Source organism: Aquila chrysaetos, chromosome 2 (assembly GCF_900496995.4).
Source record: "Aquila chrysaetos chrysaetos chromosome 2, bAquChr1.4, whole genome shotgun sequence".
In the NCBI taxonomy this organism is placed as follows: Eukaryota; Metazoa; Chordata; class Aves; order Accipitriformes; family Accipitridae; genus Aquila; species Aquila chrysaetos.
Window position 1 is genome coordinate 50,405,984 of NC_044005.1, and position 144,179 is coordinate 50,550,162.

Sequence of the window (144,179 nt, forward strand, 5' to 3'; positions counted from 1 at the left end):
AAACTTTTCAGTTTATATGGCTAAAGGATCTCTTGAAATCTATTTTTTATGTTTTTAACAAGCTCTGTCTGAACTAGGTTTTTGTTCATTCTTGCTGTAGTCATATACTTCATGTCCAAATCATGGGGTATTTTTGGTAAGCAGGCCATTTTCCCACCCATTCCCAGCTCTCTACTTATGGTAATACCACTCTGGAGGTACCTATTATCTATTTAGGCACAGAGTGCCTTGAATAAATCTTCCTTTGCATGAGATAGGAATTCCTGATAGTTCCATAACATTCTTAATTAAGCGTCAGCACTGCCTACATGCAAGCTTCTCAGCTTTCCTGCTCAAGTAACTTGACTAATTAATCCCCATCCTTTATACAAGAAAATTATTTGTTTTTCTCTCTTGAAGCTGAAGGCCTTATTCACAGATCTGCTTTTGGTTATCCTTCCCTTAATTTACAGCGGATCAAGCCACCATCATTCAAGTCACAAGTATTTTCTGTGGCCAACTTTTCTGTATCATCTTAGTAGCATGTTTTATTATGCACCCAAACCAAGCTAAATAACATCAACTCTTCCTAATTCAGGGAACAATCCATGAAGAAATATATTAACTCTCAAATCTGGGAATGTCTAAGGTTCATCACTGTAAGTGGCTTTTCTTTTCTAACTCTTATCAAGAAAGCTAAAAATCTCACAGTCACACAATTCCAAAAGTATTTCCTAACACCATTAGAAATCTGAAAACATCTATACAGGTTTCAGTACTGTCCTATGATAACTTATTTTACTATTCTTAACTAGATTTCCTTTCGATGCAAACCTATTCTCCTTAAGCCATGCTACCTCTTTTTCATTTGGTTTTTGTTTGTTTGTTTATGTCTGATCATATCCTGAGTGTGTTGCATTATCCATCTGCCTTGACACCAGCTAAATGTATAAATAGTGGGTTTGTATATGGCATATCTCTCAGTACCTACAGTCCTGTCATGATTCTTATTCTACCATGTTCCTCTTATCCCCACCCCGTCTAGTTTCATTTCCCCTACCATCTCAACTTCCTCCGTTGTGTTACCAGGCCACAGTATTAGTATATAAATATTTGGTTTCTCACTGACCACACCCAGTCTCTGAGATGAGGTGTAGTTCCTTCAGTACCTATACTGTTCCCTGTTTTCATCTACATGATTCCCTTTGCTGTCTTTCTGTCCACTGATCATATTCCTTTGTGTTTTGTTGTATACTTTATTTATCTGATTTATGCTCTTGGTGAGCAAATATTAAGCCTTGAAGTCTCTCCCTACCTTCTTCCCTTGTTCTTTGGTTTAAAATTCGTATGTCTCATTATCATTGCAGAGATTTCTCCAGGTAGTTGGGTAGAAGATGATTTGAAGTAGGTCACCCATTAGGCCTTTACCTTTTTTACATGGCCTATCATAGCACTGTTCATAATCAGTAATATAACAGAAATGCAGCATACTGGCTCCACACGAATGTTGAGGTTACTGGCAGAAAAACATTGTGGCAGAAGGAAGTCTATAAGGCTCGGGTATAACAGTAGATTACCCAGTTCCAATGTTCAGGATGGTTCCTGCACTATATTTTTCAACATTTGTCCAGTCTTATTTTTTATGTCTACTTTAAAGCATTTTGCAGTCTCATAGTTATACTTCCTCCAAATTTTTCAGCTTAGTAATTCTGGTAGTACTTCCTTTGCACCACGGTAAATTCCTCTCCTTCTATGGCATTCACATGCTTCAGCTTTTGCAGACTGTTATCACAATTCCCTCTGAGTTATCATTTCACATTTTCCTCCCAAGTCAGTCTTTCCAGACCGTAATCATTTTGCTGCCATGCCTTGCTCTAGAATTTCTGCAGTTTATCAACAGCTTTTTATGTGAGCCCTCAACTTACACAGAGTATTCATCCTGCCTTACTGAACATGCATTATCTAAAAAAAACACTGAAATTTTTTCCACTGTCATATCTATGATTTACAACCTCATTACTGAATGAAGTCAGAGAATTGTAATACTCTTCATGCTGACAACTAACTTAACCACTACTTGATTTTTTCTCCTGGCTTTAGTAATGCTTTGTCTCTTATTGTGTAGTACACCTTTTGGGGATGAGGAAACACCTTTTTCTACAATGTTTGTGCAGCACATCATAAACTGATGCCTTGCTACATGAGGTTGACCACAAGCATTAACCACAAAAGAACATTTAGTGATAACAGCACAATACCTTGTATGAATGTAGAATGCCAAATACTGTTTTTTGTTCTTGGGTTTCTTTGGTTTTTTCTTCTCAACTCCTTGACATGGAAAAAGGTAGCAGCAGTGATTTGGTATCTGCAGAAATCAAGAAAGTACAATGAATCTTGAACAGTTTGTTACTCTGCAATTATCCAAGGTTTCTAAATTTGCCCTTCAAATCTCAAATTTAATATGATTGCATAAATGTGCATTCAGAAGCAAAGAATTTTGACCCTAAACTTGTTCTCATCATGAAGTTCTGAATAATTATCTTCATGAATATTCAAGCATGAATACTAGGTATCTGAATAAAAAGTCAGTCACAACTGTTGTGAGAAAATTGCCTTCAGCAGCATTCGACCAAGACTATTGGGCTTAGAAAAAGAGGGCCTATGGGCTTCATTAACCTCCAATTGCAGTGATGATTTACAGAGGAAATATTCCAAGTTTCTTAGTCTCAGAAAGCAGACGACAGATTGCAATTGATTTTCTTTTGCAGAGACATTGGAAGAGGGAGAGTATTAGAAAGAGTCTCTTTGTCCTTTTCTCACACAGCATTTGATGTTATGAATTTCCTTGAAGTTTTATCACTGTGCACCCATACCTGGAAAGGCAGATCCTAACATACTCACTGTGAAGTGTGTGGTCGTCAGCTGTGAAAATACAAATGTAGCATTGTTAATTTTTTTCTTCCAAACAAGTCCAACTTTTCCTTCATGGATGTGAAAACAGATTTGGCATGTGCCTCTCTGTGAATGTGATGGAAGAGAATATAAATCCTTCAAGAGCTCTACATGGAATCTTTACACGATGGAGAGTTGTGGGGGGGGTCTCTCTTTTTTTTTTTTTTTTTTTTTTTTTTAACAAAGAGGCAGTCTTTTGGCTTGCAAGTAATGGCATAGAAACTCAGCGACCTAATTTATGGTTCAATGTGAGTAATAAAAACAAGTTGTAGAGAGGAATCAGAGAGTTGTGGAAGAGAGAGAGAAAATAAAAAAGGAGAAATGTATGAGAAGGGAAAGAAAAATGAAGGGGAGAAAGAGCAGAATATAATATCTTTCCAGTGAGTCCCAAGACTGGAGTACATGTATATACAAATAACTGTGCAACAGATACCAGAGCACTAGCACTATGAGCACTACTGTATATTTCACTTTTTTTGTTGTAAGTGTACAGCTCCCCCTTGAAATTACTTCAGGCAATTCAGAGGAAACGTTGGCTGCTCACAGAAATCCTAAGAAATCTGCAGAGTTTTTTTTTGTCTTTGCCATCCATTTTGAAACAAAATCTACGGAAGGAGGGTGAAATCTGGCTCATTTCCTCTGCCTGTATGTTCCAGAGCCCTGCAAGAACCTTTCCTTTTTCTTCCTCCATTTGAGGATCTAGCTCAGTTTTTCATGAAGTAATTTTAGGTGACATTTTTACGAAGAATAAAAAGCATAAGAAAATGCCAAAGCATTATTAAAATAGAATGGAAAAAGGTTTAGCTAATAGCTCAAATATCCTCCCTACATGTCTGTCTTTTTGAAAGGATGCCAGACAGAGCTCAATTTCATTTCAATATTGTAGATCAAGAAAAACATTTTATTATATGCAGGCAAAGGGGAAGAAAGGAAGGAGATACTGGCTATGTAGGGAAATGCCTTCTAGTGAGGGAAGAAAATCCTTAAATAAATAAGTTTTAAGGCTCTAAGATTGGAAATAAAACACACAGTCCTATAATTTTAGACTGTTGCTTGGGTTCTAGGTCATACTTATGTAGACAGAAACATATTTCCATGTGCTGGTCACTTAGTAGCTACTATTGGTTGCTCCACCTACTAAAGCCATGTAACAATATCTGTTTAAAAAATCGTGTTTTAAGGGTCTGCTAAATTTTGAAACAAAATTTTTCAGGGTGTCTGCTTTGTTAAGGTAAATTTAGGTTTTGGAAAATTTCAACCAGAATAGTTTGGTCTTTTCAAAACATGAAATTAAGAATGTATTGTTTTATTCAAATATCCATACTTCTGACACTTTTTTTCTTTCAATTCTTCTAACACCCACATACTTTACAGTTTTACATGGGAGTGGTTATTGCATCAGGAGCATGCCATATTCCAATCCTATGAGTGCTGCAAAAATTCTAAGAGTAACTGCATCTCATATACACCCAGTGGCTCTTTGCAGCTATGATTATCAAATATTCCACCTCCACACGGCATGCCCAAGCGTGGGGCTAAGCACAACTATCCCTGAAACTGCCAAATTCCATGTAACCACACAAACCCCAGAAAAATGAAGCTGTCAGAGTCAAGGAGAGGACAAGAGTTGACCCATATACAAGTGGACTGCAAAATGAAGCCTGTTGAAAGACCTGGCAGGGAGAGAAGCAGACCTGGGCTGACTCAGTAAGGAAACAGGACAGAAAGCAAGAGGGAAATTGCAGCATAGAATAGAAGCAATAGAAAAGATCAGCTATGTGTTGAAAGAATAAAAATGGCAGCCATGTCCACACTCATACTGTTTCTCTCAAGACATATCCTCTTCTCCTGCCAGAAGCATTGTCCCACCGGGTGTACAGCAAATGTATTCCAGAAATATGGTCACTCTGTGCTAGACCCTCACTGTCATCTACCACACCCTCATTTTTCCTCTAGTGATGGTCTGGTTGTAAGCATCAGCCTACCACAGATAAGCATCACTGTTAACTGATGCAAAGACTGTGATAACAGCTCAAGATAGTTCTCTACAAGGCAGCACTTCTGGAGGCTTTTTTTCATTACACTTTTTGAAAACCAAGAAGGTTCCATAGAACATCTCCTTTTTTTTGGTTGCAACGTTAAGGTTCCAAAATGAGGAAATCCATCAGTGTATAACCATAATTAAGTCCTGTTGTATTTCACAATTTCATGATCATATATTTTCCTCCTTTGCAATACCTTATTCAGCATGCATGCTACACAACACTTTGGGAAGGCAGGAAAGCTCTGAAGTAAAAGTGATTAATGTTGGTAGCACCCCTAATCCTCATAGAGACTGGGAGGTGTATAGCAGTTGGAATAAGGGACTGCAGGAGAAAGAGATGCGGTCAGGGTTGCAGTTGAAGGCCAAACTGAATTCCTCTCTCTGCCATGTATTTTCTACCTGAAACTGGAGAAGTTACTTGAACTAATATTTTATTTTATTTAAACAAGTGAAGGCTGCATGTTAACTGCTGGGTGTCTGAACTGAAGCTTCAGGTCCAGTAAAAGAACTCTCATTGGTTCACAGCTGTAAGTAAAGTTAGAGAGCACTACACTTTGAAGGTATGAAGTTCAGTTTACTCCCACATATTCTAAAACATGATCTCCTGCTTGTCTCAGTTTTGTCAGAACTGCACATGGTGTTAACAAATAGAACTGTACTGTCTCAAATGAAGCTAATTGTTTCTTTTAGTCGTAAAACCTCCTGGAGGTGATAAGATTTGCTTGTCTCAGGAGCCTTTGTAAAGACAAACTACTGCTTTTGAAGCATTCAGGCACTATAGAAAAGAATGAGTCATCTCAAAGCACATGGCTTTCTGGTCATACAGTCCCAAACTGCCAAACATAGAATAATAAGGCATAAACAAAACACTGAAAAGTTGCTGGTTAAGTAAGCAATGTCTATGTCATGCACTAAGTAAGTCCAGGGTCCTGGGAGGGTGAGGAGAGGAGGAAGCATGTGATCATGCACTGGAGAATGCATTGTAATCAGATGTATAAAGAAGCTAAAATTATGGAAGCGCAGACAAACCTGCTTCTGCCATTTCCTACTTTTTGAATGTTTGATTTTGGGACTGTCATACTGTCCTCTTCAAACTGTATGTCTATGTAATTATCAGTTTATTTCCTTTCCTAGTTAATTTCAAATGGTTTTATCTAACTGTTTCTTGTGATACTTAGTGGGGAACCCAGGGATATCTAATGCCAGGTGAAAGACAGTGGCTCTGTGGGGAAGCCAGCAAAAAAGCAACAGGGAGAGTGAGCACTGTGTGTTAAGCTATTGAGATGAGCATTTTCACAGATGACCTAGGGTAAGGAGAGAGAAAAAAACCCACCACCCCAAGCACCCCACCATTTTCCCTGGCATTTCCTGATTATTTACCAAGCTCACATTTGAGCAAAACAACCTATATCAGCCAAACTGGCTGCATCCTCTAGAACCTCAGTGCTGGCAAGACAGAATTGAACTGACACCACTTTCATCCTTTGGAGCATCTCTCACCAACAAACCTCTTATCTCCCTCCTGCTTGAGTAACAGCCTCTTGTTAAAGGGCTAAATCTGCTCTGCCTGCACCCAACCATCTCCATGCAAGCTTAGAAAATTCTGCTGTGATTTTCTCCTCCAAACACCAATTTCACTCTGAGGCACCACTGCTGGGCAGAGCAGCAGAGACCCTTTCAAATTCAAACGCTACTTTAATATCTCAGCTACAGACAATTTTTAGACAATTTCTGGGCTCTTTAAAATGTAAATCCAGTAAAAATATTCCTCCTGTACTGCTCAGTATGAGGAAATCCTTGCCAAAGAAAAAAAACCCTATGCTTTGAAACTCCTAGAGCTCACTGTGGGAGATTTTCCACTCCTGTCCCACAGAGGACATTTTCCAGTTCCAGCCTCCCATATCAACTGGGGAATGCCCTGATATAATTAGTGAGAAGCTTAATCTCAGGGAGTCACAAAGAGACTGAAACAGCAGATCACACGGGGTAAAAGAGAAAGAGAGAGAGAAACTAAGGAAGGCTCTGTAGACTGTTAGTAACAATTTCATCTGAGTGCAGATCCAGCCAGTAGTTACTACACCACACCAGATTGTAAGCAGCATTATCTTAAGCTGAGAATGGGAAATTACACCAAACTGGGAAAATCTTAGCTTCTGCATGTGTTTTAAATGTTCTTCCCCTTAATTAGCATCCACTAAAGGCAGAGCAATCGTGTTACGTATTGGTAACAACCCACCCAAAACATGAACTAGTAAAGATTCCTATGATTCAGACATACTGGGCTTTCAAAAAAAATTCTGAAGGGGATATAAAAATTGGCAGTTTTTAAGGAATTAGGCTAGAGGACCATCCAGTGTAATATCTTGTTCTTGAGTGAGCAAGATATGACACTCTAACAAGGAAGAGAGGAAAACCTGGCAACATGTACTCTTTCAAATACCAGGAATCGAACTATTTATCTGTTCTACTTAAAGAATACAAGACAACGCATCTAATGCCATTTCTAAAGTACTTTTCAAGTGAGTGTGATTTTTTTTTTCTTAATTAAAAAGGCCTTCATATTCCAAGCTGCCAATCCAGCATTATTCAACAGAAACTTAATTAACACAGTAGCTTCTAACAGTGAAGTTCACTTTTCTGTTAGGTTTACTTTCCATTCTAGCAACATTTTATTTTTTATTTCCTGATCACTATGTTCTAAGCACCACCAGTTTTGCCTCTTTAAGAGACACAAACTTTATTTCAGTACCCGTCATATCTGATAGCTAATGATTCACATGATTTTGCTGTTATCTTTTGACTGGCATGAAACAAATGTTTGGCTTTTGTATCAGATATACTGTACAATTTACATCTCAACTTTAAAACTACCAAGTAAATTAAAAACCACATCAATTTCATCTTCTCCATCCACCAATTTTACACAGCAATATCTAGTCAATGTTTATTCCATGGGTACTTATAATGGGCAACAACTGCTATTTATTTAGCAGTCCATCATCATCAATTGACTCTCACTGCAGGCTACATTTAAGGATAAATTTGTCTGTCACTACAATACAGCAATTGATTGGAAGCATATTTTTTTTGGCAGTTGTTTATGTCAGATGAAGATACGTGAGAATTTAAGGAAGAAGAACACGGTGACTTGGAATCTGACCAGAATCCTAGGTCTTGTTCTTAAATGCAAAGGAACGTTCATAGGCATAGTTACAGCTACGTAGTCATCAGCACTGTGTATGCAGTTGATTTAATCCTGACTAACGCCAAATGCACAGCCAGATAGGGTAAAAAAGACAGAGAGCCCTTCTCAGAGTCATAGGCAGGATGCAGAGAATGAAACTAGTTCCCCTGTTAGCCACCTGCACCCCAAAACTTTACTTCCCATTAGTCAACACCTCCTTATTCATGGGTGGTGATTACTACATTTCCATGGCATAAACCTCCTCTTCCCAGTCACACCCTGAGCTCTTTCTCTCACCCAGGAAATAAGCCACAAGCAGGTTGCTTTGCTGCTTTTCTGGTTCCAACAGTACCTTATTTTGTAATGCATTACTATAATTATTGCTTGTTTCTGGCTGTTCCTGTAACAATTTTCCAGCTAAAAAAATTTTCCAAAACAAGTTTATGATGCTTTGAAGGGAAAAAATGAGCAAGTATGTAGGAAGCAAGTGATTATATTCTCAAGTGCTAAAGATCCTAACTGGTCTTCTTCCACTGCAGAATATTTTAAAATAAAGTTTGCTTTGCAGAAATACAAAACCAGCCCCCAGATACATGCACAAACATTTTGGTACCTGCAGTCCCTATGCTATTTTTTTTCAGGCTGTTTCTGTGTCCTCTTGTAGGCTTGTGCATTGTTTTTTGGTTTGCATCACCAAGCTTAAAGCATGTGGTACCCTCCTCGGAACAAAACCCACGGTGATGTAACTCTTGTTTTTCCCTTTCAATTGCTCTTTGTCCAAACACCAGCCAAAAGTAATCAATCAGTGTTTAGAAAAATAGAATCTTAGACAATGATCTGCATGCAAACTTCTCTGGAGAGAATAGGCATACTACATATTAAAACAAAGTGAATAATTGTAGAAAACAAATTGCAGATGTGTCTTCCGTATACAGTTGGAGTACAGAAGAGACAAGATTTGAGAGAGTTTGATCCAGTGAATTCATATTTCAAAAGCTGCTGATTGTGAAAACAGTGTGCATGTGTTAATTAGGACCTCTATGTTAGTATTTTTAATCTTGACATACCTGCAATGTAATGCCAGTTATATATCATATAACTGTGTGCTGTTGCAATTATTGTTCTAGTTTGCACAGGCTTTTGGTTCATCTCATTTTGCCTAAAAGCAAACGGAGAATGGTGTTAATAAAAATATGAAAGTGTCCTAGAATACAGTAAGAACTTTAAAGACTGAAAGTCTCTATGTCAATGTCTCCTGAATAATTTCATTACAAAATTTATGAGTTATGTATGATTAACCCAAAGCCCAGAATGCTCCTGTTGGCTGCAGCAAGAGCTGCCTTTGCAAGCAGAAAAGTAAAACTAAAGGCAACCCAGCGAGCTGGGGCTTGTTCTTTCTTACATGTTGGTTATGGTGATCCCGTAAGAGTAGAATTAATAACCGAGAAGTCATTAATTCAGCTGCCTCTGCCTGCTGTGACGCTGAGCATACCTCCTACCTTGTAACTCTCCACTCATGTCACAGGAATTTTTACAGGACTGGCAGCAGAGCAGACTACACCTAAAGACAGCAGCGGTCTGCTAGCCTTCAAGCTTGCGTAACTCGGTTTTCCAGAGATGGGGGAGACATTTTTGAGCAATTTAAATGAAGGAATTCAGTGCTTCTAAGTTAACAAGGAGCAAACCTGGGAAATCCCTGCTGTTCGGTTTCCATTCAGTAACTCTCACTAGTTCCAGGACAGTCAAGAGCCGTTTCTCAAGTACTTAGGCTGGGATTTACCTGAAATTGCGAGCTAGAACAAGCAGTGCCTGTACAACTCTTGAGCACTCCACGACTATAGTAATTTTTTTGGCAGAACAGTTATGTCAGTGAAACAACAAAGCCACAACAGTATTTAAAAACTAATGCCTATGTTCTCCTTACAGCCATTTTAAGAAAAGTTTTAATTTTTTATAAACCTACCTCTGCCTTATTTTAATTTTCATATTTTCAAGCGACAAGGGTATATCATTGTCCATTTACACACAAATCATATGGACTGTATGCAGGCAGCATTTTTTTCAGGTTACCCGGTGGGGTTTTTTTTCCTTCTGGTTTATATCAAATGATTACTGCAGACTTAATGTTTTATAAACAAGAAATTCTGTCTCTTCTATTAAGTAGCACATACATCAATATGTTCTCTCACACAGACACACCTTTCTATTATAAACTTTTCCAAATTCAGTGAAAATACCTTGGATCGTATATTCTAAACAAAAATAATTTTTTTTTAACAAAAAAAATAGACAACATGACAATAGACAACCTCATATTTTTATTATATCAACATTTAAAGTCCTCTAAAATCTTACTACTTATAATTTATTAATTGTGATACAAAGTTGCTTTTTCATAAAGTGTAGTTTGTATAACACAAAGAAGATTTGGGGCTTTGTTCATGGAGTTATTCTGTACCAATTTAAGAATTATTTTTACAAGCCCAAACAACTGGGAAAATCCTCTGAGAAAGAGGCATTATCTGCTCCTTAGTGTGCATTCTTCAATTCACTATGAGAAAAAAAATTTACTGGTTTGCTAAATTGCTTGCTTTCTTAGATAGTATGTGTATGAATAATACTGGCATGACATACAAGCCATGTATTCATTCAGGGTATTTTCTGCCTGTAGTCAGAGAGACCCGACCAGTAGTCATTCAGCCTCACATTCTCCAAGCTTACTCAGAAGATAACCAGGCACATTTGGAAAAGGCAAGACAGTTAACTGACTCAGTGAAAATGATCAGTTTTCCAAAAATGATCCCCTTGATGTAACAGAAATGTCTTTAAAAGAACAAATGAGTCATGTTGCTATAGCAGAACAACATTTGCATGCATTGTAGCTATGCAGTATAACCATGGAAAACTGTGACAAGGGGCTAATCATGCTCGTTTAACTCATCCATACAGGCTTTGCTATTATCTCAGTCTAGCTTTACACAATTCAAGACATCCCTTGGTTTCACTTGCTGGGAACTATCACACACAGTATATGAAAAATTCATTCCTCCACTGGCACATATTGCATCTCTGGCCATGATTATTGCACCCAGAAAGACAGATAGTGAAGCCACAGTGTACTGGAATTTCCTTGGCACTTTCAAATACTGACTTCTCTAATGCTACACTTAAAAAGGGAACACCTGCAGAAAGTGGCATCAATCATTTAGAACACAGTACTTTCACCTTCTTCCACCAAGTGTTATGCCTGAAAGGAAGAAAAAAAAAAAATATTTACACCTTTCATTTGCAGGAGACATCACTTCCCTCTTGCAAAACATGCTGTGGGCAGGAGGGCTTTGTCTACTTTCATTGGTAAATGTGTGGCCCTTCCTTTCTCTGAGACTTGAAAAGGCATAGCGCTGATTCATTTTAAGACAGCAAAACCAAGAAATGGATGCCTACAAAGCACCAGACCAAAACATAGACTCATACATACCTCAAGGACAAACCAGGAAGGATTCAGGGGGTCTCAGCTCAAGGCTGTGATCATCAACAATCTTACCTCAACATTTTGATTCCATGTAGACCTATGGTTTGTGTCAGTAAAATGATTTTGATTTCTGCTACTGAATGTGCTCAAATGCAAAAATCTCTGAGATCACAAGAGCCAAAAAGTGTGATCAGATTTCTTATCATTGATAGGAAATACTGATTACTGTTCACCTAACACTGAAGGGAAAGCTAATCTTTAGTTATGGGAAGTAATAATTAATAAGCCATAGACTAACTCCTGAGAACCACAACTCCAGGACACCATTCCACATTAGCCTCTCTGACTGGCTATCTTTACTTTTGAATGTTGTGTACTAGGCTACATAGTGGCTCACTCTCATGATATAAGTAAAGATAACCTCGTGTCAGTTTACCCTCTGGTCTATCTACGGCTTTTTTCCTGGAAGTAAAAAGCACTGAACCGGGGTCTTCTACTTTCTAAGCAAGTCTAAGCATCAGACTTCCTTTCAGAGGAATGCATGCTAAAAACCCACAAACACTGAGCCAGCATCCTGACTGAAAGGACAAACTAGCCTCTGAACTCTAGAAAGGGTTTTCTTACTGGGAATTTCAGGTCTTCATATACCTCAAGTCATGACTAAAGTAGGATTCCAAGCCCAGGAAAAAGGCTAGATTTAAGAATTACTTCTCCACTGGCCTCTATCAGTCTGTCTTGAACAACCACGCTGGCTTCTAGCCCAATTATGCTTAAAATCCATTGGTTCCTTTTTTTCATCTGAGACTTCTGTCATTAGCTTCCAAGCTTTTCAGTAATTTTGACAGCCTAAAAGACTCAGAAATCCCAGGGCATGAATCAGGAATATAAATGCTGGTACTGGGACAGCTGTGTGCAAAAGATATGTGGGAAAATCTCTCGCACTAAACAGTGAATTGGATTGTCCTGTTTGGAATCACATATTCTCTCAAAATCTGTAAGGCAGAATGTTTCAAGTCAAGAGATGTCTTATTTACCCCTTCATAATGTTCAGATGCTGGCTGCCAAGAAAAAATTACTGCTAAATTCAAAGTTCACTGGGCAAGACCATTACAATCATAATAAGAATGTGATGAAAACCTGTATTCTTCCATTGTGTGTAGCTAACATTTACTCCACAAGATTTCACTGGAATGAGAAACCTCCTTGTATGCAGCTCTGATCACAGAGTCTGGGAAGCCTCACATACTGTTCTCCTCATGAGGACTGGGTTCTTCCTCTGTATGTCTTTGAGAAGGAAAAAAACCCAGAGTTTCTGAGCTTTGTCAGCTCCTATGCAATACTCTATTTCCCTCTTGGGTTCATATCCACATTTACCAGCAGCTTCAGGTGTGAAATCAGATCACATCACTAGAGCATGATCTCCTGATTGTGACCTGATAGATCTATTATGGCAGCAGAAAGCACAATATACATGCGGACAGCCATCAGCAAATGTTGCATTACAGTCCATGGCTAAATAGTAGGTGAAATGAGACAGCATATCTCATCCTGCAAATGAAAGAGTTCTGTTTGTTTAAATGCAGCTAGTCCAGCATGATGTTAAGCCAGTGGAAGTATTAACTCATCTCTATTTCCATGCCCATGTTAATACTGAGCTGCAGTCAGCACTTCAAGCAGTTACTTTCAAAGGAGACATGACATGCATAAAAAGGAACTATTAATGTTCTACTTTCTTTGCTTATAGCAAAACTTATTGGCTTCAGTCAGCTTCCCTTCTTACCTAACTTTCATGCCATGCCAGGGTGAGGACTTTGCTTTAAAAAAAAAAATTAAAAAAAAATTCTTCCATTAAGTCTTTAGAAATGTGTCCAGGTGATCAAAACAAACACCAAAAAAGAAGGTCCTGAAAATTACTTTACCAAAGAGATCTCACACTAACTGACCTGTAGAGTTTGGTGTTGTCAGATGATGACCTATTCCATGTACAGAACAACTTGTAGGCTAGATCACCATGCATGAACACTACAATTTGCTGAACCGTTAAAAACCAAAAACAAATTTAGAGGAAAATCCAAATAATTTCTGAACAAAAAGGACACACCAGTGTTCAAAAGAGTTTTTGCCATTTAAACCAGTGGTTGTGATAATTCTGTCTTTTCTTATACACTGCCAGAGCTTTACATAGATAAATTATGGAATGAGGTGTCACATCTGACTGGGCTTACTCTGAAAAAGGTGTACTTTAAATATACTATGGCATAGGCTGAAATGTGAGCTAGCAACTTGTACAAGGTACGTATTGAACAGGAGAAAGAAACTCCTGTAGTGGATGCAACCGTCAAACCATTTGAGATTGAAAATTCAGTTGCTGAATAGAGAGTTTGATTCTCAAAGCCAGCTGCATTGAGGGAAATATGACGTTATTCACCTTTGGAAGAAAATTATACAAGAAACTCCCTGAAGTGGAAGGAAAGCCACACACCTCCCAAGAATTAATCAGGGGAGTTAGCTATGCAAACAAATTTCATTAGTTAGCAGACTGTTTTGGATAATTAAGTCTCATGGGCCAGGGTGTAATCACTGGAAAATTCCCACCCTGTCCCCACCTCTGTGTCTAACTTTGAATAAATTCCTCATGTGTCTTATTCCTGTTTCACTTTAGCTCATCTATCATACAACGCTACAGAAAACAGGATGCAGAGGTGAATTGTTACCTCCCAGGTTAAATCATTAGACTGTAAAGAAGAGACTGGAGCTCCTGTCCCAGTGAACTTAAGCTCTCTGTTCTGGAATACCTTTGTACCCTGAAAAGGCTCTGCAGAGAGAACTTGATTTAACTTTATGCTCAGAGGCTGGGAGCCACAGAAGAAACCAGACAAAATACCAGTCTAGTGTCATGTAGGTGAAGGTCACCCACAGTTTTTGATCAGTCTGCTGACCTGCCAGCAGACCAGCAAGCAGATCATTGCAGCAGGCTTTTCACTGAGACCATGGGTGAGTTGTAACACAGTGGAAGGCTGCTAACCATTTCCTGTGGATCAGAAATAGGAAAACAATGCTTTGAATGAGAACATCTTTGCAGTTCTGGAAACAGAGCCAGTTGTCAGGAACAAAAGATGGGTATCAGAAAAGAAGGTAGTGGAGAGAGCATAAAACAATAACCACAGACTTGCATAACCAACTAGATAGGGAAACACCTGAAGATGCTGTAGGGTTCCTGTGGCTAACTTCAAGGCAACTGCATCCACAGCAAGCTGAAAAAACTTGTTCATCTTGCACCTGCTATTGGGCTCAAGCGAAAGAGTACGTAGGCCCAAACTTTGAGACTTTGCCATTATCACATTTATATTTTAAAATCCATAATTAAAAAGAAACCTTGAAACATTTGGCTTTATAAAAATATGCCCTAACAACAGAAAAATCAATGAAGGAAAAAACCTTGCTCTGACTTGTTGTATAGTGTTGGATAATAATGCATAAAAAAAAAAAGACATCTTACTCTAGACTAAATCCATCCTGACAAATAAATATGGCAAAAAAATCAATAAGGACTGTAAAGTAGATGCACTACTAGTAATATTTTTTTCCAAAGCACACTTGTGGTATTAGAACACTACCAGCAGATTTCTGAAAAAAATGTCAACTGTGGCATCAGTCCTTACAAAGGGAGAAAAGAACAATATGAGCAATTCTCACCTGTCTTTAACTGAAAAAATCTTCTCTCAGCATTAATAAATTTGAAAAAGTGTTTTGGTTGAAACAGAGAAGAAAAAAACCAAAAACAGGTGAGAAATTGTATAGCTTGATAGCTGAGAAACTCAGAGATAAAGATATGCTCCCTTTATTTTTATCTGATTTGATTCTGATCAGAATTTACTTTCTAAGAAAACTTACATGGCAAAAGTAAGCACTTTGACACGATGGCCTTGTTTCTATTATTTAAATCAATATTACACTAAATTTCTGGTAAACAATACAGATATAATTGATTTATATTGTAATAAGCATGTTCTTTATGCCTCTCTATAACAGCGTCTATAGCACATCCCCAGGATTAACAGACTTTGAAAGCTGTAGGGAAGTCAATTCAGACACTGATGGTTCTTCATGAAACAGCTCAGACTTTCAAGCAGTACAGAGGAGTCCAATAAGGGAATGTCCTGCCTGGGGAAACATAGTACTTTTTCTAATAGCAGCTGCCATTGAGTGATCAAGCAAAAGTGGTTAGGGAGAACCCTTAAGGGAGAACCTTGAACTTCAAGGATTCAAAGACACCAAGTACATAACATGTTACTTCCTTTCAAAAATTAACCACAAACCCCAAAGAATATTATGAAAAGAAATAATGTAGCTAGACACTGTATCTAGGGGTGACAAACCAGACAGACTTGTGATGGACCAGCTGATGCATAAAAAAATGCAAAATAGCTAAGAAGATTTCCCTTTTTACAATACTATTGTTGTATGTCATAATGAGCTAAGTCTTTTTTTACTTAGAGCATTCTAGAAAACATGGCTTGGGCAAAACCTCCATGAACCTGCTAGCTAATAAGAACGGTGCTTAAATTGATTGTTCAACAGAGTCTTTTTACTGCATATTGCTGGATATGTAATTAGAACAAAAATTTAGGCCGAAAGCTCCCAGATGAAGTCAATGGAGCTGCGCAGGCTGAGTCTAGTGGAGAACCAACCCTTTGTCAGACTGTAAAAAGGGAGTTATATACAACAGCTCAAGGAGTGCCTCTTAACTTAGAGTAGACAAACTGTATTATTTACTTGAACAAGTCTAAAAAAAAAAAGTAAAAATAATGAATGTAAAAAACAGATCATAATATGCTTCCTATATAATGAGATCACAGCAGTGGCTGGATACTACTATCTGGTTGTTATAGTAGCGGTTGTTTTCAAAATGCATAGTTTCTATGTTGCAGTCTACACCCACTGCTTTACCAAGAAATCTCCAAAACTATATTTTCATGCTAATAAATAGCATGCAAGCAAATACCTGTTTGGGGGAGAAAGGGGAGGGTTGCTTTTGTTTGGTTTTTTAAGTGTAGCAGCCTCCCAGATGGTTCTCAACAGCTGCTCAACAGCTTGCAGTAACATGGCACAGTAAGTTTGAAACAATCCAGATTGAAGCTGTACAAGGAGCTTTCTAGGGAGGTTGGAGGGAATTACTCAACCTGGGACATTTCCCACAGTGCAGTTCACTATACAGCGCCTTCCCAGTCCTCTGCTTATTCCACTATTCTGTTCTGTCTTTGCTAACTTTCCAGCACAGTCTTAAAAGCCAGTCACTGTAGTATATTCTACAGGCTTGGAAATTATTCAGTGCTACTATTTGCACTGTGCAGAGAGGGAACTTTTCCTCTCCTTTCAGATGGGACAGTGTAGTTGAAATCTTGATCAGATGTTCAACCTGGAAGAGATTTTAAATTAACATTCAAGTATTAAAGACCTAATAACCCATGGAGAAACTGGAGAAAAAATTACTATTATTAAAATGGCAGAACAGCCAAGGACAACTATACTTGCTGTTGACATGAGTGAAAGATCACTTGCTTCCATTCAAATCCTCTCATATTTCATACAGAATATAAATTTGAAGAGGCAGCACTTGACTAATGGTAAAGCTGAGGCCTAAAATAAGAGTGGGAAAAGAGACTTAAGAATGAAAACAGAAGAAAACGAAAAAGGAAAATTGAGATGGACACAAAACAGAGTGATGGGAGAACCAGTGGAAGTGAGTGTGCTGGGAGACAAAATTGGAGAACAGAGAAAGAAAAAAGGTAAATGAGACACACTAAGGAGAAGAGTAAGAGGAAGAAAAAAAGAAAAGAGATCAAGAGATGAAAGTAAGGCCATGGGGAAAGGAAAGCACAAGATAAGGCATTGGGATTGCATACAACAAAACAAACATCACCTGGAAGACTCTGGTCTTCCTGATGGGTGACCTGCAAATTTTTTGAATGCTAATAGCTTTACATGTTCTACTAAAAGTGCAAAAACTTCTACTAAATCCTCTACATATTTTTTTCCCCAGCTTGCTTAGTTAGCTGGCTGACTACCAAGTGGATCTGTCATTGTAAAACTGCTGTCACCATAAACCACATTAATCTCTACAACAGTGAAGCTGTGCAGTCTACCAACTAAATTACTGTAAATACTTTATATACTGTATATTGCTGACTGGAAAGTAAATACTGTATACAATGTGTGAATATACATGGCTACATAGTGCACCCTCTCTCAAGGGTTACCCTCACTTCAGCACTGACTGTCACTCTAAATCTGTACCTATTTAGTGATGGCTTTGTGAAATAAAAAGCTTTTCAAAGTTAAATTTGCACAGGGTGCCCTAATCATGTCAAAACATATAAACACAATGAAGGTCTGTAACATTTCATTTTGCTCCAAAGGTATTCTTTTGATTCGACCCATAAAGCTTTCCAGGATCACCATCATCACCAGGCTACTGAGAGTGAGGGCTACAAATTTTTGAGAGCACTCTTGTGTTCTCATTCATTATGTAGCTTCTAAAACAGCTTACAATGGCAACATTAAAGACTGATACTCAGCAGTTATGGATACAACCTGAAGAAGACCTTGTTGCATCATAACCCATCCCACACTTGTGTCCATGTTCTTGAAGAAGTAACAGCTGTCCAAGAAAAGGATGAACTCCTACTATAATGCCCTAAAAATGAATTTGGATTTATTTTGCCTTTTTCCAGGCATAGTGCACTTGGCAACTCAGTGTATTTCTTCTTACTTAGGCCAGTTCTGTGTGGCCTAATATTTCTCATATGAGCTTTGTGAATCTAAAAACTAGCAAGGCAGAAAGTAACAGCATCCTGAGTTTGCTATACCTCTGGCTTTTAGAACAGAGGTCTAATGCTGAGATAAAATTAAACTGGTTCTCGTACACTAAGTATACACAGGCAATTAGGGTAAAAATGAAAACTTATTTGTTAAGTGAAAAGATGGGTACACTATAAATGGATCTCTGAGACTACACTTCCCATCTATTAAAGCAGCATATGAGAAATTAATACCACAGTAATTTTGAAAGGCAAAAAAAGTCTCTGCAAAAGATGAGCTGGAAGGCTGACATTCTGCTAGGAAAATATATTTACAAAAATACAAAGATTAATCTTCAATAAAAGTTGAGATAAACTTGAATAAACAAAGATAAAAACTGAGATTAAGAAAAGACTGGAACCAAAAGGGGCTGATCTGGAATTGAGAACACATTTTCACCTTGGTAAAGCTGCAGCAAGGGAGGTTGCACGTGGAAGCCATAGTGCATTGTGCACTAAGCATAGCGCAAAAAGTGACTCATTCTTGGGAGCAGCAAGGGCCAGAGCAGTCCCAGAGGAACTGAAAATGGTGGACAGAGCCAAATGCTGCTAATATGGGTGTATTGACACTCCCAGACAAGGCAAGTGATGAATCAGGTACAGAGTCCATCCAGGGGGTCCAGTCAGGAGCAGAAGATAGGGCCAGAAACAAGGCTATAATGTACATCCAAAGCGCCTGTTCCAGGAGACAAGCTGCCTACAGCCAAGGTCTGTATCTGTAATTCACTTTTCTTAACAAATGGCTTTCTGCAGTCTGAGAAGCTTAATGAGGAATATGTTATTTAATATCCACAATTCTGGAGCTATTTCTCCAGGTAAGGACTTTGCTCCAAGTAACATGCCCAACAGGATTATTTTCTGCATCTTCTCTCTATACTGACTTCTTGGTCAACCAGAGGCTGTTCCAAGGAAGCCTACACCCTCAGAAGACTCATTTAAGTACTCTGAAAAGGGTGGTTTTCCTTAAGCATTCTTTTCTGGACAGATTTATAAGGATAATATCTTCTGATAGTGTCCACTAAGGGCTTCAGCAGTACTGCATTTATGATTTACTATGGCTCCTTTGGAGGTACTGTGTCATCACATAAGCATAAGATCCAGCCAGCAAAATGCTTATAGATGCCAGAGCAGAGGAAAAGAAGAAAACTGCCTCAAGGGAACAGGGTAAGGGAAAAGTGAAACTACTGCAATAGCAGGAAAGAGATATGAGAAAAGAAGATCATGCAGTCTGGAAAATAAAAATAAAACACTGGGTACACAAGGCTTGCTGGAACTGGAAAAGCCAGCAACAGGTATGACAGGTAGATTCTGTGAAGCAATCTGCAAACAGAGGCCTTATGCCTAGTTCCATACAAATAAAAAATGAACCACCAAAGAATAATTCTCTGGTTGCTTTCAGCAGAAATGTGCCCCTTGTTATGGCTTTCTACACCTAAACTCAATGAACCCTGAGTAGAAGATTGAGTTGATAGCTCTTGCCTTGTTTTAGTTGTAGTCAACAGTCACAACGCTGCGGTTGATCACCGTATGTTTACCCTGCAGGCACAGCAAAGCAAGCTTCTGTTCTTTTTGGAGTCTATGAAAAGATCAGAGAAGAGCCTGGTGTTTGTAGGTCATAGTGCATTTGTGTCCTTAGAAATCGGAAATTGCTAGTGTGCCACCAAACACATTGCCATATTGTAATAATTCTGCTGCTGAGACAAGAGCAATGACAGTGCTTTCCTTTCTTAAAAACAAGCTGTAATTAATGATTCAGTGAGATGCAGTAACACTGTAGTAAACAGTAGGGATGAGGCCTATTATGTATGAAGCACAACGGAACTTTTCTCAAGAAGAAATAGCAGTGTTTACCCTCTTGCTAATACACTGCTATTTTTTCTTTAGCTTATTCACTGCCATAGAAATGAATGTGCTGCTTTAAAGCTAACAGTTACTTTTGTGATTTGGCAGTGGTTCTAAATGTCAAGGATGGAAACCTTAACTTTCTTAAAGTTTAAAGATAGTAAATGTTTTATTCTATTATGTGCTGGAGATAAAAAAAGGCCTGTGGAAAATCCAAGTCACAAGAAGAAGCAAGTTTCTTCCAAAACTAGGGGTCAGTTGTATCACAGGCTTTGACTCCTGTTTCCTTCTCCCCATACTGGAACTTGGAAACTTAGGAGTGACATGTCTAATACCTATGCCCATACTTAGCTGCAAATGGCTCTCATTTTCCAACCATCCTTTTCTGTATCACTCCAGCTGTTATAAGGTAACACAGTAAGTTAATATGTGGATTTTTTTAATCAGTCTTTGGTATCAGCAATTCTCTTCCTCCTACATCATTCTGCCTTCTGTCCCTAGTGCAGGCAAACTTAGACAGTTTTCCACACCCTTTGATGCATTCTACAAAATAGAGCTTACTTTACAGTAAATTGAACCGAACTTGCTTAGTGAAGTAGGTGCTATAGAATATTTTAACATCAGAATGCGAGGGTACTCCTGCTTAAAATTCTGGCAGATTCATGATAAACAATACACTGTGAAAATGCAGCCTGGAAAGTTACAACTGTTCTAAAGCTCCAGAAAGAATGACTGATACCTCACTGGAGTTTAATCATGCTACCTTAGGGATGACGTACAATAACATGTATTTAGTTATTATAGAGAAAAATCTTTCCTTCTCAAGTACCCACCCTACTACTAATAATCCTGAAAAGATTGCCTTCTGTGTAAAATCCAGATATTTTTTTTCCTCCAGCTAAAGAGCAATAGCAATTTTATAAAAGAATTTGCCATAGAGGGGATTGATGTTTGGATAACAGATTTGACTCTCTGAAGTGTCAGAATTGAATAAAATCTCTGGAGAAGGTAAAGGCAGAGAATCACTGAAGTACAGTGTCCTCATGGTGAATGCACAAGTGCACAGCAAACACTATAGCAAACAACTTTTGATCAAGACCACTGGGGCAGATTTCTGTTAAAGGAAAGTCAGGTTAGATGGGTTGCTAGCATTTAGCATTGGCATCAACATGTGATACTGTGAGCAGAAACTCATTTAGGTTCAGTAGCTGTTAAAAATTGAAAGGGAATGATGAAAATAAACCATGGTTTTGTTGTCTATAGCTTGTTAAAAAGGATTGCAGGAGATGCTCACTTGGGATAATCTCTGTTTCTGAAACCATGCACAGTTGTGCATTAGAGAAATCAGTGTATCTGCCTTTGCAGGTTCGTACTCCACATGTGGTGGGGTGATGTCCCATACTGTAGACATCTCAGAGTGGTGTGAAAGACAAAAACTGTACTCCCTTAGACTCAGAGAAACTGAGAAGCTTCTTGTATCCTTGCTCACCATATCACACACGTACAAAGGCTTAATAGACCCTTAATAGACCCCTCATATCTTTCTAAAACATTTCATCCGAATGATACAAAAAGTGCTTGTATCTCTTGAACATGTCTGAGGCATAAAGATGTGGCCTGATTCTTCTGGGATTATAATTAAAATGCTTTGGAAATATTTTCCTGTTCATTTCCCCACAGAAACAGGGCCATAACATCTCGAATGAATACCATATGTTCATGGCAGCGTTCAGAGGACAAAGCATCTCAGGATGTTCTCCACCAATTCCTGGAGAAAGTTACCTTTTACCCCAAACAATATTTACACCTAATGCATTACACAGAAGGCACCAAAAGAGCTGAAGTATATCAGCAGCCAAAAAAGAAAAAACTGCAAAATAACAAACCATTCAGTCTAAATTGGGTATCTGCGCTTAATAACTTGCCACTTCCCTCTGAGTCACATCAAAGCAACCTCTCATAATGCTCTACAATGTGACAACAGAGGGCTACAACACTAACACAGTGACACCACTTTATGGAGCAGAAAAGAGTTGCAGAATCAGAGCTATTTTCTTCGGAACTGAAATGGTTTTATTTTTATTAAGTACATTGTAGTCAAGGAGGCATTGTTTTCTGCCAACACAAACTGAAAAAGCACCTGGCTGGCATCCCAGGCACAAATTTTCCTTGCTGGAGACTTGAACTAGGCCAGACAAGCCACTGAATAACTCCACCTCTATCCTGCTGATCACATATGCGCTCAATAGAGTCCACATAAGAAATCTCAAAGACTTGTTGCACTATATACTTACAATGGCTGGAGTGAAGGCAGCTGTACAAACGTTAACTTTTACTGTAGATAAAAACCCACGATGCAGAAGAGGCATGGAAGGAGCTCACTGAACAGTTCCTGAAACAGAGAGACAAGGTTGGCTGTGAGTCACTGGACAACTCACTTCTTCCTCCACTCACCAAATTTGCTCTGCTTCCTACAGTGCCAGCCAGTTGACCTGCATCTCCTTTTCGATAATCATCTCTAGTCTCTGGCATATGTTCCTCTTCTTGGAAACTCCACAACCCTCTTCAGCATGGTCTCCTTCTGTAACCTTCTATCTCACCTGCCAGCATGTACTCTCCCTCCAGACAATTTATCTTCCTTGGAATATGATAGGAATTGAATGCTCCTCTGTTCTAAAAATCAGGCCTAATTATGGACTTAATTACATGACTGTTTGTATGAACTACAATCATGTTAATTAATTGTTGATTCTTATTCCAAATAATCAGTTGGAACAGTACTGGGAAAAATCCAGTGTATGGCCTTTTATAGCAATTCATTTGCCTTGGTGTTTGAGATCAAAGACATTGGTTTGATGATGTCATACTCTTGGTTTAAGAAAACAAACCTAGTGTGTTGCAATCAGCATCAACATGTACTGGCATCTCTTGCTTTTTTCCCTACTGTTTTCCTACTGTAGTGTTAGCCTACTATTCACTAAAGAAATGTTTTATTGTGTATGTGCAAAGTGTTTAGAAGATGCCTACCCAATTATTCTTAGGTTTTGGAAAGTCATGTATGCTGGAAAAAGTCCATATCCTTATAGTAGGATTTTCTTCTTTGTTTATATCTAGGTTGAGGGCTTTTTCATTAAAAAAAAAAAAAAAAATCAAAGAATGCATACAGAGGAAGTAATCATATTTGATATTAATTTACTATGTAATGCCATTATCCTGCAGAGCACTATTTAATTTTTATTTCCACTCTAAATACTCAATAAAGGAGTCCAGTTGTCTTCTTGGCTGGATGTGTTCGATATGAAATCAGAGCACACTTCTAATTTATTGTTTGCACACATCTTACCTAGTTTTAGTAGCAGCTATATGTTTTTCAGTTCCTGATTTTAAAAAGTTTCTGTACTTTCTTTCATATGCCTCAGTAAATCACTTGGTAAGCACCTGGTAAGCAGGCAGTCCTTGGTAATCTGGGGTGAGACTAAGTTTGCAGTTTGGAGTTTCCTGGGCACCTACACTTAAAACTCAACAGTCATCTGTAAACATTTAGCTTTGTGCCAGGAGTTACTAGACAGAACTTTCCTCCTCTTTGATTCATGATCCAAATCTCCAGATTACAGATAGCAGTAGTTGATGCTGAAGATTGGATCAGATTTAATCAAAAGTGAAGATTAAAGTGTCTCTTTCCTCCTGTTTCTATTTCATTGAACTTCAGTTCACTTCTATAAATGATCTGAAATCTATCAGAAAGATAATCAAATCAAGCTATTATCCAGTAAGTCCTTTTTTTCTCATTTTGAGAGTAGCTTGCAAGCTGATTTCTTACGCGTGTATGAGGCAGCTCAGGAATGCAGAAGTTGTACATAGCATAAGTATCTTTATTTTCAGGACATGCACAGCTACCGACGTTAGAAACATGTCTCCAAGTCTAAGGAAAAATTGATTCTTTTTATATCATACATTGCAGTGAAAGTACAAAAGGTCCTATCAAAAAACAAACTTTCAATTAAAAAAAAATCATTCAAGTTCATTCTCTAGGGAAACAAGAAACAGCAAGTCAAAACCTAACAGTGGTTTCTCTCCATGCTTACTCAGTGATGTAACTCAGTGATGAGAGTTCATTGTTTACATGCAAGCCCCAGTGTTATTTTAGACACCTTTGGATATCCCACCTAGTCTCTAGCTGCCACTCCTGGTAGGCAGCTATTGTCCCCTATTGTTTTAGCTCTTTCTTTTTCTTTTTTTTTTTTTTTTTTTTTTTTAAACCAGGTGTAAAGGGCCACCACAATCCCAACATGCAACTTGGCGGGGCGTGTGTGTGTGTGGAATTAAAACAGTAAAAGCAAATTATAAACCATGCTAGCTTCAACAATGGTGTATTTTATATACCTCTCAGCAAACAGCTTCTAACAAAGTGATTTGGCAACAGTTACAGGTACCCCGCTCTAAACTGAAAAACACAGTACGTGCTTTACATTAGTGAGTCGTGCTTTAGTGAATCTTGAAGAATCAAAAGAGTTTACAGATGGCCAAAGGAATTCTTTTGAAGGGGTGGCAAATCCTGCTGGATTACAGCGGGTAGTGAACAGTTTACAAAGGAGGAAATAAAGTAATCTTAATTAAATACTTCTCTTGCTTCACAGGCTTTCAGTAGTTAGCTCAAAAGAAACCATTCAAAGAGTTTTCTGGATAGGCAAATGAATACAACATTCACATATATATATATAATAGTCACAAATTTTTACTTAAAGCCTCTGCTTTTATCCTTTTGTGGAATCTGTGAAGATAGGTATCAACCAGTTCCTGACATGGGGCTGGTAAGCATAGAAGACAGCTTCAGGGAGAAGCAGCACTAGCAGGGATTATTCAAAGCCAATGGGAAGATGAGCTAATGACTGAGAAAGGATTGCAGCCCAAGCTTACAGAAAAAGAGGCAGCAGGGCTGTGGTTTCTTTGCCTTAAGCATATGATTCACAAACTGGCTGAGATTTTGAGACTTACTTCTAACAAACAAGAACAAAGTGCCTCTAGAACATCTCTACCACAGTCAGAATAAGCTCCACACCAGGAATACCCAGCCTTCACATTTATGGTGGTAGAGAAAGTGTTACCTTAAACGTACAGGGACACTGTTGAAATCATCACAAAAACATAGACCTAATTGTCTGGTAAAATTTCTCTCACCTTTAATCTCTGGAATCTTTATAATGTCTCCAGGTAGCTAAACTAGATCATAGAATCATAGAATAATTTAGGTTGGAAAAGACCCTTAAGATCATTGAGTGCGACCATAAACCTAACACTGCCAAGACCACCGCTAAACCATGTCCCCAAGTGCCATGTCTACACGTCTTTTAAATACCTCCAGGGACGGTGACTCAACCACTTCCCTGGGCAGCCTGTTCCAATGTTTGACAACCCTTTCGGTGAAGAAATTCTTCCTAATATCCAATCTAAACCTCCCCTGGCGCAACTTGAGGCCATCTCCTCTCGTCCTGTCACTTGTTACTTGGGAGAAGAGACCAACACCCACCTCGCTACACCCTCCTTTCAGGTAGTTGTGGAGAGCGATAAGGTCTCCCCTCAGCCTCCTCTTCTCCAGACTAAACAGCCCCAGCTCCCTCAGCCGCTTCTCATAGGACTTGTTCTCCAGGCCCCTCACCAACTTGGTTGCCCTTCTCTGGACACGCTCCAGCACCTCAGTGTCTTTCCTGGAGTGAGGGGCCCAAAACTGAACACAGGACTCGAGGTGCGGCCTCACCAGTGCTGAGTACAGGGGGACGATCACCTCCCTGCTCCTGCTGGCCACACTATTTCTGACGCAGGCCAGGATGCCGTTGGCCTTCTTGGCCACCTGGGCACACTGCTGGCTCATACTCAGCCGGCTGTCGACCAGCACCCCCAGGTCCTTTTCCACCAGGCAGCTTTCCAGCCACTCTTGCCCAAGCCTGTAGCGCTGCGTGGGGTTGTTGTGACCCAAGTGCAGGACCCGGCACTTGGCCTTGTTGAACCTCATACAATTGGCCTCAGCCCATCGATCCAGCCTGTCCAGATCCCTCTGTAGAGCCTTCCTGCCATCCAGCAGGTCAACACTCCCACCCAACTTGGTGTCATCTGCAAAACTCACTGAGGGTGCGCTCGATCCCCTAGTCCAGATCATTGATAAAGACATTAAACAGAACTGGCCCCAATACTGAGCCCTGGTGAACACCACTTGTGACCGGCCGCCAACTGGATTTAACTCCAGTCACCACCACTCTTTGGGCCCAGCCATCCAGCCAGTTTTTTACCTAGCAAAGAGTACACCCATCCAAGCCATGAGCGGCCAGTTTCTCTAGGAGAATGCTGTGGGAAACGGTGTCAAAGTCTTTACTAAAGTCCAGGGAGCCAACATCCACAGCCTTTCCCTCATCCACTAAGGGGGTCACCTGGTCATAGAAGGAGATCAGGTTAGTCAAGCAGGACCTGCCTTTCATAACCCATGCCGAGTGGGCCTGATCCCCTGGTTCTCCTGCGCATGCCATGTGGTGGCTCTCAAGATGATCTGCTCCGTAACCTTCCCCAGCAACAAGGCCAGACTGACAGGCCTGTAGTTCCCCGAATCCTCCTTCTGGCCCTTCTTGTAGATGGGCATCACATTTGCTTATCTCCACTCAACTGGGACTTCCCCAGTTAGCCAGGACTGCTGATAAATGATTGAAAGATGCTTCAGCTTACTGCTGTCTGGTCAGTTGTTTTCTTTGTCTTCTCAATTTGATTGCTTGAAAGAGATGAGACTGAGTGCCAGGAGACCTGAGATACATGAACACAAAGGGCTATGCTTCCTCACTGATATTTCACAGTATCACTGGAAGCTGAAGGCAGCTTTTTAAGATGTAGTTGGAGCTGCTACCCTAATCTTTTCAGTCTCTCGGCACCTCTGTTGACAGTCCCAGTAGTATTTTCACTTCACAACCCTGGATTCCATTTACATATAAGCAAGAAAACAGTTACTAAGGAAAGGATAGTCAGAAACTCTGAAAAATTTTAACTCTTTTTGATAGCGTTTAGTCCTCACAGACTTCAGATGCTGAAGTTTCCTTTCAAGTCCAAATATGTTTTCATTGTAATCAAAAACATTTTTTAAATTATTCTATTCAAACTTTTAGGATCCTTAAAAAGGTCTTTTTGTATAAGGATTTCAGAGATAATGTAAGTTGTTAGTAATTTATAGTGACGGGAGCCAAGGCTTTGTGGAAAAAACTGATTAAGCATTGCCAGATAAGAAATTATTCAAATGATTTAAACAACTGACACATAAATGACCTCTTATTTTAAAATGTGGTGGTCAGTACCAAAATAAACTTTATGCATACATTTTATTACTTACATAAATCTACATCTAAATCAAAATGTCTGCAAATGAACATCTTTGAAATGTTCATAGCAATTCTAATCAGAACATTTTTAACTACAGATATACATCCACAGTTTTGTGAAAACATCAGCATATTGATAAATGTTTTTGGTAAACTAGGCCACTAATTCTTTCAGTACATTGAAACTAATTTTAAATGAAAAAAAAAAAATTGAGCATAAGAAAATTAAATGTTATTCTCACCTGGTTCAGAGCCTAGAAAAAGGCTGGTTTTACATTTCCTACCATCGGTGACATGGGGATCTACTCCAGAAAACTTACCTAGCAGTTGAATACCTTAAGCAAAAAAATTGCAATCTATAATTGTTTAATCTGCTGTGCACATATGAAACTCTAGTCAAGCTTTCTAAATAACCACATGAATAATAGAAAACCACATGAAAACATTTATTTTTATTATGACAAAAACTTCAGAAGAAACCCCTAAAACTTCCAGAGTCAAAAAAACATTCTAGAGTTTGTAATTAGAACTTGTGGTTGATATGGCAAAGAATTGTCACTTAACAAGACAAAGCTAAAATTTTCTGTGTATAATTCATCTGAAAATGGGAAAAAATACTGCCCCCCCCGCCCCAGTCTTTAGGTATGCAAGAATCCAGAGTTCTTTTGCCACTGAGTTCTCTACAGAGTTACTATTTTCCTGTCCCAACCTCTCTTGCTTTCTGTCACTAGTTAGGGAAACTTATCTCAGTGGAGTAAGTACCACCCACTAATATGGCTATTGAGTAGTTGTTGTTTGTTTTTTTTTTAAAGATGGCTTTTCCTGTGGCATTGCGGCCTATCTAGTCAATTCTGAAATTAAAAGTAAATTGGTAATTACCATCCACGACTGGCTACTTTGATATAAATGGCATACACACACACTACTGAGTCAGATATAGTGCACATCCACAAGCAGACAATCACCACATTAAACAGCTTAAAAATTAAATAGAAGTCAGGTTTAGAAAAGTGCAGAGAAAACAGTGGCTTAGCCTATGCCTAAATCAGTTCTAATAACATGTGATTTCTAGAATATCCCTTTCTGGATTCATAGATTTATCAACAAAATAACGAAGTACTCTGCAACAGTTGCAGATTTTGCTTGGTTAGCTGATTGTCTTTTTACTTTTTAACAAAAATAAATGTTCAAAACCTCTCCAAGAGCACTAGACACATTATTCTCACACAAGACAACTGCTTCCACCACCACATCCCCCCCCCAAATCCTGTGATGAGGTATGTATAAGGCAAAGCTGCCTTCTCACACAAAGATTGCTTCATAGATTCTTCAGGGTATCTCTCTTAGGCAAGAGTATTTGCTCCTAGCTATAATTTCAACTGTCTCATCACTTGTGTTTGAGCAACAGATGCAATGTTGCAATTACTTTCTTCAAATGTAATCAGGGCAGGTTTCTCTCAGGCCTCCCCCAACCTTGTACCTATACACATATACATTGACACACATATATTAAAGCAGAAATGTTGAAGTCTCAGCAGGGGATTTCAGAAGCCTGTCTCTGTTCATCCTGTAGCCCAAATCTGAAAGGCTTTAACAAATGTGGTTGAAATAGCAGCTTCCCCTCTTTACCAGTCCATCTCAGCACATATACGCACAGGCACACATGCGAAGTATGCACACATGCTTTAGAAGGAGGTCTGAGAAGTAGAATTCTCTTTCTTAAAGTTTTGAAGTATTATTTCCCTCAGAGTTTGCTCAAGACAATTGCATGGATAGAGATGATCTGCTTATACTTTATGGCTTAAAAAGAATCCAGGCATTTCTTGATAATCAATAAAATAAATATAATGCTATAAAAAGAAAGATGTTCAAGCACAGGTGAAAAAGACTACTTTCTTTTGACCTTCTTTCATCTTTTCTACCCTGCACAATAGGGATTGTCTTCCAAAATAAAGATGTCTTGCAATTGCTGAAATGTAGTCTTTGGCCAAAACACCTCTCTCTCTCGGCTCAGATCTCACTTAATATTTAAGCCATGTGAATAATATTTAAGACACTTCTGATAGGTCAATTTAGTTTCATAATTTGTAGCGGCATCGGTGCTATTGGTAAAAATGCAATTGCTAATCTCCAGGTAAACAGTGAGTATTGACCTTCATAAGCAATTGTCTTCCCTCCTAATACAGCTAAGGGTGTCACATACCAATGATTAACAGAGTCATTATGTCAATACACAGTAGGGAAAAGCTGTCTTGTTTGAAAACAAAAGTATTAACAGAGCAGTAGTTTTGTCGTGGTAAAACTGCAACCCTTTCCTTTGACTTACAATCAATGAAACTAGCTGCATTGTGGCTAAAGGCATTGGAATGGAACTATTAACAAAAATCTTGTGAAAAGGAGCCAATAATCACATTACTTCTCCTTTATTAGTATTATCCATTTCAATAAGAGGCCCTAGGCCCTCTGTGGCCTCCCTCTGCAGCTGTCAGAGTGGTCAAAGCCTGTCAGATAGCATACAAATAAATAGGAAAAGCAGCCAAGGAGGTCCGTTGCTTAAGATGATTTAGCACATCCCCAAATGTCTCTTCTGCTCCAGCTGGGAGTCACCCAGAATCATTGGCCCTTGTTATGAGTTTGAGTAAGACATCACCTGCTTTGAAGGCTATGATAGACTACGATTAGGCTCAAAATAGGAACGGACAGAGGAAGGACTCCTAATCTGCCTGAAAAAGCTGTAACTCTTCTATACTTGTCACCAGGGAAATGCAAGATGTTATAACATCTGATAAATTTCTGTGGGCACAACCAATTTATTTGTGAATTGACTCCAAAATAATTCTGTATGTAACTTGTCTCTCTAAATAGTCTTGGAGGGGGAAAAAAAAGTGTGAATATTATTTTAATTTGAATCTGTGTATTGCTTGTACTATAAAATGAGTAGTAAAGTGATCTAGAATCCTTGCCAAAATGAGCAAGTGACTAAGCAACGTAATACACTCAGAATATTTGGTTGAAATTTACACTATAAGCCAGGCGTCTCACACTTCAGAAGAGTGATCAACCAAGGGATCCACTATAGTTGCTATTTTCCATGCAAGGAAGAGGAAACAGCATGATGCTGTCTGCTGAAACCTAGAGAAATTCAGTACACATTGCTAATGGAGACTGGGACATGACACAGCAAGTATAAGCATCTGCACAAGCAAACAGCCTCCATGGATATTCAAGCTTATAATTTATTTGGCAGGGAAGAAATTAAAAGTGCACCTAGGTTGCGAAATGAAACATAATTACACATATTTTCTTAAGATAGGCAGCTGAAACAGGAATTGGTTAATGACTAGGTCAACAGAGAGTATCCTGCAAGGTTCAATTGCTTGGATCCCTGCAAAGTGAAGCGAACAGCATGCTGTAATAAACGTTATATAGACAATGTAAAAATCATGAAACTGTAGGAGAGAGAAGATCTGCTGCACTAACAATTCAGAATATTCTTCCTACAACAGTGAGCAGAAATAAAAATGTTCACAGCCGCCCTCTGTTCCTATTTAGGTCTAGGCCACATGAGAGGAACGTTTAAGGTATAAAAGAGAATCTTCTCTTGATCTCTAATCTTGAAGGAGATAAATAGCAGTATTCATTAACATAGCATGAATCATTTTCCTTAGTACAGGTAATGAACAAACAGAAAATCTGTCATTTTCCAGCTAGTTATTTCTCATAATGACACAAATGTTTAACTTGCCAGGTAGGACAATTATTGTGGAGAGAGGGAAGAACAATATGGTTATTGTATATGAATAATTATCCACTGTGATACCTACAAGTCAAAGCAAAACTGACGTCAAAGGGAAGGAGTGCAAACTGAATTCAAGTAAACAGTGATGGCTTTTCACTGATCCAGGTTAGGCAGATTTTGTAAAGTAACCACGTAAAGTAGCCAGTCAAGCTTCCAGTAAATGATTTGCACCCCAGTTTAATCAACACATGGGTCTTCACCCAAATCCTAAGTTTCTGTGTTTCTTGGAAAATTTACTGGTTAGCATGTTTCTACAAATCTCCAGTAGGCTACCATGAACATCCTCCTGCTTTACTCAAGCACGATTACAAAGAAAGAAAACACAAGAGGTTATAAGTTTAAAATTTATGCTTATCTAAGAACATATTGAAAGGTACTTTCAACCGTCTTTTGTAGTTTTTTTGTAGATCAGTGTTTTCTGTTTAATCTATTATGGATGTAATTGCCATACTGACTTAAAGGAATCTGCTCTCTATGCCTTCAACATTTTGGGGACAAATGGAATAAAACATCATTGATGTCAGCAGTGTGCCCTGGCAGCCAAAAGGGCCAACTGTGTCCTGGGGTGCATCAAACACAGCATAGCTAGCCTGCCAAGGGAGGCAATTGTCCCACCCTACAGTGCACTGGTGCAGCCCCACCTCAAGTACTGTGTGCAGTTTGGGGTGCCTCAATATAAGAAGGACACCAAACTATTAGAGTGTATCCGGAGGAAGGCGACCAAGATGGCAAAAGGCCTCAAGTGCAAGACTTACGAGGAGCAGCTGAGGTCCCGTGGTTTGTTCAGTTTGGAGAAGAGAAGGCTGAGGGGTGACCTCATCGCAGTCTGCAACTTCCTCAAAGTGGGCAGCGAAGGGGGAGGTGCTGATCTCCTCTCTCTGGTGACCAGCAACAGGACATGAGGAAATGGAACGAAGCTTCATCAGGGGAAATTCAGATTGGACTTTAGGAAAAGGTTCTTCACTGAGAGGGTGGTTGGTCCCTGGAACAGGCTCCCCAGGGAAGCACCAAACTTGTCAAGAGTTCAAAGAGCATCTGGATGAAGCTCTTAGACATATGGTTTAGTTCTGGGTAGTCCTGTGAGGAGCAGGGAGTTGGACTCGATGATCCTTGTGGCTTCCTTCCAACTTGAGATATTCTACGATTCTATGATCCAGTTCTGCAGGACAGCCACACAATGACCAAGGTTTCCGTCTGATCCTAATTCCAACAGATCAAGGCAAGTTAGTGTTTACCATTCCTTCTTTATTCATGTCAGGTGCTTTCTGAAACACTTCAAAGCCAAACACCAAACCATCGTGCTATAGTTTAAATTAAAGAATATCTACACACTGAAATAGTTCGGTGACTATATTCACACTTAAGAGATTTAGAAAGTCAGAAACCCAGGCTTCTCAGTCTGCCCTCTGCAGGCCTTTCTGTACTTCAGCTTTCCCTTTAAAACAAGTCTTTCACTGACTGAAATGATTGAGAACAGTGGCACCATCAAGGCTTATACCAAACAAGTCCACCGGTGAGAAGCACATCAGTACCTTGATTCTCATTTCTGAAGAATGATTCAGTGAACAGCTCTATGTGCAGAGATTAATAGGCTGATTAATACACTTTCTTGGAAAAAAAGTTTTGGATAAATATGCATATATTTCTGGTAAGTTACAAAATACAGCAAAAGAAAAAAGCACACTTCATGCACTTACCTCCAGAACAACGTTTCATTTTTTATGCTACATTACTATAGTCAGAAAGGAAACTGATAGGAGACACGCTAAAGATACTTCTTTATTGTGCTAACATCCTTTAAAGCTACTGCAGCAATGCTCATCTTCCTTACAACTTGAGATCAATATCAGGCTCATTTTAGATACACTTCTTTTGCAAGAACAATACATTTTTAAATGATTGCTAGGACTTTAATGTAAATGACACATTCTCAAAGGGTTTGGCCTTGCCTCTTAAAACCAGCAGAGAAATCTACACAACTCTATCATTTGGCTGAATTAAAAAAGGAAATATTTGTAAGCTAGAAGTTTCTAAAACTTAACCTAGTATATAAAAACTAAAAGGGAAGGATCAGAACATTTAAGTTATTTAGGAAGCATTATCAAAACATTAATCTCACTTTATTGGAGTATCATTTAGCTAATACTTGGAACCTTTAAGCAAAATGGAAAACCATCATCATCATAAGCATACAAAGAACATAAACTGAACAACCATATTTTTCCATTTACTTACAAAACACTATGTGACTATTCACATGTAATTCAATACCTCTTTCAACAAAAAGAAAGGAAATGCAAACAGCAGTCTACAAACAGGTATTGGGGAACAAAAAATTGTAGGTACTAGTACACTTCTTAAATGACAATGCTTGATTGCTTATTAGCAGCCTCCAGGGTAAAGGAAATAATACCTATTATTGATTCATGATGCACTATAGTACTAAATGAGAATCTCTCCTGATCTGGAGAACTCAGAAAAATATTAAGAGTGGGTAGATGGCTAGTTAAATTTTATTAGCTGTGCTGCAGTACTTCATAAGAAGTGAACGATAGTTTATTTCAAAGCCTTGGAAAAAAAAAAAAATCATTTTCTAATTTCAAGAACAAAATAGCATGAATCAGAGCAGTTAAGGCAAATCAGCCATGAACAAGAGGGTGAAAAACAGCCCTTCCACAACATGAAAGTGGTACAGAATGTAAGTTGAAATATTACCTACATGAAAGGCAGCAGAAGTTACTCTCATAACTAGAATAATTGGTACAATGATCTAATAAATGATTTACTAACCTTGCAGCAGAAAAAACGAATAATCAGCATAAGCTTGAATTGAACAAATAGCTCAAGAGTAGTAGTCCTTTGCAAATCCTTCTCTGCAGGGCTGCTCTCGGTCCCTTCATCCCCCAGCCTGTGCCGATGCTGGGGGTTGCCCCAACCTGGGTGCAGGACCTTGCACTTGGCCTTGCTGAACCTCATGAGGTTCACATGGGCCCACCTCTCAAGCTTGTCCACGTCCCTCTGGATGGCATCCCACCCCTCAGGCATGTCAGCCACACCACTCAGCTTGGTGTCACCTGCAAACTTGCTGAGGGTGCACTCAATCCCACTGTTTTATGTCATTGATGAAGATATTAAACAGTACTGGTCCCAATACGGACTCCTGAGGGGCACCACTTATCACTGACCTCCATCTGGACACTGAGCTGTTGACCACTACCCTCTGCATGCAACCATCCAGCCAATTCCTCATCCACCAAACAGTCCACCCATCAAATCCATACCTCTCCATTTTAGAGAGAAGGATGTTGTGGGGGACCATGTCAAAGGCCTTACGGAAGTCCAGATAGGCAACAACAGGTGTCCTAATCCTATGAAGTATGGTCTCTTGATATGCAATGCTCTTGGAAATTACTCCTGTACAGTCACATCAGTTCCATTCAAATTCCCGCCGTGGTCCGAGTCCTAAGTATTCTTCTAAAAAAGAGTACCTAACTTGGCAGTAATATTCAATGTCAATTTACAATCCTGCATCCAAGTTATATAGGATCATCCAACTGTGAGAGAGGGCTATTGCATGCATTAATCTGCAAATGACACCACCAACACTACTACGTGTTTCAAAGAATGCTTGCTTTTGATCTAACGCTACCAGAACAAACAGTTTTGTGGGTTACAGAAAGGGGCAGCTTGGCTGAATACCAGAAGAGAGGCCGTCTCTCATGACAATCCATCTCGGGCATTCTTTTCTAGCTTATGGAGCTGTATGGACTGGATGGGCTCTGGAAACAGATCAAAGAGGATTTTGAACACACAGACATTACATTCCTTGATAAGCAATTCAATGACAGGCATTCTTCTGAATTCTTAAGACAACACTTTTACATTTTAGGAAAGGAGGAAAAAAAATCATCACCAACAATGAAAACCTAAGACACCTAGTTAAAAACAAAGATAGAAACGGTTGAATTAAAAAACAAATCATAGTATGAGCTTCCAGTTCAATAACTTATACATCTTTTAGTGTCATGTAACCTGCTTGCTTACAGAAAACTGCCTGCTTGGCAAGAGGACTCCTTGTAACATGGCTTCCTTCTGCCAAAAGAAGGGCAACATTGGGATACTTTCCAGCTCTTCAGTCACCAAAGCTTTTAAATGTGTATGCTGTCATGTTTGCCACATCTCACTGTGTCTTTTCCTATGCAAAGTTTTTAATCCTATGTTACAGCTTGTCATATCCTTGAAGCAGAGTAGTTGTGAAAGATACTGAATTGTCCACCTGTGAGAGCAAAACTCTTCTCCGTAAGTCTACAGCACAAATTTTAGAAATTATGCTTCCCAGGGGCTTCTCCTGGTCTTATCCATTTTTGGTTAACATACAAGTAAGATTAACCTTACTCCAATTAAACCACATCTGAAAATGCCAGGATAAACTGAGTGGTACTGAAAGGGGCTTGCAATCAGTACTTTTGACAGAAAGAGACTGACCCATCTGACCAGTTGGCAGTGGATTTTAGGGAGGAAAAAGTATTTGTTATGGTCTGATGTAATCCAGGACAAAAACTCAGTGGAAAAACAAAACAACCCTAACCCACATCAGTTTCAAACCTACAGGTCACCACCATAAGACTATTATATGATCAATCCTAATGGCATCTTTTTCTTTATTTTCTGTCACCTTATGGCACAAATTATTGCATATGAAGAACACATCAAGCATGACACTTAGTTCCAAAAATTCTAAATTAGTTTCCCCCTAACTCACTCTGCAGCTGGATATACTTTAATGCGATCAATATGCAGCTTTCTGTAGAACACAGCACATAAAAGCACATAATCCAAGAAACAAAGTCTGAACATTCGTCATATTTATGTCTTCCTACTCAACTTTTAAATTCTATTGTATCCAATGGGACTAATCATTAGTTGAAATAAGAGCATCTAACATATTTTGTATGGATGGAGATGAGCATGTGGACAAAAGGATTAGGTGAAAATAGCACTGAGCATTCACTTTGCAGGAGTGAGGTTCTTTCAGGTATTACATGTGGGAAGATTAATTACAGAAATTCTATTTCATAAGGAATACATTGCAGAAAAAAAGATCCAAAAAAGTCAAATACTCTGACAGTGCAATTAGGGATTAAAGTGTGACACAGTGCAATACTTACCAACAATCACAAAGTCTAAAATAGCTACCCTTTTTTTTTTCTAACTATGCCTCTTGCAAAGGAAAATTACATGAAGGAAGTAATTTTCCCCAAGCATAGCCTTCAACTTTTATTTCAGGTTTTCTAATTTTTCAAGAAAGTAGGTATCTTCCATGGTATTTCTTGCTTAGGTATGCAAAAAAGATGTTGACAGAAGACATTTTGAAGAATAAAACATGACAAGTTATATTTTTCATCTGTACAACTTTTACTTCAAGGCAAATTTGCTTCAAATGTAAGCATAACCATTTCACACGGTTCACCTTCTGGGCCATTTTATCCATTGCCCCCATTCTCAAATCCCTAAATTCTTCAGGAAGATATTCAATGTTTAATTTTAATCTGTATGGGCAACTATTTGTCTCACTTCTGCTACAGTGGTAGATGTTGCCAAATGGTACAATTACTCTGAATTAAGGAGATCTGACTGCTATCACATGTCTAAATTTCAGAGATTTCCTTCACAGGCTGATGACTGACAAATCACATACATCCATCTTTATATCAAATGACAATGCTGGCAAGCAGGCAGGTTTCAGGAAATTGGAATTAAAGCTTGTATTAGCCTTACTGAGATTTGCCTAGTTCAAAAGTTGTAAAGGTTTATTTAACCTGGAGAAAAAGTTGCATTGTCTTCACCTGTTTGTGCTGAACAGGGAAATTATAATGGGTGTATTAGTACCCACATGAATGAGACATGACAAACATTCTATACTTACATACAGTAGCGCCTTCCACTGGCTCCAAAAGCGAAAGTAAAACACACCAACTCGCACTACATGAACACACACACACGCAAAACTATAGTTGTATGCATCAGTCATGCAGCCCTTAACTGCGACCAGCTAAAAAGTAAAATATACAAATGCTGAGGAGCACACACCACCACTAGAGCACCAAGTGCAAAAATGAAGAACAGTAGATCCGTTTTTAAATTAGTCTGCAAATTCTCCTGGGCAGAAGAGATTTAGCTATGCAAACAATGAGAACTTCTTGTATATTATCGAGGACAATATATAAATTGGTAGGTTTTTTCCCTTCAAATTAATATGGGATTGATAAACAACTTTGGAAAAATTCACTGCTAACCACTTAAAACTGCAAATTAATCTTCAGCACCCAATCTTGAATATAATTTATCAGTGAGAAACTCCTGGAAGTACAGAATGGGTATGTCTATTATTGCACAGTAAACTAGATTTGGTAATAAAAATCTCTCCCTACCGTTAGATTAATAGTTTATGAAATTAATTATATCAGAACAAGCCAAAGAAGCAAACTCATTTAGCAAAAACTCTCCACTCAGTATTAACTAAAGGTTTTGTCTTGCAATTAGCTTTTTAATTATGGCAGCAGCTCAACAAACAAGTCCTCCAAATCTTTAAAAAAAGACTTGCACAATCTAGAATAAGACAAAGTCCCAGAATTCTACTGACAATTTATATTCTCACCAGGTCCTGTAAATGCAGTTATTTCATTACAAACACATACAATATGTGGTTCCATATTTATATATAAGAAAAAAAACAATCTACTTTTGTTAATTTGAACTTCAGGCCACTGCACTTAAGCCTCTGAGTTACAATTCAATATATACTGATGATGAAACACTTTCTACTTACATCTTTTTTCTATCCATGCAAAGGACAGCATTAATCAGCAACTATTCAGTATGCAAAATTCCACCTTTCATACTGGAACCTCTATGAGATTAGGAGATCACAGCTAGTTTTTCATCTCAATACTGCTGGCACAATTAACTTGGGTTTTAAGTTAACCAAAAAACATCACAGAGCACCTGAAAAAAATATTTCTTTATATTTTGTGGTACTGAAGAAGCTATCTGAGTTGGAGCAACTCCTCAATTTAAAAAATGTAATTGTCCCCAAATTAAGTAACCTCCCCCCTATTATTAGGGTTTTTTTACATAAAATGTGGTTTTCACTAAATGTTGGTTCCATCAAAAACTAAAAATCAATGAAGCTGAGATTCCATCCTTTATGGAGAAAGCATTTATTCAGACAACTTTATTCTCCTCTCTACCCCTCTACAAGGAATTAGATTATGCAGTTATCTTAAAATACTGGAAAAAAATAGATGCACCTACAGTTTAAATGTTTTTAAATGTGTTCTAATTATATGAATGAAGCTGTAGATTACACCATATTACTCAATATTTTAAGAAATTACTTTTTATCTATGATCTAATTTAGTCTCAGAATTTCCTGTCATTTCTTTTCCCCATTCATCTCCACAGTCATCTTGTTTTCTTCAATGTAGCTTATAGTAACGGAGAAAGTGAAGAACAGTTAAATTTGTGATGAAAATTAAATTAAACCAAAACTTTTTTGGTTTGTAATGTTGCTGTTTTTATGTAGCAACATAACTGAACCATTGAAATATCTGTCAAAATCTTACAATCCTTATTTCAATCTAATCTGGATGTCACAACATGCCAGAAAATTCTTCTGAAAACTGAAAAAATTTCTACAGCAGCAATATAATTTATCTACTCAGTTATCTCGGTATTAACCAGAACGCACAGCAGCACTTTGCTCAATTATGATTCTTGTTTTCCTCACTCTAAGAGCTAGATATTTAGTCCTTAAATAAAGCATCCCATCTCAGCCCAGGAAAGACCCCACCTGGAGTACTGCATCCACCTCTGGAGTCCTCAGCACAGGAAAGACATGGACCTTTTGGAGCGGGTCCAGAGGAGGGCCACAAAAACGATCAAAGGGATGGAACACGTCTCCTGTGAAGAAAGGCTGAGAGAGTTGGGGTTGTTCAGCCTGGAGAAGAGAAGGCTCCAGGGAGACCTCATAGCAGCCTTCCACTACATAAAGGGAGCCTACAAGAAAGATGGAGATGGACTTTTTACAAGGACACGCAGTGACAGGACAAGGGGTAATGGCTTTAAACTGAAAGAGGTTAGATTTAGATTATATGTAAGGAAGAAGTTCTTTACTGTGAAGGTGGTGAGGCACTGGAAGAGATTGCCCAGAGAGGTGGTAGATGCCCCATCCCTGGAAACATTCAAGGTCAGGCTGGACAGGGCTCTGAGCAACCGGATTTAGTTGAAGATGTCCCTGCTCATTGCAGGGGGGTTGGACTAGATAACCTTTAAAGGTCCCTTCCAACCCAAACTATTTTAAATTTCATAGTTTTCTTGAATTTTCCTTTTCAGAGGAGATTGACTTTTCTACACAAACATTATGTGCTATTAGCACTAAGTGTTTAAAGAAACATACTATGTTAACTTTAGTCTTTTAGCTTTACAGTATAAAACCTCATCATTGCAAAAGACTAAAAGCATGAAAATTAATAGTTTTTCACGTTAATTCAATAAATTAAATATTTTAACTCTCCATCTCACAGTAACTATTTACTCCTCTATACAGAAAAACAACCCCAAGTACATAACAGTTATCTATGTTATCAAAACAAGAAACAATCTTCACCAAGTTTAACACAAGGCAAGTCTCATTGGATTCTCTATGTTCGCTTTCAAGGTCTTCAGAAACTTTGAAGCCAGTTCATCATCTACCACCCGACCATCACTTGAAAGAGTCACTGTCATGAGTTGATGCTGCATAAGTTTCTCATTCCCTTCTTCATCTTCCACAATCTTCAGCTCTGGTCTTGCTCGGCCCACAGCTAGGATGCAGGCCTGTGGAGGGTTTATGACTGCAGTGAAGTCATTGATGCCAAACATGCCTAGATTGGAGATACTAAATGAAAGAGAAAAGAGTTACCAGTAATGTCAGAATTTATACATGCCTTAGAAAAAATAATCTATATTCAATGACTACTTTGACCTAATTCTCTCCCAAGGCCAAACCCATTAACTTTAAAATAGATCTGAACTGGATTTCAGTTGGGCACATTCAGACTCTCACGGGTTTGGGATTTTTGCAATTACAACTAATGCACCTTTTTAAAAGCCCCATTTCATAACAGTAATATATCCTTGCATTGCACGCACTAAAGGCGGAAAGTAGGACAGCAAAGTGGTATCTTCAAATAAACTTTGCCTGTCCCTGATCCAAGCCAAACGTCTTTTAGATTGAACCTCATAACTTTAAGTTACAATGGCTGCTGCTAACCAGCAATACAATTTGGGCATCTAGATATCACTCAGGCACAAGAAAGCGTCATCGTGCCTTTCTCCCTTCAACATTTTTGTCTGTGTCATCAACTGGGAAGTGGTATACTACGAAAGGCTTAGACTCTTGTGACAGATTGCCTATAGAGAAAGCTAGCCCATCTCCTCCTTTTTGTTATAGTTACTGTTTTGTTATATTTACTGCAAAGAGTGGAAAAAAGAATAATCCATATAGAACCACAGAAGAGTTTGTGTTGGAAGGGACCTTTAAAGGTCATCTAGTCTAACCCCCCTGCAATAAGCAGGGACATACATCTTCAACTAGATCAGGTTGCTCAGGGACCCATCCAACCAGACCTTCAATGTTTCCAGGGATGGGGCATCCACCACCTCTCTGGGCAACCTCTTCCAGTGTTTCGCCACCCCCATCGTAAAAAATTTCTTCCTTATAGCTAGTCTAAACCTACCCTCTTTCAGTTTAAAACCCTTACAGTTACCCTTTGTCCTACTGCAACAGGCCGTGCTAAAAAGTTTGTCCCCATCTTTCTTGTACGTAGTGGAAGGCTGCTATGACGTCTCACCGGAGCCTTCTCTTCTCCAGGCTGAACAACCCCCAACTCTCTCAGCCTTTCTTCACAGGAGAGGTGTTCCGTCCCTCTGATTGTTTTTGTGGCCCTCCTCTGGACCCACTCCAACAGGTCCATGTCCTTCTTATGCTGGGGACCCCAGAGCTGGACACAGTACTGCAGGTGGGGTCTTACCAGAGCAGAGAAGAGGAGCAGAATTACTTCCCTTAACCTGCTGGCCACGATTCTTTTGATGCAGCCCAGGATATGGTTGGCTTTCTGGGCTGTCAGCGCATGTTGCCAGCTCACGTTGCCACCTCATGTCCAGTTTTTATCCACCAGTACCCCCAAGTCCTTCTCTGCAGGGCTGCTCTCGGTCCCTTCATCCCCCAGCCTCTATTGATACCATGGGTTGCCCCAACCCGGGTGCAGAACCTTGCACTTGGCCTTGCTGAACCTCATGAGGTTCACATGGGCCCACCTCTCAAGCTTGTCCACGTCCCTCTGGATGGCATCCCATCCCTCAGGCATGTCAGCCACACCACTCAGCTTGGTGTCACCCACAAACTTGCTGAGGGTGCACTCAATCCCACTGTCTTATGTCATTGATGAAGATATTAAACAGTACTGGTCCCAATACGGACTCCTGAGGGGCACCACTCATCACTGACCTCCATCTGGATACTGAGCTGTTGACTGCTACCCTCTGGATGTGACCATCCAGGCAATTCCTTATTCACTGAATAGTCCATCTATCCATTTTAGAGAGAAGGATGTTATGTGGGACTGTATGAAATGCCTTACAGAAGTCCAGATAGATGACATCCATGGCTCTTCCCTTGTCCACTGATGTAGCTGCTCCATCATAGAAGGCCACTAGGTTGGTCAGCCAGGACTTGCCCTTGGTGAAGCCATGCTGGCTGTCTCAAATCACCTCCCTGTCCTCCATGTGCCTTAGCATAGCTTCTAGGAGGATCTGTTCCATGATCTTCCCAGGCACAGAGGTGAGGCTGACAGGTCGGTAGTTCCCAGGGTCCTCCTTTCTACCCTTTTTAAAAATGGGTGCAGTGTTTCCCTTTTTCCAGTCACTAGGGACTTCACCTGACTGCCATGACTTTTCAAATATCATGGAGAGTGGCTTGGGAATTGCATCAGCCAATTCCCTCAGGACTCTGGGATGCATTTCTCATCAGGTCCCATAGAGACTCATCAGGTTCCTCAGGCGGTCTGAAACCTGGTATTTTCTTACAGTGGGAGGGACCTTGCTCCCCCAGTCCTTGCCTTGAGGTCCATCCACTCAAGAGGTGTGGGAAGAGAGGTCGCCAGTGAAGACTGAGGCAAAAAAACTGCCGAGTACCTCAGCCTCCTCCTTGTCCATTGTTACCAGTTTGCCAGTCTTGCTCATTGGGGGGGCACGCTTTCTTTGACCTTCTTTTTCTGGCTGACATACTTACAGAAGCCCTTCTTATTATTCTTTGCATCCCTTGCCAAGTTCTGCTCCAGCCACACCTTGGCCTTCCTCACCCCATCCCTACACAACCGGGCAGTGTCCCTATACTCTTCCCAAGATACCTGTCCCTGCTTTCACTGCCTGTGCACTTCCTTCTTGTCCTTTAGTTTGACCAGCAGGTCTTGACTCATCCATCCTGGTCTCTTGCCTTCCTTTCCCGATTTCTTACACCTGGGGATCGAGAGCTCTTGCACTCTATGGAAAGCATCCGTAAAGGTCTGCCAGCTCTGTTCTGCTCCCTTGTCCCTGAGGGCAGTTTCCCAGGGGGTCCTACTGACTAACTCCTTGAACAGCTGGAAGTGTGCTTTCCTAAAATTCAGGCTCCTGACTTTACTCTTTGCTGACCCATACCCCTCAGGACTGCGAACTCCATCAGTGCATGATTGCTGCAGCCCAGGCCGCCTCCAGACTTGACGTCACCCATTAGCTCACTTGTGTTGGTGACCAACAGGTCCAGCAGCGTTGTTTATTACCTGGCTTAAGAAGTTATCCTCAAAGCATTCCAGGAGTCTCCTGGATTGCCTACAGCTTGCCATGCTACTTTTCCAGCAGATGTTGGGGTGGCTGAAGTCCCCCAGCAGGACGAAAGCCTGCGAGCACGATGCCTCCTGTAGCTGGACTGAGAAGGCTTTGTCAATAGGCTCCCCTTGATCAGGTTGGCCTGCAGTAGACACCAACCACAAGGTTCCCTTTGTTGCCTCGGTCTCCAATTCTTACCCATAAGCTTTTAACCTCCTCGTGGCTATTCTTCAGAGACAGCTCTTCACAGTCTATCCATTTCTTGATGTAGAGGGCAACCCCTCCGTCCCTCCTTCCTCGCCTGTCCCTTTTGAACAGCCTGTAGCCATTGATAGCTGCACTTCAGTCATGGGATTCATCCCACCAAGTTTCAGTAACGGCAACTAGGTCGTAGCTTTCGAGCAGCATGGTATTTTCCAGCGCCTCCTGTTTGCTGCCCGTGCTGCGTGCAGTGGTGTAGAGGCACTTCAGCTGGGCTGTCAGCCATGTCACCTTCTCAGGGGAACACCCCTTAATTCCTTTGAGGTATTTCACTGGTGTTTCACTGTTGGCTCCCAGTACCTCAAGAGCCCCTGGCTCATCTCTGTAAGACTTCCAAGTGTGCTTCAGTGTAGCCAGCACATCTCAAAGCAACAGGCTGAGGGCCCTCGCTAGCACGCCATCCCTCTAACCTTGGCATGTCATCCCACAGCTTGTCACGGGCAAGCCTGGTGCCATCCCCCTCCCCCTTCAGATCTAATTTAAAGCTCTGCCAATGAGCCCCGCTAGCTCATGAGCAAAGACCCTCTTCCCCCTTTGAGAAAGGCGAATCCCATCTGAAGCCAGCAGGCCTGGGGCTGCGCAGGCCATCCCATTATCGAAAACCCCCAAATTGTGGCGGGGACAGCAGCCGCGGAGCCACGTATTAATAGACTGGGTCCGTCTGTTTCTTCCAACGTTGCTGCCCGCAACTGGAAGGAGAGAGGAAAAAATAACCCATGCTCCAGATTCCTTTACCAACCATCCCAAGGCCCTGAAGTCTCTTTTGATCGCCCCTGGACTACGCATCGCAGCTTCATCGCCACCCGCATGGAAGTGCAGTAATGGGTAATAGTCCGAGGGCTGTACCAAGCTTGAAGTTTCCTAGTCATGTCCTTAACCCGGGCCCCAGGGAGGCAGCAGGCTTCCCTACGAGGAGGGTCTGTCTGGCATATTGGACCCTCTGTTCCCCTCAGAAGGGAGTCCCCTACAACTATAACCCATCTTTTCTTCCTCATGGAGGTGGTCATGACACAGGGCAGGGGGGGTGTGAGGGCCTTCCTGACCTTGTCAACACCTCTGGTGTAGATGGACTGTCATCCATATCATCTGTTGACTGGCTTTCCACATCCAGCGCCTCATACTTGTTGTCCAGAGGCACCTGGGAAGGCAAGGAGCGCGTTCATCTGCCACCCTGAGCTTGGACTTTCCTCCATTCACTCCTTTCCTTTAAGCTACTGTCTTCAGCCTGGCAGGGGGAGGATACAGGATCCCTTTGATCTTGGTATTTTTCTGGTGGCTGTTCCCATTTCTGTCTCAGGGAGGGCAGAGCATGGTTCCACCAGTATATCTCTTTCTCAAGACTCCCTGATGGTCCTTAGCCTTTCTACTTCCTCTCGTAGGTCTGCCACCAGGCTGAGCAGATCATCCACCTAGTCACACCTCACACAGCTGTTCTCACTAGTGCCATCTGTCACCAGTGAAACACCCAGTTATTCACACCTAGGGGCCATTTGTGTTGATGAAGACATCCAAGCTTCCACTGTTGCATTTCCTTATGTTTTTTCTGCTGAAAGGCTTAGAGATTTTTTTGGCCACTCCTCCAGCATGAGAGCCACATACTCCAGACAGTTGGAACTCAGGCACATTAATATACATTACAGCAATGTTTCTGCAGAAGTCTGTAGTATTACTCTCATCACAGATTATCTATTCTAGAATAGGATTAACATAAGCATTCAGAATTAGCTTTTAAAAAATTGACAAAAAGTGAGCTAAGCTAAACTTTATTTAATAAAAAATGCTGCCTGATGACAATGTGTCAAAAAACACAGTACGTTAAAAGTTTTAGAAACTTGGGGACCGTAAAAAGTCAGCCGAGAAATTAATTGTACAACTGTGTCACTGTATTTATGCTAGTGTTTTACACATGCCAGTTGTTTTTCATCACTGAGTTCACTAGCTCTTTTTGCAGAGTACATTTTATAGAAATAAAATATTTACTAAATATATGCTACTATGTAAAATTTTCTACTCAGTTTTTAATGTTTCAGTTAAAAGTAAACTATAAGAGTTAACGCCACAACCTTCCTGTAACTTTTTTTTGCCCCTCTAGAGACATTCCTCTGAAGAGTGAATTGAAGACAAACTGGACATCATTGTCTGCTGCGGTACCTCTGCCAAACAACTCCTTTTAAAATATTTATTTTAAAACTATTATCAGTGGGTCTTCCTAACTACAGAATGCAATTTAAAAAAAAAAAACAAAACCAAAACACCAACATTCTTCTGCAATGGGGAAAAATTAGGTGCAAAAATAAAAGTCAGATCAGTCTCAGTATGAAAAACATGAATTTCACACCAGGCTCAGATGAAATAAACCTGTACCAAGATAATTGTTTCTCCCTGATACAGGACACTCAGCCTAGGTTTGACACTCAGAATCATCACATGGAGTTTCATCCTAAATGGAGCAAGATTTTAAAAGGCAATGCATTAACACACAGTGGAATAGCTGAGGATAAAACAGTTCTGAACCCACACTGCACATATTAAATGCTGCTAAGGAGTTTTACCTAAAAGATCCTCCCTGGTACTCTTCTGGTAACAGTTTTCCATCTCTTGCTTTCTTTGCTAGAGTCTAAGGAAAATGAAAGAAGAAAAAGAAGAGAAGAGAGAAAAGAAATTAAAGCATTGTAATAGCTTAATTCTTTTTACTTTAGTAAGACATTGTAAGTACCATACAGCCATTAAAAGGTCATCTGCTTTTGGATTTAGGGAAGCACCTCAGCAACATTGTTGTTGTAGCTGCAATGATTTGGCAAAGAGACTAGGACACAAAACTTCATTTTCCCAACGACACTGGCTGTTCAGTAAAAGCTGTTCTCTCACCTTACAAACCTTGATCCAGTTTTCGCAATGGAACCACCATTCTCCCTGGTGTTTCTAGATGATAAAAATATCTAGCGAAATACTGATGAGACAAATTCACAGTATTCTTAATGTATTTGTTTAAAGAAACTGCCATGCACCACTTCAGAACTTCCTAGCAGATTGAATGTATTTCTTCCAGCTAAGCATTCAACTACCTTAAAGACCACCCTTCCTGTGACCTCCATTTCATTTGTGAGACTTTTCTACTTCTAAATATAACAGAAGGAACTATCCACAAACGTTTTGTTCAAAATACAGCCCAAGAAGTTCATGCTATGCTCTAAAATAAGACCAGGGAGAAAAAGATCCTTATCCCCCCCTAGGATTTTTCTAGCTCAGCAGTCTCCTTAGATGGAAGCAGTGAGAATCAGGATGAATAATTGTTACAGTAGTTGTCCAATAAGGAAGAAAGGACTGTGTGGACCTCAAGAGAAATGGCACTCATTGGTGGGTCAAGAGCCAGTTATTGAGACACCAGCCCATTCCTAACACCTTGTGAGTACCCAGTGGAAAAGGTGGTGACTGGAAAGGTGTCAGACAACTTCTCCATTAGTAGCAACCTTTTCAAAATCAGGAGCTCTTCAACTGACAGCAGAGACTGAAGTGGGAATATATGCAGGACAGATGATCTATCCTATTCATAAAGAATACATGTAGTGTTTTTGGCTTGTATCATATTTATTCCACAGGTGGAAAAGCTCATGGAAAATGTCACATTGTGACAATTGCAGCATTATGACATTTTAAGACAAAAATAACTGTTGCCAAAAGCACAGTCAGGGAAATAGACTCAGATCTGCTTCTGGGAAGACTGATAAAAGGAACACAGTCTGTTTATGTTTTCCTTCTTCTGGTAAAAAGAATAAAACTAATGATAGTTTCCAATAATTTAATTATGTTAGGGAAATTTCAGTGGAAGTGAATAAAAAACCCCCCAAAATCTACTTTATCACAACATGAAAAAAGTGATATATCACATTTGTGAAACTTTCCTGGAGATTATACTTTCTAGGAATTTTCCACTCCCTTTTTAGGAATTCTACCACTGTTTTTTTTAGGATTTTTTCCATATTCTTTCTAGGAATTGACTCCCCCCCCCCCCCCCCCCCCCCTTTTTTTTTGTAAATTTCTATACTGCTTTCCAGGAATTGCCCGTTCTGCTTTCCAGGTATTTTCTACACGCATTCTATGAATATCCTGTCAAGCACTCAATTCAATCTATGAAGAGGTAATTTCTATGAAACATTATCCCTGCCTTTAAGGACCAGAGTCAGTAAGTGGAAACTGTGATCGAATTGACTACTTTTTGTTTGCATGTGGGTGGAGGTAGATTCATTACAAGATAAACTTCCGCACAGATAATGAATTGGTTAGTAGTTATAGTTGTGATGTGGATTAATCCCCTTTCATGTTGTAATATAACTCTGTTGGTCATGGTAAACAAGTGTCTTCCCTGTATACGTTTCTAAACATCTTTCAGGCAAGGGTTCTGAAAGACCACAGTAGTTTAACAACTGCAATGACTTCAGCTTAGAAATAAAACCCAAGAAGTTTAAGAGAATCTCATCCTAATGAATCACCCACTAAATTCAGGCTTACATCAAGTTTTACAAAACTTTGACATCCTTATTATGAATTTAAAAGTTAAAAGGTGTGGTGGCACATTCACGCCCCCTCCTGGGCTGCTCTATGATCTCAGGGATTCCCATTAGGCCTTAGCATTTGTGTAATGAGTTGGACAGTTAAGTGTCCCTTGACTGTACCAGGAACTCTTGAACAGCTAAGGCAATGAGCAGCACTGACCATACCAAGGATTCCTGTTGCCTGGTGGAGGCAGGGAATGGGAGCAGGAATAATTAGCCATCTCCTCACAGCCTTGGGGCATCCCTTCTCTTGTTTAAGTTGTTCCCTGACAGCCTTGGAGCATCCCTTATCTGAATCATAGCTTGTGTGAAATGGTACCAGTGCTACTGGAATTCCAGTAATTTCCTGATGACTAAAGCCAATCATCTCACAAACCTATAAACAGTGGTCCTAAGTGAGGCCCTTTGAGCTCTCCTGGACCACAGTGGGCTGCATCCAGCATCTCCCTCTGAGTGGGATACCTCTCAGAGCTTGCAAACTTTCCAGTTAGTGAAAATCGGAGGACCATTGCTGAAAGCTCTTGATGGGACGTGGGCTGATACCCTTCGTCCGTTGAGAAAGTGGTGAGACACTTGACATGAATATTTCATTGAACTCGAGAGGAATTTTTAATGGTGGGGCCGGGGGGCAGGGGGGAGTGAGAGAGAGAGAGAGATATCTTAGCATCTGTGTGCATGCATGTGTGAACTAACTCGGATATCCTATAGCAAGTATAGTCCAAATATTCAAAATCTATACACAAGTCACTGTTGTGATTATAGTAAATTCTATTCAAACTGTGAATGAACCTCAGACTGCTGTTACACACATAATTCCTTTAGACATAAACGACTGCCCAAGCCTGGGACTAGGAACGGATCCAGCTGCACCTAAAAAGTGTGCAGTTTAGAAAAGGAGTTTAGAAAACAAGGGGGTCTTCTCTGAACCTTGTGACTCAATGGGAGGGTCTCCCCTAACTTTTTTATATCTCCGACATCTGGGCAAATCATGAAAAATCAATTCTAACTTGGTTTTCCTTTGTATGTTTCTTTATTACCCTTTTGTATGTTTCTTTATTACCCTTTTGCATCTTCAGTCTCTGTATAAATAATTCTAGTTTGATTCTACCTTGATTTTCCTTTGTATGTTTCATCCTTGTATGAAGTAATAGAGTGAACCTTGCTATCAAACTTCAGTGAAGTGGCACTTTTATAAATTCCTATTAAATCACTTTTGCTAATACCTTTGATGGTGATTCTTTAAGTGGTCCAAACCACTCTTTTCGCAACAAAAGGATACACTGAATTTTATTTTAGGCTTTTATTAATCTCTGAATAATTAGTGAACCAGAAGACAATACCCACGGGAACCGCGTTCACACAATAGGGTCAATATGAGCATAATGCATATATGCAATTGCATTATTTGAATAATGGAAATATGGTGCTAGGATGCACATGACCTGGAAAGAAGTTAAAATTAACATGCAGCAGAAGGGGATATATAAGCAATCTACACAAAGAAAGTACCTGCCAAACTACAGGGAGACCAGCATAGGAGCAGCTGCAGTTTCAGTTTGTGCCTCCCACGTGCGCATGTCAGGTACATATATATTTCAGTAATTCAGTGAAGAAGTTTAAAAGCAAAATTATGTTAGTGTGTACACCTGCAATCTATGTGACCCAATGACTTTCATATTGAGCAGTGTGACCTATGTTACACACATTCCATTTGAAATGAAAGGGGAATGCTTACTTTATCATAGCCCTATTAAACATAATGCAAACATACATTCCCATCATGGGAACTGCAGGACACCGTAATTTATGGTAAGAGAGGTTTGTAATACTGCATCACAGTATCACAGGTATTGGGGATGATAATGAAAGCACAACCTATACTGCACTTCTCATAATGCTTTTCTTCTTGTCATTCCATCACTAATCACAGAATAAAGTAGCAATCTCAGCTGACCATTCTCCTTGGCTGGCTATTATATTAGTGAAAGGATTTGCTTTCACAACACATTCAACATGAAGTAAACAATATGGACTGGAAAAATCTTAAAAACATTCAATTATGAATGTTCTGTGGCATAACACTTACGCCTTTTTCTGCTACAACTTTGTTGGTTGTTCCCCTCTGCCAACACAGACTATTATTATTTCTGTAGTTTTCGGTAAAATACAAAAATTTACAAAGTGCAGCTTGTGTCTAGTTTTGGGACAGTTTTATGCCCTAGCAGCTACTTCCACTGCATTCCTCAGATACTGCAGGCCTTTGATTAACACTCATTAAATGACAAAAAAAGGCTTGTGTTAGGGCATTTCATCACTCATTCAATTTTTGCCTGCCAAGAAATACTTCTTCTGTAGCTGGCAACAACTGCCACAGATTCAAGTCACTAACTGGCACCCGGTCTATGCAAAATACTGCTCATCAGTCTGAGGAGTTTAATGTTACCTTTTGGGTGACATTCTCAACTGAACTGCATATTGAAAAAATGCAGACAGAAATAAGTGCCATAATGTAACTGCACAGAGTAACACAAGCAGCTACAAGAAAATTTCTGGGAAAGCGGGGGGGGGGAAACCTCCCAAACAAACACAATCTCAAACCCAAAGACCGGAAATACTAAAGAAATTAACATTATCTAGCTTTCTCAGGAGGATTAAAGAAATACAATTATATTAAATTCCAGAAGTCTGTACATGTTTATTGTTCAGTCTAGCCAACATTCAACTAAATAACATGATGACTAAGTTACTGTTAATTAAAAATGAACAGAGTTGCAAAATTTATAATAATTTTGAAGTCTAAGGAATGCTGAAACTGCTTTAGATCCATTTTAAAACTGCCTTTGTTATCACTGATGTGTACCTGGGTCATGTTACATTTTCTGCTACAAAAAAAACTATATAGGTACTATACTCCTCAGCCTACTGTACATTTAAGACCAACCTTTGCAGAGGCAGCAATTTCCTTTATTCCCTTGGCAGTAACATCTTTTATGATTGGTGTAATGAGACCCCGGTCTGTTGCCACAGCAATAGAAATGTCAATGGACTGCAGCTGCCTGCAGACTTCTCCATCCCAGGTTACATTCACATCTGGCATTTGCTAGAAGAGAGAGAGAGTAAAAAAAAGACAGCTGTTAAAAGAACAACGGTGCAATCAATTATCAAGAAAAAGGAAAATCCTTTAAGACACATAGCTTACATTACATAAGACACATACAGGCATTCACCAAATTAATTAGTGCAATACAAACTGCTGTCTGTAAATGCAGGCAAAAGAATAGGTCACATCTGTCATCAGGACTGCCATGAGCAAGACAAAAAAAAAATATCACTGTGAGAGTCTAAGAGTAGATGTACATGATTGGCTTGCATTTATTTTCTTTTATTTAAACTTACTTTGTCAAATAGCATGAATGTATGCTCCAGGAACTGAAAATGGCAGGGCAGCCAGAAGGTTTTTGGTGCTGCTGGAAAAAAATTAACAAAAGCCTACAAATTCCTTCAGGAGTCACTGATACCACCTTACGAATGCCCAGCACGCAAAGCTACAAATCAGTGTAATTTCTCCCCCCAAATAAGTCACAGGATGTTGACTTAAAAAACATGGAAATGGACAGCTTTACTATACCTATGTGTTGTTTTCCACTCGTCTCTCAAGCATGACTCTCAACAAAGAAAGGTACAAATAGAATATGCTGCAGATGCACTGACTGTTATTCAGATGAGGTTCTCCTAAAATTCATCAGATTTTTTTTTTGTGTGTGGACTCAATTAAAATTGAGATAATGTTTACTGATAATTTCAATGAGGTTTTTGAGTTTACCATATAAAGCTGAAACAGCTCGGAGGAAAAAAAATACCCCAACATATAGGTGAAGTCTCAGGTAACTGGTCATAGATACTGTGAAGGTACTATTTCCAAGATTAGCATTTAGTGACCTTAATGAAATTAGGAATTAGGAAGTTGACTTCATAGTGGAGAAGATATTCCAGAAAAAAGTCTGGGAGGGACACATTACCTCTATCTAAACTAACTCCACTCCTAGAAGAAGCGGTGCAACAGTATGCTCAGTTCCTGTTCTTCAACACTAGAACGTATATTTAAAAAAAAAAAAAAAAAAAAAAAATGGTAGTACTCCACTTTGCAAGTTAAATAAACTTCAGGAAAGTCCCACAGCATATGCAGTTGAAAGATGCCTTCAAGCGGGTGTTGTGCAAGTGTGACTCTCTACATAAGGTCTCCAAAACAGATGGTAGGGACAAGGAGTTTCTCCTACCAACTTCAATATCATTAGAATAGTCTTAATTTTTGTGTAGACCAGACAGTATTATTTCTCCCATCACTTCAGCAATGAAAGACGCTTTATTCTTAAAGGACTGCTTTAGCAGCTGTTGTTACTAAGCACAACCACTTGTGGATATCAGCCTGGAAGCTTTCATTCCTTCCTCCAGCCTTACTCCTCCCTCCTTGTTCCAGAAAACCAGAATTGTTCTAATGGCCTATCATCTGGTGAGCCCACTGGCACATTCACAAAGCTGTGTCCCCCTTAATTATCTTCCTACATGACAGAGATCTTTTCCAGTTGTTAGTGATCACTAAAAGACACTATTTCCTCCTGAACCTTAAAAATACTGGGCTTCAGGCTGGTCAGAGCTCCCACCCATGGTTTACTTCAAAAATTAAGTGCAAACTGAATTTAAACCAAAACCACTCCACATCTAAGTGAAACCATCGTGGTTCTTTCTTTTCACAAGTTTGGAAGTAAGATTAATTTCACATTATGTTTTCCAAGTGATTATATTTGAGACACTCTGGACTAAGAGGAGACAGTTCCAAAGCACAGGAGTTCTCCTAAAGAAGGATCTCTCAAACCTTTCAGTTTCAGAAAAATTGAGTGGCACTGGGAGTGTTTTTCAAGCAGAGCAATCGACACAAATTGGAAGGCAATGTAACCAGTTCTACCAGAGAGCACGCAAAGAGCTTATGGAGACTGTAAAGCCTCTGTAGTTTGGCATGGAGTAAGTAGACCCCAATGAAATTTAAGATCTTAACTTCAGGATGCATTGCAATCCTTTAACTTTTACAGTGACAAAGAGAACAATGACAATTCTTAGCAATGAACAAAGATTAGTTTCCTGAAGAATTTGTAATTCAAAGCAGAGGTCACTAAATAGGCCATCAGAATACATCTGAGGTAATACACAAGACTGATACAAGACTTGGATAAATATTTGTTTATAACTGTAAGAGAAAATAAATACAACAGCAAAGAATAGAAGACTTATCTTGCCAATTGCTTTAGTCTGCTGACAAAGCATCTACCATTATCTGCAGATGATAACTGTATTAAGTGGATCTTTACTAAGAATTTCTCATTTTTACAGTCCACAGCATAGACAGTATAGAGAATTTTACCTGGAAAGCTTAAAAAAACCTGACAATAAGTGATGAAGAATTACAAGCTTTGCTGTGATCGCATTCGTATCTCCATATAGGCTCACAAAATACTTCTCTTGTCTCCTTGGCAGTTTACTACAAAAGTTTTTTGTTTTGTTTTGTTTTTTTTTTAAGTCAATTATTCACTTACCTTCAGCGTAACTGCAGTTGCCTTGATAATAAAATCATTTACAGACACTTTAATGTCATCTGCAAAGAGAAAAAAAAAAAAAAAAAAAAGACAACCATCATTGCTCATAAGATTTGTTTATGTGTGATGACAAGATTCCAGTGATTCAGCAAATTTGCTTCTTTGAAACATTGTCAGAAAGTAACTCAACTTCAAACTAAAATCATAAGAGCAAGAAAACTTTTCTCCCCCTTGGGACAAAAGGAGCATCATCAAAGAAAAGTCTTCTGAGCAGAGATATTCTTGCCAGCTGTTACCAGAAGGTCAAAAAAGCTGCAAACTTCTTTGTCAGACAGGCATATCACCACATGAACACTTATCTCTGTCTAAAACCTAGCTGGTGCCTCTGTATACAGAACCTTTCAAGGCTAACTTCATTAGGTTAACCTTGAAACCCCTTTTCTACACATCCACGCAATAACCCATTCACGTAAAGAAATTTAACTTGGACCTTGAAGATACTCTTTGATGTTGCACTGTGATAACCACAAACCTGTTTTTTCAACCTTGCCCCAGAGGCACAGCTTTCAGTAAATCAAAAATCCTTCTACTGTTGAGCACTAGCATCTAGATGACCCAAGTGGGGGAACCCTATTAAAGATTTCAGCTGGAAGAGATGCCACATATAAAAGCTATAGTATCATTCCGAGGTCAGGGGGTGGGGGCCAACAACAGAAAAAAGCGACCTACCTACAGCTATATCTGGAATAATATACATTGAATATTGGATTGCTAATGTGCCTGCCTTTCCCTGAAGACAAGAAAATTACTCGTTTGATGATGTCGGTCTTGCCATACAAAACATTTACAGATGGGACCTAGAAAGCTTCTGAAGACCTAGAAAGCTTCTGAAGACCTAGGCACTCTGTCTAGGGGCAACTACAATACCATTTTTTTGGAAAACAAACAAACAACACCTCCCCCCCCGCCGCAAACCACAAAGGCTAAAGACATCTTTCAGCTCTTGTTCTATTGCTGTTCTCCTTAATCATGCAAGAAAAACCCCAACAAACAAAAAAACCCAACTCATAAGAAGTAGTAAAGGCAGGTAAACAGCATCAAGAATGTTTTGGTCAAATCACTGAAAGTTTTTGTCATAACTTGCTTGAAGAACAACTAATTGTGGATCATCACCCAAAGTTATAGTGATAAAAATATTACTTTAAGATTACCAATTCACAATGCATCACTGGTCAGAACTATTTATGTGACTTTGTAGTCTATCTTTCATTGACTTAAAACTGACAGTTGTCTCCTGAGTGATAGAAAACCGTATTTTGCTCTCTACCAAATTATTTATTACAGAGAAGTTATTTAATGCACATTGTGCAATGAGTACTTTGCACCTAAGAATAAATGGGCACACAAAAGTGTATATCTCCCTGGGATACCAAGAAATGACAACTCTTACCTCCCTGTGCATTTGTACAAGTGCCTTATCAATGAAAGATTCACACCCATCCATTTTCCAAAGTTCGGTACCCCATTCTTTTCTTTCAAGAACTGAAAAGGGATGTGACATCAGGATATCTATTCACAAAACCACAAACTGCTTTATTACTGCTCATTGCTAGCTAGGAAAAAACCCCACCCTCTCCTTTTCTTCTCTTATTTGACATTGGTCCAAACTGAACCTTCTACCTCTAGGATGCTCAAATACATTTCAAGTTGCAGATACCCCAAAAGATCACCTGAAACACTATTGGGACTCATCATTTCTGTGAAACCAACATGTTTTCTTTCAGATCCACTTTAATTCATTTCAATTACCAGTAAAGCTTCAAATGAAAAACAAGTTTTATTTTTACAAATCATATTGACTAAAATACTGTGTTTCCAATTACGTATAAAAGAATAAACTTAATGTTTTAAAAAAAAAAGTATACATGATACACATTTTTTCCAGGCTATCATTTAAGGTTTCTCTAAGACATTGCTTAGCCACTGCAATTTAACAGAACCACACTTCAGGGGGACCACCCTCTAGAACAGACCTCAAAAGCTGATTGTAGGACCCATCAAATTCACTCTCCCAACTCCAGAATTACTTACACTGAAAGCCCTCTGAGCTGACATATTTTCTTCCTTTAGTCTTATTCCCTCTTCATTCTTATTTTCAAGAAATGCAGCCTTCACATGTACAGCAATACGTTGTAACAACACATGTATTTCCTCCCATCAATCTTTCAAGCTCTCCTCCTTGTCAGCTTGGATTAGGTTCTTCATCCTTTCAAAAGTTTTGTTAAACATAGCCCTACTTACTACCTAGAAAACTTCGACTTAAAAAGGTCCTGTTACTCTTTCATGACTCTTCAAAGTCATTACTGTATTTTCCTTTGAAAGCAATAACTGATCGATGATAACTAAAGTCTCAAAGCTGACATAAACGCTGAAGGTAATTTAGAATCCTAAATGGTAGATTTTTCCTTAGTATTACTATCACATGCAGCCTCTGAAAAAATTGATCAGTAAAAAGTTATGACTCAAGTTGAATGAATGTGCAATAATTGAGGATTAACTGTGTTTCTCTTTTTACAGCTTAATGATCCTTGTGATTTGGGGTCAGTTTTCTTGGCTGGTGTTCAGACCCCTCTAATAGGCTCGTACAAGTGTGAAGACATTTGTGGCCTGATTCTGTGAGTAAAAGTCTCTAGATTTCACAGACTTCAGTTAAACCTTAGAACATGCAGCATTTCTCAGAACCGGACCTAATTTGTGCAGGTTAAATAAAGACACAGCAATGTCAGCAATAGGTGGGCCCAGCTTTCATGCTCTTCTCTAAATGCTTCAATAAAGAAGAACAAAGCACTCGGTTTCTCAATCAGTACAGCAATAAAAATGTAAATTAAAACTATCCTCCTATGCTATGCTGAATGCAGAGTTCACATGGCTTCAGAAAACTATCATTTGAACCTGAACCTATAAGCTTTCAAACCATGATAGCAACGATAAAGCTTTAGAACAAAACTTGGAAGTGTCACATGTCACTGCGTTAGACCTATAATAAACACTCACTTTTCATTACTGTGGTAATGTCTAAGACAGCATAAACTATTAATCCTATTTCTACTACTTGGTGTAATAATAAGGATACACATCTAAAAGCTGAACTATTGAGAACAAATTATTTAAATGGTACCAGAAAAAAACAGACTAATTGAACAACACCAAAAGGAATCCATATGACATTGTTTATGCACCTTCCTCTTGTGTAGACAGTTGTATTCTTCCATGAATGTCTTTTGTAACAAACTTTGGTCTTTAGGAAAAAAAAGTGTAGTAGTAGGAAAAAAAACCAAACCCAAACCAACTGTTTCTCTCATTATAAAATAATGGGACTTCATAATTTTTTACCCAAGTAACAGACTTAGTACCAGGCTATGAGGTGTATGTGTGCATGTCTCCTTCAGCAAACAGAACTTCACTCCTTGCTTATGCAGCCTGAACAGTGTGGAAAACGAGACTTCATAAAATTGAATGAATGATGAATGAAAATTAAATTTATGAAGTGGCAGAGATTAACCTGTGTGCCTTGAACAGTATCCAAACTTTGTAAGTATCGAAGAGTCAAGTTTTGTAAACAAATAAATGATCTTTCACCAGCATAATTAGCTAAACCTATCAAAAGAAAAAGTAATCAGTATTTTCCCAATTCGATTTGAAAAGGGATCTCTCCTCTAAAAGAATGAAAATTAATTTGAAAAGCTATGCCTAATTAGTTTGGCTGCAACTGATAAAGTAGACATTAACTGATCTCAACTGATTTCCAGCAGATAAACACAACAGATGTCATGTCATTTTAGGCAGAGATAAGATATTGTCAATTCAATAAACAGTATCGCTAACCTCAGACACTAGAAGTAAATATTATTCTTTATGAAGAATATTCCACATTTTATAGAAACTTAAGACCAGAAGAATCATTTACAGATATGGCGGTCAATCATACTACCTGATCTTGACTACTTTATCAAGTTCTGCCTTAAGACCAGATAGATTTCCTGAGAAGGCTACTCTTCCTGGACAGCTGCAGCCAAACCTCATTTCTGAAGGTATCAGAATTAGAGCGAGCTCCATGCACAAGCAGGAAATTAGAGGCAGGCATTGCCCCCACCCAGGCCTGTCTCCCTTCCCCTCAGCTACTGATTCCTACTTTGCAACATCACCTCAATTGTGCTTGTATAATTGTTGTACAGGTCTGATGCCAAAATGTATCAGTGGATTGGGGACAGCTTAAAATAAATCAAGTTCTGGCATCAAAGGGAATGAAGGTACTACAGAGGCAGAAACATAACAGCACAGGTTTTCAACTGTTTAATCCAGCTTTTCTGTGAAGAAAAATATCTCCAAAAATCTATAACCTCTGCAAGTAGCTTAGGAGATAAGATGGAAAATGTGACTGAAAAAGGAGAGTGAATTCATTCATTAATTTTTTCCACAGCTAACCAGACTGGTGACGGAGATATGACCTTACTGAAAAAAATACAGTCTTATAAGTGCAAATGCTCAACAATTCTCTCTCTGATCTGATTTCATTACAGTCCTTTAAATTCTGGTTAAAGAAGTGTATTTAATGGAAAATAGCCTTAAATGTGATGGAAAAAAGAAACATTATATTACAAAATAAATTTTTCCTCAAAAAATTACATTATATTACATTATATTACAAAATAAATATCTCAGTCAAAAGATATAATTTTTAGAAAATCCTCTAGCTTAACATGAGTTACTGAAGAGCAAGATGCCCTAGATTAATACAACTCTAACCTACTCAGCTGTAAATCTGGCTTGATCAAATTATAGATGTCGAAGTTTTATGAAAACATTTGTTTCCGTATTTCTGACACTGATATTTATAAATAGATTGCATTGCGTTGGCATCCTCTTTACAGAATATTAAACCAGCTACTGGGGGGGACAAAAAAAAAAAAAAAAAAAAAAATGCTAGTAACTGCAGGCAATTGCAAGACCTGACCTAATACAAAACAATGCTTTCCTGAAGAGTTTCCACAACAAGTTTTGGTTTAATACCTTCACGAGCTAGGAAATTGGAGCCACTTCCTGTAGACAAGATTAAAATCAGTATCTTGATCAAATATTTCTAAATATAAAATTTATTTAAATTAAGAAGATGATGATGTTAAAGTAATAAAAACTTTCATACAGGTTTTTTACATAAGTCCTTAAACAAAAAGACACTAAGCAAACAGCACTTTTGTGATATTTTGCATGAAAATGAAGTACCTGCCTGAAGAGTGTTGTATTGAAAAATCCTCTTTTTATTGAATACATCCAGCTCCCCAGGTATATACTGAGCATGACATCATATGGTATCGAATATCCCCTTGGCTAGTTTGGGTCAGCTGTCCTGGCTGTCCCCCCTCCCAGCTTCTTGTGAAAATTAACTCTATCCCAGCTAAACCCAGGACAACGTCATACATACTTTCTTGAAGTGAGATTTGGGAAGAAGATTCTAGTCTGCATAGTTAATTTTGAAACTACTAAAACAACCTATTGCACAGTACACACAGCTGATTTTAGCAAAACCAAAAACAGTCTTAGCAAAAAAAACCCCCGATCTTTGATTATGACCTTAAACTTCAACAACTTTTTCTAAATAAGTCACTTCAGTGAATACAAGTTGAGACAAAGAGGGAAAACTTAATTTCTTAATCTTATACCTAAACATTTCTGTATAAATAAGACACAATGGACACATTATGAAAATTGGGATTTACAGAGAGAGAGAGAGAGAGAGAGAGAGAGAGAGAGAGAGAGAGAGAGAGATTTATAGCTTTTAATCCAATTGTCAATGTATATTTTAAAACCATCCAGTTTTATGTGGGACAGATTTCTATTCCAACAGCTTAAAGCATTCTATTCCAATAGCTTTAAGCATATATATATATGTTTCAGTGAAAGACATAACCCTGCCTCCTTCACATTAATACCATTACTTTGCTTTCAAGAAGAATTTACCATGCACTGGTGTATTGGGTTTGTGCGGCAAGGTTTTGGTAGCGGGGGGCGCGGGGTTAGAGGGGTGGCTTCTGTAAGAAGCTGCTAGAAGCTTCCCCTGTGTCCGACAGAGCCAATACCAGCCGGCTCTAAAACGGACCTGCCGCCGGCCAAGGCCGAGCCCATCAGCGATAGTGGTAGCGCCTCTGTGATAACATATTTAAGAAGGAAAGAAAAGTTGCTGGGACAGACAGAAATGTCAGCTGGAGAGAGGAGTGAGAACATGTAAGAGAAACAACCCTGCAGGCCCCAAGGTCAGTGCAGAAGGAGGGGTAGGAGACGCTCCAGGTGCCAGAGCAGAGATTCCCCTGCAGCCCGTGGGGAAGACCACGGTGAGGCAGGCTGTCCCCCTGCAGTCCATGGAGGTCCACGGTGGAGCAGATCTCCACCTGCAGCCCGGGGAGAACCCCACGCCGGAGCAGGTGGGTTCCCAAAGGAGGCTGTGAACCCGTGGGAAGCCCGCGCTGGAGGAGGCTCCTGGCAGGACCTGCGGATCTGTGGAGAGAGGAGCCCACGCTGGAGCAGGCTTTCTGGCAGGACTTGTGACCCCGCGGGGGACCCACGCTGGAGCAGTGTGCTCCTGAAGGACTGCATGCCGTGGAAGGGACCCATGCTGGAGCAGTTCGTGAAGAACTGCAGCCCGTGGGAAGGACCCATGTTGGAGAAGTTCGTGGAGGACTGTCTCCCATGGGACGGACCCCATGCTGGCGCAGGGGAGGAGCGTGATGAGTCCTGTCCCTGAAGAGGATGAAGCAGCAGAGAGAACGTGTGATGAACTGACTGTAAACCCCATTCCCTGTCCCCCTGCACCGCTGGCAGGGGGTAGGTAGAGAATCCAGGACTGAAGTTGTGCCCGGGAAGAAGGAAGGGGTGGAGGGAAGGTGTTTTGAGATTTGGTTTTATTTCTCATTACCCTACTCTGGTTGATTGGTAATAAATTGAGTTAATTTTCCCCAAGTTGAGTCTGTTTTGCCTGTGACAGTAATTGGTGAGTGATCTCTCCGGTCCTTATCTCGACCCACAAGCCCTTTGTTATATTTTCTCTCCCCTGTCCAGCTGAGGAGGGGGAGTGATAGAACGGCTTTGGTGGACACCTGGCATCCAGCCAGGGTCAACGCACCACAACTGGTTGGCATGTACTAAAAACTCACTTTCTTTCCTCACCATGGATAACGCCATTCTCACCCAGGACTTGAGAGGCTGCATTAGCTTTCCTTTTCCAGTAAATGCATCAAAGAGGCCAGCAAAACTAAATTTTAACATTGTACCTAGAAGGACAGAGCATGAGTGTATTTTAATTTGAAGCCTTCCCTATTACCTTTCACACAAATAATCTGAGACTTTAACCATCAAGAAGCTAAATATTGCTGCAACTGGATGGAAGGAAACAAAAACCTACTGGACAATGTGCAGTCCTGTGTTAAATTGCAGTTGTCTACAGAGTGTTGTGTTAGTTGGCAAAGTAACACCACTGTCTTCCTGTATCTTGATAAGTCATCCAATTCAATAATCACAGGGAACTACAGCTTGAGTCCAACATACAGAATACCAAATAAGATTATTTGAATACATAGTGTTCTGCCTATAGAAAAATCTACACCTCCTGGGCGAGATCATGTAAACAAGACAAACTATGCATTAGTACCACATGTTATAGCAAATCAGTTTAATCACTAACCTTTGGCCAATTCTCTTCTTAATTTCAAAATAGCATCAATGTCACAGTCAGCAGCAGCGTATGCATGAGGTATAGTAGTTTTAGATTCTGTTAATCTCTTAGCAATAACTCTTCGGATGTTGCTAGCTGGGATTTCTGTGAATGTGCCCTGAAAGAAATCATATGCTGCATATTAAAAATCAAGAGAGCAAACATACTTCCTCTTTGCTGAAACAGGACTCCAGCATTGATGCATTATCATCAGTGATTCCTGCTCACTTCAATATCCCCTAGATATCAAAAAGTGATACATGCCAACTACTGAAATTAATATGATTAAGACCATTGAGTGTTCTAGTCTACTCCACTTAACTTGGATCAACACAATGGGTTTTATAGAATAAAGATAGTTTAACTTTACGGTATAGAATTAACCCTACTATTCTAGCAGACTGCTTAAAAAAAAAAAATTCCAAATATTCAGGCATTAATTCTCAGCCAAAGTATATAAGCACTGTTCCATCTGTCAGACCTGGCATATTGCTCAGAATATGCCTTGTTCCATTTAAATTATAATAGAATATTTCCTCAGTAAGCTACTGCTTTTTCAGTTTCCTGAGTGATTCCTTAAGATGGGCTTTACTGCATGTCTTTTTTGTTGTTCTTCTCTCTCCTTCCAGATCTATTCAGTAATGTTTCAATGCAGAAGTTTTTCCAACTTCATCACAGAAGCAAGGCAAATTTCAAGGAATCTCTTGAAATAACAGTCACTACAGAAAGCAAGAAAATAAGTGATTCTGTAAAACATTATTTTGTATACCTAAACTATAGCGCATGTACTACATACTGAGTAGTACTCAACACACAAAAAACTGCAATATGTATGTTCTAGTGCAATCATAGCAACATTTTTTCTGTAATGGAAAAATATCTAAGTTTGAGCTTTCTGTGCTTTCTTTGGTTCTTTGTACAGTGCACAAAAAGCAGCAATTTCTGAATATTATGAATTGTAGCTACATTGTAAACTTCAGCCTGTAAAGATAGTTCAAATTTAGTTCTAGAGCCAGAAAAGGTTTTCCCCCCTTTTTTCACAAAAGCTTTTCAATTTCTACTAATGTGCATTTCAGCATGAGCATTTATTCTTTAAAAAATAATTTCTGGTATTTCTAACATTTCAAATTAACATAGAAACTGTATTTAGGTGCTAGAGTTTGCAAAATTACTCTTTAAAGCAACCACTAAGCCCTTTCCTTCCTTGCTTCTTGACAACTCATCAATGGACATTTACATATAGTTATATTGCAGGAAAGCAAACAAATGAAGTACAGTAAAAATAAATCAGGATTCAAGTTTCTCTGACTTTGCAAATACACACTGACATACTGATCCTGCAGGGATTGAAGGAAAGAATGTATTGTTGACTTCCAAACTAGTAGCACCTTCTTGTTTGGGGACTGAAATAAAATTGCTGCCTCTCTGATTTTCCTCTTTCCAAGGCTTGCAATGTAAATTTTTTCATGGCTTCAGTTTGCAACTTACACAAAGTAGTGTGCAGACCATAATTTCAAGAGCTCAGCAATTTGAGTTACACTGCTTTAGAATCACTCAAACATACTGAAAACTGAACATGACTGGGCTTGGCATCTGGGTGGCCTTAGTTTCCTTTGTTTCTCCAGTTCTGGAAATCTCATAGAGCTACTTAAGCAGCCATGGCAATATTTAGCTGTAGCAATATTGAGGACAACAGAAGTGTTACCAGTGCAGCAGGTTGTCCTGGTGTGGAAACTGGTGGAACTGCTGGCCTTGGAGAAGCAGAAGTCACAGCTGTTGCTTGTGAAGCAGAAGGCACTGCAGTAGGCTGGGGAGGAGCTGGAGAAACCACAGGTTTCAATTCACTGGGTTTGCCCTTCTGCTTCTCTTGCAGAAGTTTGAGAGCATCCCTGGTGATTAAACACAGTGAAATACTGACAACTAAGAAACTCGTTCAAAAATTCCTAAAGTATTACCATTCCATCACTTATTTTAATTAGCCACTTCTGTGCATTTAAATTTCTGCTGTCAAACCAAATATTAAGGTGGTTATTATTAACTGATATGAATTTTGTGTCTCTTTTGTGATATCTTTTTAGTAAATTCTCATTAACTTCTGTGAATAAAAGGGCTTGAATATGCGGTAACAGAAAATATTTGTGTTAGAGAAGCATAACATTCATCATCACTAATTGTGAGTGTACAAGCTAATTTGTGAATTGCACTAACAATTTTTCTAAATAAGATATCAGAATACACTTACTCAGGCTATAGTCTCAAAAGCTGTTTCATCTGTTATATTTGTAATCATTTGAATTCAATGTAATTAAGTAGTGCTTATAGAAAATCGAGTAGTACATTTATCATTCATTTCTCTGTACCTTTATGACATAAATATGCACAAACAGGTGTAGATAGTATACAAGTCCATACTTCATATGCAATTTAAAAGATAGTGCCACACCAAAGAACCAAAGACAAAGACTGGGTAACATTTAACAGTCCCAGGTGTGGTCGAACCTCGTCTACTCTATAAGCATTCTTGCAGGGTCTTTATACTGATATAGCTACCACCACAAAACTTCCCTTTTGTGGGCACAGTATGACAGACATAAGTAAACTCCCATCTTTAAGCTATAATACTACATCTACCCTAGGTGCATTGTATTTATAAAGCAACATGCTAAAGATTAGCACCTATGAGCTAAACAGAGAAGACTGCATTTACACCACCACTGCCAACTGCAAGGGAAATAAGCTATAGTAAAATTTCTGTTTTGCAGTTGTAATTGCACCTATGCTAGCGACTTCTTTGAAGAGCTGCATCAGTCATAGATCTCCTCTCTTTATGCTCCAGATCTGATAACAAAAGTCTGTATCATACAGCCTAGATAAATCTCTATCACCTCATGAAGACATCACCACAGCATGTACACAAAGGTTTATGTACATAAAGTTTTATTACATAAACTGGCAGAGGAAATTAAAAATAAATGCAAAAATACGACCGCTTACAACCATACCATGGCTTTGAAACATAAGCCATAAATACTAAACAACAAAGCTATCTAATTTCATTAGATTTCTGCTTGAGTGAGAGTCAATAGTTTATGTGTTATTAAACTTCTGTAGAAAGGACAAAATCTCAAAACAACATTATGCCTTCTCAGTTCTTCCTAACAAGGTAGCACTCCAGAACCAAGAACTGAAAACTGAAAAGCTCTGCATGTTCTGTATAGTGCCTTTTACTGATTGCTGACTGGCTTAAATTTATTTTTCGCTTCAATACATACTTCAGCAAATGATATTAAAAATAAAACAAATGACTGAGCTCAGGATGTAAATTTGCCATTATTAAATTTGTTGTTTTCACAACTTAACATGTTAGCTAAAATTTGCTTTAAAAATAAGTGTTTAGTATTTAACATAATCACTATATTGGCGAAAAAATTAGATTTCATTGAATGAAAATCATTCCCTAGCATTACAATTTAACATAAAAAAAAGTAACTATGTGACATAATGCAGCTTTCCTAGTTAACACATTAGAAGCTACTAAAAATTACTTAGGGGTTTTAACTTGGCAGTCATAAGACAGACCATCTGCTCATTACATTCCATAACACATAAAATACAGCTTTTATAGCTTCTTATATATTTTAAAGCTAAGGAAATGCTTTAAAATTACTTCCATATATTATGCAAATGACAAAAACCAGATGGTCCTACCTATCATAGCCATGTCAAAATGCTTTAGCAATTTTGGTGGCTTTTAGAGTAACTGAAAAAAGTATTGCCGAAACTGAGCTTATTTTTAGATTAAAAGATTCACTCAGGAGCTTTTGAAACTCATGCATGAGTATGAGATATAAAGATATATAAATATACATATAAAATCATATTTCATATATATTTATATTTTTATATAATATATAAATATTTGTTATATGTACATATAAAAATAATTCCCCCACACCAATTCCACATGATTTAACTGATTAAGAAAAATAGGTACAGCAATGTTATGACTGCCATCAGTGCAAGATTGCAAGCCTGCATATAAGTATAGTTGGAGGAGCCACCAAAACAAACCAAATGAAACAGATTTCAGCACAAGTCAGGCAAATAGATATTTTATTAGAACTGGAAGTGTTGGACACATCTTTCCAACTACTCCATAAACCTCTATCAACACCAGATAGTAATGGACAAAGATGAAAGAGAAAGGTAACAAACATGAAAGAGAGCAGTCTGCTCCCCAGAAAAGATACCAGAGGTTGGTAAACATTTATTAAACAAAAACATGCCTGTTATTATTAGAAGTATGCAGACTCTGGCAACTCTGTTACACTTCAGTTTGCCACCACTACAGAAGTGTGTAGTCTTTCCACTTGATGTTAGCCAAAATCCAAACAATGACGAAAGTAAACTGAGTATTTTGTGCTCAAAATATACTTTGTTTGAAATGGACACACACCTAAAAATCACTAAGGATCCAGTGGTGCAACAGGGGATGCACAGACTGACACTAGCAGTTATTGTTACTAAATTGTCCCAATCCCCTTTCATCTGAACATGCGATTACTCAATTCATAGAAGATTTCCTGGAAGAAGGAAAAAGGTGAGCAGAGAATGTTACACATCAGAAACTTCCAGGTATCAGACTTACTGCACTATCAACATTATAGAAGGAACTAATTCTTCCATAATGGCAGCTGACAAATTACACACAGCGTAGATCCCACTCTAAGTCTGCACTTAATACATGCACATGTAATGACTCTCTGGAAAACCAGCACTACATGTGTGCGCTGTGCCTTATTTGCAAGCTGAAAATGCAAATACCTGAGCAGCTCCGAGATCCCAAATCACACTAACTTAGTGACAGCTGGTAGGAAGGTACAGATGGGAGGAACATGGCCTCAGAAAAACACAGTTATTACTGATAACTAGCCCCCCATCCTGCCCTTTTATGGTTGCATTTATAAATCCCTAGATCACTATTCAATAAGGTGAGAAAGAACAGAAGTAGTCTGAAACAATCAACAATTTTAACGTAGCTCTCCCAAACACAGTGTCTGAGCTGATGACTAGGAACATAGTGCAATCTTTGACAGAAGTTGTAAGTTACTTTGTACAGACACATCAATTTTCTAGTATATTTCTAAAGAAAGCAGAGGATATTGCTTAAAAATAAAAAAACCTGCCACTCCATAAGCCAAAACCAAGCAGGAAGATGACAAAAGTAATTCAGCCTTGCACAGATACATAAGAGAAATGAAGTATCAGCTTACTAAAGGAGTTGATGATGACAGAGAAAGCTATTAAGTGAAAGCTCCTATTGCTGTTAAAAGTTTCACAGTTAATTGAATTTAAGGATAGAACGTTGAGGGGAAAGAATCTTGCTTGCTTACATAACTTACTGTCTTTGTTTCCTGTAATCTGGTGAACATGAGCCTTGTTCAATAAGGAAACTCAAGGTTTAAAAGTGAAAAGTGAATATGCAACACTCCCTCAAAGAATCAATTGCTAGTCTACTTGGAAAAGAGACCATGAGTCACTCAGCTATAAAGCATGGCATGTATCTTAACAGTAATCAAAAGTTAGCAAAAGAAATATTCCCCTGAATATCTGTAGCAGCTCTCTACAAAAATCTGCAAACATTTCATTTCAAACTGAACGTAATTGTAGAGCATGTAGGCATCTGAAAGATTAACACCATTTCAGAAAAATGGTTAAAAAAACCCCCAGTCAGTCTGCATCTTAAAATGACATTTCAAAATCAAATCATTTGTATGGAAGAAAGCAGTTTTGAAAAAAGATTTTGTTAGATAATTCTCATAGCTACAGAAAATCTTTGCTACATCTCCATGACAACTAGAGAATGTTAATTAGGTAGCTCAAAGTCCTAGAGGGTTTCCACCTGCCATAGCCTAGTAACACACCATAAATTACCATTACACTTACATAATTAAGAAAAAAACTCTCTCTGATAATTTGCTATTACATAGGATATTATATCTGTTCAACTCCTTATTTTAACTCGACTCAGCCAAAGACCATAAGAAAAAGAGTTTTGAAAAAACACCAGACTTCCACTGTCTCCTTCTCTGGGTTCAATTCCAAGTTACACTGATCTGGTTGTCTTTGAATGGAACTAAAATTACAGCAGCTAACAAGGTCTGTGTAGGTGAATGATGGCATTTGTCAAAAGGAATAATTTTACTGAGAACAAAAATAAGTATTCCTGCCAAAATCCTCATCTCCAATAACATACACGCTAACGTGAAGATAATGCACCATTTCAAGGCTAAGGGCTCTGCATCTACCACAACACATTTTTATAGACAAGTTCCTCACTCCAAGGCTTGAGTGCCAATCATTACATCAGAATACTCAAAAAGTATAGTAAATTACTAGAAGCCTGATCATAACAAACCACAGGCTTGTAAACAAACATTCTTTAAATCAAAGATGGGGAAAAAAACCAAAAGATGGGAGAAAAACAGAACTCTGGATTTCTTTCCATTACACTTCACTGCTCTCCCCAGCCTCATAAAAAATGGAACAAATTAAATCCTGACAGACTTCATAACTGAACTTCAGTGAAAGAAGCAAAAGATCTGAACTCCCCAAAGACGACAAGTTGAGGAAAACAGGCCACTGGTATTTTATTTTAGCTCTGAATACACTTCTGAGAAGCAAAATTCTTGAGATCAACAATGGCAGCTAACAGTGGTGCCTAGGAGTTGATAGCTGAGCTGCAGCAAATGTGACAGCAGTATCATGCACCTCAGATGGTACATAAAAACAAAAAGATTTTTTTTTTAAATGAAAGGCTTCTTACAATATTTCCTAACCTATTCTCCATATCTTCTCAACAGGTTTTTCAAATTTAACTAAGCCATTGCCACATAGATAAAACTGGAAGGAAAAGCTGGCTTTTTAAATAAATGCACTTTTCAAGTTCATGGAGATTGCTCTAGGTTCAAAGGAAGAAATAAGGGAATATGACGTTGTAGCTTTACTGAAATATCTACATACTCTTTAGTGAAGATTCCTCGAGGCCCAGAAGGTGTAATATTGCTTGGATCTAGTCCATGTGTCTCCAGAATGTTGCGAGCAGCAGGACTTAAGCGAACCCTAAAGAAATGAGGAGAAAAATAAACTATTTAAACAATAAGATTAATTAATTTCATTTAATGTATATGAAGAGAAACTATACAATATATGCTCTATTTCAGAAGCAACAGCTGGGGAAGAAAACAGAGTTCTGTACAAAGGCTGTGATCCTAACATTGAAGTCAGACCGTGCCCCTTCACCAAACTTTAATGCAAGGCTGAATTTAAAAACACGATAATGACCTTAAAGGGATCAAAATGAAGAATGGAAAACTCATCCCCAAACTTTCCTCTTACAGCCGCAATGCAGTATACTTGTGGATTGTTCTGAAAAAGGGTCATCAGTGAAGAGCCAAATATGTTTTTTTAAGACCAGCTTGTTATAGCAACATTAAAAAAATGAGTTTTAGGAGCTCAGACAAGAGGGTTGCTCATGTCTATTATCTGTTTGGCTACCTGTAATTGCATCACGAACGCAGCTTAATTCTAATTATAACATTACCTTTGCCCTATCTTTGATTTTATTTTATAGGATTGATTTAATGAAATGGCTACTTTTTCAGAAACCAAAAGCCATACAGATGTAGTTGCATAATTCGTATCTGCTTTAGAAGACTAAATATTAAGCCCTCCCACACTCACACATTTTAATCAGCATATACCTAAGATATAGTATAATACTAGTAAACTTGTACCTGCCATCTTGACCTAGATGGGGTACGCTCAATAGTAACATTTCTGCCTGGAAACAGAAACAGTGATCAACTACAAAGCACAGTACATCGCTACAGAGCATCCAGTGCACCTTAGTATGATTTGCTTTCTGAAATGAGGAAAAAAATCCCAACATGTAGAGAAGAGATTTCAGAATTCTTAGATACAAAAGCAGCAACATTTTCATAAAAGAATAAATACTTGGTTTCAAGTCTTTCCACAAAATCTCCAATACATTATTTCCTAAAGGAGACTGTATTTACACCATATTGAGTTTTAAGAACTGTTCATAAGCCCCTGCCAAAAAAACCATGTCATAAATGATCACTTGATTCCAAAGATGCTAATACATCTCTAATTAACAGCTGCAGTGAAACAGACATGCTTCTGATGTTCTTTGGTACTAAAATGCAAGACTTAATCCTTTCAAGGATCCTTTCCTTGGATCATCCTCCTACTACAGGTAACATTTGGGAAATGATCTCAATTAGTTGTCTTCCACTTTCATGACAAGAGCCTAAATGATGACAGCAAACGTAAACATAGCAAACCAGATAGAAAAGGTAATAAGTTTTGGGAAAAAAAACCCAAAACAAACCAAAAAACCAACCAAACAAAAAACGCCCCACACCCAAACACCCCGCCCCCCCGCAAAAAACCCCCAAACCAACCAAAACCAAACAGTCTGCGTAGCACATGCTACCAAAATTAGTCTCCTATTCTTTTCTTTAATAGGCTGTAATTTTACAGCTTTTGTGTTATTACAATACACTCCAAATAAGGAGTGATACCTCCAAATAAGGTACATCCTGCGACACAAACCAGTGATTTATAGATTATTATTAGCTGACTAACACTTCAGGCTTAATTTACTCCCCCTCTAAGATGTTTGCAATGCTTAGAGTACCCTAACAGATCAAAACAAAACTACCAAAAAGCACGTAAACCCACAGTTTTGAGTTTTTCACATTCCACTGTTATAAAATAAGAAGAATTTTTTCCTATTATAGAAAGTGCAAGAGCTTGGAAGGGTTTTGGAGAGTGCCATTTGTTTATTTTTTTCTCCTAAAAAAGAAATAGAAAACAAGCTATAGGTAAACTGAGCACCTGATGCATAAGCATTAGTGTCCATCATATATAAACATAACTTCTTCCTAACTAAGCTTAGAATTCTTCATAAAGCAGAACAAAGTCAGAATAAAACCATATCCATAGAAAGCGTTCTAATAAAACTATGTTGTTCCAGTTGACTTATTGGGCTTACAAGCAAAGAAATATTTTGAGCAGGCAATCTTTATTACCTCACACATACTGAAACACTCTCTTAAACTAACAGCTTAATACTAGGTAAAAAGGGACAAAAGATTATTCTTGGTTCAGCTCTACTGATCTAAGAGTTCCATTTCATAACAAACATAGAAGCTTACTGCAACTTTCCAGGATGATGTTCCAGTTTAGGAGGGGCTGAAACTGAAGGACCTGCAGGAGTTGAGGTAAGCGCAGGTGCTGGTGGAGCCAGAGGAGATGGTTCACTACCATCAGCTGGTATTTCAACTTGCTTCCAGTCCTGTCCCTCCTCTACCAGCAGACAGATTAGTGCGCCCAAGCGTACATTTTTGCTTCCTTCTTCCACCTAAATTTAAGGCAATGAGAACAATAAGTTACATATTGTGCTGTCTAGACCAATATGACTAAAAATGGTAGATGTGAAAATTTCAGGCATATTAATGACACTTCATCAAGAAAATATATCCCATTTTATTCCTACTATTAATAAGATGACTCATGACTGAAATTAATTACAGTTTCTATTATAAGGTGAGAAATATTAACTTATGCACCAAAATCCCATACATCTAAATTTAGCATTCAGAAATCAAAGTAAGCAAGTTACAGACTACTGAGTACCTCCAAGAATACAGTCACATTAGTTAGTGAACACAAATGTGGATGCCTAATCTTGCGAACAGAGCCTGAAAGTTTTGCTGGACACATTGAGCAGATGTACTTTGAGGTATCTACCCTGTATCTAGCAGTGTTACTTTCTAAAACACAAGCTTGTAAATTCAGAAGCTAAGGAAACTAAGAGAGACCAAAACTCTGCAACAACAGTGCCCCATTATTTCTTTTTGAAAAAGATAATGTTCACTTTCCACTAACTTCCACCTCTGAGTTTGTCTGGTTTAATATAACTGGTGCCAAATAACAAGTCTGTCCACCAAGAAAGTGACAGCACTGTTGTGGTACGTAAATCACTGTTTCAAAGATCATCTGAACAGAAGTCCTACAGAAAGATAAATATAATCTAGTCTAACATAATCTAATTAGATTGCATAAAGCCAATCTATTCTAGAGGTTCCTTTTTAAACAAAGAGATACCTGTATCTCAGTCAAAATATCTCTTCAATACTTTGGCAGATAAAGGCATGGCAGTCGTGTTAACCTAACAACCTAATGAAGGGCTCCTCCTACGTTCTCTGAAATGGTTGCAGAAGTACAATTCTTCAGGTTCTCAAAAGCAGTAACATTTCCAGGACATCAGGCCAAATGTAAAGATAGACCTTTAGGATCACAGGTAGTCAATTACAACTTAGAATAGAGTTGATTTCCTAACAAAGGAAATGGACATTGTATTTCCATCATAAAGCCATATTGCACATACATTTGCCTCAAATGAAGCCGGTATATATCTGCAATCCTGACATTTTACCCAAGAAAATGCAAATCACTATCATTTGAAAAGCCCAAAAGACAGACACACAAAAAAATATACACAGTATCAGGTTTCACACTGTTCTTACCACCTTAATTGGGTTTTCTAGGCACTTAAAACACCAATAAATAAAAACAAATGCTCTGAAGACTGTACTAGGCAGATGCAAATACTAGAACGTTATTACTCAGGTAAGTTGGTTGTCTGCACAGTTAACTCCACTGACAGGATGTATCAGATTTCACAGGATTACCCAGCTCCCTCCCTAGAAGGACCAACACTAGACCTAAGAAGGAACAGCAAAGGCAATTTGTTCTCAGTGTGTTCTGATAAAACACCTCACAAGTACAGTTTTGTCAGTTCACTTCTTTTTCCGCCATGAACACTAGGTAAATTCTAGTGTAATACTTCTTCTTTAAGAGTATTTATTACATGGAAAAAATTATTTAAGACTTAGTTCAATATTTCTTGTTCTGATCTCTTGATGCATTCTTCTCCATTAATATTCTGAAAAGCTTCATTTGAGAGACGTAAGTCTGATGAGTCCATCAAGACTTCATATTTTATTTTTATTGAGTAATCTCAGACTATAAAGTACTTGGGGATGACAGAACGTCAACCAAAAGTCCTGAACTGATTCGTCTAAGGCTTAAAGATCCTATCACAGAAAAGCCCACTGAAAAACAGATTTGTAAAACTATGTATAATTGCAAAGTTACTACCACTCATAATCAAATAAAACGGACACTTAAAACCAGTATAAACACAACCTACCTAACCTAGTCACGGAAACACAAAAACTGGGGAAAACAAAGCGATAAACATACAAAGTACTGGTTATTCACACTAATAATTTTACAGCTTTATCATACTTAGCACTGAACAAGGTATTTAGAAAAACTATGTTTATCAGCATAATACTCAGATATTTGATCCATACCAATGATGATGCAATACAGGTATGTCCCCCAAGTTCAAAATACTCCTCATAACATATTAGTATGCAGCAGTTAACATTTTTTTTCCAAAATAAGAACAAACCAAATTTTTTGGCATGTCTTCTCTTTCCTTTACAAAGGCTTGCACATACAACAGAGAACACTTATTTTTATGAGCAGTCTACCTATTGTAACTGAATAGACCAAGAAGTGCTGTGACATGCTTGTGGGTGTCAAGTCCTTACCACAGTTCGGTGTCAGAGGGCTTTAATGGTGCTATGATAACACATGTAGAAATCCAAGAGGGATGGTTGAGCCTTCAGAAACATAATACAACACTTATACTAGTTAGGCTTTGTTTATAACCCAGCAATGTATGAGCATTCAAAGCCATCAATGCTGTCAACTCTCACTCTTCAGAGCAAGCCAATTGTGTTTTTTCTCATGTTCACCGCTCCAAGACAGTTAAGTGAGAACCCCATCATTCCTTATTTTCCAATACAAGTTTCCAGCAGAGATGACTGCAGAGTTGATACTTTTAAAAAGTGTACACATGTATTTTTTTAAAAAAAACATGTTTTTAAACACATAGCCTTTGCAGCTTGGAACTAGAATAGACAACGAAAAATTGTTATTATTTTGCTTAACTTTTCATCTCCTGGATTTTTGAGTCACTTCTACATTTCCATAATTCACAATACCAGAAAACCTCTCTGCATAAATCTCAGTGAACAGCAGAATTTCAGCTGTAGAAAGAGGTGAAATAAGTAGCTTCACTGTATTTCTATTACTGTGTGTACGCACAGCCAAGAAGCGTCAAAAAGATCTTAACTTTGCTGACAAACCAACAAAGCACAGGTGAGCCATGACAGGGAGAAAAAATTGGAGGAGATTAAGTGCACAGAGGAATAAAGTTCCCTTGGAGCTGTTGCCACTGCAGCACAGTGCTTTAGTCACTAACACACATATACCAAAGCAGATGTTTATCTCCTACACTGGCAAGAAAGGTGGATGGAACTTATGCTGGCTCACTTTGCAGTGGGAAGTTTTATACCAAGTAGTTTCAGTTCATCCAATTCTCATTTAGGTCATGAATGAGAAAATGGTAATGGATATTAAATCCAATTCTTCAACAATAATTCATCATCTGGTTTTGGTCCAAACTGAACTAATAAGTATTTTAGGCAAAAAAAAGTCAGTGTTAATTTAAAAAGCAACTCTACTAAAAGAACAATCACCATTCTGAAATTACCCTTCTAATACTTTCATTCAGTCATTTAATATTTTACTGCATTTTATACTGAATCAGATGTGATCATTAAAAGACTTATTCAGACAGAAAAGGAATATATGCATATCTATTTTACTGTTACCCTGCTCTTTCTTAAACTATACATATTTACATTATACAGTCAAAAAAACCCAAGGGTTACAGAAGTTGAGTTCATTTAATCTAATGAATCTTCTATCTTTAAAGGTAAAAACCAAAGTGTTAGGCAGATAGTGTGTTTATTTGAGTCAGTTTTCTGTACTGAACTCAGTCAAGATGGTGCAGAACTGTAGTTGGCATCAAAGAACATAAAATTGTTGCCTCATTTCTTTTAGGAAGCGAGTAATCTTCATCCAGATGCTGATAACTCAGATGCACCAAACATTCTTAATTTCCCATCAACTACATCACATCTGAAACTTTTGAGTGGTCTTTGGAAGGACAGTCTTTTCAATAAGAAATCATCTCCCCATCCACAAACCTGAGACAGCTTAATGTTATAAACCTTACACAAACATCTACTGAACACCCAATATAGTGCAGAAATATCCACAGCATACTGCAGAAAGAGTACTAAGGATCATACTTGAGCTAGGAAAAAAACAATCAGAAAATTTCTGATCTTATTGCTCCCCTACTATTTCAGTTTCCAAAACATCAGGTTTTTTCTGTACTTTTTAGGAGACTGGAATAAAAGCCTATTTGTGTATCTATTCTGTACTCTAATACTTAAGCCCACCATCTCTAGATTCTAAAAAGGGGGATTAAAATAATCCATTTAAAATTGGGTTTGCATAATAATCTGTTCATGTTACTCCAATTAAGCTTCCCTTAATCTGAAAGACATTATAGTTATTTTCTACCTCCTGGCATCTCCTCAGACGCAGCTGTTGGCATATGATTTGTTATTGGATGATGTGGATATCCTGGCTAAGGCCAACTGTCACTGCTCCATGATACTGGTATCATGTAGCTGCTGGAGAGTCTGGTTTTGATCCATCAAAAAAATGTGCCACAACAGCAATACACACAAATTTTGAAATCTGGAATGCATTCAGAATACAAGACAGGAAACAGGAAAAACACAGCTTCTGAAATACTAATGCTACTTGTAGTCATCATGCATTACTACTAAAGAAACTTGAAAAATCAATATTGGAGTCTGCTATTCTTTTCTTAATGTCTCTCTGGGAATCATTCTTTAATACTTTTGACAGAAAAAATCCCCATATCTCCTCTTCACATAATCTAACAAAGCAGTATTTGTAAATGCAGAATAGGTATTTCATATTAAAAAAAAAATAATGAAGAGGTTGCACAAGTTTTTGTCAAGGCTATTAGATGCCAAATAATTTTTAGAAACATTCAAAATTGAAGAAGAGAGAATTAAAAATAGTGAAAGCATTACTCTTCCAGCAATTACTAAAATAACTATACGGAGACTAAAAACACTTTTAAAAATACGTCTGGTGTGAGATTTTGTCCTGGGATAGCAGAATAGATTCTCTGAAACTTATTAGATGTGTTGCTCCACAGTTGAACACAAAAACTCAGAAGTTTCAAGGTGCTACAAAAAATCTGAACATCTGGGAAAAACTACGATTTATCAATGTAAGTTATCCTGTAGAAATTAAACACTAATGACAATTTCTTGTATGCCCTGATAGACTTCACTTGCAGCTGAGTTCCATCTTACATCATGTCTCCTCCCCACTCAGCCCTCCACCTATTTTGATGCTTTCATTTTTGCAAAGGACGTTCCCTTTGCTTCTGCAAAAACGGAAGATACTAAACAGACCATCACTTCTTAAATGCTGCCACAGGAAACCACTCTCCCTTTTTTTGCAAAGGATAACTATGCAAATACAGGCTGTTGTAAGAAAGTGCAACCATAGCAGAGATAGGCAACCTAATATACCAACCCAAATGACTTTTGTAATAGGAGCAGAAACATGTGTCTCACCATGCATAGGGTAGAATTTTCTCTTGCACATTGACGGCTCCAGGAATTAGTTTGTACCTATGCCCATTCTGTTGTTTCCTAAGTAGCTAGACTACAGCTAATACCAGTAATGCCTATACATAATTATGCAATCCACACCTCTTGCTTAGATCATTCCCTAGATGAGATTTCCCTGACCAAATTACATAATGTTTTCTATAAAAGTTTGCCTTCAACAGCAATTTCTTTAAGAATGCAATCTTAGCTCTTAACGATTGTAGGACTGTTAGTAGAATAACACTTTTAGTTAAGCAGAAAAGGCTCCAAGTTTACACAGGATTACTAGCTAAACATGAGTCAATATAGACGCTGCTGCAAAAAAGGAAGGGTGAGAGAGGCATAGCATATTTCATTTGGGAAGTGTTCCCTTAAATACTTGAGAAGTATTTTACTGTATAAAGTCCTGATTAGGCTTTAGATAGAATATTTAATCCAGTTTAGAGCACCATACTTCCAAGACAAATTGTTAAAAACTATAACAGAAGGATTATAACAGAACAAAAGAGAGTTTTGAAAACAATCCTTTTAAAGTTGAAGGACTCAAGCGTTTTCAAACTTGCAGAAGAGAATACCTTGGAGAGAGATATGTTAAGAGTCTTCTAGCACATAAATGATTGTGATAAATGGAATAGTTATCAGCTGCAATCTGTGGCCACTGCATCAAAATAAGAATGTACTTTTGTATGTTGTACATTGTACTTTTGTACAATGATTTACTTTTGATGACCGAGAAAATATTTTTTCTAAATGCAAATACAGAATGGTGTCATAGCACGTAAAGAGTCTCTATCAGCAAATGGTTTAGGTAAATCTGAGCTGCTGTCAGTACAGGATGCTGCAGGAAATCAATGACTTGTCCTTCTCTAACCTACTTATCTATAGCTCCTTGACTCCACCTTACACTGCTGAATTTCGCCCCTTTTTATCCATTCTGATCACACTCTGATCTTCTGTATTCTCTTCCAGGTTTTTGCAGTTAACTAATTAAGTCAATATCCACCCTTTTTAGAGCTACAAATGTAGCTAAGTGCTAAGACCAAAAACTGCAATATCTTCTGGGGACATTTTAGTAGCAACACTTGTGGTCACACCAAAACTTAGTAACTACAACCTTCAGAAACAGTGTAAGATTTCCGTGGAAAGCCAGCCCCCCCCCCCAATTTTTAATTCTTTTTCCCGCTTTCTACATAAACTTAATTTGATTGTGAAACTTCTGTATTAAACACAGTGAAACAATGGAACATAGCAAACATCAAGGAAAACAGACATTTACATTTCATGCCTATTTCATTTTTCAGACGATAGCATCTCTTAGTAAATGCTTTTCAAATTGACTGAATGCCATTAAGCTTTAAATAGTCTCATTATTAACAAGTGCACGTATATAAAGCAACATTTGCAGGGCAGCATCTGATACACTTTGTTTAGTGTGGAACTACAAAAACAGTCGCATCTTTTAGATAAAGTCCTGTAGTTGTTAAGTATTTATGCCTAGAAGTGTGACTGAAATAGTGGTATCATCTCCACAAAGGAATTTAAGAGTACTGAGTAGAGTTCAAAAAGTTTCAGGCTTCTTATAGTTATTTATTGATCAAAAGATATGATAACATGGAGCTAAAATGGATAAACAACTTTTTTCCAGAAGAAGTATAGATTAGTTGAAATCTTAATTTAAGCTTCAAGAAATCATTCTTTTGTGCTTATACAACTTTGCATACTAAAATTAGAAATACTTTTAACTTCATTTCACCCTAAACACAGTGGAATTCTTAGTATTTCTTACTGCATCTCAGACACATTGCAGTCTACAAAATACTTCTAATTTGATATTTGACCCCTGTATGTTAGGAAGGGGAAAGATTCTATAGCTTAAAAGGAATCTCACATTTATTTTTGAAATAATATTTTCCAGTTATCAACAGGTTCTGAAAACACAGACAAAATTGATATACAGATTATGAGCTAATAACCCTTTAAACAGATGATGCAAAACAGAAATAACCATTTGAAGAGTATTACCCTTCATATTACCTGTTTAAAATGGTAAAAATTTTTCTACTATAGAACATAAAGGATTTCAGTGAAGAAAAGTCAATAAAGAAGTGTCTCCCTAGTTCATGTTAATGAGCATTCAGTTAATGAAAACCTATACAGTAAATTCAATTTTATTCATAGCTCCATAAAATGTATTTTTGTCAATTATAAGTTTCTAATTAAAGCCTGGATCTCTCAGTTGGGTCTTACTTTTCATGCAAGAGGGGTTTCTTTTTGCACTCTGTTTTGGTTTCGGGGGGGTGAGGTGTTAGTGGGTTTTTTTTCCTCCTTTTCTTCCTATCACAAAAAGGATTTTGTTCAATACAGCTTTTCACTGGGGTCTTGGATCTCTTCTCCTAGTGGAGAATTCTGTCACTGCAGCATCTTCATTCTAAAACCACCACTGTTCAGCCAAGAATTTTCCCTTTCAAGTTCATTACACTCATCTTGCTACATTTTACTTCTCAATCTCTACAGTTTTTCCACTCTCTTCTCTCCAAACATACCAATTTGAACTAAACATTTTGACAAAAGGTTTCATAATCTATTACACATATGGCAAAACAATTTCTCATAATTTTTTATTGATTTTATTCAAGTTCTTCCAATTCACCCTGTTGTTTAATTACTGTGGAGGGAGGGAAGAAACAGCTGCAATACTCCACCAGCATGGAAATGAGACCGTTCTGAAAATTTCAGAAAGTGAGGAGTTCAGGAGAGAAATGCATAAGAAATGAAGAAACAAAATTTTAGTCCTCCCAAGCAAACCACAAGGATAGAGTCTTGTGAGAGTAAGGAATACAGACTATAATTTACATATGTTCTTTTCTTTCAAATGAGGCATAGACTAGCCTATAAGCATCACGAAAATTTGGAAAATGTGGTTTGCACCAAAAAGTGTATTACAGCTTTATTAATGATTTCCACACACAAGAACAGCAAAAGACTGTTATTGAATATTTTACCTTCCAGCAGTACAATCAGCACAATTTCTGTATATGTATCATTTAGTCTTTGATAACATGCTTGCTTGTATTTCTTCCATTTTCTATGAAGCTATATAAGATAGTACAAAGAGATGGAGTTTCTTCTGTAGGACATTCCTGCTTCATCATTTTATGCAGCCTTTCATTTATGGTTGGGGGCGGGGGGTGATGTAAAAGATACATAAGGAATGATGCAAAAGGGAAGTATCACAAAGACAACTGAATCTTGTCCTGGAGAACTGAAATGTAGTCCCTTCTGTTACCGAGTTCCCACACAAGACAGGGGCAAGTCATTTAAAACCAGACTTTTCATGTGAACATTACTGGCACATTCTTTGTATCTTGAATGCAGGAGCTGAAACTGATGTACAAGCTGAAGTATAAAAATTGCAGTTGAAGCTACAACAGTATTTAAATACAGAGCCCAACTACGACAAAAGCCTTCTATGTTCACTGTAAGGTGGTAAAAGAGTGGCACCACACAGCTGCATAGTCATGCATCCCCTCTGCACCAAATCATGCTGGGCTGCGCCTGAGTAAAGGTGAATCTCCATGGCTGCTGCATGGTGTTCATTTCACACCAGGTTCAACAGCACTTTGTAGATGCAATTGCTTGGCCAAGCAACTGAGTGGTATGCAAGGGTAAGGAGCCAGAGAAAGGCAAACACTAAAATGCTGGAAACCTAAGTTATTAAGCAATGCTTCAAGACACAAAGGATCCTTTGACAGAAAGAATAGAGGATAAATTAATAGTCCTGGAACAACCAAACCTGACATACTGTTTATGAAGACAGGCAAAGTGTCTGTCAAACACTCTTGGAATCAAGACAAAATAACAGTGCTAATACTCATTTTAACATGTCTACCACCAAAAAAAGGTAAGAAGCTGCACAGTGATTCAAGTAGATCTCTTCAGTATCCTGTCGTTCGAACATTACAAAGTGTTTCATAACTTTTCTTGGAGACACTAGCTCATAGGTAGGATGTTTTAGTGTGGTAAGAAGCTCTTTATATATCAGTATAGGCATTAAAACTAAGAAATATTATGCTGCAGAACCTTGTTTCCCCATTTAGCTGCCGATATGACTGCCCAATTAGATTTTCTACAATTGTAATTGAGCAAGTTGTTTTATCTTATCCAAACCACAAACTCATTGCAAAATCATATTTAAGATTATCCATGTTTATCTACCCACTTTCTAAAAGGGAAAAAGAAAAGATTTCAGTGTTCTGTTGGAAGTGCTAGAGGCTAACTGACAGTTTAAGCCTTCACAGGATCAGTAAAGAGAACTCTGCAGCTTTGGATATTGTTTGGGGAAAACTTTAGAAAAAGTGGTGAATATTGAAAGGGAGGGAAAATCCTTCCCCTGCCTTTATACACAATAACAACTTTCATTCCCCTCCCTAAAGATAAGAAACTCTAAAATACATTTCCCATTATACATATTTAATAGACAAGAAAAATAGTCTCACTTAATTTTTAAGCATCAAATATGAGGTTTCAGAAAATGTAATATTTACGTTTACACAGAAGCAGCAACAGAAGGCCTCAGAATTACAGCCTCACCCTTCTAAATTTTTAAGAGAATTAACATCAGGTCATTTTGAAATAAGAAACATTTTCCAAAAATGTTAGAAAAGAGGAGGAGAAAGAAAAAGATACAGATTTTTACTTGTCTTTTTAGAATACAGTATGTAAAGAATAGCACAGGACTTGGAAGCAGACCTTAAGCAATGCAGGGTTAGAACTAAGTCCTTCATCCTGATCTCTCTAGTCCAGTTGTTACTGCTTCCATCTTGGTACATAATAGGATTTAAAGCCAAACATAAACAAGGAACCCAAAGAAACTGACCATTAATCTCTGTTATATATGCACAGACACACAAATACCCCAAAACGAGGTTCAGAGAACTTCACATTCATCCCAGTTCTCATTCTTTTTATTAAGCCTAATCAATCTAATTTTAAGCATACAAGAAATTAATAGTTGTAAGAATTGTCCTCTGGGTGAGCCCATCTTATATAATGTTCCATCTTCAATGGCCAGCACAAGATAATCTAGCACGTAGATCGCACATCCTGGGTAAAGTACCATCCAAAATTCCATATTCCAACTAACTGAATGTATCTTTGTTTTTCTATAACTCAGAGTAAGAGATGTCATAAACTGCAATATTTTGTGGACATAATTCATAAGGTACAAAACTTACAAACCAACATAATTCAATCAGGTTAACCGAAAATCCGTATGAAAACATGCACAGAATCATGCACCAGTAGTATGCATTCATACTCTATGTATGAAATAGAGCAACTATTTCTCAGTAGGAATGAAGTAAGTACATTATTCTGAAAGCTGAGCAGAAGGAAATTTAGCTACCTAACTAGTTTTTGAGGCAATATGCTAAACAACAGTATGGAGTTATATCATCTTACTCAGAAAGGCAGAATCCCTACCAGTATTTTAGCCAATATGCCATCATCACTTGATTCCATGGTAATCACTGCTTTGTCTGTTTCAATTTCACACAATGCATCTCCAGCATTCACTGTTTCACCTGCAAAATATAACAGAACTTCAGAATACTTATCCTAAATTTCCTTTCAGATCCTAAATTTCCTTTCAGATCTATTTAACCATGGAAGATAGATATTTATCCACGTAATACCACCATTTTACATTCTTTAATATATTCCATAGCTAGTTGAACCCCCATCATTGTTTATCATATTGTATCTTTAATTTCCAAATAAAACCACTAAGATTCAGAGACACAAATTGCTGCAGCAGAACATTAACATATTCCAAATACTGATGTTTACAGCAGGTTTTCCAAGAGGAAGTACACACAATGAAATTTATTTCCAGAACACCATCACTCAGTAACACTGCCATGAATAAAATCCTGAGCCTTCCATATTCATTGCTAGCCCTAAGTCAAAGCAAGCTATTTAAAACTATAGTTTTTCAAGACAATGGTCACAGGCAACAACATCTTTAAGTATCACAGTTCTCTAGTTTATATCTACACTATTAAAGTTATTCAAATAAAAACATCAGGAACTTCAATCTCTTTGGAAAGCATGTCTGCAAGCTTGTTTCCTTAATCTCCTATATAGTTCACAGAATCACAGAACGGTTTGGGTTGGAAGGGACCTTAAAGATCATCTAGTTCCAACCCCCCTGCCATGGGCAGGGACACCTTCCACTAGACCAGGTTGCTCAAAGCCCCATCCGACCTGGCCTTGAACACTGCCAGGGATGGGGCATCCACAACCTCTCTGGGCAACCTCTTCCAGTGCCTCACCACCCTCACAGTGAAGAACGTCTTCCTTACATATCATCTCAATCTACCCTCTTTCAGTTTAAAACCATTACCCCTTGTTCTATCACTACATGGCCTTGTAAAAAGTCCCTCCTTGGCTTTCCTGTAGGCCCCCTTTAGGTACTGGAAGGCTGCTATATAGTCTCCCCGGAGCCTTCTCCTCTCTAGGCTGAACAACCCCAACTCTCTCAGCCTGTCCTCATAGGAGAGGTGCTCCAGCCCCCGATCATCTTTGTGGCCCTCCTCTGGACAGGTCCATGTCCTTCCTGTGTTGGAGGCTACAGAGCTGAACGCAGTACTGCAGGTGGGGTCTAATGAGAGCAGACCTGCTGGTTATGCTTCTTTTGATGCAGGCCAGGATACGGTTGGCTTTCAGGGCTGCAAACGCACATTGCCAGGTCATGTTGAGCTTCTTGTCAATAGTTAAAAAAGGTCTTTTAGAGGCATACTTACTTTGTGAAATAAAAATATGCACAAGTGGTAGAAATTGCTTTTGCTGCGTTACACAAATCTATGATTAATTTTGACGTATACTCTTCCTCTGCTTTTGAAGAATATCTGTATCCGCTAGCGCATGATAAAGATATTATGGATCTGGATTCTTTCAACAGACCAATACTGACTAGACGGCCAACATTAAAACTGAAATTACACTGAAAAACTTTGAGGTAGTTGAATGTTTTGGCCTCCAAAATATTGATAACCTTTTCCTTACAGAGCACTGAAAAATAGTGACAAGACATACAAGTCTAACACATGACTACAATTTTTATATGAAGTAAAATTTTAGTATTTCCCCAGTACCAGAAATGCTGCAACAGTATTATCTGTCTAAGCATTTAATTTAATTCCTGATATCACTCACTGTTGTACTTAAGCATCAGAATAAACCTAGTGCAGGTTACCACCTGTATTTAGGTAAGAGATAAACACTTTTTTTTTTTTTTTAAATAATTATTTCCTTTTTCAAGACTACCTGAATTAGAGTGGGGAAATGAAGTGTTGTATGATCCTTGTGATCTCTGCAGTGGTAAACAATGGAAACAGTCAAAGCTCAGTCACTTACATAATTTTGTAAGTCATAAGTGTTCCCATTACTGAACTTGGCAGGGGAGTACACAGAGTAGTACTAATTGCCACACTGCACTTTGCAATAACTACAGCATAAACAGTTTATAACAGGAAGTCAAAATTCCAGGCTCTATACCAGTGTTTTAATTCCATTTCATCATTAAAGTAGCCCATATATCAGATCATTAGATAAGTACTTCATAGATGTTAAGAAATCAAATTGTTGGGCAAATTTTGTAACCTACAGAGCTAAGATAGGCAATCAGAAAGAGGAGCTTAACTCTGTACCTTAATTATTCTCTTCTCCCAACCTGCAATCAGACTGTAAGTGTTCTGCACCATTAAAAAGAAATCTCTGTGCTAAGCAACCTGCAACAGTAACTCCAACAGTGTAAGGTAGCCAAAGCAAGTACCTTCATTCAAGTTTGTCACACAGGACACATCTCTTAAATTGGGTATGTGAGACTGTTCACAGGAAGCTAAGGATTATCTTGCAGAGGGAAGGCAAGAGGAAAAGTCTTCAGACAACTGGGCAAACCAGTTTTCCACTACTTTTTTTGTTTTCCTTTCACTGCTGCAGCCAAGAAGCGGTCATAAATTTGGAAGGCAATTTATTAAATGTAATTTTAAGAACAATACTTCACAGCAGCATTCAAAAATCTCATGTGTGTTTCAGTACCCAAGCACAACAGAAAGGATCATAGTTATTTTCATTAGAGATTGCAAAATTTGTGATAGCTCCTTATCAATGCCGACTTTGATGTCATTACAAATCAGCTTTCCCAACAGATAGGATTGGAAAGAACACTTCTGCAGAGCATATCTCTGCTCTTACACTTTATAATGAGAGAACAGTATTTGCAACAGAAGTTGTCTGAATGGCAGCTCTCTGAGATTATATATAATGCTTTTGAAAAATCTTGGGTAGGGTTTGTTTGGGTTTTTTTTAATTATTAAGTTCTTACAGCTAGGCTGAATGATTAGGATCTCTACTGAAGCTGCGTTTCTCTCTAGGAGATAGCATCCAATTGGCATTCAATAGCCTACATGCTCTGTTCAATTACTGACGGACAAGTATCCAAATCACAAGATACAAACTGCATTCCTTGATGTACTCTTTGCAATCAAATCAAAGTTGACTGAGCATAGGGACTGAAGTCCCTGGAGGTGATATCTCAGAAGGCGGCAGAGTTACACTGCATGAGGAAACTGCAGGCACTGTTGCCTATTCTGTTTCCTGCCCACAGTAACAAGAGGCTTTTGGTCTCCTGGGCTGTCAATCTGTCCTCTTTCATCAACTTTAAATTCATACATAATAAATACAAGTTTTTAGAAACACAGTTTTATTTTTATGAGAACGACTTTATTACCCACAGGAATCAATATGAAACTGTATTAACAATGAGAAGGAAATAGTAAAGCTGTCAATTAAATTCAGCATTTTTCCTTCTGCAGTACTGAAATCATCTGTCCACCCTGTGAAACTGTGTAAATATCAAATGTTTTCATTTTACAAAAAGCAGAAAAATTATCAGAACAGTATTCCACTGACCCCTGCTGGTTATACAGTGGAAAAAACATTTCATATGCAATCATCAGCTTTCTTCTGTCAATTGCTTTAAAATATTTATTTTCTTGGATAGAGATTATCAAACATTTATATTCAGCAGTGCCACTACATTTAGAGGGCCAACTCACTGGACGATTATGTAGTTATGAGCATCCCTTGCAGACAGGAGTATAAACATTAATTCACTTTGCTTTTTTCTTCAAAATTTATCTTCACTTTTTTTAATGTTGTCATTATGTTTATTTTCCAGACTGTCAGAGGAAAAAAATAACTATAGGAACTTATTATGGTCACAGATGTGCCAAATAAGACAATATACTACATTCAGTTTTGGTCTTGTTTCTAAATAGAAAGTAGAGCAATAAAAATCCTAAACTAGTTTTCTCTCAAAGTCCAACCATCAATAAGATTTTATTTTAATTTCATTAAAATAGCTGTGGAACTTTCTTTTCCTTTTGTGTTGGGGTGGAAGTGTAGTGGAAAGACTGAGAAAAACCATTGTACAGCTTTTGCATCCTAAGACCTTTTTACGATGAAAACTGATTAATTTGCGTCGTGGAGCAAACTGCAATCTACTTCAACTCCTATCGTGCTCTTTTCTTTGCTTTCTCTTGCAATTCTGAATGCTATATTTATTAAAAATTATTAAAAATCAACAGTAGTCTGTTTTTCAATGTCTTACAATTATTGACAGCTAATGAACAGAAAAAGGACTTAGAATTGTTCCTCTCTCTGCATAATCTTGGACTTGATACTTGAAAAACTGAGGCTTCAAGTTTCAAGAACATTGGTGCAATTACTTTTTACAGACATAGACTGCCATATTGTTCCTAGTAAATTCTGAAGAAATTATTACTAGAAGTTTTACAAGCAAAAGTTCAGGTCCCCTACTAGAACAAGTTGCCTTCTGGCCATCTCTCAAAACGTATAAAAGCAAAGTACTCCAGTAACACAATGATGGAGGCTGTATCAACACTTAGAGGGCAAGCCAAAGGAAATGGCTTATCTGGGCAGAATAGTCAAAACACACATTTAGCTCATCAAAGCGTGTCTGTCAAAGATAATACACTTTGAGAGTTTCTTTTCTCCAAATGTGTTCATCTCTTTAGCAAATCTAAAAATGCCTGAGAACAAGATATATTCCTACAGTCATCTAAAACTTTGCAATGCATCCTATACCAACAGACAACTGCTACCTGGAATCCAAAACTACAGTCAAAATCCAGTTTTAATATTAAGTTGGAAAGGGGAAAGGGTAGGAGGAGAGGGGAGAAAGGTCTCCTGACAGAACAGGGACTGCCAATTCTTCTCCAGATCATTTTTCATTTACATACAACCTATGTGAAGACAAAACATACATTCAGACTATTTATATAGCTGCTCCAACATATTTTAACAGCAGTATATTACTTTTCAGTTGTCAGAGCACAGAGAACCTAAGATAACTAAGATTGTTACGGCTTTTTTTAAGGAGTAGTTTGGTTTTTGTTCTGGGGCTAGGTTTTTTTGAAAGAGATTTCCCCATTTGGAATTTGGGTTATGAAAGTAATTTAAATTTTTCTATCAGCGTTAATTGTAGACTATAATTTAGATATTAAAAAAAAGTAAGCCGTGAATAGCAACTATAAAAATACCAGATCTTTCATGTTATTTCATAACACAGCGGAATAATGAAACAGAGACCTTCCCCAAAGTCAAAGGCTCTCAGACTTCCAAAGTTACTGATCAGCATGACAACACCAGGAATTAAAAACAACATATACACACTCACACCCTGGAACAGCCTAATGGAAATTTTTCAAAAACATGATCAACGCAACCTTTTGGAAGACAATTAAAGGAAAAATGTTTCAAGAACCAGCAATTTCAAACTAGGTACTGTTCAAGAAGACAGCATCCATAAACCAAACATTTTGCTTCAAAATACTAAAGGTACAACCAGAAAGACTGATCTTATTCTTACAGAAGAGATTTATATAGCTGAAGAATGCTATCTTACCTTCCCTTTTTAACCATTTCACAATGTTTCCTTCTTCCATTGTAGGAGAAAGTGCAGGCATGAGAACTTTAATACCAGGCGTACCTGTAACACAAGCACATGATTATCTAGACTAAATACTTTTTCAGTATAATTATTTTCTCAGTTAACTGCTTAACACAAATGAAACTAAAAGTGCATGAATCTGAAAGACAGTTGAACAAAAGATTCACTATGATGCTCTTTTCTTAAGCTTACATACAAGCATGCACTCCCAAGGAAAACAAGGCACTAAGTATAGAACCTATATGTTACACAGAGAACAAGGGCCAACTTGAGGATGAAGTCATAAATAACTCAAAGTATTAAGCAAATTAAACTCTGTCTTAAGTAAAAATATGATATAGAAACTTGGGATCTGATTAAGACTACTTTAGATACTCACGTTGCTTCAGCTTTGATTCAATTAATTTTTAATGGAAATTTTCTCCATGACCAAGTCTTAGTGCATTACTAAAAACATACAAACTAGTATTTCAAGTACCCCTCAGATCAGCCTGACCTACTGAACAATCCTACACTGGCTGCATGTGAAACAGAGTTACATAACTTTAGTCCAACAAAAACGTAAACAGAAAAAATCCACAACTTGGTTAGAGCTCCAACTACACACAAGCTATTACATGTAGAATGAAAAAGCAGCTATAAAATACAAACATACATTAGGAAAAAAAAATCACCAGCTAGCATGAAGCTGTGATTTTAATTTTTTTTTTATCCCCCCCCCCTCCTTACACCTGAAATGCCATAAATTTCAATGCTGAGCAAGCTAACACCCCCTGCCTCTTCGTGTTTCAAGGGCTTATCTACTAAACCAAAGCACATTTCCATTTTGGGGGGCTTTCCACACATGGCCCTGCATATGCTTAGTTCTGCCTTTGTCAGGGTCTCTTTGAGAAGAAAACTTTTCTTTTTTGAGAAAAAACCTTGGTTAAAACACCATGCCAGACCCTCTCATTTACTCCAGGACACAAGTGAATGAGACCAGTGTCAAAGACTTGTCCTCCCATTTCCTGCTTGCTTGGCAAGAAAAGAAGTCTGAACGTTAAGACTCAGTCAGATATAAGCAAGCCCAGAAGAGAGAACACACACACAGATGCACGCACACATATCTCAGTCCTCAAGAGAGGCCAAAACTGCTGCAATCATGAGAAATTGGGTGAGAGGTATTGATATGCTCCCTGCTGATGAACCATGATGTGCTACAGAGGATAGTGTAACTCCACCCACAAATTCCTCAGTGGTATTTACCATAGTTTTTCTTCCTAGTTATGCAGTATGTCAGCAGTATGATTATGAATCTATGACCAGAGTACCAGCCAGGCAGGCATCTTCTCTTCTGTCTCAGTGTACTTATCCATCCTCAAGCTTCTAGTCATGGGCATGCAAGTGTGAGGACAGAGCAGGGTGTAAATGTGCAGAACATATCTAGCAAATTGTTAGAATCCTTTCCGACTCTCAGTCAAGATGTAAGTGTCTAGCCTTTGGTTATGACCTCTGTCTTAATGCTGAACTGCAATACTAAGACCAGGCCAACGCAAACATGTAATCCCATTCCCCAAAGTTCAAACCTTAAAAAAAGAAATGGGAATTCAGAGTCCTGAATTCCTAGACCAGAAGTTCTGTTGGTCCTGGCAAAATCCACCACAAACACTACATCCTCCTTTCTCCTCTCTTTCTCCTCTTTGCCACAGGCTGTGGGATTTTTTTCCAGATGACAGATTAAAGCATATCTTCTAAATTAATAAAGCCCTCCTGATCCTAGTACTCCAGACACTGATGATACACCCCTTTCACTGAGAAACTTTTCCAATGTTTATTTATCCTTTCTGTTACGAAACTATATCTACTTTGCAGACTGAAATTGCCTAATTTCAAGTTTCAGTGATTGGATTTCATGTCTCTGCTAAAAAGCTTGAAAGATTTCTCATTACAGAGATGCTTCTCCTAGGTGTCTATATATAAATACCATGTAAATTTTTAGCCTTTTCTTTCCTTTGACAAGCCAAATAAAAAGATCTCAAAAGTCCAGTGTATTTAAGCAACACAACAACACAAACTCTCTGGCCCCACAACACCATGTACTAGACACAGCTAGCTAACAGATCACTTCAGCCTGCCAATTGAGTGAATCTGCTTAGTAAACCCATACACAGAGAGAAGTGGCACTGCACAGCAGAAAGCAGCATGCCATGTAAGTGGGATTCTTATGAGAACAGGGCTCATGATACAGCACATTCCTCAGCTTCATAGCACACTACATCTCTGGTCAATTGATCCAGTATACCAAAGTAGCGTTCTAACATACAGCTTGTAATACAAGAGATACTATCTTTCTGAACTTTTAAGGATAGTTATGAGGCCAAATAAATATATCTTTTTAGATACTGTTTTGTAAGAGTAGTTTTCTAGCACCTGACTGATTTTTGAGGCCCTTTCTTGAACTATTATATCTGAATCTGTATTCAGTTAGAGAATAGAAATAGACACATAGAAAGTACATTGTATACAATGGCAAGAATCAATTCTGCTTCATATTCCCTTTTCTCTAATAGCCAGCATTAAGGCTTATTATCATTCAATAGGAAACATCACCACATTTCTCCCAGTTGCTGTATTGCTTAGAGTAAGCAGAACAGTTTTAAAAACTTGGAAATTAATCGTGTCCTCCCCCTCATTATCCAGAGGAAAAAGGGCAAGGAAAAAAACTAGAAGAATTTTGAGCTGAAAAGCACGTGTCACCTAGAGTAAGACTACTTCTCATCCTTACTTCCAACTCCTAAGAGTTACCATGGTTAAGATCTCAGAGAAGACAAAGAAGTGAAACTTCAATTAATACACAACAATTTAAGGGAATTAAAAGCATCCATCCATGTTATGCAATTCATTAATGTTAATACATTGAATAAATCTGACATTGTCTTTCTCATTGCTACAGGATTACGAAAGAACAAACCATTACACTTGTAAAAGAAAGCAGGTATTCAACCATAAGTGATTTCACAGGTTTGGTAGAGTTAAAGACATTACATAGTTTTTCCATTATTTCTATTTCCATTATTATTCAATCACTCTTCCCACACCTCTCAAGTGGATGGACCTCACGGCAAGGACTCGGGGAGCAAAGTCCCTCCCACTGTAAGAGAAGATCACGTTCGAGACCACCTGAGGAACTTGAACATATATAAATCTATGGGACTAACGAGATACATCCCAGAGTCCTGAGGGAACTGGCTGATGCAGTTGCCAAGCACTCTCCATGATATTTGAAAAGTCATGGCAGTCAGGTGAAGTCCCTGGTGACTGGAAAAAGGGAAACACTGCACTCTTTTTTAAGAAGCTTAGAAAGGAGGACCCTGGGAACTACCGACCTGTCAGCCTCACCTCTGTGCCTGGGAAGATCATGGAACAGGTCCTCCTAGAAGCTATGCTAAGGCAGACGGAGGACAGGGAGGTGACTGGAGACAGCCAGCATGGCTTCACCAAGGGCAAGTCCTGGCTGACCAACCTAGTGGCCTTCTATGATGATGTCGTGGTTTAAGCCCAGCCAGCAACAAAGAACCACGAAGCCGCTCGCTCACTCCTCATCCCCAGGCCCCAGTGGGATGAGGAGGAGAAAATATAAAGGAAAGCTCACGGATCGAGACAAGGACAGGGAGGGATCACTTACCATTTATGGTCATGGGCAAAAGACAGGCTCAACTTGGGGAAGAAACAAAATCAATTTAATCTGTTACCAATCAAATCAAAACAAGGATAGTGAAAAGTAAAACCAAACCTTAGAACACCTTCCCCCCACCCCTCCATCCTTCCCAGCTCAACTCCACTCCCAGTTCTCTCCACCTCCTCCCCCTAGCAGCACAGGGGGACAGGGAATGGGGGTTGGGGTCAGCTCGCCACACGTTGTCTCTGCCGCTCCTTCCTCCTCAGGGGCAGAACTCCTCAATCTTCCCCTGCTCCACTGTGGCGTCCCTTGCACGGGAGACAGTCCTTCACGAACTTCTCCAATGTGGGTCCTTCCCACTGGCTGCAGTCCTTCACGAGCTACTCCAGCATGGGTCCTTTCCATGGGCTGCCGTCCTTCAGGCACAGACTGCTCCAGCGCAGGCTTTCCCATGGAGTCACGGCCATCTCTGGGGGCATCCCCCTGCTCCGGCGTGGGCTCCTCCATGGGCTGCAGGTGGGCATCTGCTCCCCCATTCACCTCCACGGGCTGGGGGGGGGACGACAGCCTGCCACCTCACCGCGGGCTGCAGGGGCATCCCCTCCTGCAGCACACCTCCCTCCCCTCCTTCTTCACTGACCTCAGTATCTGCACAGGGGTTTCTCTCACATCCCACTGCCCTCCTCCGCTGCAGGTTTCCTCCCCAGAGGCACTACCACCGCTGCTGATGAGCTCAGCCTTGGCCAGCAGTGGGTCCGACTTGGAGACGGGGAAGCTTCTAGCAGCTTCTCACAGGACACACCCCTGCAGCCCCTCCCCTGCTGTCAAAACCCCACCACACAAACCCAAAACAGATGGAGAGATTACATCAGTGGACAAGGAAAGAGCCATGGATGTCATCTATCTGGACTTCTGTAAGGCCTTTCATACAGTCCCACATAACATCCTTCTCTCTAAAATGGATAGATGGACTATTCAGTGAATAAGGAATTGCCTGGATGGTCACATCCAGAGGGTAGCAGTCAACAGCTCAGTGTCCAGATGGAGGTCAGTGATAAGTGGTGTCCCTCAGGAGTCCATATTGGGACCAGTACTGTTTAATACCTTCATCAATGACATAAGACAGTGGGATTGAGTGCACCCTCAGCAAGTTTGTGGGTGACACCAAGCTGAGTGGTGTGGCTGACATGCCTGAGGGGTGGGATTCCATCCAGAGGGACCTGGACAAGCTTGAGAGGTGGGCCCATGTGAACCTCATGAGGTTCAGCAAGGCCAAGAACAAGGTCATGCACCTGGGTCGGGGCAACCCCCAGCATCAGCACAGGCTGGGGGATGAAGGGACCGAGAGCAGCCCTGCAGAGAAGGACTTGGTAGATGAAAAACTGGACACTACCTGGCAATGTGCACTCACAGCTCAGAAAGCCAACCATATCCTGGGCTGCATCAAAAGAATCATGGCCAGCAGGGCAAAGGAAGTAATTCTGCTCCTCTTCTCTGCTCCGGTAAGACCCCACCTGCAGTACTGTGTCCAGCTCTGGGGTCCTCAACATAAGAAGGACATGGACCTGTTGGAGCAGGTCCAGAGGAGGGCCACAAAAATGATCAGAGGGACAGAACACCTCTCCTGTGAAGAAAGGCTGAGAGAGTTGGGGTTGTTCAGCCTGGAGAAGAGAAGGCTCTGGGGAGACCTTATTGCAGCCTTTCAGTACCTAAACGGGGACAAACTTTTTTGGAGGCCTGTTGTGATAGGACAAGGGGTAATCGTTTTAAACTGAAAGAGGGTAGATTTAGACTAGACATAAGACAACATTTTTTACAATGGGGGTGGTGAAACACTGGCACAGGTTGCCCAGGGAGGTGGTGGATGCCCCATCCCTGGAAACATTCATCAGGCTGGACGGGGCTCTAAGCAACCTGATCTAGTTGAAGATGTCCCTGCTTATTGCAGGGGGGTTGGACTAGATGACCTTTAAAGGTCCCTTCTGACCCAAACTATTCTATGATTCTATGACTTTTTTTAAAATGTGAAATGGAAAGATTTTAGCAAACCACTAATAACCTCAGCAGCCATCAATGAACTTGACAATGCACAAAGAGCAGAGACTGAGTTAGTTATTTATTCCCCAAAGTCCCTATGAGAGCAACACAATCAGGATCGTCATCCCCGAAACACTTGAACTGTGGAAGTGAGCCCAGTGTATGCATGGTTAATGTTCCCAGAAGACTGCATGAGGAAATATACATTAAATGCTTATCAGTTTAGTATTACTCATTACTGTAATGCTTAGAAATGTATCCAGTGTTCCTCATAACACTGGCAATTCCCATCTGAATTACCTCCAAGTATTTTCTTTAAAAAGCTGCTTCTTGTAACCTCTCATCTTGGACGAATACACAGAAAAATGAACTATGCTAAGAATGTGTATTATTCTGTGAATGCCTATATGTGTTCATTTACCAAATCATGTTTTGTCTATGATCATTTTTCAAATACTACAAATTAAAGCATGAATTCACAATCTCCTTTATACTACATATGTTCACTTAAAAAAAAAATACGTACAGATAACACTGAGTAGAAAATAATACATTACAGAGTACAAAGAAGTGTTCTCTGTTTCATTTGTCTAACTTGACAAGTCAACTTTGACAATCAAAATATGATTTTGAAGTTATATCCCACAAATGTCTAGGACTATCTAGAACTAGTGGACATACTTCAATGAAAAAAAATGAAAGCATTCCACATTTCTAATAAGAAAAAATTAATTTTTAAACATGGTGCTTCACATGTTTCACTTCAGTAAAGAGTCACTTCATCCATTTCCCAGAATATGCTCCATACTTTGGCATAAATACAAAATTGAGCAACAGATTTGTGCCACTAACATTTTCCCTTTCATGTTATGAGCAACTACCACAAAATATACAGTCCATTCTGGTCCTTTGATCAAGTTGGGAGAGAAGATCCAGCAGCAAGTACACATGAAGTGTGCAAAAAATATTTAAATAAAATAAACAGGGTACAAAGCAGAAGGAAGAATCAAAAAAATCAAAGCACATGTCAAGTCTGAAAATGAAGAACTGCCATTTTCTATACTATTGTTCCTCACTGCAAGAATGGTACCTGTAACTGAGAAGCAGTACTCAAACTGACCTTAGAAGGTATATGACTATGCCTTTAACAGCCAATACAGTAGGCCAACAGTCTTCTCAGGCACTTAACGACTTATTAGTAACAGTCATGCAAAACTTTGCAAAACCTCTATTAAGTGGGAGATCAGACAAGTACTCATAACAGTAAATAAAAAAAAATTCTTTCCTTCATCCTTCCCCAGCTTTCCACCAGGTACACAGAATATTTGACTTGTAAGGCCCAGGCAACTTATAAAGGCTTTTTATTATTACAGAGAGGAACTTTTCTGCTACCTGAGAAAGACCAATGTATCGTATCGGTCAAAGGAAAATTCTGTTTTGGAAGAAAACTTACAGCGTTCTGCTACTCCTATCTAGGAAGACATGGGGAGCTGAGGGCTGCTCAGCAGCTTCAGCAGACAAGAGAATATAAACCCTCTTAATGAAATAATGTTATCTGCATACCACTGATGTAAATCCCAGTGCTAGCAGAATAGTTCACTCTGCATCACAAAGCAAAACAAAAGTAAAGAACACCCATCTTTCCACTTCTAGTCCCATGCTTTATGCTGTAAATAGAGTACTATAACTCAAATAGCCTTCTTTCCCTTCTCGACCTACAAAAACACATCAGTGTAATTCTATCCTCACAAATCTGCAAGTATATTTAGAAACTGTAAGAAAAATAAAGTTTGAAAACTAGCCCTATGCTCCACTTTCTTTGAAGATGCTAAATACAAGACCTTGCAAGTTGTGGGTAACAAAGTTTACCACTACCTGGAATACTGCTAACACTTTACTTCAAAACATAATTACATATAAATATATATTCTATGTGGTGATTTCATTCAGAAAAAGAAATATCGGGCTGTAAAATTCTGTGAGTTGTCCCTGCAGACTTAAAACATATTGCAAGATGACCACTTATGTCATAGACGTTTTCCTTTAAAACTGTTCACTGGAAGTTCAACATGCTGCTAAAATTACAAAAATAATTTGCATATGGAAGGAAACATTTTGTCTCCTAAATGGATTCAAACAAAAAAAGAATTTAACAGATACATCAGAGCTCTTAATCTAATCTAAAAAGAAAATATGTTTACTTATAGTTGCTAAGTGTTAGCATTTGAAATTCTGCTGTATTCTCCCACATGGGTGTTACATACATTTTAAATCTATTTTATTGTTTCTGGTAATTATAGCTGAATGTTGATTGTTAAATAGCAACCAAGGTATATGGCATAAAGCTAACACGAATTATTTCGCAAATCATTGCAAACTTCTAGTCACTTGCAGCAAGCAAGTTGTTCAGAAAAAACACACATGAAAATGAGCAGAGAGCTGAGATTTTGTCCCTACACTGGAAAACCACATGCAGGGTTGGGTTTTTTTTTCCCCTCTCCCAACTCCTATACTCATCAGCAAAACTTAAGATTTATTTCTAGGCTGCTTTTGCTGGCATATCAAAGAAAGAAAAATATTCCTGACACTCTGAGAAAATTTTGGGGACAGAAGACTTCAGAGAACGCAACACTAAAAGAAGTTATAAATTATCTCAAGTCATTTTTAAATTGGGCTATCTAGGGAAGAACTTTATCTGTAGAAATAATGTTGATAACATGGACAGCCATGGCAGCAAAAAAAGTGGACAAAGTATACCAAAAAATTGCTTTACTTCTATTACTTTACTTTGCACGGAACTTCCTTCTCCTCCTCACTTATATGCAACCTGATCTGAACTATGAAGAATTATACAACAAAATTGTAATAGTTACAGCATCCATTAAAGTAATGCACAAGAAAAGATTTCAGCAACAGACTTGGCAATGCTGTGGCACTGATTTTAAAAACTCAATTTCTAAGTACTTTCAGTTGCCTGGAGGTTGGATGTGGTCAACAACTTCATTGAAAAACTTCCCAGAGAACACATTTATTAACATTGCTTGGATGCTTTAAAGTAATTTCATAGCTACAAAATCAAAGCACTTTTTAAACAAGAAAAGCATTTCTTCTCTCTACAATGTATCACAGAATTTTTCAAGGCAGCACAATGATTGCATTTTGAATGGGGCCAATTCAGGAAAAAGTTTTAAGCCATATGCAACTGCCTCTTGCTCCACATGAACTTAATATCAATCCATGATACAACCAAAAGGAGCTGATCAGTTCTGCCCCAACTGTTCACGTTCACACCTTTATTCATACTACCACTAGTACTAATACTCATGCTGTTGCCCAGTTACCCAGATTGGGGAATGGATTTTGCTAGAAGTTAACCTGATAACAAAACCAAATACAGTCAAGTTAGCTTCCTGATATGGCTCATCACACAGCAGTATGACCAAAACCAACACCCAAAATGGGCAGTGGGAACTTGCACAGAATTTGAGTTAAAGCAACTGTGGAACTACAATCCAGGTGCTTATGCACTTCAACTCCATTTTCTCTACTCGTTTCCCATCCTCCAAGCTCACCAACCTATCCATTCCTTGTGCATTCATTTAATACTCACGCATAGAGATGCCTATGTTCAGAGAAGTTCAGTAGTGTTGCAAATTAAGGGCCTTGTTCAGCAACAGATACACAAGAACACTAGCTACAATAATGGTCTTTCAAAGCTATTTCAGTCACTTTTCAGTTAATGACCACAGATATCCAAAAAACAGGTTTAAATATGTTTCTGAAAAAAAAAAAAAAAGCAATCATGTTCAACAGTTCCCTTCACCAAATAATATTTTCCTTCATTAAATGAAAAAAATATACTAATAAAAGGAGTCATTGCATTCATGGAGGTTAGCTGCACTGTACAGGCAGTCCTTCCAAGCACTCTGGGAAGTAAATATTGTTGCTTTTTCATTATGGGTAAGCAAAAAGTTCTGGCAATTCACACAGAATCTCAAAGACAGAGCTCATGGGCATAATAGAATTTAGAGCCATGAGCATATGAAAATTCTAACGCCCAGTCACCATCCATTAATTTTACTATCAACAGTAACTGTGTTATTACTTATCAGTTATCTGAATAAAAAAGGAGGAAGACTCAAAAAAACTTCACATAAACAGTAGCTGCTATTTTAAAGAAAACCCTCTGTGTATCCAAGAGAATTTGTTCTTGGTGATACATTTTAAAAATCAAGTTGAGTCTGGGCACAAAGCTTCTGCTTCTTTCCTTCTCCATTAAGACATACAATGCATATTTAGGCTGTGTATCAAACAGACTGAAGAGAAGGGTTTTAAGAGAAGAACGGACTAGTAGACCTCTATAATATCCTATTAACTACAACCTGAGAATCCCATTGACAGTGAATTTTGTACTTGAACTTACTCAGCATAATACAGGTTCATTGCCTCTTTTTTACCTCCTTCGCTATGGAAACAGCTACAGCATTATCAGACCAAAAAAACTTCCAATGAACTGAAGACAAACACTTTAACGTGCCCCACCGGAGAGATATTTCATAACTTCCTACGCCATACTCTGTAGTCACTAGAGAATTGAAAGACCTACTCCAACCTGACATCAATGATAAGATTAAGAAACATTAAAAACAAAGCAAAATTGACAGACCTCTAACATAAAGCTTCATTCATTTTCTTCCTTCCTTCCTTGTAAGAAACAAACTGGGAATTCAATCCTGAATTAATCATTTCGACTATGCAAAACAACTTTCTCCCTCCTCTACCATCACCACAGAGAGGGACAGAAACACACAGAGAAGCAAAAACGAAAGTGACACAACAAAACTAGATCCACATGAACCAATACTTCAAATGGTGGCATTTTCAGAAACAGAAAAGTGGAAAAATAAAACTAATGCTAAAATCAAACTGACTTAACTTTAAATTCTCAGACTAGGAACCAAGCGTGAGTTTTATGTCCAGAAGAGCTGTATTTTACCAGAGAAGTTACGACTTTTTTCTTAGTTTTCATTTTAGAGGCTACAATAAACATTTAAGAAAAATGGTGTCACTGAGATATGCACCACCTTGAAGAGCAGTAAGGAATACTAAGAGGGTTCAAATAAACAAGTCAATGAGGAAAGCCTGAACAAGTTCAATGAGTGATATATCTACCTTAATACATAAAAGCTTACTGTAAGGAAGAAAAAAAAAATTTCACCCATATCCAAAATTAAGCAATTTAACTCCAGCTACACATTAAATAAGCCTGTCTCACCATAAAGTACTCCAATAGATTGCCTGGGAGGACTGTAGGCAAGAGGTCTTTAAGGAGTTAGTAAGGCTAATGCAGAAGTAGCTAATCCTGCATTGGACAAAAAGACAAACATATATTATTTTATGAAGAAGGAAACAATTTTTTTCTAATAAAATCTGAAAATAAGTAACAGTTGTTTCAAGAACAGGGATAGCCTTCCCTACATCATACACAGCAGGTTTTGCAAAGGAAAAGATTTTCATACTCCAAAGCAGCAAAGACAACCAGTGCTGGAAAGAAGGGTATACTGAAATCTAAAACACGATGATTAACAAGTCTCTAAACTACTACTGAGTTTTATTGTAAAATGCATGTAGTTTTATTATACAAGGTTAGCAAGAGCTCACTTCTTTATAAGCGCACTTAAAAAACAAAATGTTCACATATTTTATGCTCAGTATCACACCAGTACCTAATAACAATGCATCTGATTATTGTTTAAATGTTTCACAAGTTGTAACTAATGGATCAGGTAGGGAAAGGAAAGACCACATTTTATTTGGGCATCTGTGCTGGTTTGGGCTGGGATAGAGTTAATTTTCATCACAGTAGCTAGTATGGGGCTGTGTTTTGGATTTGTGCTGGAAGCAGTGTTGGTAACACAGGGATGTTTTCCTTACTGCTGAGCAGTGCTTACACAGAGTCAAGGCCTCTTCTGCTTCTCACCCCACCCCAACAGCGAGGAGGCGGGGGGGGGGGTGGGGGGGGTGGGGCACACAAGAAGTTGGGAGGGGACACAGCTGGGACAGATGACCCCAACTGACCCAAGGGATATTCCAGACCGTATGACGTCATGCTCAGCATGTAAAGCTGGGGGAAGGAGGAACGGGGGAGCGTTCACAGTGATAGCATTTGTCTTCCCAAGCCGTGATGAATGAATTCCTTGTTTTGCTTTGCTTGCGTGCGTGGCTTTTGCTTTCCCTATTAAACTGTCTTTATCTCAGCCCACAAGTTTTCTCACTTTTACCCTTCTGATTCTCTCCCCCATACCACTGTGAAGGAAGTGAGAGAGTTGCTGCACGGTGCTTAGTTGCCAGCTGGGGTTAAACTATGACAGCATCCAAAACTCTTCCCATACCTCTTAGAGACAGAGAAAACATGGAAGGTAAGGAGAATATCTGCCTAGTAATTCTGTAACAACAAACTCCTGAGAAGAGAAAAAGTATCTTGAAAGGCTGTTGCCAAAACCTCACAGGTTTACTTCTATGTGGCAACATATGCTGGACACACAATTAATAAATCCAAACTCCATTTCTCCATTTAAAAAAAAAAAAAAAAATGACATAAAATATAGCTTCCATGCCCTTCTCCAGCTACTTGAAACATTACTTGTAGAATAATAAGATGACAGAAAAGTGGTGGAATCTCCAAACATTGAAAAAACCCAACCCCAAATCTTTCTCCTTCAGTAATTAACTGTACTTACACCTAAAACCCACTCAACTATTTCCAATTGTAAGCACTTCTTTTTCTCTATCCACAACAGGGTATTTACATATTTGAAGGCCTCATCTCCCACCAATGTAGTTTCCTCTCTAGATGTAATTCCTTCAGTTTCTTCTCAGTGATCACACTTTCTGGACCTTCAATGCCTCTCTCCAAATCCACCCCCATCAGCCCATACCCTTCCTAACGTCCCTCCAGAGACCAAACCAAGCAGCGCCCCGCCAAGCTAACCCATCTCCACAGCTACTGATCCAATTCCCAATCAGTCATCGCTGCTGAGTTTCTCCTGCTCAGCCCACCACCCGCCCGGCTCGGCCTCGCCACCCCACACCCCTACCTGGTCACACCAGGCGCTCACACCTCCCCACCACCTCGCACAGCCTCCATTTCTCCCCCAGCACCGCCTACCCTCATCCCTCGCTTCGGGTCGCGGCTCCTCCGCACACACCTGCGGCAGGCCAACGGCACCGGCACCCGACGAACAACGAAGGGCGCAGGATCCCCCCCGTCACTCACCCAGCAGCTCTGGGGTCCCGCGCAGACGCCTCCAGCCTCCTCCACCGGGGAAAAACACACCAACGCCCGGAGCCGGCCGCCCCCGCAGCAGCAGCCTCGCCACCCCCTTGCCGCCGCAGCTCAGCCACAGGGAAGCCGCCATCTTGCTTCCCTGCCCTCCCCAGCGCCGGGGCTGTCTCTCTCACTGCCTGACCAGGAAAAAAAAAAAAAAAAAAACAAACAAACAAACCATAACAAAACAAAACAGAAACCAAAAAAAGACACTCCCCCCCACCCCGCGCCCAAGCCGCCTCAGCGCAGAGGAGCGGCTTCACCACCGCCCCCCGCCCTGCCGCTGGCCACCTGCCCGCGCCTGGCACGACGGCAAGCCTAGCCGCGGGCGCTCAGCCTCTCGCCTGCTCGGGCCTGGCTGCCTCCATCGCCCCAGGTAGGAGCGAACACCTACCACAGACGCACCCGCACCTCTCTCAGCCCTGCCCGCCCCCGGGGTGCGCCCGCATCTCCTCTCCAGCCGCTCCCGCTCCTGGCCCTTTCCTGCCCTCCGGGCCTGAGGGGGAGGCTGGTCTCTCCATCCCGCCTACCGCCCCGGGGCAACGCGCCGCCCGCCAGGCTGCCGCTCGGCGCGGTGCCCCGCCGCCAGGAGCGGAGGCGGGAAGGAAGGAGGGAAGGAAGGAAGGAAGGAAGGACCCCCGCGCTACCGGCGCTAATGGCGGCCGCCGCCAACGACCGCGACGCCGCGCAGGTAACGGAGCGGCTGCGCGGCGCCTGCTCCCGAGGCCGGAGCAGGGCGCAGGGCCTTCCTCCCGGCCGCGTCCCCTTTAAGCAGCCCGCGATGTGACAGCGAACCGGGAACGGCCCTGCCGCAGGGCCCGGGCACGCCGGCAGGGCCGTTCCCGGTTCGCTGCTGCTGCGGGCCCCGCGCGTTGCCCGCCGCCTGGCTCGGGGCCCCTTGCGGCAGCGGGTGCTGCGGGACGGCAGTTGGCAAGTGCAGGGTTCTGAGGCGATTCTTGTAACCTGAGTAACGAGGTAGTAGCCTTCGTAGTTACGAGTTTGCAGGGAGTATAGAGGTGTTAAGAAATTTACTGCGCTTCCCAAAATGTTGCCAGCTGACAGCCTCGGTGCAGTTACAGGACTTGTGGCACTTTTTATTTATTTATTTATTTATGGTTAACTCGGGGGGTGGGGGTGGGGGGCGGGGGGGTTAGATTTCTTTTGGGGCTTTTTTCTGTGTTTGATTGTTTGGCGGGGGGGGTAGTTTGACAACTGTTCATTATTGTAAGTCATCACAATGTCAGCATGAGTCGGCACTGTTGCACTTCATCAAACGAAGCCAAAACGTCGTGCTAGAGCGTATGGGAGTATCACCTGGATGAGGCTCGGAATACCTGTCCTGTTTGTATGTGGAACTGGTCAAGAGACCAGCCTGAGCATTGAGAACAGCATGGATTGACAACAGGGAGATGAGAATCATCAGCAGGCCAGATAAGATGGCCTGTCAGGAAAAAGGGAAAGAATCTGCTTAGTCAAAAAAAAAAAGAGGAGCAAATGGAGTTGTCTTAGTATGTAGAATGTTGTCACAGAGGTGAAAGGGAAGAACGTCTTCTTTATGTCCATGACTGTTTAGTAGGAGATAGCAAGCTTAAGTTTCAGCAACCAAGGTTTAGGTTAGGAATTAGGAAAATATTTCTAACCTGGGACTGTTGCCTAAGGAGTCTGTGACTCATTGTCATTAGAGGTTTTAAAGATGAGGTTAAAGTAGGAGCTTCCAAACTTTGTCAGTCTTGCCCCAGGCTGCCGTCTCCCATCAGTTCACCTTCCCTGTCTTCTGCCTCAGAACCACTGCCACTGTCTTGCATCCATGCCTGCTTCTCTGATGCTGCGACCACTGCCTCCCCACGCCTAGTTCTGCAAGTCCAGCACTAACTGGAAGCATTTTCCTGTGACGAACAGGCCCCTGTAGCAACTGCAACAAGATGCAAGTGGTTTCTGTTCAGAGGGGCTGCATTAAACTAAGCATTTGCTTGCTGTGATTCTAAGGGCCAGGAGACAATCTTAAGGGGCTCACAAAGTCCCAGTTGCCCTTTGCTTAAGTCTAACGGTCTTACTTTAGACCATTGAGGATCTTCAACTTTAGAGTCATGGGGTGGGGGATGAGAACAGTGACAACAGCACTTTTTTCTTAATGTTTCAGCAAAGGTATTGGTACTAAGTAACTACCTGCCTACCAGTTTTGGTATGTGCTACTTATTTTTTGCTTTTGTCCTCTTTATTCTGTGGATGTTAACAGAATACCTCCCCTAATGTGGGTTTCTGCTGCTGAACAAACATTTCTTTTGGAAATGTCCTTTCATGGGCTTAAATGACTAAGCTGAGCAGTAAAGCAGCTAATCACTTGTAATTTTTAAAAAACTACTAAAGCTTCTAATTGCTGCAATAAAAGAAAATTAAAAACATAAAAAAGGCACACCATAAATGATCAATTTCAGTTGGAGGTCTGTACTTGCTGTAAAAATTGACAGTCTGAGGCTCTTAAGCAGGGTAGGAATCCTCACCACATTGCTTTCCTATCTCTTCCCTTCTCACCTAAAACAACTCCCTTCTGCATTGTAGAATCCTTGTATGGTGCTGAAGGTGGTGTAGAAAATAAACTTTTTTAAAGGATCATGACATTATTTTTGCTATTTTGGTTTATTTGATCCATTTCTATGCTAAAGACAGATTTTAAACCAAAATCTACCAGCTTATTAATGGTACCTTTCTCACTTTATGTATACAGTGTAGGACAAATCTGGTTTACCACATCAAACTTATCACTACGTGGCTATTCAAAGAAACCTCATCGTGATTTACTACCTGTCAGTATGAAATATCAATGGTGTGATTTCATCTATGCAGTGTGTGCTTATTTCTGAGGAAGATACATGATTTCTAAGCAATGTGTGAAAGAGATACATATTTCAGACACTGTTTATTTACTATAATAACTTAAAATATCCACATTGTAGTTCAGTTTTATACCTTTTGAAAATTATCTGCAAAACCTTTACAAATGTGTTTGTTCCACAAGTAGCCTGTGTCCACCTTGGTTTCCATTATATTAGATCCACGTTGTTTTCTGGGTTTTTTGGGTTAGGAGAGTGGGTTTGTTTTGGTTTGGTTTTTAAATCATATTAGGTACAGTAATTTGAATAAAACAGGAAAAAGCTAATTTTCCTTGAGCAACCACAATCTTGCAGAATACTATAATAATATTTTTTTTACGATTTGATTGCTGGAAATATTCTAAATTTTCAGTGAATACTTTCAGTCAGTTTCTGTTTAGAAATTTACCAGCAAATTTGTTTTCAAAAGAATAATTGAATGCATTGAAAAATTAGTCACTTCTTTTAGTTCATGGAAATTTGTGGAGTTTTCCTTCATACCTAACAGCACGTAGAAACAGGCTAAGATGGTAGCAGCACAGCAGCAAAGAAGCTAAATTGTTCATGTTAGCTGTATCACAAAACTAGCGGGCCAGGTCCTGAGCTGGAGATATGAAGGAAGAGATAGCCAATGGCATCTGTACTTCAACTTAAAAATCAAATTTAAAACTATTGCTAACTGAGATTTGACAAAGAGTAATCCTGTTGAGTTGCCTACTGGTTTTACACATGTTCACTCACAGGCTTACTACAGCAAGTACCCTTTTTTAGTTATGGAAAGAACTGTCCTTTTTATTATCAGTAATTTTAAGCCTGAAATACAGTAATATTTTTGTTTAGATATTTTATGCTTATAATCAGTATCCACTGATCCTGGAAAAATACTGTTAAACTCTGAGGATTGATTTATAATCCTGGAATTCTTCAAAAAAATAGTCTAAATTCCTTTCTTGTATTTATTTTCATACGTTCTTGATGAAAGTAGCTTCTGAATTTGAATTTTTAATTCTTTTTATGATTTAAAGTGGTGAAAAGCACTCATGTTCTCCCATGAACATGAGTTTTGCAGTAAATGTCTAGATTAATCAAACAAGGAAAATATGAAACAACTGTAGGAGTGTTACAATCTAGAGTTTTTTTATGGCTGTGTACATTCAATAAATAGTAGCCGTATAAACCTGTTTAATATAAGCTTATTCCCTCAGAAGTAGAAGAGACATAATTTTTCTTTGAAATGAAAAATACCAGTGTAGTACATAGGTTAGAAGTAGGCAGTGATGTCATTTTGAGTAAGAGTCAAAACAAGATACTGTGGGACTCAGTTTTATGACAGTTGAATAGATAAAAATTATATACAGCCATTAATTCTGTATAAATAAATCAGAACAACAAAACAGAGACCCATAATTTACACATACTATGCGCTTGTTTTGCATTTGTAAACATACGACACATGCATTAATATTTTCAGATTCACAGTACATTTCAGAGTCACTAGTGTTTGAGGAATATTTAGTTAGAGTATTCTTGATGTATATTACTATTTTCAGTGGCAAAGAGTTGGAAAGGAGTGGTTTCATTTTCAGCTGTGTGAATGGGGAAGATTTCAGATTTTTTGCACTGTAAATGTAGGAGTTTGCTTATTTGGCCTGGGGTCTTTTTCCTCATGTACACTTGTATATGCTGCTCTATTTGTTTCAGGTAATGTGAACTGATGAACGTTCATGGTGCTTTAAAAATCTTAACTTCTTACATAAGTTTCTAGGAGTGCTGGTCAGAGTCTTGTTTCTATCACTTGAAATGAATAAACAGGCGATTTTTTAATATATTAGAAGAGACTGTAAATAATAGAAACAAAATCAGAGCAGGCAGGAATAGCATCTGTACTGAATCCCAGTTCTTTAAAGATAATTGCTTCAGAAACACGTGCCATTGAAGAATATGGTGCTCCACTAGAATGAAGTTGAAGTACTGATCAGGCTTAATGCATATATAAAAAGAATCATATGAGAGTTTAATGCAGTAGCAGCGGACTGTATTTGGTGACCTAAGGGTTTAGCCTTCCTAAAACTAATACATTTTTCTGTTGAAAACAATGCAAAGAGCACATCTGTTGTGCTTAATTGCTGATTTTTGTCACACACCCACATAAAGAAACAAAACCAGCTATATTACTGTGGTGGTGTAGGTAGAAATCTCACCCCATCCCAAGGAGATAAATTGCCGTAAATAAAGTCACTGCTTTGTTTCTCTACTGTTTAATTCCTTCCTTGATGGGTTCAGTTGTATCAGGATCTTTGTGAAAGCACCTACGGTTTTTATTTTTACACTGGTAAATGGGGAAGACTTTGGCTTTTTGTTGTCTCAGATAAGCTCAAAGAAATACTCAAGACAACATGCAAATGCATAAATTCAAGCACACAGTATGAATTAAAGTCGATTCTCACAGTTTTCTCTGTGTACACCGGTTATATTTCTCATGTAAATGATTCCAACATTCAAAATTTTTAGTTTTCCAAAGTAGTACTCGCTTATCAAAGACCACTACCTGTTAGGTACAGCTTTCTTAGTTTCATATGTTCAATGCGAGTGATGTTTAAGATGGCCAGTAAATAGTTTTGGCTTGTTCTGTAAAGCCATTCTGGTTTAGATTACCTATGAGTGAATCTCTGATACTACAGATACCTTTGGTTAATAGACAGATACAGATATATTTATTGATGTAATAAACAATGGAATATGGAAAAATTTAAGAACTATTTTTCATCTTAAAGTTTGCCTTCTGGCTAAACTGCATGTGAGGTAACCTCACATTGTAAAAATGTAGGAATGTGAAGTTCATCAAATAATTTGCCTGTGTTTTCTATGGTATTTTTGACTGCTATGTAGAAATACAATATAAATAATATATATATAAAATATATAATATCAAGTCTGTTCTACTGAAATTTGTAAATCAAACAAAATAAACCTACAGAAAACTGATTCAATGGGAAAAGTTATTAGTTGAGCTTTTCAAAATGGATGTTAGATGCGTTTATTTTTCTTTTCTTTTTTTATGGCAATAGCATATGACTTAATCTTGCTGATGTAATACCTGTGGTCCACTGCACTCGAGTAAATTTGAGATGAGACCTTTCCTGTGAAGGATAATCAGACACGCATTTTATTTGGGGGGTTTGTTCTTTTCAAGGTGTGAATGGCTCCTGCAAAGTGTAGAGGGCATTGTGCAAACATGCAGTCATTTTGCAACTGCGGTTCATAAGCATAAATTAGACTGTCATGTTATAGTATGAAATTACTACCCCTTTAAACTTTAAATTTCAGAGTTTAAATTCTTAGGTTTGTGATGTTTTGGATGTTTTTTAATTTATTTCCTTAATTTATTTTTAGGAGAAGTTACATCCAAGAAATCTTATACCAGAGCTTTGTAGACTGTTTTATGGTTTAGGCTGGGTAACAGGAACTGGTGGAGGAATCAGCTTGAAACATGGGTAAGTAAAGATGGAAGAGAAAGAATGTGATGCTTAGAGGGAGAGGGGGTGGCTCTATTTAGGAGTTGGTGAGGGCATTTCAGTTCTATGAAAAATCTTTGAAAGTCAAGAGTGAGCAAGAAGTAGAGGGAGAAATGAACAGTACACCAAATTTAACCATATAGAAGGGAGTTGGCTAGTCTGAATTAATCATTGCACTCCCTTCCATGGAGGGAGCCAACTTCAGAGTGACTTTTTTCTGTTCTTTTCCTATCTTTGTTTAAGGTAGATGAATTGTGTTTAAGGAGCAAGGCATTCCCCCTTTTTATTTCATTGACCATGGAATTTAGAGTGGGTTACACCAGGCACACAGCTTTCAAATGCCTGGGTTAGGTGAGATGAATCCCACCCTAGACATTTTGCAGGCAATACATTTCCTTTAAGAAGGAAATTACTGTTCTACTGATATAATTCTAAGGAGGTATTCTTAATATATAATTAAAGCAGGACAGGTAACAGCAAAGCAATTTTTGGTGTGTATCCACTACTAAGGAGCACCACTTTGCTTTTTAATTTGCTCGTCTCCCCCTGTGCATACTTTCCAAGCTTTTAATGGAGACAGAGCTCCTCCCAGTGGCCACTGAAAAAAGAGAAGTCATTCTGCAAAATAATTTGCACAGCACTTGCAATTCTGTCCCCAGTCACAGGGTGTTGTGACACTCTTAAATTGAAAGTGTCTGACCTTCCATTTTTCTGACATACACTTGCACGCAGACAAGAACAGCCATTGCTATTCAAATATATGAGATATATATACATATATGAAGTAAAGGCTCTAAATGCTAATATTTGTGGCTTTGTGCAGATAATTCCACTTCCCTTCTTGATTTTGCAAACAAAGCAGTAGCAATAATAATAATGAGAGGAATGATAAGAGAGTTAATTCTTGGTTTTAAAGTTTTTCATCTATGGAAAGATCTTTCCAGCACTGATTTCTCATCAGTAGCTAAATGTAGCCTATTTTCTTTGTCATTTCAGTGCAATTCATGTTGGTTGTGGCAAGACAAATCCTGTCAACGGGGAATACACTAACATAGTAGTACAGTTTTCCTCAGCAGTTCTATAACTTGGTTGCTCAGACTACACCAAAATACAAACTTGAGTTGGTACCAATATCTTACATGGTCTAGGAACAGTAATCTACGTGGCTGTAGTTTCATACCTTCCGTAACAGTAGGTATGTTTCAAAATGAATAGCTATGAGGCAGAGGTGAGACTAACATAGAATTGTTACATAGGAAATAGTGAAAGAACAATTGAAATTTGACTGAAATTCTAACAACTGGTTTTACCAGCTAATCCTAATCAGTATTACTCACTGTGCAATTCATATCAACTACTCAGAATAAAAATGCCAATTTGGACGTGGGATAGCATATTAAAAATGGATCTAGAATTCTTTGCCAGGTGTCCTGTATTTCAAAGGCTGTATTTCATAATCAGATTTTCCCTTTGGAATTAATTTTTTAAAAAGAAGAAAAAATGCACGTCTTCATTAGCAACTGAATTACCACTTGATTTCTTTATATGTTGCGCTCTCAATCATCTTGCTCATGAAAAGGAATTAAGACTAAATTAATGCAATGGTGGCAGTCTTAATTCATGAATGTTAAAAATTACAAATATGATAAAGCCACATTTTGATGTGTTTCACAGCTGTTTTACCACTATGAAGAGTACGTCATCTTAAGAGTTGTATTTTTGGAAGAATTAGAATCATAGAATCATTTAGGTTAGAAAAGACCCTTAAGATCATCAAGTACAACCGTTAAACTACCCCTGCCAAGTCCACCACTAAACCATCTCCCTAAGTGCCACGTCTACACGTCTTTTAAATACCTGCAGGGATGGTGACTCCACCACTTCCCTGGGCAGCCTGTTCCAATGACTGAGAACCCTTTCAGTAAAGAAATATTTCCTAATATCCAGTCTAAACCTCCCCTGGTGCAACTTGAGGCCATTTCCTCTCGTCCTATCTCCAGCCACCTGACAGAAGAGACCAGCACCCACCTCGCTACACCCTCCTTTCAGGTAGTTGTAGAGAGCGATAAGGTCTCCCCTCAGCTTCCTTTTCTCCAGACTAAACAACTCCAGTTCCCTCAGCCGCTCCTCATAAGACTTGTGTTCTGGACCCTTCACCAGCTTCATTGCTCTTCTAAGTGCTCTTGTCCAGAAATAAAAAATATCTTGTGGTCCTTAGGAAATGTGTCTGTAACTTGACTAATTATTCACTAGATGTCTCTGTGCTCCTGAATTTAGTATGTTACTGTCGAAACTGAGTCGTGATTACAATTGAGAGAGATAATCTGATTTTTTTTTTTGCTATTGTTGAAAATATTTCAGATACCACCTTAAAATAATTTTAATGTTAAATTTTTTATAGTCATTGTTCATGTAAACCTTGCAAGAAGTGATGCACTTCTACTTGAATTTCAGTCACTTAATTGCATTGCATTAGTGTTATCTTTTTATCGATACAAATAAATATATAAATGTATTAAAAACCTAAACTACACAGTTATAAAAAAAACCCAAAAGTATTTGCATTGTAGAATACTTCAGATAATACTGTTTATAGGTAGTCTGTGGATTTTTAAGTAATAGTTTTGTCACCTGTTTTGTTATAGATCAGTATCTGCTTGCAATTTCTGTCGTTCCATTTTTATTCTGAATTCGGGGGATTTGAGTTTGGAATTATTGTAGGGGGAGGCTGTGTGTTTTAATTTGTAGGAAGAATAAGGCTGCACTTCCTACGTGTGTTTCAGATCTCTTGTCAAGTTGAAAGCATGGTTTTGTACCCTTGCAAGTTAAAAGATTTCATATGCCCTGCTATGGTTCGGTTCTATTTTGAAAACCATCTACATGTCAACCTGTTAAATTATGAGGGGCTAGATTTGCTATTGCATTTTCAGTGGATCAAGAACTCTAATGCACGTGCAGTTGAACAACCCTGTGTTTATTGATTTTCCTTGTCTGTAACTTTTCATAGGAATGAGATTTACATCGCTCCATCAGGAGTCCAAAAGGAAAGAATACAGGTACGTTGAACTGTATTTTTACCTCGGAGCTCATCTTGAGATGGATGAAAATACCTTTGTTTAGAGTTTCATTTTTCCTTATGTGAAGTTAGAAACTTGTTATACTTACTGACTGCCTTATTGAAACAACTGAGGGTTTTGCCCAGTACTCCACTAGCACAGCAAGCCAACATGTGTTTCAGTGGCCAGTGTAGATTAGTCTTGATGATCTCTTTGCTTTAAATTAACACAGAAGACTGTGAGATTCGAACATTACTCAAGTCCAGTTTTATCCTTTGTCAAGCTTGAATGGCTTTATAGGTGTTTGACTACAGTTTCAAGTTACTCTGGCACATCTGTAATTAAGCATTAACACCTCATTTCTACTTACTGCAGATCTTTGCCTTGATATTCTCAGTAAATAGATGGGCTCTCCCCATAAAAAGGTGACCTTGTCTGCCTGTCTCCTTTCCAAGAAAAAAAACCCGAAAAAGTAAGTGGAGGGGAGAATGGTAAATGATAATTATTTTATGACAGCAGGAACTCCCCCAGAATGGAATAATATGTGGAAAGGATTTGTTGTCTTATAGATCTGAGGGTAAATACAATGACGAGTGAAGGGATTCTCTTCACTGATAGAAACTTGGGGTTTTGCAGTAGTGCTCGCTGGGGGTGTTAGCAAGTAAGGCAGGCAAAGCATAACATGACAAGACTGTGATGGTCTGTTCTTTGCTAGCAGTAGCAGTGGATTGGGCGCAGTGAGTAAAGAAATCTCTTGCAACTGTATTTTCTGCTGATTTTTAAAATAACATTAAAGAAGAAAGTTTTATTGCTGCCCTGAACAATTCTTTGTACTATTATGAGTAGCTAGCTGATTGATGCAAAGGTAACATTCATGTAAATCTACTAAAAGCAATGTTTAAAAAATAGTTTTACAAGTTAAATATATTATGTGTAGGTTTAATTCATGTCCTTTGTTGGTTCTTTAAGGGGAGAAGGAAAAGTACATCTACATTTCTTTTTTTGAATCAGTTACTACTTTTCTTTTTGATCTATTGTCTGTTATTTAGATGCAGGCTGTCTGCTTTCTGAGAAATTTTTAGTTTTACGAATATCTGATTGGCAGCAGTCTGAATAAAAAGAGTACCTAATATTAATTCACATTACACAATGTGAGTTAATAGTGTTAGAAGCTAGAATAAACGTGGTGCGTTACAGCACTTTTACGAAGTTAAAATCACATTCAATATTAAATATATGGTGTATATATTCGTCTCCCAAGAAGGAAAACAAAACTATTCTGATCATCACAGGTCAAAATAATTTCTTCTTTCTTAAAGCCAGAAGATATGTTTGTTTGTGACATGAACGAACAGGACATCAGTGGTCCTCCACCGCAGAAGAAACTAAAGAAAAGCCAGTGTACACCTCTTTTTATGAATGCCTACACTATGAGAGGTTCGTAGCAAATGTTTTTAGCTCTGTGATGACTGAAGCACTGTATATATACATCCACAAAATTGATATTCAGAACTATATTCTTTATACATGGAAGTTACAGTGAAATAAATGTGAAACTATAAAACAAATTGATTTGCAAAGGAATACGTACAGTGGTGGTAATCCGTGGTAACATCCTGTGAGTGTCATTCACACTTTAATCTTCTCATGTAGCTATACCTGTGATCATCTTTTCGGCACTAATTTTTGGTGCGGTATGTTAGTAGGTTGCAGAAGGAGCTGGGGGATTTGTAGCAGTTTTGTGCCGGTAGTTTTGCCTATTCAGCAACTATGTTTTAGATCCTTTTACAACCATTGGCTTTGATCAAAGGTTCTAAGTTACGAATAGGGGAAAAAAGTATGAAACTTTTCTTTTGTAGGTGGACAGTAATAGAGAGCTTTTGCTGTTGTGTAGTATTTACATCTGTTACTTTATAAAAGGATTTAGGGAGTCTCTTCCGATCTTCCTGCACAAGAAACTTACATGTGTACATGAGGAAAACTCATTTCATACTTTTGTTTACATTGCAACTTTATAAGTAAATTATAATTATTGTTTACCAATAATTACCTAATTATTGTCTATCTTTCCATCATGAAACAATAACGATAAATATTTTTTCAGAGAATCAGTGGGTAATTGAAGAATAGTACTAGCATAAAAAGAAAGTAAAAGTCTTTAAACTTTCATCTCACAAGTAAGTATGGGAATTCTTTAGAATCTCAGAACTCTGATAAAATTAATAGACTGTTTCAGTCATTGCAGCATGTGAAGCAATGTACAAGTAGTGTTTCTCCTTGAATTTGTGCAAGTAGTTTCTCTCCTGGAATTTGTCACTAACTAAAAGTTAACACTGGTGTCCTAAGACAATCCATAATTATCCTTCATAGATGAGTAATTATCTCATACCTTTATTTAGGTTGCTGTGTATTTTTTCCTCTAATACAGTAGATGACCATTTGCCTAGATGCCTAGCCAAAGGAAATGTATCAAGTATGTGAATACAATTTTCTTAATACACACATTTTAAAATTAATTCTGAAAATACTGGTGGTTTTTTTCCTCTTTCTGTTCTTAGGGGCAGGCGCAGTGATCCATACTCATTCCAAGGCTGCTGTTATGGCTACCCTTCTTTACCCAGGGAGTGAGTTCAGCATTACCCATCAGGAGATGATAAAAGGAATCCAGAAGTGTACTTCAGGAGGCTCTTACCGGTACTTCTCTATATTTATATAAAGAAAAGAGGCATGCTATTTGATCATTTGTTTTCAGCAATATAAATAGATGAAAAGTTATTTGAGTTATGTGTCTTAAAGCGTGCAATATAAAGTATTAGGAATAAGAAGTAAAAAGACATCTGGAATAAATCAGTCATTGGCTTTCTGTAAGAAGGTGTCAAGCTTATGGAAGAGATCCGAGATAAAATCTTGTAACGTCAAGGCTACTATGGTCTGTTGAGCTACAGAAATAAACCAAATAAAGAGCTATGTCCTGACAAATATCTCAAGAACAGAGATGTTAACACATCTACACAATGTTAAACTGAAACTGGAGCCAGCCAACATTAGGTTGGATTGATAACATACAAACTACATTTGGGTGGACTTCACATATCACTGCCTGTGCTAGTTTAGGGCATGTTAAGAGAGTAGAGGATTTCAGATTTTACTTGAAAGACTTTGAAAGAAAATACAGAATAAACAGCTCATTAAAGATAATGTTACTACTTTTCAAGGATAAGCTCTGAGGTAAGTGCTGAGTTATTCCAAATTATGTGTGAAGGCTTGTTTTGAGGACTCCACCCACAGAGTGTTGAATTGGGATCTGCAAACAACATTTATATAATATGTGACAATTAGATGAAAAATTGAAATGCGAAATTCTTTCCACTTTTTGATGTTAATTTTTGTAACTAACTATTGCCCTTTGGCGAGGGAGCAAGCCATATGTCTGGCATGTGATTTTACGCCGGGGTATATTTTATTCATTTTGGTTGACTTGCCAGCTTTACCTTCTTGTCAGCATTAGCATTTGTATTTTTAATGTGGCAAAAGACACCCCTTATATTGAATTGTCTAACAACACTGGGTTTAAAAAAATCCACAACAATTTTCTTTTTTGGATATGCATTTTGAATTCTCAAACATTCCTAAATGTTAGTCAGGAGACATTGTATTTACTGAGTTCCATATCTCCGAGTTGTCCCATGTCATCCTGTTAATTTACCAGGAAAACTGAAGAAATCAAAGCTCCAGATTACATGGTTCCTAAGTACATATTCAGCCACACTAGACTGATTCCACTGTGTTGTCTCACACAAAGCTCCCCATTGAATTCAAAAGAAAATCGATAGTACAGAATGGGATCTTTCAATAAAGGTATTGACGATATATTGTTTCTAATGACATAAACCTTTTTTGGAAGCTATCCAGGAAAGAGAGAACTACATCTGTGGTAAATAGCTTTGAAAGTCTCAGACTGTCCCAAGATATTTTATATGAAGCTTTAGCTAAATGTAGGCTGCTTATATTTCAATAAAACTAAAGAGATATCAAGTATTTAACTCATTTAGAGTCTTCTTGGGGTGTTGTAGATAGTTCTTGATAAAAAGCTTATGGTTATGATTAGGAAACAGTTACGGTATTTATACCTGCTTCCAAACTCACGTGCAAGTAGAAAGCAGAACCTAGGAAACCAATCCCTTAGTTCATTTGGCCTCACTAGTAGTGAACACTCCAAATCTAATTTTAATGATCAGAACATGTAAGAGTCAAAGTAAACCTACAAAACCCACTTAATTTTCCTTATTCACTATTTTTATGGACTTCCTGGGGAAGGCATCAGTATTGAAAACTGTAAGAGGTGAGACTTTTTTAATTTTCTGAATATCTGATTTGAAGTACAAGCTGTATTATTTTTACGATTGCTTTCTGTCTGTGTTTTATAAAAGTAAGTACTACTAGCATCCAGTCATGAAATGTCTATGTGATCTCAATGATAAATCTGAACCTGAACTGGGGACTTATTAAAACTATTTAAACAAGTTTCTGCCAGTGTTAATTAAGGTTCAAACAATGCCAAATATCCCAGTCCTCCTTCAGAAGAAACTCTTAGGCAAGTTCCACTGAGTAACATGCATCATCTTGTCTTTGGAACTGGGGTTCTCAGGCTCTCTTAAGATCGCATGTAGCCCACCAATGACTCCATCACAGAGAATTTATTTTTCATGTGTTGACTCTACTTTCTATTTATATGCCTTAGCAGGACAATCTTATTTCCAGGGGCTTTTTGGACTACCTAAATTAATTTTTTTCTGCTCTCCAGCAAACAGCTTCATTTCCTTCTTCATGATGTGATTCTTTTAAATAATTTAATCTGAGATAAAACTTGTAGGTGATGCCAATACAGGATGAAGAGAGTCTGAAAAAGTTGTAAAGGGACCCAACTACAAAGTGATATGTGAACAAACAGCTACACCTAACACATTAAAGTGTTATTTTCTTTTTGTGCCTCAAGTGTAGCTCAGGTATTGCCAGCATAGCATATGTTTGGGAGTGAGAGATGTTCTGACAGTTCTTACGTTATAGTGTGACTCACAAGAGAAGGGCATAAAATCACTAGTGTTGAGAATTTGTTAACCACTTTACACAGTCTCTTTCTTAGAGAAAAGCTTAATACATCCAAACACAGTGGTTTTTTAAATACATTCATTTTTCTTTTAGATATGATGATACACTAGTGGTTCCCATTATTGAGAATACACCAGAAGAGAAGGATCTCAAGGAAAGAATGGCACATGCAATGGAAAAATACCCAGACACTTGTGCTGTATTGGTCAGACGTCATGGAGTTTATGTATGGGGAGAAACATGGGAAAAAGCCAAAACGATGTGAGTACAATTTAGGAATATGGTATCTTTTGCCATTATACCTCAAAATCTTAATGACCTTAATGTCATGTGTATTTCCAACCCATGGACAGTGATTCAGAAAATTAAGTTCCGGCCTTGCTGAATGTGTAGGGAGCTTTTGGGAGTGGGTTCATCCATGATTCCCACTGCTTGTTTTTCCTTTCATATCAGTGCTGGCTGATAGGGTTGCCAATGTTTTCCTTTCATATGGACAAGTTCCTCCTCATGTGAAACCTGCAGGCAATCTCTGCTTTTATATGACACCTGCCAATACTGTTTGTGTAGTCTTCCCTAGTCCCATTTTTGCAATTTACTTCTTCATTTGCTGAGGGAAATGCAGGAATTAGGATCATGTAGCAAAAATGCCGGGCACTTTCCATACCACAGTAATGGAAATAAATTATAATAGAGATGTCCAGTTAGACCACTGCATTGGTGATGTAAATCTCAGGGAGGAAAACTATTAATTTCCATAAAACATGGTGAGAGGTAATACTTGAGCCTTACTTTACATTTCACTTTTTTAATTTTAGGTGTGAGTGTTACGATTACTTGTTTGATATCGCAGTGCAGATGAAGCAGCATGGGCTAGATCCTTCAAAACATCCAGCAGGAGAAAACGGGATCTTGTAAATGACAACATTCATATTCAGGTGTGAATTTATCTGTAGAGATGATCTGTCTGGAGGGAGAGACTACAGATGACACCGTCACTTCAGTCTGCTTTCCCACTCGGGAAACTTAAGTATTGCACATCTCCCCCACTCCATTACCACTGCAATTGTATCTATGCCTGAAATAATGCTCCTTAACCACAAAATGCAACAAAAAGATATGTATTAGTAGTTAAGTATGTGCATATTTTAGCACCAACGTACAGCATGGAGTGCAATTGCTTTTTAAAACTAAATCGTATCAAGCATTAGCAGAAAAAGCCAATGGAGAAAAAAGACCCCAGCCTAGTAAGCTAATCTATACAGAGATGCCTGAACACCCACTTTTGTTCTTCAGCTTGCAGGATCAGGTTTGTTTTCAGTCCGTCTCAGTGGTATTATTTATATGGTGCGTTGGTTTTTTTTTTGCTTCAGCAGAAACAGCTGGTTGCAATTTGATTAATTGTTTCATTGATTAGTGTCACCTGCTTACCTCATACAGCAAATTACCATGACTTTCTGTTTCCTAATGCAGCAATGATCAATGTTTCAAAAGTTTTCATAACAAATATTTTAAAGTAAAAAGCACATAGTTAATATGATCAGGCAGTACTTTACATGAAGGATCCCTGAAGCAATCCTCACGTAAGCAGTATACAGCTCAGTGTGGCAAAACACAGTGGTAGCATAATGTTTCAGAGTCTGGGACACTTCTGCCTGAAAATCTAAGCAATTTTAAAGATACCAGTACTGAGATTATAAAGTTGTTGCTAGGCCAAAGTGGTGGTCTAATTAAACAGGGTGGGCTAACTTGTTGCACAGAGTTGGCCCATGAGATAATCCTCTCCACCCACTATGTTTGCCTCAGAAGAGATGACAAGTGGCTGCTCAGGCAGCGTGAGCCCAGAACAGACAGGTACTTGTATCATGAGCCTTGATGCCCACACTAGAGGAGGTAGCAGTGGGACAGGAGGCTTGCTGTCAAGTGAGTCTCTGCATGAACAGGTTTTTGGAGTGCTGCCACCGCATACAGTGATGAAGACGTGCTGGCTACCACACCTGCACAGAGCTACCTCATGGCCCACGAGAACCATTCTGAAATTATTCCTCAGCCCCTGCAATTGAATAGGTTGGGCTAACGTAGTGGCATAAATACTCGTTTGCCTATTTCTTATGACTAAATACCTAGTTTCAGAATATTTTCACTTTTGCCTTGTTTCTCCTGTACAGGTTTTTACATGATAATGGGAGTTCCAGATTCCACCTTAAACTGCTAAAACCAGAAGGGGGTGCTGTTATACTCAGCTGATTGAGAGATGTTAGCAGTCAGTTTTGACTGTTAAACACGTCTAAGAAGAAAAGGAGAGTTAAAACAAACAAACAAACAAAACGCTGAACAGTCATTGCTACTTATGAATCCTGTCAAAAGCTACAGTAGGAGGAATGAAAATTCAGTGCAAAAAAAAGATTTTGAGAAAAGCTATGGAGAACTAATGTGACATTTTGTTTGTATGCTTTAAAAATTCATATTTCAAGAACCTGCATTTGTTGATCCTGCTCTACTGCTACATCATTTAACTTGTTCTAGATCTCCATTTCCAAAAGTTACAGTAGCCTTTATTCTTGGGGAAAAAAAGTAAGGACAACCCCTTAACTAGAAGTTAGGTATAAAGTTTAAAGCATTGTTTGAACTGTTGATTCTTTCATGCTGTGTTAATAGGGTTTTTTTTTAAATTAAGCCTGTAGCCTGTGTATTTTTAAATTTTCCTAATTGTCACTATAATGAGTAGGAAACTCATTATTTTATAGCGTGCAATTGGAAGTTGTTACTGAGACACTGCTCTGGGTCTTGTCTGGTTTTTACCTCTTTAAATTCATTCACTTTCAATAAGATTTTGTTTATTACAACTTTAAAACAGCTTTTTATGACCTATGATTAGCCACCGTAAGGTAGATTTAATCAAACTGCTCATTAAAATATAGTCTCACATATTTATGTATCTTAGTGTCTTCTTTCAAAATCTCTTGGGATGGCCCCCCAGTGGCATCAGTCTAAGCTTTGATTGACCAACTTTCTGATTGATTATTGAGACTCTAGTCCCAAGGGTGAATTGAGACAGGGTAAGCACGAATTGACCTTGTTTTCTGCTAGGGGCCATGCATTCCCACCGCTTCCCCTTGCATCATCTCTGGCACTTTTTTGAGCTTCCATGAGGAGAATTAACTCTTCAGCCTAAGAGAAAACTACTGTGGGAGTGGGGGGAAGAAAATTATTATATTGTTTCCTAATAAGCCACTGGTAAAACATTGAATTAACTCAGAGGTGGGTCCAAAGAGCACCAGAGCTGGGGCAAAAGATGAGATGGCTGAAGCCAGAGATGGCAGAAAACGCTTCCCCCATTTCATGGGGATGACTATTCAGTCTTACTCGGCTACTTGTGGACAGGCAGTCACTGTGGATGTTCTGAAGAGTTCAGAAAGAACTGAAATCTGTGGAAAGTACTCTGCTAAACCAGGAAGTTGGGAGGAAACTTCTTATATTTTTCACCCATTAATGAGCATTGACTTTTCTTTAGTTTTGTATGTCAGACTACTGGTTATAGCACAACATGTGCCATTGGTCTCTCCAGTTACTGGTAATTGTGTTGTGCTGAACTTGCACAAAAACCATCCTGCTTTGTATTGGTGGGTATTCATGTCCCCACGTAACAGTCTTGTCACTGGGCTCCAACAAAACTCATTTGCAGTACGGCATCATGGTATAAGCCAAGCGCCCGCTGACCTGATCCAACCTGCTCAGTACCAGCTGTTTCTAAGCAGTAAGATGTCACCTGTGCCATGACAGCCTGCTGTAGCCACTAAAGTTGTTGCTGCTATGCTGCCAGTTTGTCAGCAACCAGATCCCTCTTATCTCCACACCCTTGTAGCAGCTACAGCCTGTCTTTCTGTGCTGCACAAGAGAGCATGTTCAGCACCTGCTGCTGCCAGACCAACAGCAGCTGTCAAAGATGACATCAAGACATCAACTGATGAAGTTACCACTCCACAGGAATGATTCATTATAGAATGATCTGCCATCAGAAACTTGCTGAGTACTTATCTACCAAGATAACATACCCTCACCTCCCTGGGATGCTTCAGATTTTCTCAACAGGGAATACCTAAGCTTTGCTCTCAAATTTTCCTGTCCCTGTCAGTCCGATATCAACTAAAGAGTTGTTAAATGAATTGCCATATAGTTCAGGTAGGCCTCTTTTTTCCCCCCCCGATGCTTGGACTGCAGGACTCAACAGCAAGCGTTGATTACAGTGAATTTAATTGAATAAAATCTTTGCCATTCTATTTTTACATTAAAGGAATAGCCATATTTAATTCTTTTCTGGGCTTCCTTATACATTTTAAGAACACAAGGATAGTATTGACTGTTTTGTGGTTTATGCCACTGACTTTATTTCTGAACTCGCTTCCCAAATGCTTGTTCTACCCGATTCTTAAAATTCGTAAAGAGTAGTGGTGCTATGCTGACAGACTGGCAGGTTTCATTAAGATCGGTGTCTTGTGACTTAGGCATATTTGTCCTTCCCTACTGTACGTAGTGCTGTACCTGCAGTGTGCAACCTTTAAACCTTAGGGGGAGGGTGACCTTAATTATTGTGAAATAGTGGTTATCGCTAAGTTACTGCAGGTTTTTGACTATATGTTTATTGATACATTTTTTCATTATTAGACACTTTCCTGTCAGTGGCAAATATTTTGCAGTGACTCCATATCTTGTGAGTGTATGTGGATTGTGTCGTGGTTTAACCCCAGCCAGCAACTAAGCACCACGCAGCTGCTCACTCACTCCTCCCCACCCAGTGGGATGGGGGAGAAAATCGGGAAAAAAGAAGCAAAACCCACGGGTTGAGATGAGAATGGTTTAATAGAACAGAAAAGAAGAAACTAATAATGATAACACTAATAAAATGACAACAGCAATAATAAAAGGATTGGAATGTACCAATGATGCGCAGTGCAATTGCTCACCACCCGCCGATCGACGCCCAGCTAGTCCCAGAGCAGCGATTCCCCACCCCCACTCCCCAGTTCCTATACTGGATGGGACGTCCCACGGTATGGAATACCCCGTTGGCCAGTTTGGGTCAGGTGCCCTGGCTGTGTCCTGTGCCAGCTTCTTGTGCCCCTCCAGCTTTCTCGCTGGCTGGACATGAGAAGCTGAAAAATCCTTGACTTTAGACTAAACACTACTGAGCAACAACTGAAAACATCAGTGTTATCAACATTCTTCACATACTGAACTCAAAACATAGTACTGGACCAGCTACTAGGAAGACAGTTAACTCTATCCCAGGTCAAACTAGGACAGATTGCAATAAGAACTTGGGTGAAAAATATTATTTTTTAGATCAGAGAGTGACTTTAGACAGGCTGCCTACTCCTTTGCTCCACTTAAGCACATCTCTAAGTATTTTCAAGACTTCAGAGGTGCAACTGACATGAAGGGAAAGCAGACTGTATTTCCCTTAGCTTTTCTTTCCTATGGGCGTGCTAATGAAAATACTTCTTGATGTGACAATCCATTTAGTCTTGAAATCTAGTTGCCTCCTATTGATTGTGATTTTTAATTCTTTATTTAAACTGCTAGATTTCTGCAGAGTGGTGTTCTGATGGTGCTGTCAGAATAGAACATGATTGTATCATTTCATAATTCTGATGTTTTGTAAGGATAAAGATGATTTTACACTTGGTGTTGGTTTGTTCTGCACGTGTAATGACAAACTACAAAAGAACGCTCACAAAGAAAGGTATTTTTTTGCCACATACATTCCTCTGGGGTCATGTTAATTACAAATATTCACGTCCTCATCCAGCTGCAATTTGCCACTCTGTAGCCTTTCTAAAATCCGTGTGAAATATCAAATTTCTATCATAGTAAAGTTCTTTCATATAGGATTCCAAGATGCTCAGAGTCCCATTCAGTGGTATGGAAAAGAGCTAAATACACTCTTCTCACGTCTGTTTGTGTGTGAACTCTCAACAAAGAAATCAATGACTTCACAGCTTTGGTGGCTTCATAAACTTGTGAAATGGTTACTGTTTCCCAAAGTGTTCAGAAAGCTCTTACAGTTCTGGACCAAATATGTAGACCAAAACTGTGAAAATTTCCCATATGTTTTAAAGCTTCTAAACTCCCATCATTTTTAAGTCTCCCTCATTTTCTGATGTGAATTGTAGGTTAATAATCCAGCTAGATTTTTTTATACGTTTGCAGCAAAGACTTGATCTCCATCAAAGCTGATTATCTAGGTTTAGTATCACCAGATGGGCTTATGTAAAAATGACATAATTCCTATTTCAAGTGGGTCATCCAAAAAACTAATTAAGTTCCAGTATTTCCCAATAAAAGTAATTTCCTAGCAAACATCGTACTTGCTTTCCAAGAAGGAAAAAAACCTGCAGAATACAGCATCTTGAAACATTAAGAGATAGAGCTCTAACTTACAGTAAGCACCTATGATGCCAATATAGGGTCCTCTAGTGAATGCTGTAATGCCTAAACAACTGGCATCCTATTTCCTCCAACTCTGAAATCGTGATTTAAAATTTAACATCTAAAAAAGCCCACTGAAATAAAGCAGTAGCCTTTCTCTAAATTCTTTTTTGCCACACTTTTTGGCAAATAGGCCTGTAACAATTTTTTGCCATTTTACAGAGGATGGCAAACTGGCAAAAAAAACCCTGGCACACTTTCAATGCCTTACTTCTGTATCAAGGAACAGAAGAAGGTATATAGTTTGATATTAATACTTCTTAATTTTAAAATTATTAAAAAAACCTCTGAGCTGACATAAGTTAAGGTATCGCTACTGAGGGAGTTATCAGTCATGTACTCAACAGATTCATAAGCAATAAAGAAATTAGGAGAATGCTTCGTTTTTGAAGCCACTTTGGACTTGTTCTTCCCTTTTGTTACAAGAGGAGGTGAACCCTCGCAGGCTTTGTTTTTATTTTCTTTCTCTACGTGTCAGGTGAAATAAAAGTTGTGCCTTACAGACCCAGGTTGTGTCCAAGGACAGTCCTCTGAGCTGAGGTAGAATTTTGTAACAGAGAATATAGAGGTGCCTGTGACTACGTTTTGCTACCAGCTCATCAAAGCTTCCATAGAAGTCAGTGAATCTGTATGTTTGGTTTAATTTTAAGTCAGCTTAATGTTAAAAGCTTAATGTTACTCCAGAAGAGTGCTACCTGACGTGATTTTTTTAAAAAAAACCAAATTTCTAAGTCCATGAGTCTGAAAAAGCTCTCAGGCATTTATCGTGGTACTACCCAAGGGTTCACTACATAAATCAGATGGTAAATAAAATCTCACTATTTTTTTGGTTGACATCATTAGCAGAGAGACCTGTTTCTGCTGAATTTGAATGCTAGTTGTTCAGCATATTGAGTGCACCACTGCAAAATTGTTTTGGAGGTGAAATCTCTAGTGGAACCACAACAGTTGGCTATTTGTTAGGATTTTAATCTATTGAAAACAAAATCAATTCCAAATAGTACATTTTTTGATTTTTCTGTATGTCTTCAGACTTAATCTAGCACCTGCTAGATTTTGGTAGAGCAGTCAGAAAAAACTAGTGACTGGCTAGTGCTCAATACCAAAAATGGGCTAAGCGTATTTGACTAGATGGGATTTAATGGGAATCATGGAAATTCGTATTGCCTGAATACCATTTGCAAACATTCACTCTCTCTGTACTTACGTATGTGTGTTGGGTTTTTTTACTCGAAGATACTGTGCTATTGTACTAGCAAGTTTCTCCCATCTGTGACACATAAAATTACAGAGTTTAATCTCCAGAAACCAGATCAACAAGAATTTATTTAAATAGTAAGGCATAAATTCTCGCTCCTTAATGAGCCCTAGATTAGCTCCAATTTCTCTAATGGTAATTTCTGGTAATTACAAACAGAATACACTGGATATAGAAGAAAGAATAGGTCTTACATTTAAAGGAAAGAGCTGGAAGTCTAGATTTTGTGGCTGATTCAAGTGTTACCTTAAGGTCATGCCTTGAACAGTTCACTTTGATGGGAGTTTCAAAAGAGCTTGAATGAATCAGATACTACCCTAAATCCCATTGGAAAGTTAGGTGCTTAATTTCATTAGGCTCTCCTGTAACTCCAAGGATTTAGCTGTCTGTGTTTCAATTGAGGGGGTAAAAAAGAAAAGGGGGGCACCTCGAGTACTAGCTGCCAACTTACCACTAGTGTATCCCAGACTGACATCAAATGCTTAACTGGTATTTTTTTGCATAAAAAGAAAGATGACCTCTTATACTAGAAACCCTTAGTTTAGGAAAGAGGTTGCCTAAGATAATTTCACCTAGCAGAGGTTTACAAAAACAAGAAATCAAGAACTGAGCTTTTCTGCTTACTCAGAGATGTACCTTAATACTACCACAAGTAACACAACGCAATTTTTGTGACTTCAGTTCCGTCCCTCCCAAAGGATACCAGCCGTCTGTCTTTGCAGATGAAATACCTGATTCTAATTAAGTTCCTGTTCTCTAGACAAAGCAGGTTACCCTCACAGTCCCCATTTTAGTGCAGTTCCTGAAAACAACATCACTGCAATACATTTAAGTATGTCTATATGCATCAACGATGATGGCAGACTACCTGGGCTCAGAAGGTTGCTGTTCATTTAACACTAATGATTACATTTCTTTTGTCTTTTTGCTTTGTCTCATTTCCATATTTTATTTAGTTTTAATCCTGCTTTTCTGTAGGATTTTTCTCCCTTCCCTGTTATCCTTATGATCTTTGAAACCAAATGTAAAATTAATACTATTTGCATTCTGGTTGAACTTTCAAACCCAGGAATATTTTTGTGTTAGGAAACTTATCTATTTCCTGATTCATCTACTACATCCCTGACATATCTGAGCATGTCCTGTTATTTGCATGTTTGCAAAATTTTGGTACTTAAAGGGTTAATGTGCCTTTTGTACCTCAGACACACTAGGATTTTGCAAGCAAATGTCTGTTGGTTGCAAGAACATATGAGCAAGTATGAGACTAATTTCCTGTTAAGGAGTTGCTACATTAAAAGGATATTTGCATAATCATAGACTAAGATAATGTAGGGAAAACCCCACAGATCATTCTGATGCCAGGATTAAGTCAAGCCCAACATGTAATTTATTTGAATGCATGAAAGCTGCTGCTTATCGTTCACTTCTATCTCAAGTCCCCAAGCACTTTAGTTGGCAGCAGCAGGCTCTAACTCCTCCTGGCTAATTCATTATCCTCAACAACTTTTAAAAGGGTTATTTTAAGTTTAACTTAACAGTCCCTGCAACTTAATTCATACAATAAAAAAATTATTCCTTTTATGACTTGTGTCACGTTCAAAATCAAGCTACTGCATCTTCTTGGGTCATCATTTTATTTAATGCCCTCGCCTTCAGGTTATGATAACTTCTGAAATATTGCATATGCCACAAAAACAAGGGTTCAGGACTACACCTATGAAAAACACAGCCAACACCAATGAGATTTCATAATGCAGATAGTTTTTTCAACTTGTATATAAATAAAGGAGTGTCCACATAGGAGTTTAGCAGAAGGGCCTCAAGAGTAAGTACATTAGCAATTAAAAATCAAGGCAATTAAATGTTTCTGAACAGTTTAATACTTAGTCAGGGCTGGAGGTCCCTGACTTCCATTTTAAATCCTGTTGCATGCTTTAAATTTTTATTTGGAGAATCCCATTGCCAAAGTAAAGAATTTGTCACACTTGTCACCTGATACTTCCTCCATTTAAACATGCTTGAAGGCTTATGGCTGGGGTGCTGTAGAGGTGTCTGAAAGGTTATTTATTTTTTACTCAACTTGGATGAGTATGTTACTTGAACCTGAAAGTCCAGTTGCCAGAAAAAAAGAAAAGAAAAACCAAATGAAAACCCAAGGCTACTGTCATGCTTGCTTGCCATGGTTAAAACAAATGGGGATACAAAGAGATGTGTAGGAGTAGGAAGAGGGCAGCTGCTGTTTCTGAAAAGCAATAGAGGGAGGAGAACCCATTCAATAGCATGTCAGTGACAGCTCAGTCTATCAAACCTCAAACCATAGCATAAGGGGGGAATAATGTTTCAAGTGAGGGAAGGGCAAACGTTATGATAACAAATTTAACTATAGCAAAGGCAAGAAGAGAGACTATAATTGAGCACTCAGACACTAAATAAGAAAGCATTTAGTAGCAATTGTAGCAATATTAGTAGATAAGCACAATTAAATGAATAGGACGATGACCACTGTCTACTGCAACTGAAGCACTAATGAAACACTTTCACTGTACTGGAAAACAGTACCATGTTTTACTATACTTAAACTATGATTAAAACAGCACAATCCTATTAGCCTGAGTAGTTAGTCCAATATTAATAAAAAAGTCATATACTAACCCACATCAAGATGTATTGTCCTGTTTGAAACTTCTAGTCCTCAATAAGGAAGACTGCTATTTTTGAAAGAGAAGGTCTAGATATTTTAAGTAGTTACTACAACACAGATTCCTCCTAAATTTTGGAAATGTTAAAAACAAAACTATCACATACTGAATATGAGGAAATAATTCTAATTAGTCCAGAAGAGAACAATGGCTGATCAAGTAGATAATACTCAATAATTTATTGTAACCGAAAACTCACATTGCACAAAATTAATTACCAAATATAATGAAATGACAATACATTGCAACCTGTTCCCATAGGGAGACAAAGGATGGGAGACAGTCATCCCAGCTATATTTAAGTTTAACATCTCTCCATAATATATAGTCTATATTTAACTCTAAACTTGTTAAAGGTTCCCAGGCTGCAAAACTGAGACCGAAGTTGTGGCGTTATGCCATATAAAAGCATTACACAAGTCATGAGCTTTCCCTAATTGTGTTTTTGTGTATGTGGAAATCTATGCAGAAATCTATATGAAGAAATTTATCAGAAGGCTTAACCTCTGGAAAAACCCCATATTTCCCAAAACGACTTTGCTTACTTCCTTTATTATTAATGATACCATTAAGTGAAGCCATTCACAGCTTCACTTCCAGAAATCCTCCAAAGCTCTGTAAATCTCTGCAACACTCCTATCTGTCTTACCTATCTTTACAGGTCCTTGATTTTTTTTTCCTCATACCATATTCAAAATTGATCCTAACAACACAGGGAATAGTTTTACAAAGATTTCTCCATTGAAGAAGTGTCCACACCTAAGAACTGCTTCAGGATGAAAGAAGGAATGAGAATATTTACATGCAGTAAAAAGTTTCCATCATGAGCACAAAGAATTCCTGCACAGAGGAATATGGTGCAGATGAACAGGAAGGAGAAAGCTAAAAACCGTATGGAATGGGTATTTGTCCTGGTTTCAGCTGGGATAGAGTTAACTGTCTTCCTAGTAGCTGGTACGGTGCTATGTTTTTGAGTTCGGTATGAGAAGAATGTTGATAACACTGATGTTTTCAGTTGTTGCTCAGTAGTGTTTAGACTAAAGTCAAGGATTTTTCAGCTTCTCATGCCCAGCCAGCCAGAAAGCTGGAGGGGCACAAGAAGCTGGCACAGGACACAGCCAGGGCACCTGACCCAGACTGGCCAACGGGGTATTCCATACCGTGGGACGTCCCATCTAGTATAGGAACTGGTGGGAGTGGGGGTGGGGAATCGCTGCTCTGGGACTAGCGGGGTGTCGATCGGCGGGTGGTGAGCAATTGCACTGCACATCATTTGTACATTCCAATCCTTTCATTATTGCTGTTGTCAATTTATTAGTGTTATCATTATCATTATTAGTTTCTTCTTTTCTGTTCTATTAAACTGTTATTATCTCAACCCACGAGTTTTGCTTCTTTTTTCCCGATTTTCTCCCCCATCCCACTGGGTGTTGGGGGGGGGGAGTGAGTGAGCGGCTGCGTGGTGCTTAGTTGCTGGCTTGGGTTAAACCACCACAGCGTTAAAATTCCAGGAATTCAAAGTAACACACCAGGGAATGTAACATAAAAATAATCTTGCCTGTGAAAAAAAAGAGAAAACACATTAGAGAAAAGCAGCCATGAAGAACTCAGAAGTGTCAGGAAGTTCACAAAGTTAAACCACTAAGTGGCCAGACTTAGCCTTGTGCTACAGGTGTCAGCTAGGTCAAAAGAAGATTGCCCATTACAGGATTAAGTTTATCATACTATAAGCTGCAAGACGTAGATACAAATTTAATGTGCTCAGAAGCTAATAGAGAGATCAAGAACTTTATAGTAAATCCCACAAACATCGGCTTAGTTACAGTTGTAATTATCCTCTCCTTTAAAAAAAGGTACTAATAATTGATTCAGAATATTTCTTATTTGCCTATTTTGTTAAAGTCCTTAAGCTACTATTTTGAATTACAGTTGACTAAGACAGATTAGTTTTTATTTTTCTGTATTTTTTTTTTAGAGAATGTTTTCATCCTACTTCATCCTGAAGTATCAGTCCAGTGGAAATGACAGAGCTCAAATTCTGCAAATAAGAGAAGAAACTTGTTTTCGAAGAAATAAACGAAAGACAGGCAGCTGAACTGCAGCAGGGATCACTGAAATGCTGTTAGCCAGGAGAGGTTAAAGTCAGGATAGTTTCATGACTTGTATTTTCATACCTTGTCAGCTGTGCACTTAAATTGTCCTTTTTAATATTATCAATGTCTACAGAGGAAATTCTCACTGTCTTCTATGCTCTTTACATTGGGTAGAAAGACTGAAATGTCAAAAAGGCTAAGATGAGGCCAGACGTAATTTCACCAGGATGGAGAATAATGTAAGCAACTGAAGCCTTCCTTGCAGAACTCTGGGCTGAGCATAAGGCAGTGATTTCAGGAGCAGAGAGTATAATACTTCCTAAGGATTTGTAGATGTCCTTGGGAATTAGCTTCTATAACCCAAACAGTCTCTTGGGACTATCTAAAATATCCTATTTGGTCATTTCAGCTTCAGGTGAGCACAACAGCAGTATAAAATCACAACATCCTCCCCCAAACTATGACTTCCATGCTTGAGTTCTTAGAGGATAAAGGTGGGATTTTGCAGTTGGGTAAAAATTAATACCTGTTCAGAGAAGTAATATCAGGTCTTTGACTCATCTATGATCCATGTAAGCTCTATAAAGGTTTTGTTCTTCCTTATGCATCTTTCAAGCACTTATAGCTTGAAAGTGCTATCCAAAAAAAGGAGGTAGGTTTCAGATACTTATAATGGACTTCCTCATAAAAACTTCTGCATTCAAATAAAAGATTTAAGTTTTTAAAATACAAGCTGTATGTGAGGTAGAATAAGTAACCAGTAGCAAATAACATCTTAAGCCATATCTGGGTGTTAGACTGAACACAGCAGAGAGCAGCCTCCTCCTATTTGAGAAATCTCAGCCTAGAATCCGTTCCTAAAGATGGATGACTAAGCACTGTCTTTGACAAAAAGGTAACCAGGGATTATTAATTTATTCCTGAGAAGGAAGTACTGGCTCCTTCAAATTGTACCCAGGCAGTTAGTGGTCTCATTCAGAGTGATGAAAACCTGGTATCACATACCTTTTCGTAACAATGAAGTGCAACCAAGTTTCTCCCATCTCCATGAAGAGAGCTAAAACTTCAGTTACTCTAAATTTGGAGGGAGTACTCTCATTCCTTCTTGCTGAAGATGCTGTGAAACTATTCACTGGCTCAGAAAGAGATAGCAGTGGGTACCTATGAATCCTCAAGCAACCAATAGATCATTTACATGGGGAAGGGGAGTCTTGAATTCTGTGTTTAATTTATAGATAGATACTTGAATCTGTGTCCCACTTTTTTTAGCTTGAACTAGAGAAAGCTGAGTCAGCAGAAGGAAGTTAAAGTACTGTCACTCAGCAAAGCTTTTGTCATGGGAAATGCAGATATGAAGACCCTCCAGCAGAAGAAGGAATTAAAGTGTATTGGAGATTTCTGAATGAGCGTCATTTATATAACATGGGATATAAAAAGCTACTTCTCTGTGTCACTTAGTTGTGAGAAATATTTTATTCAGATCCTGACCCAGAGGTGCTTACACCCTCCAAAGATATATTAAGACTCTGGTTCCTGAAAGGGCTTAGGTTTGATGTAGGTGCTTGGTTACTTGAGGCTTTTGGTGACTGTACACAATTCTAGGAGAAATTCAGATGACAAGGGAAAAACCTATGGTTTAGATACCTCTAATAGAAATACTTAAGATGCTTGAGAATAGTCCTTGATGCTTGAAATGGAGGTTTGAACAGGCACTTTAGAACAAATCTAAAGAAATGAGCAATTATAGCTTCCAGGCCTCCATTTTAACAAAAACCTCTTTTGCTTCCCACGATTCTTATAATCTTCTTTTGGTCCTGAAATATACAATAGATGCTTTTACCAATCATTCATCTCGGCAAATTTTTCATTTTCAAATTAGTAACCTTTAATAAACACATCCCTATAATTTGCATTGATAATCCTTTTCCCTAGAAGAGTGGGTGTTGCTGCAGGAACATGTCCAAAGGTTCTCCAACCAGTTACTACTGAAAAAAGCACCATGCCAGTAGCTATTATGACTCAATAATAGATCGAAATCTCTTGTTATGCCTTAATATGGGATAGCAACACCCTAAGAATTTCCATTAGTAATGAAGTACCTTAACAAAATACCGACAGAACAACAGCTGCTGTGAACTTCTAGTAGATAACTATTTCTGCAAGATCCCTGTATTACATTAGCACTCAAGACACTGCATCCCAATCCTCCAGGCACCCAGGAAAAATGATAACAGGCCTGATTCAAATGCTGACCTATGTACAAATGAGTAAATGTGATTTTAAGACAATCATAGAATCACAGAATGGTTTGGGTTGGAAGGGACCATAAAGATCATTCAGTTCCAACCCCCCCTGCCATGGGCAGGGACACCTTCCACTAGACCAGGTTGCTCAAAGCCCCATCCGACCTGGCCTTGAACACTGCCAGGGATGGGGCATCCACAACCTCTCTGGGCAACCTCTTCCAGTGCCTCACTACCCTCATAGTGAAGAATTTCTTCCTTATATCTAATCTAAATCTAACCCTCTCTTAGTGTAAAACCATTCCCTCTTGTCCTATTGCTACAGATGATGCTGCAAAGTCTGTCCCCATCTTTCATATAAGCCCCCTTTAAAGTACTGGAAGGCTGCTATAAGGTCTCCCCGGAGCCTTCTCTTCTCCAGGCTGAACAACCCCAACTCTCTCAGCCTGTCCTCATAGGAGAGGTGCTCCAGCCCCGTGATCATCTTCATGGCCCTCCTCTGGACCTGCTCCAACAGGTCCATGTCCTTCCTGTGTTGGGGGCCCCAGAGCTGAACACAGTACTCCAGGTACAATACTGTAACACAGATGTATTGTGCCTTTGTGAGTATGGTAATGGTACTGCGTTAAATACTACATTGTTCTGACTAGAAAGGGACTAAGCTCAACTGAAATAAAAGCAAAAAAATCCCCTTTGAGTGTGTCATATCAGAGGAAGGGAGTTTGTTGTACCCATGTAACAGCGTAGTTGTAACCGGTGGAGCCTTCTAGTCTCAAGAAGTGACTTAACACTGATAAGGTTTTTTTTTGGAATAGGAGTATCCACTTTAGGACTTGAATAAACAACCTCTTCTTCGTGCTCTACTTTATTTTGATGTTGATCCTTATGTAGATCAACTGTGGTTCTTTCTGTCCACATGCAAGCATGGATGCTCGAATCCAGTGGGAAAACCTATTGATTCGAACTGCTTTCAAGAAAGTTGACAAAAAAATGGTTCTTTCTTTAATTTTTAGAAAGTCTAAAGTTCAATTTTCTCTTTTATCAACCAAATATTAATTTCCATGTTAAAAACTTAGAATCTAATTGTTAGATGCATTGATTATTTAATTTCTACTCCCATTAACAGAAGCTGATTCTATCTTGCTCTCAGAATTAGAAGTTTAGGTTTGGAGAGTTAGAGGTAGTAATAACTCAGAGTGACAGGACACTAGTCCTTTTGCTTTGTAAATGGGATAGAGCTAAGCATATGTTTCACCGTGTAACTCAAATAACCTTCCCTCACCCAAATCATTTACAACAGAGGAGGACAACAAAACCAAAAAGACTACTTCTTCTTCATTTATACATGTTGATCAAGTTCCTCTCTTCTTCCTCCTTCTCCCCCAGTTGTGCATCTTTCCCCATTTCCCTGCAGCAGAACATGGGTGGAATTCAATGAAGGTACTTACTCTATTTTTCCCCATTTATTTTTGAATAAGCTATAATTGTTGTCAGTAATGTTTACGGAGGTAGTGGGAGTAACCTTTTCTTGCTGTGTTAGCTTGGGATTTTATGTGCAAGCGTTCTTCCAAAATGTCATTTTGCTTGCACATCAGTCAATTACAGGATTACTGGAAAATAGAAAGCACTGAAAGTGTTATCTTAAGTTAAACGAGCAAGTTACTGCTGCTGCTGGTAGAGTCACTGAATAGTTACCACTAAATAATTAATTTGGCTTTTTTTTTTTTCCACAGTAACTATGCAATTAACTTGTGTGCCTAGTGTTATTTCGGGATGAGTGTACTGTTCAACTTACTTGAGTTATGCAATACAGGTGTTCTGTAGTTGATGAAACATCCTGTAACCTGAGATCATTGCCACTGATTTGGGTGGAAAGATACCCACTCAGCAAAGTGGCCAAGGGTTCATAACCATAGAGAATAAATGGTTCTCTCTGGAAAAGTACAAAGAAAAGAGAAAAGAGAGAGCACACAGAGGAAAAAGCTGTGTTAAAAAAAAAAAAAGAGAGAGATGACTGGTAGTTTTGTATCAGTGGGACTCATGAAAACTCCAGTTTTTCTCAATTTTAGTAATGCTTTTGATACTGTCCCTCACAGCATCCTTCTGGACAAGTTGCCCAACTGCGATGTGAGTAGGTTCATGGTGCGCTGGGCGAAGAGCTGGCTGAATGGCAGAGCTCAAAGGGTTCTAGTAAATGGGGCTACGTCTGGCTGCTGACCAGTCACCAGCAGTGTTCCTCAGGGTTCAATTCTAGGGCCTGTTCTGCTCAATATTTATCAATGATCTAGATGCAGGAGTTGAATGCACCATTAGCAAGTTCACTGACGATACCAAACTGGGAGGTGCTGTTGCTGGGACAAGAGACCTTGCAGAGGGATCTAGATAGATTGGAGCACTGGGCAATAATTAATGGCATGGAATTTAACAAGTCCCAATGCCAGATTCTGCACCTGGCATGTAGTAACCCCAGGCACAAGTATAAATTGGGAGAGGAGTAGCTGGAGAGCAGCCCTGCAGAAAGGGGTCTGGGGGTGCTGGTTGACAGCAGCTCAATAGGAGTGAGCAGTGTGCCCTGGCAGCCAGGAGGGCAAACCCCATCCTGGGGGGCATCAAACAAGGCATAACCAGCCGGTCAAAAGAGGTGATTATTCCTCTTTATTTAACATTGGTGTGGCCTTACCTTGAGTACTGCGTGCAGTTCTGGGCCCCACAATTTAAGGAGGATGTTAAGGTATTCAAATGCATCTACAGGAAGGCAACAAAGCTGGTGAAAGGGCTGGAAGGAATGTCCTGTGAGGAGCGGCTGAGGACTTTGGGTTTGTCTAACTGGAGATAAGGAGGCAGAGGTGCGACCTCACTGCTCTCTACAGCTTCCTGAGGGGGGGAAGTGGAGAGGGAGGTGCTGATCTCTTCTCCCTGGGATCCAGTGGTAAGATGCTCAGGAATGGTTCAAAGCTGCATCAGGGGAGATAAACCCTGACTTGACATTAGGAAGCATTTCTTTACAGAGAGGGTGGTCAAACACTGGAACAGGCTTCCTAGAGATGTGGTCAATGCTCCATGCCTGTCAGTGTTTAAGAGGCATTTGGATAGTGCCCTTAAATAATATGCTTTAATTTTTGGTCAGCCCTAAAGTGGTCAGGCAGTTAGACTAGATGATCTCTGTAGGTCCCTTCCAACTGAAATATTCTATTCTATTCTATTCTATTCTATTCTATTCTATTCTATTCTAAATGGTCTCAAGCCTGAAAGCATCTGGCTTCCTTACATAGGTTAGGTCAAGACACTGACTGGCCAGAACCACATTTTCCTTATCTGTGAAAGGAGGATAAAATTCCTTTCTGCTATGCTTTGTAGATTGTGACCAACATAATAGGACCTCATGCTCAACTGAGACTGCTTAAGTGCAGTTAAATAAATATAATACTGGGGAAAAGGGGGAGGAATATGCAGGAGAGAATAAAAGAAAGAAAGGAAAGGAAAAAAAGGAAAAAACAAGCCTATTGAAAAAGTCAGACATGGCAAAGACTTAAAGATATCAAGGGGACATTAAGACATACACAAAAAAAGAAAACATTAGAAAAAAATATAAGACAAAGGACTTGGAACAAGAGTATCTAAAGGGCAGAAAAATAACAGAGCTTAGAAATCATTTACTTTCTAAATATGGCCAATAACAGAAAAAAACAGTGGCTGTGTCATGAAACAATGAGTACCCTGTGGCAGACCATCCATTTTCCCCATGCTGAAAGAACGAGTTTCTTTCCTCTGTAAATGCTTACATTTCTCTGTGGTATAGCCAAATGTGCTGGACCCTTCTGAGATAATGAGAGCTCCACAGTGCAGAGATCCCCAAAGAGCAGAGTAGGTGCCTGTGAACCCACAATACTTGCAGAGAAGTGCTACTAATAAAGAAAGTTGCCTTGAGGGCTAGTAAGTTGGGCACTAATTAAAGTGACTGATTAGCTTTGAAAAGTGTGGTTCCAGTCTTCCACAGAATTGTCAGAGATGACTTTTACACTTTGTTTCTGTGTATGTGGTGCAGCTGGCACATCATTCCTGATCCCCTGGAGGAAAGGTAATTACTTTTCTTCCTTTTCCCTCTCTATGGAGACTTCTGAAATCACCAGTTCAGTGGAGTTTAGGCTTTTGTTGGTGTTCTTTTACTCACCTGTACTGGCCCAGACACTACAAATGAACACCAGTCAGCAATGACTGAAGTGATTGGTGTTGACTTTCATTCTTAACCTTTGTGTTGATGTTGACTCAGCTCATTCATCCTCCCTCATGCACTGTAAGCTTCATGCTATTCTAAGAAATCGAGAATAAACACAGGGAGATGGTACCAGTTTGTCACTAGTTCTTGAGGTAGGGAATGGCCAGGGGCTTTCAGCTCAAAAAATTTATGAGAGCTGTAGGAAGAGAGAACAAATAGAAGAGCCAGCTTTGGGAGAGAGGGCAGCAGCTGTGAGGAGCAATCTGACGGAAGAAATCTTTCATGCCTAGCTGGGAATTAGCTAAGATTTTGACATTGAATTATCTCAATCTCAACAGGATCCTGTTGTTTTTGATAGAAACCTGATGGCAATCCAAGGAAGTCAGGTTCAGAACCTTTTAGAGGGTTGTTGTTTGTTCGTTTCTTTTTGCGGGGGGAACTTGGGGATTTTGGGGGGTGGGGGGGGATTAAATAAAAAGAAGAATCCTATTTTGCAGAAGAATAAGCCAAATCCTGGAGGATTAGCTAGCATTCCCCCTTTCTCAGGATACTGCATTATTTGGTAAAAATTACACTGATGTTTTCCAAAGTGCTTTCTACATTTATCTGCCCATGTCTCATTCCACATGTGCAGTGCCTCTGTTAATTCACACAAATTCCTTGATGCAACAACTATACATGTGAACCACATACAAGAGCTACACGTATGTTTTGGTTCAAAAAAGTGATTCAGTGAGGTACTGTCTATAGCAGATTTCTTGAAGGCAGAACGCCAACTTCCGTCAGCTGAGTAAAAATGTTCAGTACAAATGACTTTGTTTCATCCCTGGGGATGGCTAATGAACAGCCTGGAAGCAAAGTCTGGGCCCTGATTTAATGACTCCTACAAGACTACAAGATGGAGTAATCAGGCCAGCTAATTTAGAAGTACTGATGTATGGAGTGGGGAAGCATGAAGACCTAGACTGGGTCTGGAAGGTTTTATTAAGTTACTGCTGCACTGGGCAAACACATCTATATCTTGCTTCCTTACATCAGGCTAGGAAGAAAATTGACCCCCAAGCATTAACAAAGTGACTGTCCCCAATTTGTGCAAACAGCTAATAGAAACAGTCCTATAGACTGGGATAGTCATGTACAGCATGCATGGATTTTTCATACAGGGCAAATATATAAACAAATTATTCCCTACTTGACCTAGGGAAACACCACGCCCACTCTGCACGCAATTACATCTTTTATGTTCTGCATGAAAGAATATACTGCAAATGAATCTTAGTACAAAGTTTAAATAAAGAATTACCAAGCAATAATTAACTCAGCCTGTCATTTATCATGATTAGACACTAAAGTAAGGTCAGTTCCCTTTAATGCTTCTCAAAGAATGTACTCATTTTAGAACAGGTATGACCAGTTACACAGAGGTCTCAAAAGACATAGTGTTCTCCTGCCTTAGTGATGCACTGCATATTCATTCTTATTGCTGGTTTTGACCCAATTATTGATATCACAGCCAAGGTGACATGCTAAAAGCCAAGTCACACCAAGGTTATGACCCAGGATATTCACCTGTAACCTCTCCTGTAAGGTTTAACTAAGGATCTCTTCACTTCTGTGATGAAACACTTTTCGCTGCAGGACAAGATATGTCACTGTCATTCAAAGATGAGGACCCCCAGGTTACACTTTGTTCCTAAGCTCCATTAATGTGGGAAGCTTTTTGTGTGCAGGTGGTCAACCAGAGGTTAGTAACAACCAATAAATCAGACCTAAGTATGGAGAAATTAATTTGCTATGTACTAAAAAACATCTTACAATGGTAATACTTTTTGTTCTAATTTTCTAGTCTGGATGGTGTTTTGAGAGCAAGCTGTGTAGACTACACATGCAGAGTACCCCAAATCTATTAGCACTCTTCCATATTACTGGGCAGGATTTGTCTGGTGATGAAATTCTGTTGTGGGACCCCAGTTCCTTCTCCACTGCTTAGTTCCTCCCAGTGCACAGCACATCACTTACTACTGAAGTCTTATTTTCAGATTTTTGGGTTAGAGATAATGCTAATCTTACAAAGTTATTATTTACTATTTATATTATAGTTGCACCTAGAAACCCCAAATTAAAGGATTTAATTTAATTAGGTGTTTTGCAAACAATAATAAGAAAGAGCTCCTGCAGCGTCTAACAGCGTTCTTATCAAGCTGGAATAAAAGCGATGGATAGGACAGATAAACCACAAGGTGGGAGTGGATTGGAAAGACTGAATAACTGTAAAGCAAACAGACTTCACTACAGCTCCCTACTTGCCTAACCGACGGGAGTGGTTCATGAGCATCACAGCAGAAAAAGGTTTTGAAGAGGGATTTAGAGGAGGATAAGGCCTCAGCTTTATGGCTGTTGGCAAGGACTGGTTTCCGCTGCTAGGTACTACATCAGAGAAAAGATTTAAGACTTCTGCCTATCACTGAAAGACGCACAACTGCTTAAGAAGTTGCACTAGGTGACCACCCCTCAGTTCAATAAATTAATTGCTATAACCTATGGTGAAAGATGATTTTGCTAATTGACTCAAGCCCATTTAACATCTATAAACTGGAAAACAGTTTTAAATTTCATCTCCTGTGAGTACATATAATTACATCCTCTCTTTGTTGTTTATCCTGAAGTTGATCGTGCTCCAGCAGGGCTGGAGTCCAGAAAGCATAACTGTATGTTGAAATGCAAATTGCACAATAACCATCATCGTAGAGACTTAAAGGGAGAATTATGAGATTTGTTATAATCTCATATGGCTTTACAGGATATTTTAAAAGAACAAATAGAAAAAATATTTTGTGAAATAGAAATATGACTGCATTTCACAGAAATCTCAAGTCTTTTCCATTATGGGTTAAATAAAATTGTTTCTTTCCCACTTTTATGCTTTCAGTGGAGACAGTTGCTGTCTGTGTTAAATACAGTTATTTGGGATCTGATAATACCATATTATTATTAATGTTATCTGATTTATGTTGCACTAAAATAATCATCTAAATTTAAATCAAGTTAAACTCTTAAGAATATAATAGTTAAGCTCTCCTAAAACTGATATGTGTGCCATTGTCAGCTGTAAATGCTTCCTCCCCCTCTGTGCCCCACTCCCACTGGCTCTCCAGGGTTTCTGGAAGCTATTCCAGGTTCGACTGTTCATCCATTAGCCCCACATCCCTGGCAGGACCCTCCCTCTCCCACCAGTCAGGAACTTTCACTCACCTAGTCACCTTTAACCACATATTTAAATCAAGACCAGATTTGTTGCTCAAGTTCTCTTTGCTGATGCAGTACAGTAATAATGAAGCATGATGCTGGTCAAGCTTTCAAGCAGCTGATTCAAAAAATCTGTATGCAAATCCCTTCCCCAACCTCCACCCCCCCCTTTATTTACATCTAATCTGTTCCTTTTACATTTTGCCATGCATTTCCTACTGCTTAGCTTCTGTCATCAATCTGTAACACGTTTTTCAATTGATTAATGACTTATCCATACAATATGCACCAATGCTAGCTCAAATCATTGTCTGCACCATGTGTTCATGACGTTAGTATTCGAAGGCTATATTTGGTCATTTTCTGGCTTCCATGTCCTTATTAAAAGACAAATACAGACCCTTTGATGGACTATTAATAGCCTGCTAAATCACCTCCTCCCTAGCTACCCAGTCAACCTCTCAAGCACCCCATTACTTTAGTTGCACAGTTCCAATAATTAAGTCTGCTATTTTTTCTAGGCTTCAATTACATTGTTTGCACCGACACCTATAAAGTCTTATTTCAGGAAACAGGAAAATTAACCACAACCCTTATTTATTTACATCCACATAAAATAAAACTTAGCTAGAGTTGTTAAAGCACCTGGCACAGGTTTAGAAACATAATTACAATATCACAGAATCAGTCAAAACACCAGCTGCTCTTTCTCTCCTGTATCTCTTCCATCAACTACATATCATTCACTATTTAGTGAGAAGATTCAGTAAAGATTAAAACTCATCTTAAACCATATCTATTATGCAATCAGATCTTTACCTTGTTGCTATAGGTAAGCATCTCTTGTACAATCTTTGGAAAGAGGCTATGGGGAATAAGTAAACAAATAACTTCTAAAAAGCAAGCATTAATGTCATCTTCTATCATGAAGCCCAGATTATTGCACCCATGGAACAGTTCTGCCACTTCTATTGCTCAGAAACTACTTTCATGTAATTTTGAGAAATGCATTGAACAAGTCTACCCTTCCCACCAAATTGAAAAACAAAGAATTAATCATCCAAATAAGATCTAAAATAATTCCTACCTATAGAGTTGTCTGATAGGTAGCAAAAAAATATTTTTAAAGGTCAATAGAGATGTGGAATGCAGGATTAAATACTGATTAATCAGGATAGGACTGGTAGTTGATACAAGAGCAAGTTATCCACCTACTGCTGTAAATAATTACTACTTTTGTAAATTTAACATCCATGAATACAGCAAAAGAGGCATATCTTCAAAAAACTGGGCCATTTTTATATACATGGATGAAGAAGGATGCAACAGTGATCTACCAGGCAGTCTGTCAGGCAATGGCTACTGCCCACCTAACGGTTGGGGGTATAATTCAACAGGTAGCCTTACAGTTTCACCTAGGACGCTTTCAGGCCAGCCAAGATATTCCTGCTGATCCAATCTGGATTTGCATCAGATTGTATTTTGGCTGTTATATGTTCAGAAATGCAGGAAAGCCACAACAAGATTTTAATTGTCAATTTAATATACAAGGAGTTTTCCAGGAACTTGTATCCTGTACATTCACTTTAGATGCTCTTCAGAGGGTGGGAGGCTGGAAAAGAACTCCCAGGTTAACATCAGCACTGAAAACAGGAATGATGTATTGTGTCAAAATGTATACCTGAAAAACATGAATGCAATCCAGAAACCTTAGTAAATGGGTGCTACACTAAACTTAGATTAATATAGCAATTGTCTGTGATATTTAAAAAATCAGGTCTTTGTGAAATATTGGATATATTCAAATATACGTACTCCTATTATTTATTTTATTAGTAATATTTTATTCTGCAATGGGATTAGTTATGGTACTCACCTGCAACTGGCTAATCATTCCCTGCATCAGCATAGAAGGTTGCTGTACTTTCTCCCCATTCGATGGTGGAAAAATATGTGCAAACTTTTCTCAGTAACACTGGAAAAACCATGAAGCTTTGATGTAACTAGGGATTGGAGTGCGAGAAAGACTCCAGGCCTGCACTTAGACTGTATGCTCCAGGTCTTCTTCAAGGACTGAGAAATTTGATTGATTGATTGGCTGGCTCTTTGACTTTCCCTCTAAATATAAAGTTTAGTTACATCTCTACAATACGCAAGATTCCCCCCCTCCCCCCCCCTTTTTTTTTTTAAGCCAGCTAAGAACTGATAAATATCTGTCAACAAGCAGTTCATCAAATAGCAATGTGAAGCTTTGCTATATCAAAGGGCAAGAGATCATAGAACAAGCATTTGTCTAAAATGTAGCCAGATTTTCCAAAGAGCTCAAGGATAATTTTTTCAAGTGCTCAGCATTCACCTCTATAGGCAAATTTTCAGAAGTGCTCAAAGCCATGAGTGCTAAAAGTCTCTAAGAATACTGCTAGTCAGTTTGGCTCTTAAAAAGAAGCCAAGCTTTTTGAAAAGCCTGTCCCCTTTGACATATTTCTGCTAAAGGATATTACAGTATCCCTCAGTTGTTATTCTGAGTTCTATATGTATCTGTAGATCTCTACAAAACAATCTTACTGTAAATTTTTTGTTAAAGGAAAAACAAACGCAGTCACTTTGGAACATAACTCTTTCATTTTGTTATTTTTGAAATGGCTTCCTAGGCAGCCTTTGTGTGAAATACTTAATCCTTGGTTTTTGGAAACTTTGTATCGTAAGGACATGTCATTCTTCCATTGCATCTATTTATAAAGCAGGCATTCTGTTTTGTTCCCTTTACACATATATCTCTTCCTAAACTAATGTCTATTTCCCCACTAAAAATACTGTGTCTTTAACAAAACAGTATTACATCTAACATGTGTTAATCAAATTGTTTTTAGAGTACTGCAACTACATTTTACTAAACCCTTACTTCTGAATAAAATACGGAGAACAGCCTCAGGAAACAGTGTTGACAGTTGTAGTTTTTAATACGAAAATTCAAGAAACTGGAAGAAAAATAGCATACAATTTAATAACAGGGTCAAGTGGAAGATGCTACACTTACAGAAGATGTGTTCAACTGTACAAAAACAGGATGAAGAATGACTGTCCAGAAAATAGTTTTGAGCACACAGAGGCAGGGGATCTATCTGAGCACAGGCTGCACTTGAATAAACATTATGCTGCCACAGCAAAAAAACATGAGAGAGGATAAACAAATGAGAGAGGTTAATATCACCCTTGGATGTGTAAAGCAGAGCACAGCCTGACAGATGCATGAAATATCTGTTTTCAGTGTTAGTAAGATTTTAGCTGGAAAACTGAACCTAAGACTAGGAACCTCACTTGAACAAATACAACATCTGGAAGTGACACAGAGGAGAGCAAGAAGGGGCAGGGGTCTTCAAAAGACTGCAAGAACTAGAGCTTGTTAGCTAAAATAAAATAAAATAAAAGTTCATTACAGCTGCTGTTGCAAAAAGGATAGGCATTATTTCTTTATCAGTGACCCCTCCAGCTGGGAGGAGTGCAATTCCAAGGTGATAATCAAGTCTGCCAGAACTGTGAGATATATTGATATATTTCAAGGAGGGGCACCAGTAGGTGACCGAATTATCCAGTGCCAATGAAGATGAAAAAGAGGAAAAGGTTTGCGCTAGTGAGATGGAGTTGGGGAAGGCTCAGTGGTGCCTGTTCAGCAGTAGGAGTGCAGAGAAAACAGAGGAGCACTGAGCAGGAGTGAAGCATGGGGAATGTCGCCATGTCATGGTGACAACGTTAGCTGTACCACCAGGGTCTGAAAGTGAATCCCCTGAGGACATGTCACTGAGGTGATCTGATGTAGGCATGACCAGGAAGAAGGATATTTCCTGTGGAAGATTCCACTTTTCATACGGATAATGCAGAAAGACAGCACAGTGTAACTACCAATGGTCCTGTAATGTTAGGTATTTCATCAAACAGCAGAAAGTTTTCAACATTTTATGAAATGGCTCTCATAATATGACTGAATTCTAAAGTGTTTTAACACAAGCCCATTTTAAGCATTTCTTCTCAAGATGTAACTAACTCCAAAGACTATTTTTTTTCCAGGTTTATCATTTAAACAAATTAACAGTGGACAGGAAAGTAAAACTCAGAGAGGGAAGGTAACTTGACAACGTTCATCTGACTCTAAACTGGAAAAGTCTGTGCTGCCTTTCAAAGCTCACGAGACACTTTTCATGCTGCCACCTTTCACAGCTGCTCTTTCTGCTGAAAAGTAAATGTAAAATGAATCCCAGAAGATTACCAGGTACAACATAAGTTTCTGACTGGGTATAAAGGAAAAAATAGTTCAATGAAAAAATGGAGTGTTCAAACAGGTCACCAAGAAAGGTTGGGGAATGCGTACCCTTGAGGGCTTTCGAGACCCAACTGGGCAAAGCCCTGTACAACATGGTCTGCATTCATAGCTCACCATTCTCTGCCATGGGGGTCAGACCAGAGACCTCCTGGGGTCCCTTCCCACCTTTATGACTCTGTGCTGACCCTATCAATTCACCCTTCCTCGAGGCTAACAGCCTTGGAGGTGACTTTTCTTCTAACTGGAAAAGAAATCCATTTGCAAGAGAATGCTTAATCAGTCAGTGGGTACTGGGGGGCCGTTGTCTGGGGTAAGCATTTCATGAGTACACATGTCTCTGCACACCAGAGTGTCCATGCATAGACATACATGCGGACACAGGGCAGTGATCAGAGGTGGCATGCAAACTTGGAGGCTCTCCAAAGCCCAAATGTCCATCGTTTAGATAGACTTCGATGAAAGATTAAAAGAAATACTTGTGTATTGCTTGGCTTAGAACACCCAGGAAGGAGAGAAACTATTCCAAATTGCCTGCGGGAGTTTACAACTGGGAGCAATGGGGTAAAGTCAGGTAAAGAAAAACAGTTTGAACATCAGTAAAATTTCCTAACTGTGAGTGTTATTAGACTGGAATAATCTCCCCTAAGGGAAGCAATAAAAATGACATCATTTGCATCTTTGCAAACTAGACCAGACAAAGTACTGAGAAATATACTGTAGGGAATAATCCTGTAAAATGATTGCACTAATTTTTCCCATCTATTCTTTCTTCATAGGATTGCTTCATACATAGAATGTGCCATAGTCTTTTTCCTCTTAGTTTATTCCTTCCCATGGGCTGAGTAAAAAAAAACAAACCTGAAGGAAATGATGCTATTCTAACTGAAAAGTAACATATTAAGACAATTTGCATTTTTATTTAAAAAAAAGACATCTTTTCTCTTTAAAATACAACCAGTGATAGACACAAGAGCATATTCTGTAGGATAATGACACACTTCAGTACACTAGGCAATTAGGTTTGCCTTAAATTAATTATTGTTTGGCATGCTGCTCATACAAATACTCTGTGTTACAGAAGGAAGTCAGTTTGACCTTAATTATTGCCTGTAAATAATCCCTGAGTTGTAACTAAGTAGTGCCTTTTAAAATATAATTATTATAATACCAGAGTTACAGAGCTCATTGATTTATAATTACTTAATTGTTTATACCCATTAAACCACAGCTGCGATAGGTTCATCATGCCTACATGCACTAGCCTGGAAACTGATGAGGTATGGCCAAGAAATTGGACTAACGTTATCTCCCACAGCTAAATGGCTAAATAATCGTTCCAGTCTAGTCAAGGTCAGTAGCGGTCACCAGACGGCTGATGGACTGTGGGAAATGAGCTGGTCATTTCAGTACACATCCTTCAGAATAACAAGGAGGGGAGGGGGGGATGCAAAACATAGGCACTTCCAGGGTCCTGAACTCTCACCAGCTAATTCAGACAAAAAGCTACTTCTTTGTGAGTTTGATTTTACACTTTTAGGGTCATAATGTATAATGCGCTATTGGAAGTACTGGTAACTGTACTACTGGGAAACAGAATATCCCTGTAATTATGAAATTTTCTCTTCCTCCTAAACACAGGGTATCTAGTTCTTTGCATATTTGCATGCAAGGGAGAGACACTCATTTTGCTTCTCATGCCTTGCTCCTTAACACGGTAAGAGCACATCACAGAGAGAGTTCAAGCCACACTGTTGTGGTATAACCCCAGTTGGCAACTAAGCCCCACACAGCTGCTTGCTCACTCCCCTCCGGGACGGGGGAGAGAATCAGAAAGGTAAAAGTGAGAAAACTCATGGGCTGAAATAGACATTTTAATAGGTAAAGCAAGAGCCGCGCACACAGGCAAAGCAAACCAAGGAATCCATTCCCCACTCCCCATGGGCAGGCAGGTGTTCAGCCATCTCCAGGACAGCAGGGCTCCAGCATGTGTAATGGTGACTTGGGAAGGCAAACACCATCACTCTAAATGACCTCCCCTTCCTTCTTCTTCCCCCAGGTTTATACGCTGAGCATGACGTCCTATGGTCCGGAATATCCCTTGGGTCAGTCGGGGTCAGCTGTCCCGGCTGTGTCCCCCCCCGACTCCTTGTGCCCCCCCAGCCTGCTCCTGGTGGGGTGGGGGGAGAAGCAGAAAAGCCCTTGGCTCTGTGTAAGCACTGCTCAGCAATAGCTAAAACATCCCTGTGTTATCAACTCTGTTTTCAGCACAAATCCAAAACATAGCCTCATACTGGCTACTATGAAGAAAATTAACTCTATCCCAGCCAAAACCAGCACACACACACGTGGTCCTCTTGTCTTTAATATACTCACTTCTTTCTCTGGCACTGTCTGGTAATCACCACCCAGACCACTCTGTTGTATTAACATGTGTTTCTCCATTGTGAGTGGAAAAAAAAAAGAGATATAAATAATAAAGCATTTAAAAGTAATTAGCATGACACACTTTCACTTAAATAGTAAATCCCACCTGTCAGAGGAGTGGAAAAGCCAACACCTTTCTCAAATCTTAATTCTGAGAAACTCAAATCCTGCATTTTGTTGTGAAGATCCTACTATATTTTGCTCAAAAGAAAGTGGCATTTAGAAATAATCTGTGTGGATTTTATAGCATTAAAACTTTGACTTGGTTCAAATCTTTTGCTGTCTTACAGTAT

At 38.8% G+C, this 144,179-nt stretch overlaps 2 protein-coding genes across 7 annotated transcripts; one reads left to right on the plus strand and one right to left on the minus strand.

Annotated features, from left to right (window-relative positions):
* Positions 1-40,156: 40,156 nt before the first annotated feature.
* Positions 40,157-100,877, minus strand: PDHX (pyruvate dehydrogenase complex component X). 5 transcript variants are annotated; one of them, XM_041128450.1, is made up of 13 exons: positions 100,762-100,877; positions 100,300-100,487; positions 87,284-87,367; positions 81,775-81,875; positions 70,801-71,006; positions 68,582-68,680; positions 63,264-63,447; positions 61,529-61,676; positions 53,794-53,852; positions 51,147-51,305; positions 46,205-46,269; positions 44,696-44,790; positions 40,319-40,422 (listed from the first exon to the last, which is right to left on the minus strand). In XM_041128450.1, the coding sequence occupies exons 2-12, from the start codon at positions 100,439-100,441 to the stop codon at positions 44,700-44,702; spliced, it is 1,338 nt and encodes a 445-aa protein (XP_040984384.1). In that variant the 5' UTR covers positions 100,442-100,487; positions 100,762-100,877; the 3' UTR covers positions 40,319-40,422; positions 44,696-44,699. The 5 variants fall into 5 exon arrangements, with proteins under 5 accessions (XP_029891803.1, XP_029891810.1, XP_040984379.1 ...); XM_030035943.1 differs by lacking the exon at positions 44,696-44,790 and having other exon boundaries at positions 40,157-40,422; XM_030035950.1 differs by lacking the exon at positions 44,696-44,790 and having other exon boundaries at positions 40,157-40,422; positions 100,756-100,876.
* On the plus strand, positions 100,855-117,827 carry LOC115350377 (APAF1 interacting protein). 2 transcript variants are annotated; one of them, XM_030035970.1, is made up of 8 exons: positions 100,855-101,041; positions 106,614-106,714; positions 109,743-109,791; positions 111,111-111,228; positions 112,350-112,485; positions 114,994-115,161; positions 115,716-115,835; positions 117,066-117,827. In XM_030035970.1, the coding sequence occupies exons 1-7, from the start codon at positions 101,006-101,008 to the stop codon at positions 115,813-115,815; spliced, it is 708 nt and encodes a 235-aa protein (XP_029891830.1). In that variant the 5' UTR covers positions 100,855-101,005; the 3' UTR covers positions 115,816-115,835; positions 117,066-117,827. The 2 variants fall into 2 exon arrangements, with proteins under 2 accessions (XP_029891830.1, XP_040984388.1); XM_041128454.1 differs by lacking the exon at positions 100,855-101,041 and adding an exon at positions 101,654-101,695.
* The last annotated feature ends 26,352 nt before the right edge of the window (positions 117,828-144,179 follow it).

Excerpts from the sequence above, each read along its gene's own strand:
- PDHX (XM_030035943.1), bottom strand. The coding sequence starts at position 100,441 with ATGGCGGCTTCCCTGTGGCTGAGCTGCGGCGGCAAGGGGGTGGCGAGG. Across the intron at positions 87,368-100,299 it reads CGGGACCCCAGAGCTGCTGG|GTACGCCTGGTATTAAAGTT; the intron begins GTGAGTGACGGG and ends CTTGTGTTACAG. Across the intron at positions 81,876-87,283 it reads GAAATGGTTAAAAAGGGAAG|GTGAAACAGTGAATGCTGGA; the intron begins GTAAGATAGCAT and ends TATATTTTGCAG.
- LOC115350377 (XM_030035970.1), top strand. The coding sequence starts at position 101,006 with ATGGCGGCCGCCGCCAACGACCGCGACGCCGCGCAG. Across the intron at positions 111,229-112,349 it reads GAATGCCTACACTATGAGAG|GGGCAGGCGCAGTGATCCAT; the intron begins GTTCGTAGCAAA and ends TTCTGTTCTTAG. Across the intron at positions 112,486-114,993 it reads ACTTCAGGAGGCTCTTACCG|ATATGATGATACACTAGTGG; the intron begins GTACTTCTCTAT and ends TTTTTCTTTTAG.